The following is a 127,443-nucleotide window of genomic DNA, read 5'->3' as shown; positions in this document are numbered from 1 at the left end:
TACAAGGAAACATTTCTGAAAATAGTGCAAGTTTACTCAGTAGCCCCAATAACACCATTGCCCAATTTCAATAAACCAAAGGCTCGATTTCACATTTCAGATGGCGCTTATGACATACCAGTACAGCAAACGGTGGTTAGTAAAACGCTTGTTGACTACACTGAAGGCTATGAGGAATTAAAATGAACGCAACATAGGCAAGGGTGAACGGGGAACATCCCGACCTGCGACAGAGCAGCCTAGTGCTGGAAACCGGCGATAATCACAATGTTAACATGAAAAAATAGTGTGAAAAACCAACGTTTTGAGACGATGGATTTGATTTTTGACATTCGGAAAATACAAATCTACAACACTCGGTAAAAGTATAATATACAGACGACCTTGGCGACTTACCAGCTAATCAGGAAACTCTATCCAGTTATAAAACAGTTAATACAAAATAATAATAATACCACACAATCAACCTACAACATTCCTCCTAAATGGAAAACGATGGGGAATTTTATTCAGCTTCTCGTCACAACATTAGCAATACAAATGTAGTCAAAAGAAGCAAACTTGGTTGATTCCAAGCAACTACAACTCCACCGAAACTGCAAACTAGACGAAGCGAAATGATGAACAAAATACAGTATTCATCTTGTTTTGTTGTGACCTCGGAAAGGACGCAGATCGCGCCACTAGCTCAAAGATTTGATTGGTTGTCAGGATGAGTGGAGAGAAAATATGCTATGCCCACAATCATAGTGACTAAGCCAATAGGTAGCCGGATGTCACACCAGCAGCGACCATACCTGTCTAATTATTCCGTTTACCAATAGGAATACGATTACGTGGGTGGAATATGTCGCGTCCAATAGAATGCCATTGAAGCCAACTTACTAAATACAAACCAATCACATATCAGTTAGGTCGTTTTGTAGACAAACGACCTGTATATCACTGTTTTTCTGATCTCGTTAGCTGTGGTGTGCGTTGATTATCTTGCTGGAGATGGGTGACGGATCCAGGAAGGCTGTTATCAAAAATGTAGATATGTCCGAGGAAATGCAACAAGATGCGATAGAGGCAGCAACCCAAGCATTTGAAAAGTACAACATCGAGAAAGATATTGCTGCATATATTAAGAAAGAAGTATGTCCCATTCTTTTATATTTTATGAAATAGTTCGACAAGAAACATAATCCAACGTGGCATTGTGTCGTTGGGAGGAACTTTGGGAGCTACGTAACACATGAAACAAAACACTTTATCTACTTCTACGCTGGACAAGTTGCAATCCTTTTGTTCAAATCCGGTTAATATGGAATGCATTTAGTGATTATGCTAACATTATAAAGTTTGTATTTGATTATAATTGTTTTTTTTTTAATAAACGGAATACACTCGTTAAGAAATTAAATGAGAAAGATTGGTGCTGAACTAATCTTTCTTATATAATTGTTTTACTATGCGTTGAAGTAGTGACAATATGTATGTACACACTAAATTCTGCTCGCTAAGTGGATGGCAATCTAATTGCGCATACCGCGTCATTTGATCAGTTTTCTTGATATTTGATTACATGTGGTAATCTAAGTATCGAATATTAAGCACAAACGTTGCATACTGAGAAATAGCATGAAGTGCCAGTCTAATCCATCGCATGTTAGGGTTACCGGTAAATCTGTGTAGTCGATAAGTATAGGTACTCAATGTGGAATTGTGCTCATGACTTCATTACTCATAACAATCGAAATTTATCCTCTTTTCTTGTATCTCACTGGTTTAGTTAATTATCGACAAGCTGATTATGCTCTTGATTTTTTCAAACATTAATTTTATCTCAACACATAAGCATTGGTACAAGGAGGCACCAAATAGATATGCTCTGGGATACTGCCCGGTTGCCTAAACTGAATCGGGTGGTTTCCCTAGGGGGCCACAACACGTGCCTTCGACCTAAAGGTCTAGTCCTTAGGGCGGTGGGGCAATGTTAGGATATAGTCTCATGGTAGCGGCGACCAACAGATGTCTACACGCTATTCGCTTTCTAAGGATCCTGGGGGCCGTGGACGCTGTTTAACTTAGCGGACCCTCCGTGTCCACCACCCTTTAAAGCGCCAGATATTCGTAGAAAAACCCCGCAGCGAGAAGGCAGTGAGTACGACTTCCCTGGCAGTGGTTTTATGCACGTGGCCATGTGGGATCATTTCGAGAAGAAGAGCTGGATCTCCTCGCTCTCGGCCGTACCAGTGCATTTGGAGGCTGTAGTTAACGTGAAAAGCCAATTTGTTACATTTGACTGGGTTACGATTGACTGTTGCTGTCTTATCACTTTGAATGTAGGCTTAAATTTAATTTATTATGACCTACCACAGAAATGTATTCCAAATCTGATACGTACGTCTAATTATCAAAGCATTCATTACGAAGCTCACAAGTCAGTTATGGCGTTTAAAAAACAGGTTTCAGCCCCCACTTTTCCAGTCAAATCTATTATATTATGTAGTCCTGAAATGGTCATGATACTGAGCTCAATTGTGCTAGTTGCAGATTTTAGTGTGAGGAAGCTAGGTAGTGTCACGAGAACACCGGTAATTGGCACTAGAGCGAATACGTGCGCCCTAAACACTGAATGAATAGCTCAGAAAATATTATTTATTTGAACACATGAATATTGGTACAAGAAAGCGCCAATATATATGCGCCACACAAAACAATAAGAATTCGAAGAGAAATAGAAAAAAAAAGCTAAGGAGCACAAAAAAAAGAGAACAATATTAAAGTGGTTGGTGAAAGGTAGTGTAGTAATAATGAGGGGATGGAAAGGTACAATCAGAAGAGATCCTTCAGTTAAGGGAGGCACAAACACTTTATGAAGAAAGTAAAAGGTTACAGCAGGATCGCCACTGGCTTCTATTCTGAGCCATATTTGATAACGTCTCTCTAGCCATTGTGTTGCACCATCTCTCGGACCCCAACCAGGGAGTCGTGAAGGACCGACAGAAGCCAGCCATTTGCAGCTTCCTTTCATACCACGACACCATGTCATGCACTGACCACCTCTCCGCTTCTTCCAACCAGTCCCAGAGTCGGCAAATAATGCACGACGTGGAATTCTCTGGGACGACATTCGTAGAACATGTCCAAGCCACCGAAGTCGGTGTTTCAAGATGGTGACACCAATTGCATTATCGTCTCTGTGCCCGAACACACGATGCCGAACCTCTGCATTACTGACATGGTGTTGCCACTGGATGTCAGCAATCCTTCGGAGACAACGATGATCGAACACAGAGAGTCGTCTAACGTCCTCAACTCGGAGAGACCAGGTTTCACAAGCATAGAGCAAAACTGCCCTCACCGACGCGTTGTAGATCCGACCTTTTACAGCTAGACTGCTCGAATGGAACAATGGAGAGAGGTGGTTGTATGCCCTCACTCTGCCTGAGGTGTTTGTATATAGGGCTTTTAGGATGTTAATAAACCTCTCAGACACACCCTTCTTCAATAGACAATCCCAGAGAACAGTCCTGTCCAACGAATCGAAGGCAGCCCTGATGTCAAGAAACACTAAGATTGTTGGCCTTTGATAAGTATGGCGGTGTTCTAACATTTGGCGGAGGGTGAAGATATGATCAATACATCCTCGACCAGAACGAAACCCAGCCTACTCCTCGCGAGTCAATCTTTCTCGAGTTTGGAACAACCTACGAAGTATGACGGAAGCCAATAGCTTGGACGCAATCGGAGGTAAAATTATCCCCCGATACTTGTTACAGGAATGACGTGAACCCTTTTTAAAGATAGGGACAACTATCGACTCATTCCATGACGTTGGTACACTCTCTAGTTCCCAGACCTTTGAAAACAACACAGCCAGTTCCTTAGCCAGAAAGTCACCACCATCTTTAAAAAGAGCCGGAGGTAAGTCATCTGGGCCAGGTGATTTGTAACGCTTCAAGAGTTGGAGTTCCTTGCAGACTTCCTCCTCGTTTGGTGGATCAGTCGTCACCGGCCATGGAGGGCAGGACAGTCTGACCGATGTTGCCGGAGCAGCAGGCCAGTTGAACTGCCCTTCGAAAAGTTCTGCCCATCGTCCAAGACGTCGATGGATGTTAGTGATTGGCGTTTCGTCATCCTCGCAGATTGTTTCACTCACACCAGACTTCTTGCTGCCAGTGGCTTGGATGAGTTGGAAAAGCTTCCGGTAGTTACCAGATGCAGCTGCTGCTTCCAGCTCATTAGCACGCTTTGACCACCAGGCTTCTCGGTACCTACGCTTAGAAATATAGGGTTGTAGTGATGGTCAGTTGTTTAACACATATATTATTACGAGGAGGCACCAAACACATATGTGCCACACACTGACAACTGGGTTACGAAAAGGTAGAGAAAGTAAAAAAGGTTTCTTTCGGTTCAAGAAGTTACGTCAGTATTCACGAAACAGTTGAAAGGAAGTTGCAGCATGATCGCCAATTGCTTTTTCAATGGTAGTAATACATAAAAGTAAGATTGTGCATAAGGATATAGTATGAACTCCCTATGTAAAAATGAGCTAGAATGCGTCACCGTAGGGGCCACAGAAGAACAATAACAGCCAGCAACTCAGCATCTCTATACTCTTAATACCAGGTGTCTGGCCTTATCATATGATGTGTAAATATTTATAAACATTTTTATCGAGGAAAAAGATATGATTTTGAACACATTTTCTCTATTTAGATGTCATCATCTGCTCTTTGGATTATAACTGTAAGTCTCAGAGTATAGGATAACAAATGTTTAATAACTAAGGATGCCACAAGTATTTGGAGTTTGACAACACCTTAGCCAGTAACACCTATAATCGAAACGTGCCAATCCAGTGAAACCAGAAGTCAGAAGAGAAGAGGTTCGAAGATATATTTGATAGGCTATCTATATATCGAGAAGTGACTGATCTAAGCTGGCTAGAGGTTGTAGGAGAAGTTGGAAACAGCGTACCCATTCGTGATCTGGTGCAGATGCGTGACCGATAGCCTTCATATAGGTGAGTCCATTAAAACTAATGTGGTCAGCATCAAATGTCGAAGATGTACAGAGCTATTGATTTTGGTCGTCATTTCTTTACTATAGGGGGCCATGTAGTACAATATAGTAATGGAAAATAGGTACAATGGAAATTCCGATTCATCGTAAACTTCGTCGTGTTTACACCTTTTCCAGCCGTTCTAGAAAAGAAAAGGAAAGGATGGGTAAGTGCATGTCGAATTACACTCGTACGGGCGTAGACACAAAACGAGAGAAAAAAGGAAAATGAACTTACATACATGCGATAGCGTAAAAGTGATTTTCGCATAATGATATTTTGGTTTTTTTTTTCGAAAAAAATATTTAAGCAAGCATATTGGCAACAAGAAAAGTTGTTTATTTTCTTTTGGCGTATATATATATATATATATATATATATATATATATATATATACGAGCATATTAAAATCAGTTTGTTTCTTGACACAATACGAAAACCATCGAGATGAAACAAAGTATTGTGTAGTATCTTACGTGCAGTAATCGTTTGGTGTTCTGGAAACCTTACTCTTCTTCCAGAACGCGTTGTTTTGAGTCGGTTGTCAGATGCCATCGTGACTGCTCACTATCGGGTTGGGTATCGTAATTGCGAGACTCGTGTCTTCCAACCGCACCGAAGGAAAATCGACACGATTAAGATTTCCTTCTAAATACACTGCTTTGGGAGGGTCGGTGCTGATGCAATCATTAGTTCCGTTGTTATCGATTATACTTAGATTCGCACTGAAGAACTTTGAGGGCTCCTTCGTACGCTGATTCGAGAGGTCGTCCATGCGAGTCACGACATACAAAGACGTGTGTACTATATCGTAAGTCAGGTTGAACGAAAACATCAGTTGATTAACGAGGGGGTAAGTACCACCTGACATTGGTAATCATGCACCTCTAGTGGAAACTGAAGATCTGGATAAAACTGTCACCACTCCAAATAGTTCCAGTGTCCCGAGGGATGAAAAATGAACTACAGTACGGAGAAAACGAAACGAAAAGGAAAAAGCTGTAGGCAGTACGCAGCTGGTTAGCAAGTCATTGGTGGACTCCCATTGTGATTCACAAAATTCACTACCAAAGTATGATAGTAGGAGGGAAACCCACCCTGGCGTGATGACTGAGAAGGAGAATCTAATCTCATAGCATATTATTGTGAGAAGATTTCTGGAGTCAAACGACCCTGATCCCAAAATTAGACACGCGCATGATTTAGAGAAGCTGGGAGGATATATTCGTAGTATATTGGCAGATAACTCTAAAGGAGTTCAGGTCAAAAAACTGGTTAGAATAAGCAAGAGGACCGAGGACAATGCTGAACCCCGACCATGAAGACTCCTTAAGGTAATCCCAGGGTCGGAGAAGCAACGTGATCTCCTGTTAAGTAGCGCTCGTAGTCACGACAATTCCGACATCCGAGTTAGACCTGATATGTCTCTTGAATATAGAATAAAAAGGAAGAAAGCACTAGCTGAACTAGAAACCCGTCGACAAAACGGTGAGGAAAATCTCCGGTTAGTGGGTTTTCGGATAGTCAGGTCTTGGAAGGGAATGCTACCAAGGCCTGTGTGGATAGGCTGTTCTATCTAGGAGTTTTATATGCCAACGCTCATAGTCTAAGAAATAAGTTCTATGAACTAGAAGCATTGGTGGACAAATTAAGGCCACTCATTGTAACAGTGACAGAAACTTGGTTAGTCCATGACTTAGACATTACTCCAGAATTATCCGGATACGATTACCTAAGTAGTGATAGACATAGATGTAGAAAGGGAGGTGGCGTCCTTTTATAAATATAGCCAATAATGTAAATATCCGCTCCTCTGCTAGCGAATCCCATGATAGCGGTACTTGTAAAGTCATCAGCTGTAAATTGGCTATCGTATGTGGTACATTTATGCTCGGTGTCATCTATCGCAGCCCAATCTGCTTAGCTGATGACTTTATTTTAGAGCACATTCAGCTATGGAGTGCAAATAACAGATTCTTGATAATAGGAGACTTTAATGCACCTGATATTAATTGGACTGGGATGACCACGGAAGGATCTATAAACTACTTTGATAGCAGGTTCCTGATAACAATAATGTAGCGTGCACTAGTGCAGAATGTATCCAAACCCACACGTTTTGGTGCTAACCAAGGTTCTCTGTTGGACTTGGTAACCACTCATGAGACTGAGGATATTGTCGACCTAAATATTCTTCCACCGTTAGTGAACAGCGATCACGCTGTTTTGTCATTCGTGTTTAGAACTAGGGACATGTTATACGATCAGGTTACACCGCGCCCAAATGTATGGAAAGCTAACATATCAGCCATTCAGGAATGCGCTGCTAAGACAGATTGATTTGTAGATACTAGCTTATCAGTTGAAGAAGCATGGTCTGTATTTAAAGGTTAGTTTAGTTTAGTTACGTCCTCGTTCATAACATACTTGGTACCGCGAAGACCGAATAATAGTCCACCACGGATAACTATAATAGTCAGGAAGCTCCTTAGAAAAAGGAAGAAGCACTGGAATATGATCATCTCTACTGGCTTAGAACAATACAGATCCAGTTATTGTAAGATTAGGAATGCCTGTAAAGCGTTAATAAGTAAGACTAGACGATCATATGAAAAAACAATTGATTAGGGATCCTAGATATAGTCCAAAACGGTTATTCTCGTACATAAAAAGGCGAACTCAGAGAAGCGATGGAATTCCATCACTTTTGATACAAGAATATCCGTTAATCTCGGCAAGAAATGATACCGAAAAAGCTGAAGCTTTATCGGAATATTTCAGTAAAGTGTTTTCTATCAGTAATGAAGAACGACCAACGATTCATTGTGGTCGTGGCAGCTCGCTGATGGACCCTGTAGTCATTGAGAAAGGTACTGTCTTAAGGCTACTTCAGCATCTCAAATCCAATAAGTCCAGTGGTCCTGATTATATTCATCCTAGGATTATGAAAGCCATATCAGATGTAATTGCTGAACCATTAACGACACTGTTTGCCATGTCTCTGAGGCAGTCCAGACTGCCAAGAGACTGGAAAGACACTATAATAAGTCCGCTGTATAAGGTTGGGAGTAGGGATTTAATCAGTAACTATAGACCCGTTAGCTTAACTAGTGCGGTTGTAAAACTGATGGAAAAAATCATTCGAATATCTGTTATAAACTATGTTGAAGGGCATAATCTTCTCCCCAGGGAACAATATGGTTTTCGGAGAGGCCTATCATGCCTGACAAATCTTCTCATTGCAAGAGAAGTTTGGGCTGCTGCAAGAGATAGGAATATTCATGTGGATATGATCTTCATAGATCAAAGTAAGGCCTTTGATAAGGTCTCCCATTCTGGTCTTAAATTCAAACTGGAACGTTTTGGAATCCATTATACAGTCGTAGATTGGATAAGTAACTTTCTCCATGACAGGAGACAAAGGGGAAGGGTTAATGGAGCTCTCTCCTCGTGGGTACCTGTAAAAAGTTGAGTTCCCCAAGGTACAATCCTCGGTCCTCTTCTCTTTTTACTTTATGCAAATGAATTACCAACTGTAGCAAAACCATCCAATCTACTCTTCGCTGATGAGATAAAAATTTAGAGACCCATACACAGTATGTCGGATAGAATAGAATTACAGGATGATCTTAGCTCATTAGTGACATGGCTGGACAGGTGGTCACTAAAAGTAAATCCTAATAAGAGTGTGATGATGCAATTAAATAACTATGATGAATCGTATCACTATACAATATGTGGATTCGTGCTACACAAAGTAAGGAACTATAAAGATTTAGGAGTCATATTAAGCAGTGATCTCAAAACCCCTATTCACTGTAAGGCTGCTGCTGCGAAAGGCTATGGGGTATTATGGTCTGTTCGTAGGTCTTTCCAGTATTTAGATGATGAAATGTTTGGATTATTATACCCCATTTATGTGTGACCATATTTAGAATATGGGATTCAAGCAGCGAGTCCTTGTTTCAAGTATGAAGCAGATGTGCTGGAAAGAGTCCAACGACGAGGTACCAAGATGGTAAAAGGTCTATCTGGCCTATCTTATAAAGACAAACTGAGACACCTTAACTTATTTCCGTTATCTTACCGTAGAATACGGGGTAATCTAATATCGACTTATCGTATACTGAACGACGACCTTGATATTAGCATGTCTTATCTTTTACTTTTGTCTAGGACTGATCATTTGAGAGGACATTCAGTTTCAGTTTTGGAAGGACAGGAAGCTCGATGGCCTATGTTAGTCTTGGCAATGGTGGTCTCTCAGTTGACCCAACTTTCTTTTGAAAGAGTCGACGGATGGAGCCTCAACCAAATTCAAAAACCGAGATCAAATCGTTTACGTCTGGAGTATCGTTTCTCGCACCGAGTAGTGAATTACTAGAATACTCAGCACCCTCTGTCAATATTTTAAAATCGAGATTGGACCTCCATAGTATTGCAAACTGCAAGGATTAATATAGGTCGATAGACCTCCTATCCTTAGTACTAAAGACTGATTGCAGTCAAGTGGAGACAGGTTTAACTGAACGCAAGGCGTCTGTAATTCTTCTCCTGTAGTTTAAAATCCGTATTCCTTGAAGATGAAGGATCTTTGAATTCTCCTGGAAGTCGGATTATCGTTCTATAAACTAGTTGAGCTAGAGTGTATCCAATGTCAGCTTTCAATGCAATGAGAATATCAAGTATCTAACGCCGAGGTTTCTTCAGTCAGAGAAGCACCTCGAACGACACTAAATGACGTTGAGATACTCTTTGATACTGTGACACGTTACCTTAGTATTCGTCATGGCCGTAGACAATAATATACAAACCCTTGTTTTAGTTTGTATTCAGTATTTATCACCTACCAAACATTTATTGTGCCTAATGGTATTATATTTCTGGCAGTTGACGCAGGAGCGCGCCCACTCCGTCACGTCTTTATTCATACCAGGCCAGCAACAGCGTCCTGATATGAGCTTGATGGTTGCACGAACACGTAGGTGTTTAATCTATCGTGCTACAGGTTCAACTTAAGTAGGGCTTGTTCCTCTTCTTCCAGTACATTTACTCTTTGCTGCTCTGCAATAAGAAAAGCAGACTCATGTCAGTAACGTCACATGCATTGACCTTTGGTACTGTTACACGTCTTCTTTTTGAAGTTGGGGATTATGAGAAGGTCGATACCTTGGAAACTGTTCAAGGAAGTTATACGAGACAAAGCATCTGCAACTACATTGTTTGTTCCGTAAATGTGTTGTATATCATAAGTAAATTGCGGAATGTGATCTAGTTGTCAAGACTCTTTAGGTGAGTACTTGGTTGAAGATGAAGAGAAGGTAAAAGGACTGTGATTGATAAGAATAGTCAATTCCCGGCCTTCAACGGTGTTGAAAGTGCCTTCAGCACAATATATGGCTACAAGTTCCCTACCGAATGTGCTATACCACTATTCAATGTCCAGAAACCGTCTCAAGAATAATGCCAAAGTTTGCCAGGTGTATTTAGCCCATTGTTGTAAGACTCCAACTTGGTGAATGTCCGTCTTATAACCTAGAGCTACAACACCATTATCATTCAGCCAATTCGCTAGTAGGAATACGAACAATATTCCAGTCATAGCATGACACGTTAATATTCAGATCCCAGATACGGATTTGTATAGTAAGGACAGAAGACCTACAGCCTATGTTATTCCTTTTCTAGTATGCTTCTACGAGTGTCCATTCTTCTCTTAAATGAGTCAATTGAAGGTGCGAACACCACTACTTTGGGTAAACGGTTCCAAGGATTGATGACTCGATGCCAAAACCTGTATGCTACGGGTATTTTGCTCGTTCTTGTCTTTTCTACTTGCCTACTATGTCCTCTGAGATGTCCCGATCTAGTAGGAAGAAAAGGAGAGGATATATTATGTCCAAAATCACTTCTTAATATCCTATACATCAAGATGAGATCACCTGTTAACCTACGATAGGACAGAGAAAGGAGGTCCAGCTTCTCACGCTGCTCTTTGTATGGTAAACCACGGAGTTCTGGAATTGCACGGGTTGCTGCCCTCTGTACATTTTACAGGATATCCGAGTCACCTTTTAAATAGGGGCTTGCAGCCTGAATGCAGTTCTCAAGCTTAGTTCTCACTACGATTGTGTATGTTGTAGTGAACTTGGTAGTATCTGACTTAGGGAATGTCCGTCTTATAGCCTAGAGGGTTCTAAACCCCTTGTCTGCAACCTCCCGGCAGTGGGCCATGGTCTTAAGATCATGACCAACTGACACCTCAGGATCCTGTGAGATCGGACCACGGGTACAGGCACTTCTCCTACGCTGTTCATATTTATCTTTGTATCTCCAAAGTGTATGTAGGCACACTTTGTAGCCTTGATAGGTATCAGCCATTCTTTAGATCAACTAATCACACTATTTAACTCTGCCTGGAGTGTGCATGCATCCGCGTCTCCCGTTATTACTTGCCACATTTTACATCATAAGCGTACGGTAATATTACGAATTCAATTATACTTAGGAGATCATTTACATACAGTATAAAAAGTATAGGACCTAGGACAGAACCTTGCGGTCCTCGACTAAGTACTGGAGACCAGTACTTAGTCTACAGGTGGAGCACTTTGAGTTTACTCTTACTTTCTGTCTACGACCTACTAGGGAATCCTTAAGCTACTTTAGGAAAGGTCCAGTAATGCCATGATTTTCTGGCCTCAATAACAGTCTATTCGTTATCACCATGTCAAATGCTTTGACAAAATCTATGTAAACAACGTCCACTAATTTTCCATTGTCTAGAGCCTTTATCCATCTCTCCCTTGTTATGAGGTTTGCTGTGCAAGACAAACCCTTTGTGAAACTATGTTGTTCGCTGTTTAACAATTTGTTGGTTTTCACAAATGTCGTTGTGGTCTTCCTAAATATTTATCCCAGTATTTTGACTACGATGCTGGTGTGGCTGACAGATCTGTAGTCCGATGGGAGTTACTAAGGTCCTGTTTTATGTATTGAAGTGATGACTGAATCATTCCGGTCGGTAGGTAACACACCTTGGTCAGGTGGTATATTGAATATAACAGTTAGTAGGGCTGCAATGTATTGTACAATTTGTCTCAGGATTTTGGGATGTGGTCCATCCGGTCCTCTTGACTTTCCTATGTCTAAGGTGCTGAGAACATTAAGTTCACCATCTCGACCAAAGTCCACGGTGAGAAGGCGACTTGTTGACTTTGCATTTGAGTCTAGTTCTTAGTCTAGAAGAGGTTCTTGAGTGAAAACTGTCCCTAAATAGTTTGCAAAAGTCTCCGCTTTTTCCTGGTCATCGTTTATCATTCAAGATTCACACCCTTGCTTAATTGGCTTTGGAATCAAATGCTGCATCTTTTTTCCGTTATTTATGTACGAGATTAGTCTCTTAGGCTGCTTGATTGCAGATCGTGCCAACTGTATTCTATATTTCTTCTGAGATTCCTGGATTTTAACCATAGGCGAATTTCTTACCGACATGTAGCGTTCCATCGTATTTGCTTTGACAAGGCTGATGGCAACGTTGCAACATGTCTTCTTGTTTTAGTAAACGTCGAATATCCCAGCCTATCCAGGAATGGCTGTGCTTCTTCTTTTGGGACTGTTTAGGATATATATGGTTGAGCTACCCGACTGTATAACTGTCCCTCCTACTGATGCCTCTGAGCCAATTATCCAGCTTTCAGTCGCCTCCATGTCTACATTCCATATGTTAGGACGGACCGGCGCAACTGTTTGCCAGGCCATCTCAGCTATGAACTTGAATTAGATGACAGCATGATCACTTCTTTCTAGAGGTGGGAGGAAAACCAATGACTGACATCATCGCCGTGTGTGAAGACTAATCCCAAGAGAGACGATGGTATTCGTAAGTCCTACCTGGTGGGATCTCCAATGTATTGGAATAAACCTAGTGTAGTTGTTTTTCTAAGGTTAAGTTACATTTTGTGTACAGGATAACCCCACCTCCCCAACGGTTTAGTCTAGCATCCCCACTTGACAAAAACCAGTCAACTGAATTTCATTACCAAACACTTCCGACATTAACTATGTTTCTGAGACAGCAATGATATTCGAGTATTCTATATCCACCATTATTTTGAGCTCTGCCATTTTATTTTATAGGCTATGGGCTATGAGTTTGCGTGAGTTTCCCACTATTGGGTTTCTTTGTGCAGCCGGAGCAAGGGTAGCATTTAAGAGGAGGCTTTTCAGAGTAGTTTCACAATCCACATTTTGCCCATTGTACAAAGCTTACATATGCTTAATCGTAAAACTGTTTCTAGGAGAAGTTTGCTTATTAGGGATTTATTCTGGCTTAACTCGTGCTCAAATCTAGCCTTTAGTTCCTTTCCGGAAGATTCTCTCAACTCATAAAAAATGACTGGCTTTTCAGCGTGGTCCGCTTTAACTCACTGTGGATTTTTATTTCCTGGAATCTTCCCCTCCTTGCAATTCAAGTTGGCGTCACACGCAAAGGTTTCACTGTTTTGTTTTCCTTTTCTGGGTGTAGTTGTATGCCAACCACTCGCCTTATTTTATCTCATGATTACATCCTCTACATCGCTCAGACTTTGCTCCCCATTGTCTGTTTTGCGTCGATATGTGAATTTAGAACCTGTTCGAACACATAGAGCTTTTCAACATTCAATATTAGATTGAAGATGCCACAGGTATTCGGAGTTTGACAAAGCTTTAACCAGTATTAACTAATATGAATCGTATCCACCAAGTGAATTTTTTGTCCCTGGTAAACTTCATCGTTCTTTTTATCGTCTTTTCCAGTCGTCCTGGAAAAAATATGTAAGTGCATGTCAAAATAAACTCGTACGCGCTTTAAGACACAAAATAGGCGAGAAAAGGTCAATAACGTAAAAGCGTATTTTACAAAAATTTTTTTGTTTTTGTTTAAAAAAATTTTTTAATATATCTATTAACCAAATAATAAATATATATAAGCATGTAAAAATTGATTTTTTAAAAAATTATATATAATGCCATGGAAAATCGAGATGAAGCAAAATGTTAACTAGTGTCTCACGTGCAATAGTCATTTAAATGTTCTGGAAATCTTACTCTTCTTCCAGAACGCGTTGTCTTATGTTTGTTTTCAGATACTGTCGAATTATTATCGTGCGTGTTGGTCGTCGGATGAGATATTATAAGTGTCGGAGTCATGTCGTTCGATTGTACTGAAGGGAAATCGACGTAGATATGACTTTCTCCCAAATACTCTGCTTTGAGGCGATCGATGCTGATGCTGTCGTTGGTTCCGTTCTTATCGATTATATAGTACTTGGGTTTGCGTTGAAGAACTTTGACAGTTCCTTCGTATGCTGATTCGAAAGGTCGTTGGTGCGAGTTTTGACGCACGAAGACGTGTGTACTATATCGTAAGTCAGGTTGAACGAAAACATCAGTTGATTGCGGTTGAGTGGAAACAGGTTTAACTGAACGCATTGCGTTTGTAAGCCTGTTCGTGTAGGAGGTTAGATCCATGTTCATTGACGAGGATGAAGGATCCACGAATTCTCCTGCAAGTCGAAGCGTCATTCAATAAACGAGTTGAGCCGCACTGTATCCAATGTCAGCTTTCACTGCATTGCGGATACCTAGTAAGACGAGTGGAAGACCGTCGGTCCACTGTGAAACGTTTGCAGCTGATAGTGAAGCTTTTAGTTGTCGGTGAAAGCGTTCTACTATCCCGTTTGCTTGTGGGTGGTAGGTGGTTGTTCGTAAGCGAGTGATTCCTAAAAGTGTGGTCAGACGATGGAAAAGTTCAGATTCGAACTGATGTGGCCAGCAAAACCGTTCTACTATCAGCTTGATGGTTGCACGAACACCTGGATGAGAAAGTTTGTGCAACGTCTTGAAGACGTTGCGTCGATAACGTTTCGGCACGATTGGGCGATCCCTACCTGTAGACGCGCCACACAGTAAGGTTTCCTTACCTGTTCCCATCTGTTTGATGCGTAGCATGAGGGTTTTAGACAATAACTCGTGCTGAAGATCAGTGTCTTCTTTTGAAGTTGGGCGGGTTTAAGAAGGTCGATTCCTTGGAAACTGTTCAAGGAAGTTATACGAGACAAAGCGTCTGCAACTAGATTGTTTGCTCCAGAAATGTGTTGTATATCATAAGTAAATTGTGGAACGTGGTCCAGTTGTCAAGACTCTTTAGGTGAGTACTTGGTTGAAGATGAACTTTAAGAGAAGGTAAGAAGTTTATGATCAGTAAAAGGGTGAAATCTCGGCCTTCGATAGAGTGTAGAAAGTTCCGTACAGCACAATAAATAGCTAGGAGTTCCATACTGAAAGTGCTATACTTTGGTTCAGAATTTTGTAACCGTCTCGAGAAAAATGCTAAAGGTTACCAGAAGGGGTCAATCCATTGTTGTAAGACTCCATTGATTGCTGAGTCGGATGCGTCGACTGCAATGCTAATCGGCGCTTGGGTGTTCTGATTCGTAAGCCTGGTTGCCTTTAAGATAAGTTCCATAACCATGTAGAATGCTTTTTGAGTGGTATCGTCCGAATCGGTGGATTTCGCATTTCCACGAAGTTGGTCGGTCCGCGGTTTCATAAGGGACGAACCGTTTGGTATGAACAGTCTATAGAAACCTACAAGGCCGTTAAACGTGCGTAATCGCTTGATGGTGATCTGTTCTGGGTAATCCAGAATGGCCGCCACTTTTGTTCTAAGGGGTCGAATGCCTTGCGCATCTATAATGTGTCCTAGGAAGTCTTATGCGTCGGTTCCGATTTGGCATTTCTGAATGTTTACAGCAATGCCATGTTTTTGTAGTAGATCGAAAACAAGATCCAGATGCTTGAGATGCGATTCTCCGTCCAGACTTGCTATTAGACAGTCGTCAACATACTCATGTACGAAGTCCAGACGTCGAAAAACGTCATCCATGTTTGGGCAGCATTTCTTAGGCCGAAAGGCAGGCGCGAAAATTAATAAAGTACGGTGTAACGGAATTAAAATCATAATGTATGATGTTGTTAATAGATTTTGTTTTCCTTCTATTGCAGGGCAAGCAAGAATAAACGCTTTAGAAGAAGAAGAGCAAGCCCTACACGCACTGAACTTACAGGATGACTCATAAGACCGTTTTGTAAACTAGCTCTCTTTCTGTACAGAACCCGCGGATTTTAATTTTTAAATAAACGTCTATTGGCCTCCATTCCTCGTTCTCTTTGTGGTGTAGAGTGTTCAGTTAACATTGTGTGTGTTGTGGCTTTAGGTCTTCCCGTCTTCCAGTGACTGCTGATTATACGTGTTACAACGGACGGAGTTATGACTGCTGTGTCAGCCGGTGGCACTCGAAGTAGATGTTCTCGCAGTGCACCTGGCAGCAGTCCTTCAATAAAACGGGAGCGTGTAATTTCTTCTCGCCCCAAGATGTCCAGGCTAGGGAATGCCTGGGTTGCTAGCTGCTGTAATGAGTGAAAATAGTCGATGGGCCTTTCCTGAGGTTTCTGGTGGCGAGACAAAAACTGAATTGTCATCTGCTGGGTGTCTACGGGCAGGGAAAAGCAGTCGTCTAGAATTCTCCAGTTTTGTGAGAGCGTGTTACTGGCCGCAAAACCGTTCGCTATAGCCCTGCGTACTGCTTCATCGCTCAGATAGGAAACAAGGTAGTTGAAATGCTCGGTCAATGGAACTCTCTGAAGGTACGCTGTGACTTTAAATTTCCAAACGGAGTAATCTGATGATGTTTCGAGCAGTGGTGGCTGGTGTGGGGTTGAACTGGGAGTAGCCCTGATTGGAATCAGAGGGGGTTCGTCTAGGTTCTCATCGCGTTTTTCCATCTCACCTCCGACACCAGTTGTAACACGTATAATCAGCAGTCACTGGAAGACGGGAAGACCTAAAGCCACAACACACACAATGTTAACTGAACACTCTACACCACAGAGAGAACGAGGAATGGAGGCCAATAGACGTTTATTTAAAAATTAAAATCCGCGGGTTCTGTACAGAAAGAGAGCTAGTTTACAAAACGGTCTTATGAGTCATCCTGTAAGTTCAGTGCGTGTAGGGCTTGCTCTTCTTCTTCTAAAGCGTTTATTCTTGCTTGCCCTGCAATAGAAGGAAAACAAAATCTATTAACAACATCATACATTATGATTTTAATTCCGTTACACCGTACTTTATTAATTTTCGCGCCTGCCTTTCGGCCTAAGAAATGCTGCCCAAACATGGATGACGTTTTTCGACGTCTGGACTTCGTACATGAGTATGTTGACGACTGTCTAATAGCAAGTCTGGACGGAGAATCGCATCTCAAGCATCTGGATCTTGTTTTCGATCTACTACAAAAACATGGCATTGCTGTAAACATTCAGAAATGCCAAATCGGAACCGACGCATAAGACTTCCTAGGACACATTATAGATGCGCAAGGCATTCGACCCCTTAGAACAAAAGTGGCGGCCATTCTGGATTACCCAGAACAGATCACCATCAAGCGATTACGCACGTTTAACGGCCTTGTAGGTTTCTATAGACTGTTCATACCAAACGGTTCGTCCCTTATGAAACCGCGGACCGACCAACTTCGTGGAAATGCGAAATCCACCGATTCGGACGATACCACTCAAAAAGCATTCTACATGGTTATGGAACTTATCTTAAAGGCAACCAGGCTTACGAATCAGAACACCCAAGCGCCGATTAGCATTGCAGTCGACGCATCCGACTCAGCAATCAATGGAGTCTTACAACAATGGATTGACCCCTTCTGGTAACCTTTAGCATTTTTCTCGAGACGGTTACAAAATTCTGAACCAAAGTATAGCACTTTCAGTATGGAACTCCTAGCTATTTATTGTGCTGTACGGAACTTTCTACACTCTATCGAAGGCCGAGATTTCACCCCTTTTACTGATCATAAACTTCTTACCTTCTCTTAAAGTTCATCTTCAACCAAGTACTCACCTAAAGAGTCTTGACAACTGGACCACGTTCCACAATTTACTTATGATATACAACACATTTCTGGAGCAAACAATCTAGTTGCAGACGCTTTGTCTCGTATAACTTCCTTGAACAGTTTCCAAGGAATCGACCTTCTTAAACCCGCCCAACTTCCAAAAGAAGACACTGATCTTCAGCACGAGTTATTGTCTAAAACCCTCATGCTACGCATCAAACAGATGGGAACAGGTAAGGAAACCTTACTGTGTGGCGCGTCTACAGGTAGGGATCGCCCAATCGTGCCGAAACGTTATCGACGCAACGTCTTCAAGACGTTGCACAAACTTTCTCATCCAGGTGTTCGTGCAACCATCAAGCTGATAGTAGAACGGTTTTGCTGGCCACATCAGTTCGAATCTGAACTTTTCCATCGTCTGACCACACTTTTAGGAATCACTCGCTTACGAACAACCACCTACCACCCACAAGCAAACGGGATAGTAGAACGCTTTCACCGACAACTAAAAGCTTCACTATCAGCTGCAAACGTTTCACAGTGGACCGACGGTCTTCCACTCGTCTTACTAGGTATCCGCAATGCAGTGAAAGCTGACATTGGATACAGTGCGGCTCAACTCGTTTATTGAATGACGCTTCGACTTGCAGGAGAATTCGTGGATCCTTCATCCTCGTCAATGAACATGGATCTAACCTCCTACACGAACAGGCTTACAAACGCAATGCGTTCAGTTAAACCTGTTTCCACTCAACCGCAATCAACTGATGTTTTCGTTCAACCTGACTTACGATATAGTACACACGTCTTCGTGCGTCAAAACTCGCACCAATGACCTTTCGAATCAGCATACGAAGGAACTGTCAAAGTTCTTCAACGCAAACCCAAGTACTATATAATCGATAAGAACGGAACCAACGACAGCATCAGCATCGATCGCCTCAAAGCAGAGTATTTGGGAGAAAGTCATATCTACGTCGATTTCCAGCCTCATTTAGAATCAATGATAAATGATATGTTAGAAAAAAAGATTATTGTACCATCTTCGTCACCCTGGGCACCGCCAATTGTCTTAGTAAAAAAGAAGGATTCCTCCCTACGACTGTGTGTAGATTACCGACGCCCTAATGCTATAACTAAGCGTGATTCCTTTCCACTTCCACGGATAGACGCTACCTTAGATGCCATGAAAGGTGCTCGCTGGTTCTCAACGCTAGACTTAGCATCAGGGTATTGGCAAGTGGAAGTCCGATCCCAGGATAGAAAAAAACTGCATTTGTAGTGCCTAATGGCTTATATGAATTTGAAGTAATGCCTTTCGGGCTAACTAATACCCCAGCTACCTTCCAACGATTGATGCAGACAGTTCTGCAAGGTCTCGTACCGCACCAGTGCTTAATCTACCTTGACGATATTATTGTATATGGCAGCACGCCAGAACAACATAATGCCAATTTGAAGGCAGTCCTACAACGTATTAGGCAGCATAACCTAAAAGTGAAACCATCTAAATGTCGACTATTGCAAAAAGAAGTGCTTTTCTTAGGGCACCGCATTACAGAAGATGGAGTGGCAACAGATAAAGAAAAGACACGTGTGATTGTTAATTGGCCGCAACCAAAATCACCTGAAGACGTTCGTAGCTTCCTTGGACTAGCTTCTTACTATAGACGCTTCGTACGTGATTTCGCATCATTAGCAGCACCTTTACACCGATTAACCCACAAAGGACGAAAATTTTTATGGACCAGCGAGTGTCAACAGGCGTTCGATGCTTTGAAGGCTCGGTTAACTTCTCCACCTATATTAGCCTTCCCAGATACTTCAGCAGACGGAGGCGAATTTATACTTGATACGGATGCTAGTTCCTCGGCTATTGGAGCAGTTTTATCACAAGTAGCTCGAGATGGACACGAAAGGGTCATTGCGTATGCTAGTCGACGACTAGATAAGAGTGAAGCACGATATTCTACAACACGTCGGGAGATGTTAGCACTAGTAAAATTCTTACAACATTTTCGCCATTATCTGCTGGGCAAACCCTTTCGTGTGCGCACGGATCACCGTGCACTGCAGTGGCTCCGCTCTTTCCGCGAACCAGAAGGGCAAGTGGCACGCTGGCAGGAGAGACTACAAGAGTTCGATTTCACATGCGAGTATCGACCGGGAAATCGACATGCAAACGCGGATGCCCTCTCCCGAATACCCCAGACCACAGATATTATTAACGCAATTCTTAGTACAGCTCCAGAGACAGACTGGCCCTCCCTACAAGCAGCAGATCCAGACTTACAGATTGTTTATCAAAGACAGCTACATGGAAATAGTAAGCCATCCATGAGGGAGCTTAAAGATCAATCCGTAACAACTCGTCGTATCTGCACCAAATGTGGTCATTTCAAGCTATATGGTGACACATTATTCCTAATGAATGAATCAAAACAACCCCTACTGATAGTACCGCGAGTGAAAGTTGAGAGTATTGTGGAACAGGTACACCGCGAACTTGGTCATACGGGAGAACGGAGAACTGAACACGCTGTCCGTCAACGCTTTTGGTGGCCTTCCATACACGAAGATGTAGCTCAGTTTTGCAAGAATTGTAACACGTGCTGCCGTTTTAAATCGCCTCAGCAGACACCCCGTGCACCAATGACGCCGATGGTGACGACAGGACCACACCAGCGAGTTGGTATAGACATCATGGGACCACTAACTACGACAAAAACGGGAACCGCTACATACTGGTTATGGTGGATTATTTCACTAAATGGTGCGAAGCTGTACCCCTTCCACAGCAAGACGCCCTTACTGTTGCCCGAGCTTTCATCGATCACTGGGTCTCCCGTTATGGTGCCCCTGTCTCACTCCACTCCGACCAAGGTCCACCCTTTGAAAGCCACCTCATTACTGAGATATGCCGGCTATTAGGAATCAAGAAGACACACACCACTGCCTATCACCCAGAAGGTAACGGCCTCGTAGAAAGAACAAACAGAACTATTAAAGCCATCTTGCAGTCGTTTGTCAGCAGATCGTCACCTGAGTTATGGGATGAGGTGCTCCCCCAATGCCTTTTAGCATATCGTACGTCGGTACATGGGTCCACGGGATTCTCGCCTGCTATTTTGCTGTTCGGGCACGAACTACGCCTACCAGTAGAGATACAGTCACCCCTGCTGCCCTACGAAGAACAAGAGCATGTTCCGTACATACGTACTCTTCGCAACCGACTAGCTGATGCCTACCGTCTGGTCAACATTAACTTATGCAAGGCTAGTGGACACCAAAAAGATATATATGATCGTCAAGCACAAGGACCTAGGTATACGGTTGGAGATCGCGTCTGGTTACGCCGCCCAATGACGTCGCTAGGGGTTGCAGTAAATTCCATCAACCCTGGCAAGGCCCCTTTGAAATTGTCCTCATCCGATCGCCCACCACGTTTGTATTGCGTAACATACAACGACCTAAGGACGATGTGATAACGGTGCACTACAACCAGATAAAACCCGATCGGACGACATTTCTCTTCGATGCTCAACTCGCTGATCCACCGCCGGCCACTAGATTTTACGAAGTACCATCTGAAGGAGGGACAGCATACCCATGCCCAAGATCAGGCACTGAGGACAGTGCCTCATTAGGAGAGAGGGCGATGTAACGGGATTAAAATCATAATGTATGATGTTGTTAATAGATTTTGTTTTCCTTCTATTGCAGGGCAAGCAAGAATAAACGCTTTAGAAGAAGAAGAGCAAGCCCTACACGCACTGAACTTACAGGATGACTCATAAGACCGTTTTGTAAACTAGCTCTCTTTCTGTACAGAACCCGCGGATTTTAATTTTTAAATAAACGTCTATTGGCCTCCATTCCTCGTTCTCTCTGTGGTGTAGAGTGTTCAGTTAACATTGTGTGTGTTGTGGCTTTAGGTCTTCCCGTCTTCCAGTGACTGCTGATTATACGTGTTACAACGGACGGAGTTATGACTGCGGTTTTAGGAATATCGTCAGTGGTCATGGGAATTTGGTTGTAAGCTTTTACTAAGTCGATTTTCGAAAAGACAGTTGTATCTTTCAAGGTAGCTGTCAAATCGTGAATGTAGGGCAACGGGTAACGATCGGGAATGGTTTTCGCATTCAATCGTCGATAATCACCAGTTGGACGCCAATCGTTGCTGTCCTTTTTAGGGACCATGTGCAACGGAGATGCCCATTGGCTGTTTGACGGTCTTATGATACCTAAGTCTATCATATGGTCGAATTCGTTTTCCGCCAACCTTAGCTTTTCGGAGGCCGGTCGGCATGCTTTCGAGAATACAGGTGGTCCTGTAGTCCTGATGTTATGTGTAACATTGCTGGTTACACACGGCAATTTCGGTTGCGTTTGGTATATCTCGGAGTACTTATCGGGTAGTGGTTGATAAAATGGATCTATCGTATGCTTATTTGTGACTGTAGATAATCTGCGACCACAACAAGAAGTCACGCTAACAGATAAATTAGTGTTTCCGTCTGCCAGCCTCCGTTTGCGCGTATCGATTAGTAGATTGTGGTGTTGCAGCAGGTCTACACCAACAATTGACATAGAAACATCTGCAACAATGAAGATCCAGTGAATGGGTTTGCGTAAACGCACGTTAAGGTAAACGTACCTTTTGCCATACGTAGCGATAGGCTTTCCGTTTGCCGCCTGTAAGTTTAAAACCGGTTTGTGAAACTTGTCGTTATAATTTGCTGCAAGAACGCTAACTTCTGCGCTAGTGTCGACGAGATAGCGAACTCTCGTTATCACATCTGTGAAGTACAACAGACGTCTATGTTCGCCGGCTACGGTTGCCGTTAACGCGTGCCGGCATGGAAGTTTCCCGAAATGTTTTTCGTGTCGGTCGGTTTTGAGTTGGGAAAATTGCAGGGTTTTCTGAAATTTCTGGAAGACTTTCCATACTGGTTATGATACGAGCATCAGTCGGGGTTATCAATCTCCCGTGGTTTAGAGACAGATCGCTTACGTGAAGTGCTTCTTCGCGGGGTGTGTGACCGTTTACGGTCGTTACGAAACTCAAGATAACGTGTAAGTGTATGACATAACGCTGTTATCTGAAAACACCTCGGTATTAGGAGATTTGGTGATTTCTGAAATGCGGTTGGCAGATGCAGCCGGCTCGTCTAACTTACTTACACCTGTTACTCCTCGTGAAGGAGCATAGGCCGCTCACCAGCGTTCTCCATCCAACCCTGTCCTGGGCAATCACTTCCAGCTCCTTCCAGTTCCTATTGATCCTTTTCATATCTGCTTCTATTTCCCGACGTAATGTGTTCTTTGGCGTTCCCCTTTTACACTTCCCTTCATGATTCCAATTGGGGGCTTGCCTCGTGATGCAGTTTGACGATTTGCGTAATGTATGTCTTTTCCTAATTTCTTCTTCAGCTCGAAGCTGGTTTGTTCTCTCCCACAAAAGGCTGTTGCTGATGGTATTCGGCCAATGGATGACGGGTATCTTGCGTAGACAGCTATTTATAAACAATTGGACCTTCTTGATGATGGTTGTTGTAGTTCTTCAAGTTTCAGCTCCGTACAGTAGAACTGCCTTGGTATTCGTATTGAAGATTCTCACTTTGATATTGGTTGAAAGTTGTTTTGGGTTCCATATGTTCTTCAACTGAAGGAATGCGGCCCTTCCTTTGCCAATCCTCGCCTTTACGTCTGCATCGGATCCTCCTTGTTCATCGATGATGCTTCCCAGGTATGTGAAGGACTTTACATCTTCCAGAGTTTCGCCATCAAGTGTGATTGGATTGCTGTTCTGCGTGTTGTATTTGAGGACCTTCGTTTTCCCCTTGTGTATGTTGAAGCCTACTGATGCAGAGACTACTGCTACACTGGTTGTCTTTATCTGCATTTGTTCATGTGTACGCGATAGGAGGGCCAGGTCATCTGCGAAGTACAAATCGTCTATTTGCATCTAAACTGTCCATTGTATTCCGTGTTTTCCTTCAGATGTCGAGGTCTTCATAATCCAGCAGACCACCAGGAGAAAGAGGAAGGGAGAGAGTGGAGAGCCCTGTCTGACTCTGGTCCTTACTTGGAATGCATCTGTCAGCTGTCCTCCATGCACGACCCTGCACTGTAGTCCGTCGAATGAGTTCCGGATAATACTGACAATCTTCTCAGGAACTCCGTAGTGTCGAAGAAGTTTCCATAATGTCCTCCTATCTACACTGTCAAATGCCTTTTCACAATCAATGAAGTTGATGTACAGTGACGAGTTCCACTCAATTGATTGTTCGACGGTGATCCGTAGTGTCGCAATTTGATCTGTGCACGACCGATCCTTACGGAATCCAGCCTGTCGATCTCGAAGTTGGGCGTCTACTGCATCTTTCATCCGGTCCGGCAACACTCTGTTAAAGACTTTACCTGGCATTAACAGTAGTGTAATCCCTCTGTAGTTTTCACATTTGCTCAGATCTCCTTTCTTTGGAATCTTGACGAGATGTCCTTCTTTCCAGTCCATCGGTACTTGTTCCTCCCCCCAAATCTTTGTGGACAGAAGGTGAAGTATGTTTGTAGTTACTCCGATGTTTGATTTCAATGCTTTAGCTGGTATGTTGTCAGGCCCTACTGCTTTCCAGCTCTTGACTTGTCTGATGGCCATTCTGACTTCTTCCGTCGTTGGTGGATTGACATCAATAGGAAGAGCTGCGTGTGCTGCTTCGATGTCCGGTGGATTCATTGGAGCGGGCCTATTCAGGAGTTCCTCAGAGTACTCTACTCATATGTTCCTCTGTTCATGAATCTCAGTGATTGACCTGTCTTCTTTGTCGTTGACCAGTCTCTCTGGTTTACTATATCTCCCTCCTAGTTTCTTCGTTGTATCATACAGCTGTTCCATATTTCTTTCTCTTGCAGCTTTTTCAGCTGTCGTCGCTAGTTATTCCACGTATTTCTTCTTGTGGGCTATAATGCTCTTCACTTGCTTGGTTGCTTCTATATACTCAGCTTGTGCTTGGACTTCCTCTGCTTGTGTTCGGCTGTTGTTAATTGTTGTCTTCTTGTTCTTCCTTTCTTTGATTTTGTCCAATGTTTCTATAGAAATCCATTCCTTATGATGGTGTTTCTTGCAACCCAGCACCCCCTGACATGTTGAAGTTAGTGCCCCTTTAATTCTTTTCTAATTGTCCTCCATAGTAGTTTGTTGTTTTTCTTTCAGCAGATCTTGTAATGCTTGGAACCCGATTTTGAGAGTTACCTTGAATCCGTTGATTTCTTTATTGTCTCGAAGGAAGGCTGTACTGAACCTTTGTAGTGCTGTTCCCCCGATTGTCCAGTACTTTTGTAGCTTCAGTTTCATCTTGGCTGCCACCAGGTGGTGATCTGAAGTTATATCAGCTTCTCTCCTGGTTCTTACATCTTCCATTGTCCTTCAGAATATTTTATTGATGCAATTATGATCTATCTGCTTCTCTGCGGTGTGGTCCGATGAGATCCGTGTAGATTTGTGTATACGTTTGTTTGGAAATATTATGCCGCCTGTGGCCAATTTGTTGAATGCAAATAAATTTGCGAATCTGTCACCATTCTGGTTTCTCACTGCCAGTCCATGTCGTCCCATGATATCTTCATATCCGGTGTTGTCTATTCCAACTTTGGCGTCTAGATCTCCCATCAGAATCGTGAGGTCGTTTCTTGGGCACTTCTCTATGATTGATTGTAGCCGCTCGTAGAATTGATATTTAATGTCGTCGTTGCTATCATTGGTGGGTGCATAACATTGAATAATATTCATTGTGATCCCCTCCTTCTTTGTTTTGAATGATGCTTTGATGATTCTGGATCCGTGAGATTCCCATCCTACAAGTGTATTTCGTGCTATTTTGGACAGCATCAGAGCAACTCCCTGAGTGTGTTGAGCATTTTCCTTTTCGTGAACGGAGTATAACAGCATCTCTCCCGTATCTAACCTTTGTGCTGCCAAGTTGTATCTCCTCGTTTCCGTTGCTATTTGACTGGTCTTCTCGGTCTCCCACATTGTTCGGACGTTCCATGTACCTATAAAAATTGTTGCTTTGAATGATAGAAGGGGCATCGGCCTCGTAGCTTCCGAGGGACCTCGACTTTCACCATGAGGCGCCGTAGTTTATCTAAATGAAGACCTAACTTTCAGGGCAGAGTTTAACTGGTTTAAATTAGTTTTTCTGGTTAGCGTTTTTTTAGCGAGTTAGTTTTCTATGGGGTGGGGTCACCAACACAATGCCCGACCCTCCTCGTTTACCCGGGCTTGGAACCGGCAGTAACTTTAGAAGAGCTACAGGCGGAGTCCAGCTTGTCTAAGGCGTCGTTTTAAAACGAGACCAGCACAATTTGCACCTATTGAGGAAGTTTGGACAAGAAAAGATGTTTAAATAGGCCATCATCGAAGGTTCTTTGGCCGATAACCTCTCTCACTCTTTGCAACGTGTCCGTCGCAGAACCGTGTAGCAGGTCGATGTCATTGAGGAGTTGGTCTAAACTTTGTCTATCGGTTAGGTCTCCGCGTTTAGGAAAAGAACGTTCCAGCGTTTCGTAAGGTTCAGAAACATCACTAGTAAACATGCTAGGTGTTACGTACCTGTTGAATTAGCGCGGTAGTGCCTTGACTACTGCGAGGAATTGTGCACGTGTGTCGATCACGCCGTGCTCGGAGAAGTCGGCTTCTGCGTAGTAAAATCAGGCTTCGATGTTGTCTGGCCAGAAGCGCATCAGTTGAAACGAAGGTGGGGACAAAGTCTTAAGCCTAAGTACTTTGGGTGTCTGTTCGGTCATGATGAAATATGAAGTACGAGAATGAACGAGGGAAAAATATATATATGTCCAAAAACACGGAAAAAGATATCACAATGTATAAAAATTAAGATAAGGCAATAATATATAGAATCCCAAAAAGGAATAGACACACAGTTTACGATTTGGTGTGCCAGATTACGTTAGGCTCGCCAATGAAGATGCCACAGGTATTCAATGTTTGACAACGCTATAACCAGTAACACCTTCTAATATAACTCGTACCCACTAAGAGAAATCAAAGACAGAAGTGAGGAGGTTCGGAGATATATTTGATAGGCTATCAATATATGAAGGATCGTCTGGTCTAATCTGGCTAGCGATTGAAGGGGTTGTTGAGCATGGCGTTCCCACTCGTGATCTGGTGACGATGCATGACGGAGGGCCTTCGGCTAGGTGAGTCCATTAAAACTAATGTGGTCAGTATCCAATGTCGAAAACTTACAGAGCTATTCATTCTGGGGATTTATTTACCGCTACAGTCTTAAGGATTTCCTAGTAGGTCGTAGACAGAAAGTACGAATAAATTCCAAGTCCTCTATCATGAGACCAGTACTTAGTCGAGTTCCTCAAAGTTCCGTCTTAGGTCCTTTACTTATTATACTGTATGTAAATCATTTTCCAAGTATAGTAAAGTCCCCAATGTTATTGTACGCTGACGATGTAAAGATTTGGCGAGTAACAGCTGGAGACGCAGACGTATACGCTCTTCAGGCAGAGTTAAATAGTGTGATTAGTTGATCTAAAGAATGGCTGATACCTATCAAGGCTACAAAGTGTGCCTACATACACTTTGGAGATACAAAGATAAATATGAACAGCGTAGGAGAAGTGCCTGTACCCGTGGTCCGATCTCACAGGATCCTGAGGTGTCAGTTGGTCATGATCTTAAGACCATGGCCCACTGCCGGGAGGTTGCAGACAAGGGGTTTAGAACCCTCTAGGCTATAAGACGGACATTCCCTAAGTCAGATACTACCAAGTTCACTACAACATACACAATCGTAGTGAGAACTAAGCTTGAGAACTGCATTCAGGCTGCAAGCCCCTATTTAAAAGGTGACTCGGATATCCTGTAAAATGTACAGAGGGCAGCAACCCGTGCAATTCCAGAACTCCGTGGTTTACCATACAAAGAGCAGCGTGAGAAGCTGGACCTCCTTTCTCTGTCCTATCGTAGGTTAACAGGTGATCTCATCTTGATGTATAGGATATTAAGAAGTGATTTTGGACATAATATATCCTCTCCTTTTCTTCCTACTAGATCGGGACATCTCAGAGGACATAGTAGGCAAGTAGAAAAGACAAGAACGAGCAAAATACCCGTAGCATACAGGTTTTGGCATCGAGTCATCAATCCTTGGAACCGTTTACCCAAAGTAGTGGTGTTCGCACCTTCAATTGACTCATTTAAGAGAAGAATGGACACTCGTAGAAGCATACTAGAAAAGGAATAACATAGGCTGTAGGTCTTCTGTCTTTACTACACAAATCTGGATCTGAATCTGAATGGCCGCAACGTTTGAATGCTGACGTTTAAAGGCTTCTTAGAAGTGCAGTTGGTGGGAGGTACGTAATACGATGTGAGTTTAACTATAAGGTATGGCAAATCTTTAAAATAGATGAATCGAATGCAGACTAAATGGGAACACTGCATACATAGATATATGATAAATAATACAGTTATTAAAAATTCGACATTTTTCAATACGTTGTAAGTAATTATTGTTTTTATCAGTAGGGATAAAAGTATACTCTAGGGACAAGTTTAAAACAAGTCCGAAGAACCTCCAGCTGGTTTTTATTCAGTCAGAAAGCAGATTTTTTGACAAATAGTTTATATAAAATAAAGTAAAAATATTGCAAGTGTGACCGGTTCCACATAGGTTATAAAGTTAGTAAAGTATTCAGGCTGATCTGCCTGCTAATCGAAAAGACAGCGACATAATAACTTTTCCTTATGAATGTAGATTGTTCATCTCGAACCGTTATGTAATTATGTAGATAGTTAGTGCTGGTTAAAAACAGGTGATGGTCTGCGCAAATCTGTAAAAACAGGCCTCTGTTACGTGACTTGTGACCAGCGAGTCCTCATTTGCCATTTAGATAAACCCCTGTGCCTATATACCGGACTTGCACGTCCAAATCCTCGACTGGCACTACAATACCTCCTGAACGCTGTTTCCAGTGAAGATCGCTTAACTGGTGATGGAACTCATTTTTAATTCCATGCTGGTTGCAATATGTTGGGGCACAGACGAAGATAACGAAAGGATATTGTCTGCTACACCGATTTTTCACTTGAATGGAGCTTTCTAATCTAACAGCACATAATTGACTGTCAATGAGAATCCAATCGATTAGTGTTGTCTCAACTCTGGTGATTAGTGCGACACTAAGGCCATCAAGACCGGACGAAAATATCCCATGGCCCTTGGATAAACTCATGTGAAACAAGCTTTTCGCGTCGACAAATGTGCAACACTTCACTAGAGTCGGAATAAACAATGGATGTTTGTATTAAGACTCTTTAAATACATGACCGAACCTACCTGCTGTCCGATTTGCATTAATGTGTGAACATTGAAGCAGTTTGAAAGGGACATGTGGTTTTAGAAAGGTCAGTTCAGAACTCGTATTCGTTCCATTATAGCTAAGCTGCTGCATGAGTTGAGAACTAAAAGAACACTCAAAAAGGGAATAAAGGGAAATAAATTAGTGAAGTGATGTAAACTGAAAGTGAATGTTATCAGGTAATTGTGAATTAAAGCGAGAAATGTTTTGTCGCTTGTAATCGTCGTTATGTTTGTGTGTAAACTAGGCTACTCTCCGGGTGCTCAAATCGAGGCTAGTGGTTTTCCTACGGAGGAAATTCTCGAGCAGTTAACTCAGAATTCTAATCCAAAAGACACTTAAGCAATGTTAGAATATGCAATCCTATGGTAGCCTGTGACCAGGAATAGGTTCCTGGAGCTCATGTGTACTATTGACTTGGAATCAGGGTTTTTCAACTCCCCTAGGTTGATCTTCCGTACCCACCTCGTCGGGGTAGTCGGTGGATGGATATATGTAGTACATGTCCCAACCTTCTCAGATGCATGCCAGTTGCGAAGGAGAATTTATCATATAGATGTGGAGAAATGCATCCCAAACATACTAGCATTGTTGCTTAAGGGGGCCAGAAGACTCTTCGTTTTGTCTTCACCAAACAGGGCCATGTCAGCTGCATATTTTAAGTCAATAAGTGGATCCCCTAGCACATGAACCCCCAAAGTCAGACGATAAGAGCGTTAGCTCTAAGATGATGTCTCTGAGGAAGTTAAATAGAAATGAGATAAGCGGATAACCATTACGACGAACACCATTCAAAGTTATCGATTCCGTAGGCGTACGGGAATCCTAAATGCATCAGTACGGTTTGTTTGTAAGTTTCTGTCGTTATGTATTTACTTTTTACGATTTCGCACACCGTTTCTATGATTATTTTTTTATTTGTATACACGGTCCTCTAAGTAATTACCAACTGATTCGGTTGTGATTCTGCACTAGGGTGATATGTACTTCAATCTTTCACCTCATTTTTAGTCATTTGTGCAGAAGTTTCAATAAACACCACCAAATATATTCGTTTCAATCTATATTTCAATTCACTGAGAATATGAAATATGTTTAGAGAATACTTCGTGGTCTCAAAATCAAATATCCCAGCATGTAAACACTTGGTTACTATTAAGAATATAATAAAATCCAGGTATACTACAATGATACCAAAAAACATGGATTGCAAGCACACCTTAAGGACTTGTTCAAACAGCCAGTTAGTAATAGACTAATTAGGACTTGCCACCATTGTGTATCGGTTTGATTTGCTACAAAGTGGAATAAATTTTATGCAAGTTCAGACTTTTACATTATTAATTGTATGGGACTGAACTGATAAACCTTAATTGATATGGGAATTTTTTGTACATACATGTTGTTGCATCATATCTAGAATTCGATGGTAGCTTGTAAAGAACTTGTAGACGTACGTCCGATCCCCTCTGGTAATAGTCAACTGAAATCAAGTCATTTTAGAAAAATAGAACTAATTCATTCAAAATGACTATGAATTTATGGGATAATTGTGGCTTTATGTAAGTAATTAGTAAAAACCCCACTTTATACTTAATTACTTCAGTGACATTTTTTACCATGTTATATGAATATGTGGATATACAATATAAGGAGAACTATACCTGAATACAAAAACCGTTTTTTGACTGACACATCAGACGTTCTCATTCATTCGAAAACTTATGCCTAACACTTGCTCAGCCTGCCCGAAGAAATTTACTCTTCCAGAAATTGGTTCTGGCATTTGTCAGTCGTGTAATGAATTTTATTGTTCAGCCTGTTCTTCAACTGGTCCAGGTAGGTTTAAAGGTGATTTGGTTAGACCGAAGTACGAGTTAGTTTTTAATAAGTTGAGCTAGGATACAAATATTTTTAAAATATAATGTTTCACCAACTTTTTTATATCATTCTTATTAAGTTCCTGATGCTTGGAAACTCAGACGCCTAATAATTTTTATTGACAAATTTAAAATTTAATTTTTAGACGTATTATAATGAGACTTCTAGGGATTTCACCAAAAATTTACGATTTCATTTCAGATGTCATGTATATACATACAAAAGACCATCTTAACGTCTGAGCGTATTAAGTATAAGCGTCCTAAATAACATACACTTCAAAACAACATTAGAGACTGTCATTTACCAGGATTTTGTGTAGGTGCACCTAAAGAGATTAGTACTAGACGATTTGTTTATTTATTTGAACACAAATATTGGTACAAGGGGGGCAACAAATATATATGCGCCACACGATTCATCTTATCTAAATTCAAGGAAATGATTTGCTTACAATAACGAAAAATTGGTCAGATAAAAAGCTGTGAGACATGTTTCTCGAATCACTTGTTGATTAAGGTGATCGAAAAGATAATCTTCCCACAGGACTGAGCCCCGACTCTCAACTAGACCGGGTTCAAAAGTCAAACCTTGCTAATTAAGTGCGTAATAGAGAAACAAAACTTATATAAAAACGAGCTAATTAATGAATGGTGCGACCCAGTTAACTAATTAAAGATATAAATGAAGGTTATAGGGCAACAAGCAATATGGATTCACTCCCACTATTCCTGTCATTAAAACAGCTAGATCGAAGATTAACTAGCATGTTACTCTTCAGGATATTAAGTAGGTAAGTTCAAGGAGAATTGTAAATTATTGGTGATCAACAGCATATAAATTTAATAAACTGATTAAAGTAGCAGAATGTGAACCTCAGACTACGGGATTGAAATGGTGGGTGGAATTTTCTGTTCTTCGTTAGCTCACTAGTCGGTCTCATTCGGTTACAGTTTGATTAAAACCTGTATTTCTCCTGGATAGTATTGATCAATTCAGAAGTAATATCCAGACATTATTCTTAATTGTACAATAACTTCGATCACACTCTATTGGTTTGTTATTGTTTGGGGTAGTTGTTTGTATCATTGCTACTTACACGTTAATAACAAAGGTAGCATTGTATTCTGTGGTAGGAATTGACCTTTCATTTTCATCATTGATTTGTTGTTTATCACTATATTATTTTAATCGCTTGCTCTGCAGATTAATCAGCTTAATTTTATTAAATGAGCAATATTTAGTATCATACGTGACTAGCTGTTCAGTATTATAAATTGGTTTTCCAGATTATTTAGAGTTTGTAGAATTGTTCTCATTATTATTTGTATTCTCACTGATTATTATTCCAATAGCCATTTTAAGAATTGAATTGTGCTTGTAACTATCGTGTCGGCGAAATTAACTAAATAGTTGTGTGATAGAAAAGAATTAAAACAATTCATCTAAAAAATATCTTCTTGACAATATTTAATTTAGCTAGAAAGTCTCATTTATTTTTTAATTTTTGAAAATAATGGTCTATAATGAAATAAAAAGGTGTTGTGTTACCTAAAAAAGTTATCAACAGTAATCAAAAGTTTTAAATATCGAATATGATAGTGTATAATAAAACAAGGTGTTGCGTAATTTGACAAATTTATCGTAATCTGTATTGCTTCATGAATTGTTTGGGAATATCAAATATTGGAAGGAAGTTATGTAGTAATCTAGTACTTAATGAGGATACGTTAAGATGAAGACAGTTTAAGGACGATAGATAATTATCTATTTGATGAATATGGAAAAAAATTATGAATAAATGTCGGAATAATTACTTAATTTTCTCTCCATTCTAATTTATGAATGTGAAACATGGCTATTAAGAGTAGAGGATATTCATAGGTTACTGGTATTCGACCATAGGTATCTTTGAAACATTACTTGTGCATTTTCGGACCACGGAGTAAGCAACGCCTGGGTTAGGAAATCCTCATCAACTGAGGTGATTAGGACGTGTTACATATGCCAATCAACCGCCTACCTCAACGGGTGATGTTGTCCGGTGTAGGAGTATGCAGAAAGTTGAGGGAGGCTAAATCAAAACATAGCGTCAGTCTGTGAAGTCACTGAAAACTGGACTTAGCCATGTTAATAGGTGTAGACTACTTGGTTGGAGACTTTCAATAATATGGCCTAAAATCATTTGCAACGGCTCAGGTGCATCCATTCTTCCTCTTCCTCAAAATTCTAAATTCCTTATGACTTTTATGTTTTTATTTCGCTAATTTATAAGTTATTTTCGAGTCGCACCTTCGATGGTAATGTTTCCTATTACCGCTGACAGTGTTACCGCCTGTGCTATTCTGGGATTTGGCCTGACCATTTCATCTCTCTGTTTTAATCGGGGTATGGGAACTGGAAGTGATGTAAACACATACAGGTTCCACGTTGTGACTGACTGGAGTCCAGCCTATTTATCTCGAAGTTGTGCGTTCACTAAGTCTTTTATTCGTTTTAACAACACTGTTGAAAACTTTTCTTGGTGTTGCTATGTTCGTTAACTTGAATGCTACTACTGATTCGTTTTACTCGGAACGGAACGAAGAATCAAGGATTCAGAGACTCGATAGGCTATACTGGTCCGTTGTCCCTGACTCAGCTAGCTCGATCCAGAAGTCTTGGTGAGATGTAAGAAGTGTATTCTACAGACAACCAGAAGATACAGGTTGCTCAAGCACACAATCAAGCGTATTTATACAATATATATATAAAACCGATATTGCCATGGAAGTTTTTAAACATTTAATCGATAAGTTCGTCAATCGACTATGTGCGTGGGTGGTAAGAAATGCCCAAGCATACATCTGCATACAAGCTCCACAAAGATAAAATTACAAAATATGAGTTTTGTGGATCTAACTTCCCCAACAGGTATTGACAGTACTATAGTGCTTCTACAGTTCTCACATTCAATCAGATCTCCTTCCTCTGGTATCTTGATGAGATATCCTTCTTTCCAGTCTGTCGGTGGCACTTGTTCTCCCCCCGAATCCTCCTGAATAAAATTTGAAGTGTGTTTGAAGTTACTGCTATGTCTTACGTCAGTGCTTCGGCTGGTATGTTTTCAGATCCTGCTGCTTTCCTACTCCTGATTTGTCTGATGGTCATCCTGATTTCTTCGATTGTTGGCGGAGTGATATCTATAGGAAGGTCAGTAGGTGTTGTTTCGAGATCTGGTGGGTCCCGTGGGTCTGATCTAATCAAATGTTCTTCAGAGTGTTCTACCCACCTGTTACGCTGTACTTAAACTTCATTAACTAGTTCTCCCTGATTTTCTTGACAGTTCGCTCTGGTTTCTTATATTTCTCTGATAGTTTCTTCGTTGTGTCATATAGTTGTTAATTGCTATATTCGTGCTCTTCCTCTCTTGAATCTTGTCCAGGTTTTCGATACAGTCCAATTCCTTATGATGATGCTTGTTACGGCTCAGCACCTCCTGACATATTGAAGTAAGTGCCTCTTTAATCCATCTTCAGTTGTCCTCCATAGTCGTTTCTTCTTCCTTCAGTAGATCTTCCGATGACAACAGGTGGAGAGCTGTTATTGTTGTCTTTTGGAGTTTATTCAGTTGTACATCAAATCTATCTCGGTACATTTTTTGTCTGACACTTGCGGATAAAGTGAAACAAGTTTTTCTTTCGACTATTTAGTTTTCTACATTCCAAGCTTTGCAGTGATCTATCTGATGTCTTGCCTAGTCAAACATCCAAGAAGTGGAATCGAGAGTTCAGTTGTGACCCTGTCGCGAACTTAATTGATTGGTTGCAGCTATTTAACTCCTTGAGCATGCTATAGAGGTGTCATAATTTTTTTGAAAGATCTTTTAACACCCAGAACAGAGTTTAAATGGTTAAGTTTGTTAATTCTGATCAGTGTTTTTTTTACAAGGTAGTTTTTTCGGGATAGGGTTGCTGACCCTATAGCCAACCCTCCTCTTTAATCCGGATTTGTGGCCGGCAGTATTCTTAGAAGATCTACAGTCGGAGTTGCTTTTAATGAGGTAAAACAAAATTTCTGGTAAGCTGTTGTATTTTATAACACCACTGAAAAAGGTATCAGTGTTATACTGTGGACGTCTTTGGTTCATTTCTAGTTTCTTCTTCCTTCAGTAGATCCTGTAAGGCTTGGAACCTGTTGTTGAGAGCTATCTTGAATTAGTTGATTTTGTTAGTATCTCGAAGGAAGGCTGTATTGAACCTTTGCAATGCTGTTTATCCAGTTCTTCTTTAGCTTCGGTTTTAAATTGGCCACAACTAGATGGTGATCTGAAGCTATGTCGTCTCCTTTCCTCGTTTTCACGTCTTCCATTGTCCTTTTGAATGTTTTAGTGATCCAAATGTGATCGATCTGGTTCTCTGTAGTGTGGTCCGGTGAGATCCATGTAGCTTTGTGTATACGTTTGTGTGCAAAGTGGTGTCACCCATAACCATTTTGTTGAAGGCATATTGATCTGCAAATTTGTCACCATTCTCGTTCATTTCTCCCTGTAAGTCCATGTCGTCACATGATTTATTCATCCCGGTATTGTGGATTCCGACCATGACGTTTAGGTCTCCCATCATGATGGCCAGGTCCTTTCCTGGACACTTCTCTATGATCGACTGCAGCCTCTCATAAAACTAGCCTTTGTCGTCTTCGTTTCTATCGTTAGTGAATACATATCACTGGACAACGTTCATTGTAAGCTCCTCCTTTGTTTCTAAGGGTCCTTTTGTGATTTTGGATCCATGAGATTCCCAACCTATAAGTGTTTTTTATGCTTCTTTGGACAGCATCAGTATAAATCCTTGTGTGTATGAAGCATTTTCTTCTTCATGACTAGAGTATAACAGTATCTCTCCCGAAGTTAACCTTTTCTGTCCAACTAGGGTCCGATGGGTTCCACCTATTCCGAGCGCCACCAAGATGTATTTCCTCATTTCTGTAGCTATTCATTCAGTCTTCACGGTCTCCCACATTATCCGGACATTCCATGTACCTATGTTGACTTGACTGTTGTTCTGGTTGTCAGAAGGAGCATCAGTCTCGTGACTTCCGAAGAATTTCAGCTTTCACCACGAGCGTCATAATTCTTCTGAAAGAATATCTTTTAATTATCGGGACAGAGTTTAAATGGTTTAAATGATATTCTGTGGATTTCTACTCCAGTATATCATTTTATTTGAATGTTCTTGAACAGTTTTTGGCTTCAAATTTCTTCCGATGAGCACAGGTGGAGAGCTGTTATTGTTGTCTTTTGGAGTTTATTCAGTTGTACATCAAATCTATCTCGGTACATTTTTTGTCTGACACTTGCGGATAAAGTGAAACAAGTTTTTCTTTCGACTATTTAGTTTTCTACATTCCAAGCTTTGCAGTGATCTATCTGATGTCTTGCCTAGTCAAACATCCAAGAAGTGGAATCGAGAGTTCAGTTGTGACCCTGTCGCGAACTTAATTGATTGGTTGCAACTATTTATCTGCTCTAGGAATGTGTTGCGTGAAATACTTGGCTAGAAGTGAGGCGAGTGATGACCCCATCGATACACCATCATTTCGTCTATAAAATCTATCAAATTTAAGCCGCTTTTTGTAGGCGGAATGTTCGGTCAAAGTAGTGCGTTAACTTATCAGATAACAAATAATTAACCAAATATTGAGATGGAAGTATCAATGCTATTAGTGCTGCTTCAAATCTCCCGTCGTAACAGTGGCCATATAATTCTTGTATTGGTTGTTCGAATCTTTCTATTGATATTTAGAACTGCAATTGACCAGTCGATTATTGGCATATGCCCGTCCTGTGCGGATTGCCTAAGTTTGAGTCCCAGAGTGTACATCTACTTTGAGATGTAGGTGCATCCACCTCACGAGCCACAAATAGGGCGAAACCTGAGTCCTGGACTCCACTGCTAGCTACCATCCATCTCTGCTTATGGTGGTCACAACAATTAAGTAAAGGAGTGGTTGGTAAAATCCCAGTCCCCATGAATAAATGTAAATAACTACTTATGTTGTTTCTGAATAAAAGCTGGAAGTTATCAGCATAATTACATGCAAGTTTAAAAATCGCATCTACTCTTCTTTTTCCTGCCAGTTTCACAGCAATTTCACTTAATTACTCACTTCTACCCACACATAAACCATCCTAATGAAAAACATTGAAGTCTTTATTTCTTAAGGAGAAGTTTGGTATTCATTATTTTGCAAGTCTGACTGTGATTAAGTTGAATTCGAACGTGAGGAAGAGTACTAAAATAATACTTGGAATCCAAAAAAGATTTAGAAAAGCATCTTGGTTCTGTATTAATTATGGAGCTTTATTCCGTAGAAAAAACGAAAATCAGAAAAACGTGTTGAAGGTAAAGAATCTGGTCTTATATTTGTGACAAACACCCGAATCATACCAATATATATCGCACTCCTAACACGTGGCATAAAAGAATTTAACCGAAGTGTTGATCTTACCATAACATGTTTTAGAAATGTATTTGTTGCATTTTTACAGATCGTACAATTTTATGCAACCGGTGCAGAGTTTTACAGTCAAATCAAGCCAACTGGGATTCAGTAATGGGTCTTAATATCCGTGATTTAAAATGGTTTATGCGACGTCGTAATATACCGTTCGTTGGTCTGATTGAGAAAGAGCAATTTGTGGATGCAGTGCTGAGCAGCCTAGGCATTACCACCCGAAGTACAAATGCTGATGACCATTTGGTTAGTGTACAGATCAAGCGTATTTTTTACTTTCATTTCTACACAAATAGTATTGGCTGTGCAATAGGAACATTGAATCTCTTCCGAATATCATTTAAAGATTTCAAAAAGCTAAAAACCTATTTCATTATATACTTATTAGCGTGGTCTGCTTGATAACTCTCGAATATTCGAAAATGTCAGAATCTAGAGGGACTTTTTGGGCTTGAGTCTGTTTTGTCGAGAAATTTTGTTTGTCTTAATAGATTCTGTCCTTTGGTAAAGTTAGATCCTTACTTCAAATCCTATGTATTATATAAATAAGGGATGACCGTACCTTAACATTATGTACTAAAATAAAGTGCTTCTCAACAGAATAAAGTTTTAGAGGTTGGATTGCTAAAATAAACTTCATTATTGTTGTTTACTCAGAGAAATGTAGATTGCCAGTGCATTCACTAGTTTAAAATTAATAAACCACAGACTCAATTGTCACTTTACTTTTTTATTCAAGTTTTCCTAAATTACTTCACAAAAATACTATTTATCCATTCATCTTGAAGTTCTCAAACTAAATTATTTCGTTTGACACCTTATCACTTTACTTTTTTACTCAAGTTTTCCTAAATTACTTCACAAAAATAATGTCCGATTTTACAATATATCAATTTGTTAATGCTTACTTAACAAGATTTAACCTTTTTATCCCGATGCAAGTTAAATGGTATTGAGGGAAATCAGTAAAACTGTCAACATTCTAAACCAGTGTTTAACGTTGGGATATAAGAGAATAAATGCCTTATGACCTAAGGAAAACCATCTTCTGTAAATTTCATTTAAAGATATGAGTTTTGTCCTCTTACGTTCAAAGCATTAACTATCAAACGTATCAGTACCAAAAGCATGTGATACCTATTACTGCCTATTTATCCATTCATTTTGAAGTTCTCAAACTGTAAATTATTTCGTTTGACACCTTAACTACTGACTGATACCATTCTTTCTTCCGTGATCGCAGCTTACTGTACCAACGTTATTCAAGAAAACTTATCTGCTTCTCATTCGCCAAACGTGTCATCATAAGAACTCGTATTTAATTTTATAGAAAAGTGTAATCAAGGACGAGCACTAGTAGAGTTCGACAATAACCTACTGGCTAGAATTTTGTCGGCTGAATATGCCTGCGGATATGATTATTATTATTTAAATCTGAAATTCTACAGGTCACTATACTCTTATCGGGGCATAACAAGCATGTAACTCATTTACCTAGTATGGCTTTAAGGGCTAACAGTACTACCAAGTTTCTGCGCGTTCAAACCTATGGTCTATTGGTTAATGGTGCTGTAATTTAAACATGGCCACTGCTCCTTTGTCAGGCAGAAAAAACACAAACTGTCACTTACTCTTTCAAGGAAATTGCAGGAATAGAGACTAGTGACAGAATCTGAACAGCGTTGAGGATACTAGCAGAATGATGGATAAGACCACTTGGAAGAACTCGTCTAGGACATTCTGTGAAGTTGACTTGTCTCACGTTATTGCTGTTCTCATATCCTAGAACTATCACTTTCAGGACGTCAGCATATGTGTAGCTTACTAACTCGGTGTTATAGGCTTGTCCTGAAACGTCTGTCTTAATTGGGATTATATTTTATTTTAACACATAGATATTGGTACAAGAAGGCACCAAATACATATGCGCCACACAAATCTCATTCGATATGTGTGAGGGCTGTGATACTGCCCGGGTGCCCAAACCGAAGCAGGTGGTTTTCTTAGGGGGCCATTCCCCGAGCCTTCGACCTGAAGGTCTGATCCACAAGGCAGTGGAGCATCGTAAGGAGATGCAGTCCCATGGAAGCCGGTGACCAACAATTGGTTCATACGCCTTTTGTTCCCGCAGGATGCTGGAGCCCATGTACACCATTGGTTTGGAATCCGGTTAAAGCGCCGGACATTCACTTTTCGTCCTCTCATTTTTGTAAACACCCCCGCCACGAGAAGGCAGTGAGTAGGACTTCCCTGGCAGAGGCTATATACGCGTGGCCATGTGAGAGCATTTCGAGAGGGAGAGCGGACTCTCCCCACTCTCGGCCGTACCAGGGTATATCCATTGAAATTCTAAACGGTGTGCATATACTTTTATAGCCCGGTAATCTATAATTTTCAATTTTACTAGACCTTATCAATCGATGAAAATATAATTTATGCTTAGTTTCCAGACTCAACAAAACGTAACGTTAAACTTGAAGACTTGATGTCAGAAGAATCCATTGAAAATCTTTCTGTTCGTCAGATCAAAGATCTTTTAGTCTACAATTTTGTTGACTTCACTCATTGTGTGGAAAAAGCTGAACTTATTGCCAGAGCGAAACAGTTATGGCGCAATTACAAACAGCAACAACCACGTGAGTCCCAGTGTTGGAAAAATAATTTATGACCTTAGTGATGATTCATGGAAACCGCATAAAGCTAATCAATGTACGTACTAAATTTCAAATTCTACTCGTAAACCTCCTTGAAGGGTAATCATATCAAATCCAAAACCCTTGATCAGATTAACGTACTCGGTTACATGAGCTTCAAACAATGCTTTTGTGGGTGTAGAAAAAAACTTCGTCTCATGAAAAACTTCACAGAGCAACAACCATGAATTAACATCAGAAACACTTTCTGCTCGTTAGACCGGATTTTGCTCTAAGATTGTCTACTAAGCACGAGCGTCTGAAAAACACCAGTATTTTGGAGGCTCTGTATAACACATCAGGCAAAGTAAGGAGAGATAATTCAAGGTCTCTGAGCTGAAGATGTTCAGAGAACCATAGTCGTCTCTGAAGGAATGCTTACAGCAGTGCACTTCGTTAGTGATAGTTCTGATTAGGACAAAAGTGCGTTTTCAGAGATTGCGAGAAAACAGACAATTTGACTAAAATGTCTTCTATCTCAGTTCGACACGTTAACTTGCTGTTATCCACATCCATCTACATATAGAAATAGTGTCAATATCGATTTTTGTTTATTTGTATGAAAAACAGATCACAATTCTATAAGAATCCGTAATAATGTCCATAAAAACACACTAATCAATTCGTTGTTTTATGTTTTCTTTCTACAGTCATATTTGAAGCTCAAGAAGCAGTAGAGTTTGAAGATTGTCAGAATGCTGGAACATCGAGTGAAAAATGTCCAGTTGATTTGAATGATGAATGCGGGGTTTGTATGGAAGCTCCAGTTAATTGTGTCTTTTTAGAATGCGGTCATTTATTTTCTTGTGTTGATTGCGGAAGAAAGCTAACTGAATGCCCACTATGTAGACAAAGCATTGTCCGCGTTGTACGTACATTCCGTGTCTAACATTTTCAAATAAACCATTCTGTAATATACTTAAATATCGATGTATAACCTTTAGCATGAACTTTATTGCACTTGTTTTTAGATTTCAGTTATAAAACACTCATTCCACTTTGTGTACACTAAATTGGAGCTAGAAGAAATAGGGCTACTTGGTTCAATGGTTAATTTTCTTTTTCAAAGGTGAATTACACTTCATCGGGGTGTCCACATTCAGAATATGCTTTTTGCCCATAATCATTGAGAATAGTCATATGATGCATTCAGTTCGCAACGACTAATTTTTCGCCAACTTCGCCTAGACACAGAATTTTGGTAATTTATTAATAATCTTAAGATTTAGTTACCATCAAAACTAGTCAAATTTTCAAACGATACTTTTACAAATGTATTGCTATTGTTGAAGCTATCACGAGTTCACTTAATCTGCGAACGAAAAACAAGAGTTGTTGACCATTAAGCTAGCTATTGATGCGTCCCAGCCCCGCTAACTAGAAGAAGTCCAAGCTTGGAATGGGGAAGTATATTCTGCAAACAGCCAGAAACGAGCGATAACAACAAACATAATTCAAAACGTATATATACAGTACAAAACCGCCCTTGGGGAGAGTTACCAAATAGCATACTAAAAGACGCAACGGACCGATAGCATTCAAGATATTTCCCAGTGGGAAATACGACATAGTGACAAGAGCGTCTTTGGCGCGGAAACAAAGAAATTCAAATTTTCTAAATAAAGTTACAAAATTAGGTCCTTTCACAAGTGAGTTCTGGGGATCTAACGTCCCCAACATGTATACACCTGAGTACTAAGGTAGATTTCAGGTGCTACTATTGTATAAACTACGCTTGTGTACAGTCAAGCTTAAAAACTATAAGATGGTAGTAAAATAATATTTGGTATATGATAATAAAAAAGATCACTTAATCGCTATATACTTATATATTTATATTTTGTGCATAAATGGTTTATGAAACGTTGAATAATTTTGTAATCACGATGGAGCATACGGTGACCACGAATTCTGTTGGTAAGGTTCTTCAGGGAGAGCATCTATTTCGAATCGAACAGAAAGAAAAAAATTAGGAAAAGGCTCTAGTAAAAGAAAAGTATATTTAGAAAAATACTGAAACTGCCTTGACTGACCTTCGTGCAGTACCGAAAAAGTTATAGTTCCATAGGTCGCTAACTGCATTCAAGCGATTTGTTTTGTAGTTCTACAGGGATTTAGTGGAGGCGTAAATTCTACAAGCTTCTTAATATGACAACCTAAACAACGTTTTTGTAGACGACTAATCACAACGGTTGAAAGACAAGCCAACAAGCCTACGCCAAATGCCAACAGAAACAAGCCTGTTGTCCTAAACTGCTAGTATCTGATTTCATTTGAATGCTTTTGACAACGTCTTTTGTAGATATGAATCTAGAAATGGGTTCTGGATACTTTTGTTGCTAAATTACATAGAAACCATAGCTGATGTTGAAAAAGCACTTTCCCAATACTTAATAATTATGCAAACAATTTGATGGCATATGATTTTTAAGCAGATTAACCTTGTAGAGAAAAATATAATATATTATAGAAATTGAATGCTTTACCGACAAACGTACAATGATATGAAAATGGATGTGGCGGCACTGGGTTTCGCGGTACATATGGGTAAGGATTCTGTACTGTCGGATGGTATGAAGGTACGGAAGGCCAGGTGCTGTGACCATAAGTCGGATTTTGCCATTGAGGTTGAACGCTAGGATACATATTCCAGTGATTTGGTGATTGGATGGGCAAGCAAGGTCTTAGGCTACAGGATTGTTGTTGAAGTGAATATCCACAGGCACGATCTACGGGTTGAACGCTCGACGCAAATGCAGTTTGATGTTTCTTTACAGCAAATGATGGTTTACTATGCCGCTTATCATGTTTCTTTGGCCGGCTTAACATTTGGGTTGAGTTTGTTGGTTCTGTTTGGAATCAAAGCAAATGTGGTTTAAACTCTTATGCTTATAATTGTTAAATATATGTTAAAAGTGATATCCACTTACTGATACTGACAGTGCATAAAACTTTCACGAATAAAAGAGCGCATTTCTAAGTGACATTTTTCTAGTCATTCATAGGCTGTTAATATACGGAAACGTAATTTGATCATGCCAATGTTCCTCTACAACATGTTTCGACATTTTTAGTCGGTGACAACCGGATTACGTTTCTAGTTACTCCCTCCATACTATTCAAATTCTGTGATTTTCAGACTCATTATTTTGCAAGTATTTTAAAACAATAAGTTTAGTTGCTTCAACAAGTCTAACAGAACGTCTTAGCTACTTTCTCAACGATAACTATGTGCTGACGTAGAGATTAGATTATCAAAGAGCGGAGATAACTTGTCATCGGAATAGGATTTTTATTGAGTAGATAAATATCGACTTAACCACAAGATATGATTATAATCTTAATTTTCATTTTACTTAACTACTCTATCATACATTAATTTTCCTCTTCCAAATAAAGTATTAACTAGACGGTAAACGAAATTAGGCTTTTGCAATTGTAAGAAACGTATAAATAACTCACCTGGTGTCTGTGATTTTCGTTTCATCTTTAACGCGCGTTTATACAGTTTTTCTCGTTCATCGTCTGAAAATTCCAGTGCCTAAGTCAAAACCAATTTATTGACAGTAATCAGACAAAATTTCTTATCACAGTGAAACGTAGTACTGTCGAATTTCGAATAGTCTCAAAATCTTTAGTAATAGATTTCTATTCGTATACAAGTGTTTTATAATTTTGGTGTATAGAAAGTTTCCAAACATATCTATCATGTAGAATGTTTGCAGTTTATAAAACAGTAGTATATTACCTACACAGTATACTGGAATTTCGCGAGTGAACTAATTTTCAAGTGGCTATGAAAATGACCACATCTGCTCATCTTATTTAACAATATGTTTTTAAAATGTGAAAAGAACCATAATCTATTTCAGCTTCAATCATTGTTTAGACATACCATACCGTACTCTAATTAAATTAGAGCTATTATTTTGTTGCATAACGAAAGGGTGTGGATAACTGCATTTAAATGTTTGAGGTGGTGTCAAAGTTCTTTTTTTTCACTACTGGATTATGGATGAAGAGAAAATTACTTAATATGGTCTATCGAACTATCATATTAACAAGAGATGCTGAGTTTATGAACTTACCTCAGGAGGTGGTTCCGTATCGCCTACCCAAGATGCATCTGATCCTTTGGTGTTACTAGCAATTAATTGGTTGTAAAAGACAGGAATAGTGAGTTCAGGTATATCGGGTGCATAGAACACGGATATTTCTTTCAATGAATGATTAACTTTTATCTTTTCTTCATAATTGATAGCATCACTGTTGTCAGTAATTGGTATTTCAATTTCACAAGGATTCTGACTGCTGCTATCATTAAGTGAATTGTCATTATCAAGTTGAGTATTAGTAACTGATTCAATTGGTGTTTGAGGTTCCAAATTTTCAGAATAGTTCGTTGATTTTGAAATTGTATAATTGCGTGAACCTGAGATCCGATCATTTCTTAACTCGGGTACACAAAATGATTTGGAAAGGATCACCAGATAAAATGGAGTACGTACTGGGCCAAATGTTTCATAAACCTTTGATAGATATCAATACAAAAAGTTTGCTCAAACACCTACTACTATTCTGTATCATCAATTTAGAACCTATTTATTTAGTTTAGATAATTTGATTATACCATTAACTATATGGCTTAATGCTAATTTGCGTGAAAATTTAGTCTACTTTTATTAGATTTAATCTGTAAATGAGTTGTACTGTGTTGAAATTTCTCGAAATGAAGTCACTTATGTTTACCTAGTTGAATAATACAGACATAATAGTCTGCATCCCTACCGATACATCATAAAAATGTGGGATGAATCCTAATTGAAAAGCCAAATAAGGATTATATATATTATTCAATCCATGCGCGTAACAATCAATTTATGAATTTCCATGTAGTCTGTGTCACCAAATCTTGACAAATTAATCTGTTATGATAATACAATTGATAAATAAAATGCTGAGTTGAATCATGCTCATAATAATAAGTCACGAATAATACAATACATATGATATTCGCATAAAAGGCATAAATTCCGGAATTCCAACGAGCGATGATTGAGAAATTTCAGATTCTGAACTTTGTTCTATATAATACTATTGTATACTAGGTCAAGTTTATCCGCATTGATTGGATTGAAAACTATTTAGTTAGACTCATGAATTGTGCACATCTATTTCTGAAGCGGTCTCCATAAAAATATTTGTTGTACATCAATAAGTAGTAGACACAGGACAGATGTAAATTTAGCATCACCAAAGAACAAGTAATCATGTTTCGTCACTCAGTAGCAGTCGTGAATAACCAGTTAATCTCTAAACCATATATAGTCGAAGAATATCCAGGTTTATTTTACTGGTTATAGGTCCTTTAATAGCCTAATATTTCATGACATGGTTAAATGTCGTATGTACTCAAAATGTTTAAATCATTACTTTAGCCATCGAATGTTCATGAAAGATCAATGAGTAGGGCTATACGAAGTCTAATACAGCTGTTACCAAAATCAATACATAATAATTGAAAATAATGTTTGGTGGGAAATTAACGTTGATTCACTAATTCTTTAACACAACTACAGACAATAGCCTGCCTACTGATAACGTCGAATGATTCGGAATAAAAGGACACTCACCTCACCCAGATGCTTGCCGTCTTCCAGAAAAAGCACAGATCGCTCATTCAGTACAACTGCCGAATTAATCGAACGGATGACAACTGAAAAGTAAAGTGAATTAGGTACAATGTAACAGTAAAATAAATCTTTGAGATAAATTGGGGGAAAATTGATTACTCTTAAAATTGTTCATGTATTCCACACACTTTTGTGACACAATTAGCACTATTGTACGCACGGAAACGATCCATAAAACTTTCGACGAGACAGTATCATATGAACTCAGTAGACCATAATCATATATTTACACATCCGAAATCAAATTAGTAGCATGTCATTTGCGCAGTTCATATTGAAAAAATCTGTTTGCAATTACTGAACACAATGTTTGGTATCACATTATCATTTAAACATATGAATTTTAAGACTGATGCAAGCAACAAAAGTTTACCGTATTTATCAAAAACTTGAGATATTTTTCCGAGTAACGAAACTTTTATATCTGCAGCCTAAGAGATTTAAGAAATACAAATTACGCTAGTGTATAAAATTACCAAATCTTCCACTGACTGTAAGGTATAGTCGGGTGGAATTAAAAAGGCTGGATCCTTGGGCTAAAATGTCGCACTACTAGATGGAAATAAAAACATACTTTCTGGATTACAGATCTTTCAATTAATTCGGGCTCACTGTCAGACGAAATCTCTGAAGATGAAGAGGTTTCATAGTTTCTAAATGGTAATTTTAGTTTGTCCATATTTTTGGGAGAACTATTCGCGGTCGAAACAGGTTCCTAAAATTAGAATTATCATATTGTAACAAATGAAAAAATAATTATGTGAATATTTTTATTTTAATGTTTTACTCTAACACAACAGATGAAATAGCTTCAGATAATGCTTATTAGCTACTCTACTTCATGAAACTCTAAAAATAGGTTAGGATTTGCTCCATGTAACTGTGATGCAACTTATCAAGACTGAATGACGAAAGATTTCACACACAATGGGTTAATATGCCTATAGACATCCGGGAGACATAGATACCTATAGTAGCGTAGAAACTCGACAATAATGAGATCATACCACATAACAAATTAACTGAGGTTGAAAATAAATGGATTGAATTTCTACATAGTGATACAATGTTCACTACTGAGTTTAACTTTAAAAGATCCCCACTCGTATGGGGTCGTAGGTTTAGAATTTTGAGGGGTTCACAACTAGAACGATATAGTTGTCTCAAGACTAGAATGACTTTGCAACTGATGTCAGCTTGAGACGAAAATTACTTTTCAGTAAAAAGGCACCTGAAGCATCATCTTGAACAAATCATATGACAAATTTAGTTCTATTTATCAATGCGTTCTGACAATTGGTGTTTCTTAAGCAAGTATAGGTTAAATTGATTAGACGTTTCATAATGAGTTTTAAGAAAAAAATAGTAACAGACCTTATGACTGAACGTACAAAAGCCACGGCTAACATTTGTCGGCTATGATCAAATGTCTGTTCATGAGAAATAATATACATCTGTCGATTAGTATTTCTTTGCTGATTTGTTAGTTAAAATATTCAACTTTGACCTACTTAGTTGGAAACTTGAGCGCTTATCCACCTACTTTAATCAATATAACCAACTCTATATCCTAAAAGTAAAGCTCAAAGAAGAGTTAATGAGTTTGCTCTTAGTACGATACATCGTTGAAGCCATGTTGTTCACTTTGTACTTCATCAATCATTTCCTGAACAACCTAATGAAACCGTTTGTCTGGGAATTCATGTAGGTAGAATACAAAGACTATTTCACAGATGGTAAGACTTGGCCTATAGCCAAGTGGGTCAGTCTACTAAGAAACAATCATCTAGACAGTAGATTTTAGGCTGATTAAATGGAACAGCCACTTCATGTTGTTAAATAAAAACGAGCAAACAGTGTAACAAAATATTGACTTTAGCAACCGGATTATATAGATATGTTATTTACTGCTCCAGGCCTCGTTAATCTCAATCGCTCAACGTATTCTCTGATGTTTTATCCTGTTTGCTTTGCTTTTTATGTAATTGGATCAACTTACTAAAACTAATTAGGAACCAGATGTCTAGAGCATTCTTAAAGCAAAACCTACGTTAGTACTCACACTTCTAACCCTAAAAGGCAGCCTAAGGCTTTTTCTGTAACAAATGTCCAAAAGCGTGCTCTACAACAGTTAAACGACAATAGCCAAAACAACACACTATCAATAAAATACTGATCCATTTAGTCTGATTAAAATGGCCTATTGCTGAGGATGTGAAGAACTCAAATACAATTTATGAGCAATACAATCGATATTGACTTAAGGTGAATTTAAGGTCGACCTTTAACATATATTCGTTACATTACTTAGTGAACTTTTAACACACTTATACTGTGATTTGTGTTTAGCGAGAATTTATAAATTACAGTCATTTTAACAGATGTATAACTGATTAACTCAAGTGAATTTTCATTTTTACGGTCACTATCAAAAAGGCTTCCAAAGCTGTAGTCTCATACACCATTATGAAGTTCCAGTTGCGAGATAGTAGCTTAGTGTATGAATACGCAAGTTGTCTAATTATTTATTTACGTACATTTGTAATGTTGAAAAAGTGCTCCAAATACTGGAGATTTGCCGATCACCGTAATGGATAGTGCAATGTGGAGTTCATGAGAAAATATTTGCGGTCATTACATTTTCGTTTACGTATTCTACTAAAAACTTGGGATTTTGACAACCATATGTAGATTTCGATACGTTACCATAAACTGTGTCTTAGTGACAACTACTGAAGCTAACTGGTTATATAAACCATGGTAGGTGAGATACGGTTTTGACGACTCGAACTTGAGTTACTGAACAAGGACTCCCTATTCATTTGTATAATGTTTATTGTTAGACCATTTTAAGGTATCTGCTTTTTCAAAAGCGATTGTAAAGACCAGCTATTTTAATTGAGATCACGAACCGTTTAATGTTAAACGACCATTGAAAAACTAGGAGCACTGGACAACCACTTCTCCCCTAATGTAAGACTCCTCAGCAGCGCACACCCACGATCCTACGCGCGGACTCAAACCCGGAACCTTCAGTCTCGCGCGAACACTAAACTTTTAGACCATTGAGCCGGCATTCAACTATGTTAATGTCTAACATCAACAGATTCACGATGTTGCACGACAATCCCCCATTGTCTTTGGTGGGTAACTGCTTCACACCCGACACGGTTTAAATTCAATAGTCACGGCTTCTAATTATAATTCCGAAAATCACATCTCGAGGCTTATCACTAGCGATCACATGTAATAATCAGCATAAGGTTGTGAAGATTGCTGTTTTTAACGAAAATGTGGACGGTATTGGAACGGAGATTATCGGCCAGAAAAACCGTTTAGGCTATTCAAATCTATTTTAGAGGAACCTAGACAAACACATGGAAACTGACAGAATATTATTCATTATGAGGTGGCGTTTGAAGATAGCATGAATCCACTGAATTTATGGGCTTAAATTTTAAAAGAACGGTTTAGTTGGTTTTTTAGTGACAAAGATTCAGAAAACCAAACGGACTGGTGCTCTTAATCATTTATAGCACGAACAAAAAGCCTTATGATTAAAATATAGACCTTTGTTCGATGGACTGCCACACAATTGTATGAAGTCAGTCAGTCAGCTACAACGTAGTACCAGCCACATATATGCATCGGTCCCAGTTGCCATACCTCATTAACACAACAAGATGAATACCGGATTCATAAAAGTAGTTAATTCAGTTGTGGTAATATATGAAAGAAAGATTGCAATAAGGATAAAGTACAGGAAGAAAGGATTAGTTCGTAGAAAGAAAGATACGAAGCGATTTAAATCTCTTAGGTTAAGGGAAGACAGAGAGTGTATACACCGACGCAGTCAGTCAGCCACAACGTAGGACCGGGCACATATAGACATCGGTCCAATTTGCCATACCTCATTAACACAAGATGGACACCGGATTCATATAAGTGGTTAATTCAGAGGTGGTAATATATAAAAGAAAGATTGCAATAAGGATATAGTACAGGAAGAAAGAATTAGTTCGTAGAAAGAAAGATATGAAGCGATTTTAATCTCTTAGTTTAAGAGAAGACAGAGAGTGTATACACCGACGCCACTGTGACCGATTCTCAGCCATGTCACCAAGAGTCTCCAACCATTGATTACGATAGTCACGCGGACCCCAACCAAGTAGTCTGCATCTACCAACATGGCTCAAACTAGAGGTTAGTGACTTCAAGCACTGATGCCACGTTTTGGTTTGGCCGCCCCTAACCTTCTTCCAACCATCTCCAACACCGGTTAGCATTGCACGTCGTGGTAATCGGTGTTCGGACATAGGTAAAACGTGACCCAACCATCTCAGTCGATGAAGATTAACAAACTCGTCAACTGATTTACCATCATTCCCTAATACCCTGCGTCTAACCTCACTATTACTTACCCGGTGAGCCCAGCAATATTTCTAAGGCATCTGTGGTCAAATACTAGTAGCTTACAGGTGTCTTCTACTCTTAAAGGCCATGTTTCGCTGCCGTAAATTAAAACAGAACGGACTGCCGCGCAGTATACTCGTCCTTTATTGATAGACGGATATCTCGCCTTCGCCATAGGTGACGTAAGTTGGCAAAAGCCAAACGAGCTTTTCGAATCCGTGCTAAGATTTCGTCCGATACCAACCCATTAGGATGATCAGACTTCCAAGATAAGTGAAGTTGTCGACGCGTTCGACTACTTCACTCCCTATCCTTAGTTCAGGTGTTGACGCAGGCCAGTCCTGAAGCAACAACTTGCATTTAGAGGGGTAGAAACGCATCTCAATCATACTGGTATTGTTCTGCATTTTGTCAGCGTCTTCACCAAACAGGACTATGTCATCTGCGTATTCTAAGTCGATAAGTGGACCTCCTGGATAGAGATCAATACCCGAGAACTCAGTCGACGAGAATGTTATTTCTATCAATAGGTCTATGATGAAGTTAAAAAAAAATGGAGAAAGTGAACAGCCTTGACGGACACCACTTGAGTTTGCAAAAGCACATGACAGTTCGCCATAAGCCCTGACTCGACTGGTAGTGTTCGAGTAAAGAGCATTCACAAGGTTTATGTACTTCTGAGGTACGCCTTTCAATGACAGACACTGCCACAGAATCTCGCGGTCTACCGAGTCAAATGCTGCTTTTAAGTCAAGAAAGACCACCATTGTCGGACGCCGATAAGTATGCCTATGTTCTAGAACCTGATGAATGGTGAATATGTGGTCGATGCAGCCACGACCAGGTCTGAAGCCAGCTTGATTCTCTCGTGTTTGCAGTTCACGAGTCTTAGTTGGGCGTCTGATAATTATTGAGGCCAGTACTTTAGATGCTATATTAGTTAAACTAATCCCTCTGTGGTTGTCACAGGGTGATTTTAACCCTCTCTCATATATTGGGACGATAAGTGATTGTGACCAGTCAGATGGAATAACGTCTAACTGCCATATCTTAGCTCAAATATTAGTCAACCTAATCGCTTAAATTGGACCACCATCCTTAAAGACCTCTGGAACCAATCCATCTGGACCAGCTGCCCTTCCTCGGTTCAGATTAACTATAGCCTTTTGAACTTCTGCTAGAGTTGGGGGACCTACTTCAATGTTCCATTTACACTGTCTGGGGATGGAGGGTAGTTGTAGAGTAGCTGAAGGCCAGCTGAACTGTTCTCTGAAATGTTCCGCCCATCGTTCTAAACGTCTGGACTGGGAGTAGATGAGAGTATCGTCTTTTTCCGAAATAATCTCACTTACGCTTGACTTATTAATTCCAGTCTCTTTTATTAGTCTATAAAGCTGTCTTGTGTTCCCTACAGCCGCCTCCTTTTCCATCTCTTTTGCTTTCGTCGCCCACCACTGCTCATGGTCGTTCTTTAGACTTTTGGTTAACCTAGATCTGATTTGTTTTCGCTCTTCATCGTGTTCAGAGCCTGATGGGATGAGTTTACGATAATCCATCAGTGCAATAGACCTTAAGGAAATCCATTGGTTTTTTGTAACCCTGTGGTTTAAATCACTGATAGATGTCACTGCTGTTTCCACAGCTGTTTGTATAGCTTTCCAAGCAACACCTGGGTCAACCTCGTTTTCAGAACTACCTAATTGTGACGTCAGTTGTTCCTGGAACCTACTTTTGGTTTACTCGCTGCTCAATTCAGTTCTAATGGGTCTTTTAATGTGGCTTTTTGCGTCCAGTGAGGCGCAAGCAAGTGCGTGCTCGTATGAGGACGTGGTCGGAGTCCAAGCAGGTACTCCAGAATGAGCGACAATCTTTCACCGACCCTCTCCAACGACGACTGATGGCAATATGGTCTATTTGAGTCCATCGTTGGCTTGGTGTAGGGGTCGCCATGTTAGACGATGTCTCTCCTTATGCTTAAAATTTGTGTTTGCTAAAAATAAACGATTGTCTGAACACAGTTGCAGCAGACGATCACCATTATCTGTTCGCTGTGTCGGAATACTAAAATATCCACCTAAATGCCTTTCTGTTTGGTTTAAACTACCTATCTGAGCATTAAAGTCACCTGCTACGAGTACTATGTCTGAACGTTTAGCTTTCTGGAGAAGTTCAGATAGCTTTCTCTAAAATTCATCTTTCACTTCATCTGAGCTGCAGTCGATGGGAGCGTAGGCAGAAACGACAAAAAGGCAACGACGTGTGTCCCTATCCTTCCGAGTTCTTACGGAGCCGTTTAGTCGAACACCACATAAACGACTGTTAACGGGGATCCACTCTAGCAGTGCTTGTTCCGCCCTCATGCTTAGTGCTATACCCACACCTGCCAGTCTACGAGAGCTGGCTATCGGATCACCAGATACACGGAGGGTGTATCTCGTTGGCTCTCCGTGTTGCCGAGGTGAGGTCAAGTGAATGACCACATTGGTAAGAGACTCTAGGGTTCTAGCCAAGGAAGCCTGCTGACCGATTTGACATAGAGTGCGTACGTTGAAGGCTCCAATGTGTAGTTTGGAGCGAGGTTTCAGTAGACCCGGGACAGTGTTTTGAGCACTAGAATCGTTGGGTACGGTGACATTTGAGGAGGAAGCCGAAAAAGGAAGTTTAGAGGTGAAAGTCGATGTAGGAGGAATAATAGGAATTGATGATGGAGGTTGATTATGAATACGGTAGTCTTGAGTGCTGTTAGAGGTATGAGGGCGGTTACCACTTCCTGGTTGCCCACACCGTGGAAGGGTTCTTCTGGAGGTGCCTGAAAAAGAAATTGGATTAGAGGTGGTCATAGTGACCTGAGAGCGTGACCGCAGTGCCCAACGGACAACTGCTTGAGGCCGGTCACACCCGACCTCTTTGTGAGTAATCTCCGTGGGATAAGGCGAGGTGTGCATTTTTAGGGTCGACCGTTTCCAACCCCACCCCTCCTTGTGGGAAGGCAGCATCGCTGTCATGCTGGTTGTCTGAAGGAAACACCTTACTGCTGTCACACCTCTGTACAGTCAGCAGTACGACTTCGCCTTCGGACCTTGGGTTTGTTGCTTTTAGTCTTACCGCTCTTCAACCGACCTGTTTGACATGGTAGGACCTTGAGGAACGGTTGTTCCAGCCAGTATAACTCGGTTGCTTCATCACGATAGACAAGCCCGACCACCACGTCAAGATACCAACAACAATTGTATGAACTGAACTTTGCGAATTCCACCTAACATATATAAGCATCTCATGGGAAAGACCTTCTATCACGTTGATTATTTTACACAGGTACGATCGTATAGCTTTGAAGATGGAGTATATAAGTAGATGAACTCAAGTATTGAAAATATTGTTAATCCACAGATAACTTTCATAGTTCGATGGATAAGGATCAAAGATTGTAATACACATCTAAGTATTTCCGCCATTCCGAAACAACATAGGGATACTATAGTTATCGGTTCTAAATGCAGTTACACAGTATTTCAAATCGTAACAAAATATCATGAAAAAATTGAACTGAGAAAAGTTCCAGATTTGCATGAAACACATTTCTGTTACAATCTGTGTAAGATTCAAGGTTTTAATGAGACGAGAAACCCAAATGTATTTTTAGTGGTTGCTTAAAACCTTAAGCTACTTAAACTTTATGTATGGCTTAAATTAACCAGAGTATATGTTTATTAGTTGAATGCACAAAAATCAACTGCGTAAAATTTTTATTCGAGGGCCAGAACACACTGCAGCACTTGTAGAACGGAAGAATAAAGAAAAGTACCCAATGACTATCTTTAAAAAAACGGCTACCCACGCAATTCACCGAAAAATATCGTCCCAACTCATCAGAATTGAAATCAAGTAAAGAAGCAAACAAACGGATCATCCTATCATACATAAAAGACATCAGAAATCACGATATTATTGAAGGCGTTTGTAATGGGTGTAGCACAAAACAGTAAAATCACTCCAATTAGTTTTATGTACACCAAAGGACAAAATGACAAAAGAAGAAAAATCGAACATCATCTACAAAATAAACTGTCTCAACTACAAAAACACAACATCGAACAAAGTGGATGTCCCCTTCATCCTCGCCTGCATGAATGTCAATTAGCGGTCAGAGGCTATGACATATCTTCGTTTATATCAACGCACATGAACAACTATGGGCACAGTCGATTGGAAAAATGTCGAAATCAGTAGAGGGAATACTGCAAACACCAGGGAATTTTAGAAACTTAGCAATCAGACCAATCAGCAATCAACAAGCACAATAAAGTCGATTCAATTTATCAACCAATCAGGAAAACCACGAACAAATATAAGACCGGGAATCAAATCAGAGAGAGATACAATCAAAATAAAGAGGTAGATAACGACAGGTTAAAGCTTAACAACAACTAATCACGATCGAGGTCAACTGGACAAACTGAGACATATGTGGAGAAATTCAGATACTTCATTTCTACCTGAAGTTTGTGTTAATGTTGTTCAGAACAATGAAGGCTCGACGACCAAGCCATCTAGCTTGGAGAATGAAACTCCCAAACTATCCACCTGAACTAAGAATCTCCTATAGCATCTCAGTTGAATGCAAGTTCGTTGATTTCAGAGCACTTTCAGCGACATATGTTCAGTCTATGACTTCCCACTACTACTTTTATTTGCTTGACGGCGATTTGTGGAGATAAAAACACGGCGACTGAGTTTCTTAAACCCTTGATGTCGTTGTGTGACCACAGAAACTAGCAAACTAATCTCACAAGCCGCGTAGAGGTGGCCTAACGGCGAGGGTCCTGATTTTCAACCGGTGCCACTAAATGTAATCTGGCTTCACCAACTAGGTAATACCATCAGTGTCCGCACAAAAATGTAGTTGAAAGGCATACACTTGAAAAACCAGTTACAATCCCAGAAGACATCACAAATCAAAGGTTTTATCAAACTGGGTTAAAAAGAGAAGCTTGCCCTTAGTTTTTAAAACTGAAGTCGCCTTTACTGAAATTTGAGGTGAAGACTACTACAAAATTGAGTAGGAATACAGTTTGGGTAGGGTTATGCATATCCATCTCTTTACTAGTCTACTGATTCCCTAATTTTTGAATAACAGCTTTCCTACACTGCTAAAAAACGTAGCACTAGTTGAAGGATATTTTTCGTAGTACGTGCTTGTACCAAAATGAACACTCAGTAAGTTTCTGACAGAAATTAAGTATGACCTACCTACAAAACGGAGACTGCTTTTAAATTATATTTATCTTACTGAATTCAGGCAGGTAGTCATGAATGGAGAATTGCTGCAAGACAGTTCGAGACGAGACAACCTGATACCATACAGATTTCACTAGCCATTAACCAACTATGAGCTTGATAGAGCACAGAAAGAAGAGCTAACATTAATATCAAGCCTACTTACTGTGACAGTTCCATTTCTCCTAAGTGTATTATTTTTAATGGCCAGTTTTATAGTCGGAGATTTAGGATTAAAATAAGTTTTAATAATTTGTGAGATGGATACTACTTTTACTACTTGACGCACATAACTCGACCAGCTCAATCAGACTTGAGACGTTTGTACATAAACAAAAAACTCATTTGCACATCAAACAGTGACTACTTTATTAGATGAGATCTTAAATAAATGAATATTAAAGTTAGCTGTCTCTAGACTGTTGAATAGCTCCTAGTTTTTATTGATTAATCATACACAAACAACTGAGGAGATACTGATTCAAACCCAGCAACCTTTCTCAAAACTACCCTTTTGATACCTATGAAAATGCATAAGATTAGGACGAAACAGGCTTGTTTATGTCCGAAAAGCCAATCTCGAATGAGGTTGTACAACCAGCATTATTGGGCCACCAATATTTATGCAATATACTCAGAAGCATACTGCTGATTTAATGAACTTGTTACACTTACTACCATAGACTGATATATTTAATGTTATTAAGTAATGTAGTAAATTTTCCTTTAGATGGTTGTAACTACAACGAAAATACTAAGGAGGAAGCATGAGTGGTTGTTGTTAATTTTATCACAAGACATGGCGAAACACTGAGTTGTCGTTCAATGAGGAATGTCGACAGACACTTCAAACCAACAACGATAACGGAGAAGCTCGTTAAAAGTGTGATGAACACTACCATGAGTAGATAAACATTGAATATCTCAAGTTTTAAAAAGATTTCGCACAAACCAATACCAGATCAATATATAAAAAAACTCTAGGCAACAATTCTAGAGGCAGAATATAAGCTTAACTCTAATGTGGTACACTCACATCTGCAGTGTCTAACATTCGGTATGGACGATAGGCAAAAGCTACAGGCAGTTGTCAGTTGAACATTCGCGCCAGGTCGCTATTCGCGCTCCTTGTCATTCGAATCCTTTATATAAATATTTATTGACATTGTTGCTCATTTCACACTATTCATCATTCTTTGTTTACAACTGTCACGATTCCATAATACAATCAACTACCACTTACTTTGAATTCTCTGTCGACGAGTTGATTCATTACCAATCACACTTTGAGAACATATATTATCAGGTACTACTCCACATGATAATTTCCTATATATGCACTGAGACCAGGTGTTTTCTTGCTAATCCGGGGACTAGGAGTAATGTGGTACATATTAGTAAGCAACACTACTAATCTGATTGCTCTGCCAAAGTCGATTGGATTATTCGTGGGTATTAATAGACAATCGATTCACTTTTCTGGGAATGTCCACCATTATATCTGTTTTAAGCGTGTGGTTTGAGATATTTCGAATGTACTCAAAGTACATTTGCCCAACAAAACCTACTGTCCTCGCAAATTCTCTGTTTTGGCGGACAAGAAAAGTGAGGACATGTCAGATGTAAATTCATCAATAATTAATTTAAATATGTGATCGAGTCACCTCTAGTTCTTAGATATGACAATGGGAATAGGTTTAGCTTGGCCAGTCGAGCATTATATGGAAGCCTCGTTATTCCGGGAATCAGTTTAGTTGCTGCTCTCTGAACGTTTTCCAAAAGTTCTCTGTATTTTTTAAGAAGGGGCTAGACGATTGTATGCAATACTGGAGATTAGGACGAACGAATACTGTATATAAAGTCGAAAATGATTTTAACATCAACATGGCTAATACGTCTACTTCCGAAATGTATAATTCGTAAGGTGAATCTCGAGATATTCGCGAGGTTCTCCAACAAGTTTTAATGTCTTTAATCTATTCTACATAGATTCAGTTTCATCAGACTCATATAACAGAAGTCCAATATTAGCTAAACAGTTACTTCAGGCCGTTATCTTGTTAAGTTTGTTGAGACGAAGTATCAGTGCGTACCGCTTCAATGTACCTTCAGGATCTCGCGTCCTATTCAGGGTGCTGGACTTCGTAACAAGAGGCAAGTTGTGTTCTTGAAATCTATATGAAGACTATTTGGTAGGCAAGAAATGTAGAAACAGTGCAGCAATGTTGACAATATTCATGTGACACGATTCATTGCAAACTAATTAAAATGACACAAGATGAAGAGACTTTGTACAAAACAGCTTATGTCGGATCACTAAGCTACTACAACACCATTGAGTATTTGTGAGGCCAAGAAAAAAGTTAAGATGAACAGGGATTGTTAACTTATTTATCAATGTGTCTACGAAAATATTCCCATGGATATATTTTATCCCCGCTATTCTGCAGTAGTGCATCCAGACGTCATATGAGAATTATCCTCCACCTAGAATGCGTACACATGATAACTTTCGTTCATTTTGGTTTTTCGAAAAGGATTTTTATTGTACAATAATCGACTAACCTACCAGGCTTCCTTGAACCCAACGAAGCCCATCAACCTGAATTCAAATTGATAACATGATAATCAGGCACAGCTGTGTCCCATAAAAAATAGCTACCTAAAAGTCAACACGTCTTATTCGATCACTCTGATCAGCATTCTCTGTTTTGTGAAAGACTTATCGGTAATTGATAAGTCTTCCTAATTGAACGCTAGGTTTGATTCTTAAGCTCTTCTAGTAACCCTCAGGTTAGATTTTTACAGCGACTTGAACACGAGAAAAAAGGTGTGAAATATCTAAGAAACACTTTACTCTAAAGGTTTTTTTGTGTACAGAAAATATAGGGTTTTTATAGTTCTTTAGATGTCCTCGAATTTCCCGAAAATTCTGGAATGCTACTAAACATAGTAGCAGCATAAGTAATCATCCAATCAGAAACTCTATATGTGACTTTTCACTTTCTTGATGTTTTCTGGCAAAGCTTCCAGTGAACGTTGGTTGGATAAGATGCTTCTCAGTGAGTTCAGAGCCTTTCTTGGCTTTTTGTCGGGGAGTTTTTTGACACTATTCAACAGTATTAGAACTTTTCTTTCCTGTCACATTCTAGCTAGGGCATTACAATCTCCTTATAGACATAAATGGAACTGCAGTTTGCTTGGTTTAACTACAAATCTACGCATGCATTCAGATAGTAAACCAGTGAATTTCCATGGTTTTTCAGACAGAAACAAGAGATGTTTATGGGCTCAGTAACATATATCCGACCTCGAACCGGGGATAGTCTCTTACGTTGGAAAGTTTGTGAATAAGATGCAAGTTTTCAAGTCATTTAAATGTACCCTAGTCAGTAATTGTGGCCATCATGCAACTGACTTGTGGATATTTCTGAGCAATTTCTGTCATAAAGTTAATTAGAAGCATAACTTCTGCCATGTTGCAATTTTTCTTCCATCGTGACTGAGTGCACTACACTTGACACGTCTGCACCATGGATTAAGATACGACAAATAATAATTCCAACTTCACTTCGGTTGGTTGCCAGCCGCACGGTCAAAATTTAGAAAGAGAGCAGAGGTTATCCTCCCAAGACTGGAAAGTAACTCAACTTCAGTTTTCATTGTCGAGGAAATCCACTTGGCGACCAATCCAATCTGGGAAGCCTGATTCAAGTAAAATCTGCGTTCACGACCTTGAGAGGCTTTGCTTAGGACGAGCATTCCGTATTTGAAGTGCTCGGGGTTAAATGATCGTGTTTTAGCTTCCATGAGTCCGCATAAATAAGTAGTCTGTTGACTCCTGAAACCTTAAAAATGTCATGCAAAACCATTAAGAGTGTCATGCTTCCTTTATAGTGCAAACTTTGCATTCGCTTCTGAGTAACTGTTCATTGGATGCTGCCATTTTAACTGCTCCGTTGAAGGTCGTGTTAGATTCCCAAAATAACGTAATATCAGTAAATACAATGACATGCAGTTCTAGGGACTGCTTACTTATGTAGGTAGGAAAATGTTTAGCGCAATCGGTCAAGTTTCCAGTTCCCGAACTATCATTGTTGGTATAAGTGAATGGTTCAGACGGCTAAGGCCAAACAAAATCTCTTGTTTCTAGGTGATTTCCGGAAGACAATTCACGAATTTCAACACGTAAGATAAGCGTGGTACTATTGCTTTGTAAATCACACTCACTCACTATTTGCAAGAGCAGAGTTAACAGATTATTGAGAATTAGTCCTCAACACGAACAAAAAATTAGTTTCTTTGATGATTTGCAAGTTCAGGCTTCCTCAAGACATCAGTCTGAATTATCAGCAAGACCTGTATTGTCACTTACTCTCAATCAATTACGAAGTCTAATTATTGCAGCTTGTATCCACTGACTACTTTGTAATAGGACATTATCACTTATTGAACAATGCAATATCTGCGAGGTAAAGATTATCCCTTCTTCTATACAGTGTTGCAGTGCTCGAAAGTGCAACGTTTGGAGACAAGGTTCTGGAGATAAGGTAATTGTCGAAGTGATGCCAAAGTCTCCAAATGACCAGTTGTAATAAACTACTTAAGAGTCTAACAACAGCCGCACACAAGCTTGATTAGCGGTATCTTTTAATTGCTTTGTTGTTTGGGTTAATCTGATAAACGCGATAATGGGGGATTAGGCGACCTCGAAGACTGAGAGGTGCAATGTCAAGTATTGTGTCACGCCCACATGAGTCATTCTAGCCTCCAAAGATAACAGTTTATTTATTCTCATTAAGTCACATCTTGACACTGTTAAATTGTTTGCTCGTTAACCTTGGCTGTTTTCATATATTTGCATGTGTGTACAGCCAACCCTATTCACCACATGTCTACAGCTTTCTTTCGTGTGCTCATAAATATCGAGTCATGCCATATCAGGTAGAGTTAGCACACTCGCCTTCTCCGGACTGCCTTTCCGCTTACCATTTTCGATGTTTGTTTGAGTAAACGAATGCATGAAATACATTCAACTAAATCCATATTTGGCTTCTTATTACCATGTCCCGCAAACGAGGTTTGTTTAGGTGTAATATACTGAGTTAAATAGAATATTTATGTCCATGGAATATTCGATAGTTTTTCAAAGTCGTACTCGGGTCAGTGGGTTGCTAAACAGGAGAAATGCGAAACCATTAAAGTAAAAAAACTGTGAATATTAAGCATATAATTTGCAAAACTCTGCGCTGGAAAGTCGAATTTGCTCCATAATGCTGAAATAAGGGTCCTAAAAACACTTCCAAAATTCCTTATACGTACGCAGAAACCTTGGACCCAGCTTTACATCCATACCCTAATAGTCACGCCCAAATGTCACTAAAAAACTTACAAACAGTGCCATAACTTAATAACGTAGGAGTTCAACCGGCTTGTGTAGATCCTTGCAGCAGTTTTTTATTAAAATCACTCGTCGATAGGTTGATTATCTCTTTTCAGGTGGACATTCCAGTTGTTGAACACTCGATGGTAGTAAATAAATTTTAAACAGACTCTCAATCCGAGTTCATTAGATTTCCGTTTTAGAAGAGTCTGCGATGACCACAACGACGACTAACCTTGAAAGAATAGAAAACATACAACATTGTGATACCTAAATCACGTAAGACTTTAAATCCTTATTCAAAATCACCTTGCCTCCTGCAACTAGGTAAAGAAAAATAGGTTAAGCACTAAATTTCAAAAGTGACACGAATGTACACTTTTTGTGGTCTCTGTTTTGTTTTTATAGACCGTCTCAACGTGGTCAGTTGTTAATTAAAACTGTCACTTGGTTACATAAGTGAGGTCGATAACAGACAAACACGTTTTGTAGAGACGAGCATTATAGGTAGAAGACAGGTTGATGGCTAAGGGTATTTAGTGTAATGTTTTCGGGAGTTTTGTAAGTCAACATGATCGCTAATTGTCTCCTGAAAAACTGAATGAATAAACAGCTGGAACATGTGAGTACAAAGAGTAGATTCTCCTAAATGATTTCCATATTTCATATTTGTTCTGTAGTGGCAATGGGCCCCGACCACCTAGTTCTCAAAGCCGGACACGAGACAACTGGGAAAATAGATATTCACCCAACGATATAGAAGGCGGGAAGAATAAATTCAGTTAATTCGAATTGACTATTCGGATGGTATGGCTCAGCCTTGCAGGCGTGGTCACTCTTGAGTGTTGCTTTATATCTTTTATTCATATTAATATATTGTTCTATATCTTGCCTAAGTTTGTTCTCCATCATATATTGGTGATTGTTACGATGCGATGAGTTGGTGCAGATAATGATGTGACTTCCACGTAAGATCTTATAGATTAGGCAGTCTTATCCTAACAAACCTACAATTTTAGGACTAATTCTACTATTAGAGCAGTACTAATACCCAAGTAGACCATAATTCCATAGTTCTAACAGGACCTTGATCATGTGTTCTCGCATCACTTCATAAAAACTCACAGACTATAGCGACATTAGACAGCGGAAAACGTAGACCAAAACACTTCAGATTTGAGTAATTTTACCTCGTCAATTCTTTAAGGTAGCAAAGGATATTATTTCCAAAATAAATCCATCCAATATATGACGGATAATATATGTATTCAAACAATGAGGATATAACTACCACTCGTTTTTACAGTTAACTGCATTGGCTTGCTGCTACCGAGGAAAATGTTGTCCCGGGCATCAGCGGCTTTTCACATGTCTCCTATGTAGTGGTTCCTAAAATCTCAGATGAAATCAAAAACTGAAATCTCCACCGAATACTGTATTCTTACACACATCATTCCTCCAATACACGAAAGATAAATGGTCCAAAATTCTGTATACTGAACAGTTGCTTAAAAATATAGAAGGATTGTAGACCTTAACTATCTAAGGCTAGGATTTCCAGTTCCCGACGTATATGGTTTGCCGGGAGCAAATATCCATAATTTAGAAAAAACTGTTGAATCAACAAGATGTGTAGAACCTTCGCATAATAAATTCATCTAAAAAATTTACCATTCCCGTTTACGATAAAGAGTTCTTAGGATAAGAGCAATGTACTGTATTCAGATGGACGATCTTTCATGTCGAAATTAGCTCTCGTGATGAAGGTCACTTGAATGCAATAGAAATTGATGAGATTTGTATTGGGGTTTCTTCTGCTAAAGCAATCTCAAAATAACTACGACCAGGACGATGATGGAGGTCATCGTGGTGTGTGTAGTTTTCAAGTAGCGGTAGCGTAGTGTGTGACTCGTTAGAGTATGTCTTTTTGGAGTATTAGAAACATTCCAAACCGTTATGAAACAGGATTTGAGGCGATTGCTTGGCTGAGTGGCTTCGTTTAGCTATACATCCAGCAAGGAGTCAAAGTATTGTGCTCACAGAGCTAGTTTGTCAGGAGTAATTTGCCTCTACACCTTTTTTATCACTTTGTCGGGAGTAACATAGGTATCTGGTTAACATAAAGTCTAGAGGACAGTGACGAACATCTTTAACATACGGTTGAATGATACTCTAAGCCCTGATTTCCTACAAGTTAAGTAGGTATGCTAACGTCTCAATTGTCTCCGCACCATTTAGTGATTACATTTTTTTACAGCTGAACCAAAAACATCTTGGCACCTCTCCCCCTAAAATATAAGTATGAAACTCGTTACTACTGTCAAGACGTTGGGAAAGTAGTATAAGTACAGAAACGTATCGCATGAACATGGTCTTTATTGGCTATAGCTGGCCTCGGAGGAATGCAGAAGAACAAGAAGCGACTAATCAAATAATCCAGGTCATTCCAACAAGGTCACCCCAATTCTTGACCGCTACTCATTCTTAGACCAATGTTTTATGCAACTGGGTTTGGTATTATGTCCACTTATTTCTCATCTTTATTGATGGATTTTACATTTTTATCGGTTGCATTCTTCTCGTATATTTTCATAATTTTGACTTTCATTCTGCAATTTTTGACACAACGAAGCAATTCTGTAATAAATTTTCATGCGGTTTAGTACCATGTACCCCAAGCGCTTACCTATGATATAATTACTTGGGAGTCGTTATTGTACCTTTAACAGTCAACTATATATAATAAACAGTGAATATAGTGTTCACCTAGTTAACAAACATTTGACATTTCTCTTTTAAAAATATAAAAATGTAGCGCTTTCTTATCATCTTCAACAAGACAGGAACTTAAATCAAATTTGAATGTCAGCCAGCTGGTCAGATTGTTGTTTGAAGTTTATTTAATCCAGGTTTCATATACTAGATCATTGGGTTTGAGGGCCCTGATATTCTAGAGTGATTACATGATGTCTTTTGACATTATAACCATTGCTTGACTCCTCTTCGTAGATCGTCGACGTCAGTGATCTGTGTCGATGATTGTGGGCCAACTCGAATTGGACGGTAACAGTGTGATGTCCTAGCTTAAGTCTAAATCCCACATCAGGTTTGGTACTTAAGGTGGATTACCCTTTCGCCATACCCAGGTACTATGACCACTTTGATGGCTATACAACAAAGGACGCCATTACAGAAGCACAATAGTAAAAGTAGGTAAAGAGGCAGGCTGAATCACTGCATGGGCTGGGCCATGGCATGTGACTGATTCGTGAGCATTTGCAGTCGTTGACCTTTACGGGGACCAGCGAACCGCTTGAAATTCAGTGACCTGGCTGCCGGATGGTTTGTAATGGCTGGTGACACTTTCCCAGCCCTACAGACTGGTCCAGAAGGCTTGTCATCTGGCGCTAAGTAACATATTAAATATGGTAGTATGAGGAAATATTTAGTTAGGACCCAAGACAAGAGTGTGTGAACGTAATATGCTTTTCCACAGCATGTCGTCTCCGGGCGCATAAATCTAAGTGATTCCCGCCACAAGGTAACGGGGATGAAAGAATAAACGACTACTCTATGTGAAAGTAACTACGAAATGTTATTATGCATCATAAACGCAGTCGAAAATTATCGAATCCAATTTTGAAATTCACCTGCGTTATTTTCACTTTTGTGTAATAAAAATTTAAAGAGGCCAATTATTCTACACGAGATAAACCCAAGATACTTCAATGAAATACCAGGTATTCATTAGTAAATTCATGGATTCACGTTACGTGGTAGATTGATCCGACATAGATTCTAATGTACCCTCTATGAATTTCCTTATAAATACGTGTGAAAATCTCTCCACACACACTTCACGTTTTACCGCTGCATGTAACGTGATTCCTTTGGATAATCCAAGCTGCATATTCCATTTATCTTTTAATTCTGTATAACGCTAATGTTTAATTTTTACTGGATTTATTGCTTTACTCTCGTTTCTACTAAATTGCTATGATTTTCACGAACTACACCAACGTTGTTGTACCTGATATTTTGGTTACGACAGTTGCCATATTGTTTCGTTTCCACCTTTTCCGTAGTGAACTTAAGCATCTCCAGAAATTGAAACACCTATTGATGTAACAAGTAATTAAACTTACGGTTATTAACACTTTTGCTGTTGATAATTTTAAAGTTAGATATTACCGTTTGTAAAAATTGTATGTGATCTATATACTACTGTATTCATAGGAAAGTTTGTTGAAACTGGTAAATATCTCGAGTCCTTTATCAATTTATCCACTTAATGTACTTTCACTTGAGAATTTGAGTCTATTGAACACTGATATTTGTTTGCTGAATAATGTACATTAAAATTCATGGCCTTGCATAGAATCGATCCTCACTCAACCAATTTACTTTAAACTTCAACTGAGCATTACCACATTTGTCTAAAATAACCTTCACAGTTATAACTAATTCCGAACCTCTTCAGTCACGAAGTAACGGAAGAAAAGTAATTCAAACGAAATATGCAGCAGCGACCTAGTGAAATGTCCAAAAACATCTTAAAAAGCAGGAAGTTTGTGGTTCGAAATTACTGTGAACTTCTGGCCTTCGAAGGCTTGAGTTACGTCCCGCTCATGCATTACTTATTTATCCAGACACACTGACGGAATTTGTGTCGTTTCCGAGATTGCAAAAATCCCTGATGGATGCCATTCCGTTCTGCATTTTGTTTAGGTCATTTTATGGTTTTGTTAAAGTCTTTGATGTTTCAGTATCCAGATATTGAACTAATTGCGTAGAATTGCCAATATTGGTTTGTGATTTTTATCACATAGGATATTCGTTGCGTAGTTTTAATTTGAAGAATAGTTTCTCGAGTTTAAAACAATTAAAATGATAATTTTATCGCAAGTTACTTTATAGATTAGTGTGAAGCTGTTACGGTGTTCACCGTAGTTTGTATCCTGGATTCTTTTGTAACTGGTCGGTAGACTGATTTTGAAACCTACCTAAGCGTCCTTTTCGGAATAACAATAATAATAATAATAACAATATTTTATTCCCAAATAACAGTTTGTTACATGAGGCATGCCAGTTTACAGGCAAGATCAAATTGATACAAATGATGCAATATCCGAGTGGGTACATTACGTAACTTCTTGTGCCAAGATCTCACCTTATATTTTTTGAAAAGTCCATTCAGCATATCGTATATTGAGAAATAACTGATAGTATGTATGCGTTATTAAATGCATAACCCACTGCATTTTTATTACGCTAAATTAACTTGCCTGATCATTGACGTCCTATTTGCAGTAGCTACACGACACCTGTTTTAATTGCAGCCTAAAATTATCATACAGAATTATAAGCATTAAAGATAAATAAAAGCAGAAATCTATACACTTAGTCAATTATGATCATTCGGTTATGAAGCTATTCAGAATGGAGTTGTTTTGTCTGGTTTAAGCATAATCCATCTAATAATCCAAGCTTCTTCTAGTTTAACTACACATGGCTTAAGGAATTTCAAATGCCGTCACTGACAAATCATTTCATTTACGATGTTAGTGGTATAAGACTAAATGAATAAAATATAGCATTAAAACTGATAAAAATGCATTGAGATTGCACAAAACCTACTTAAAGACAACTGTGTGCACAATTTATGGCCTGGCAAACCAGAGTAAATTCGTCATATCTTCATACAAGTGAAGCATAGCCTACTTATGACAGTTCAACAAATAATACGAATATTATGAAACTTGAGGGATGAAAACAATACCTCGCTTAAAACACTTCCTTAAAGTGATTGTTCTATCCATTAAAAGTAAGAAATTCTAAATACGCAGAACTCTGATTGCACAACAACTTGATCGACGAAAGTGATAAAACTCCAGCCCACTGGTATTCTCTCTCTGATCATGAAACTCAGGAGTGGTAAATCAGGCAGGTAGGGGTCAAGAAAGAACAAAATCGAAGGAAATAGTTTATGGTGGAAAGTAGAGTATAAAATGTGGCTGAAAAGTAGGGAGATCATATGGCGGAAAATAAATACCCAAAGTTAATAGCTCTGTAAGTTTTCGACATTGGATGCTGACCACATTAGTTTTAATGGACTCACCTAGCTGAAGGCACTCGGTCGTGTATCCGCACCAGATCACGAGTGGGAACGCCGTGCTCAACATCTACTGCAATAGCTAGCCAGATTAGATCAGACGATCCTTCATATATTGATAGCCTATCAAATATATCTTCGAACCTCCTCACTTCTGTCTTTGATTTCTCTTGGTGGTTACGCTTCATATTAGGTGTTAGTGGTTAAAACGTTGTCAAACTCCTAATACCTGTGCCATCTTCAATCAACTTATAACCGACACTCACTTGAGTCTTACTCAAGTCAAGTGAATACTTCACAGATAGTTGTGCGTTCTTTTTTCCTTATGGCTGTAGTTACTATTGGTTGATATTTTAACAGACACTACAAAAGAACATTATTATGTTGCTCACTCCATTTAAGAATAGGGCGTGGAGTTACTTTAAGACATGTTTTACTGAAACCGGACATAATCAACTAATTTTCCACTTCTAAACGATTTCATCCGTCACTTTATTACTATCAGGAGGTTCGTCACTAACTATAATCCTCTAACAAAACCTTGTTTTTACTGTTTGACAGCTTATATGCATTTATGAAGGTTGTGATCAACATTTTGGTGGTTCCTCTCAGTACTTTTTGATAAGGTAAAGAGATCTGCACTCCGAAAAATTGTCATGATCCAATTTTATCAAGTGGTGGGATGGCCGTGTCTTTTCGGTCCACAGGCAACGCAACTTGTCTGATTAAAATCTTGAATATTGCAACAAGAAGAAAATAAATATATTTTGCTGGTTTTCATCGTGATTTGTTGTGTAGCTCGTTCGATCTTATTGATTATTCTGTATTTGAAGGATCTAGTGCCTTTTTACATCTTATCTGGGTTGAAATGCACAGTGAGTAGCTGGTTTGGAGGCATTCGGTCCCAGATCTAAATCTGAGTAGGAAAGGGGTTCATTAATTAGGACCGTTCGGAAGTAAAAATCCATGGCTCTTGCTACGTACTGGTCTCCGTCTATCATAAGTGACACACTCCCCTCCCTAAATTAACTGGAAATCCCTGGGTGTGTCCATGATCTGCAATTGATAAATGGATTGTGTTTTGCATACTCGAATTTCATTATCATTTATATCGGGTGCTGTCAGTATTTTTGACATGGTGATTATATTTGGATGTTTTGTGTTGCTGTTTTACGTTGTCCTGTATAGTTGAATGCGAGCATTTCTAAAGAACGTTATTTCTGGAAAACACATTTGGTACCACATAAGGTGGCTCGGAGATCATTTCGCTTAGAATTTTGACCACAAGAAAATAATTTAATGTAAGGTTCTACTCACCAGCTTGACAGCGCGCGTTTGTTTCCATTTTCTCAGATCATCATTAAGTGATCTCGACCAGGCTTAGGTCAGATGATAAATAGATCCCTGATTCATGCTGTTCGAGCCGATGTTCTGGTTTCTGACGGAGAATCCAGAGAATCTAGAAGATGGCACATGTATTCAATGTTTGATAACGTTATAACCAGTAACACCTTCTAATATAACTCGTACTCACCAAGAAAAATCAAAAGACAGAAGTGAGGAGGTTCGAAGATATATTTGATAGGCTATCAATATATGAAGGATCGTCTGATCTAATCTGGCTAGCTATTGCAGTAGATGTTGAGCACGGCGTTCCCACTCGTGATCTGGTGCGGATACACGACCGAGTGCCTTCAGCTAGATGAGTCCATTAAAACTAATGTGGTCAGCATCCAATGTCGAAAACTTACAGAGCTATTAATTTTTGGGATTTATTCACCGCTACACTTCACTCCTCCCCTGGTAGGGTAGTGATGACCCTAAGACGTGGCCAGTCAGAAGTTTAAACCCAACGAGTTTTTTCGTTGGAAAACACTCTTCTGATAGCTTGCTAGTTTTAGCAGCGTCTGGTCGTCTTTCCTTACTATAATGGACCATGAAATACAATATAGGAAGAAAATAATGTACAATGAAAATTTTGGTCCCTCGTAAACCTCATCGTTCTTTTTATCGTCTTTTCCAGTCGTCCTGGAAAAAAATATGTAAGTGCATGTCAAAATAAACTCGTACGCGCTTTAAGACACAAAATGGGCGAGAAAAGGTTAATAACGTAAAAGCGTATTTTACAAAATGTTCTTTTTTAACTCTTTTTAATATACATATTAGCCAAATGATAAATATATATAAACATAAGCATATTAAAAAATATTTTTATATTATATATAATGCCATGGAAAATCGAGATGAAGCAAAATGTTAACTAGTGTCTCACGTGCAATAGTCATTTAAATGTTCTGGAAATCTTACTCTTCTTCCAGAACGCGTTGTCTTATGTTTGTTTTCAGATACTGTCGAATTATTATCGTGCGTGTTGGTCGTCGGATGAGATATTATAAGTGTCGGAGTCATGTCGTTCGATTGTACTGAAGGGAAATCGACGTAGATATGACTTTCTCCCAAATACTCTGCTTTGAGGCGATCGATGCTGATGCTGTCGTTGGTTCCGTTCTTATCGATTATATAGTACTTGGGTTTGCGTTGAAGAACTTTGACAGTTCCTTCGTATGCTGATTCGAAAGGTCGTTGGTGCGAGTTTTGACGCACGAAGACGTGTGTACTATATCGTAAGTCAGGTTGAACGAAAACATCAGTTGATTGCGGTTGAGTGGAAACAGGTTTAACTGAACGCATTGCGTTTGTAAGCCTGTTCGTGTAGGAGGTTAGATCCATGTTCATTGACGAGGATGAAGGATCTACGAATTCTCCTGCAAGTCGAAGTGTCGTTCAATAAACGAGTTCAGCCGCAGCGTATCCAATGTCAGCTTTCACTGCATTGCGAATACACAGTAAGACGAGTGGAAGAGCGTCGGTCCACTGTGAAACGTTTGCAGCTGATAGTGAAGCTTTCAGTTGTTGGTGAAAGCGTTCTACCATCCCGTTTGCTTGTGGGTGGTAGGTGGTTGTTCGTAAGCGAGTGATTCCTAAAAGTGTGGTCAGACGATGGAAAAGTTCAGATTCGAACTGACGTTCACGGTCTGTAGTGATAGTTGAAGGGCAGCCGAAGTTTGCTGCCCATCGTTCGACGTAGGCGCGGGTCACTGTTTCATCAGTGATGTCCTTGATAGGTACTGCTTCTGGCCATCGAGTGAAACGGTCAACGCAGGTTGAAGTGTGTTGGATGTCTGAAGTAAACTGCGAAATCTCAGAGGAAGAGCTTAAAGAGAGGGTAAGCAGTTTATGGTCCGTGAAAAGGGTAAATTCACGGCCTTCGATATTGTGTTGGTAATGCCGTACAACACAATAAATAGCCAGGAGTTCCCTACCGAATGTGCTGTACCTCGATTCGGTGTCTAGCAACCGTCTAGAGAAAAATGCCAAGGGTTGCCAGGAGTTGTTAACCTATTGTTGTAAGACTCCTTCGATTGCTGAGTCGGATGGGTCTACTGCGATACTAATGAGTGCTTCGGTGTCCTGATGTGCGAGCATTGTGGCTTTAGCGGTAAGTTCCTTAACTGTGGAGAATGCTTTTCGCGCTCTGTCGTCCAGATTGGTGGATTTCGCATTTCCACGAAGTTGGTCGGTCAGAGGTTTCATAAGTAATGCGCATTTCGGTATGAATCGTCTATAGAAACTTACGAGGCCGTTAAACGTGCATAAGTGCTTGATGGTGGTCGGTTCTGGGTAATGCAGAATGGCCACCACTTTGGTTCTAAGGGGTCGAATTCCTTGAGCATCGATAGTGTGTCTTAGAAAGTCTAATGAGTCGGTTCCGATTTGGCATTTCTGAATGTTTACAGTAATGCCATGTTTTTGTAGTCGGTCGAAAACAAGATCCATATGCTTGAGATGCAATTCTCTGTCTGGACTTGCTATTTCACATACGCATGTACGAAGTTGAGACCTTGAAAAACGTTGTCTATAAAACTTTGGAATGGTTGTGCAGCGTTTCTTAGACCGAAGGGCATTCGCGAAAATTCGTAGAGTCCGAAGGGAGTTATAATAGCTGTTTTCGGTATATCGTCAGTGGCCATAGGGGTTTGGTTATACGCTTTAACCAAGTCGATTTTCGAAAAGACAGTTGTACCTTTCAAGGTAGCTTTCCAGTCGTGAATGTGAGGCAACGAGTAACGATCGGGAATGGTTTTCTCATTCAATCGCCGATAGTCACCAGTTGGACGCCAATCGTTGCTGTCCTTTTTAGGGACCATGTGCAACGTAGGCGCCCATGGGCTATTTGACGGTCTTATGATACCTAAGTCTATCATGTGGTCGAACTCGTTTTCCGCCATTCTTAGCCTTTCGGGGGCTAGTCGTGGAGCTTTAGGGAATACAGGTGGTCCTGTAGTCGTGATGTGATGTGTAACGTTGCTGGTTACACACGGTAATTTCGGTTGCGTTTGGTGTATCCCAGGATACTTATTGAGTATTGGTTGATAAAATGGGTCTATAGTATGCTTAATTGTGACTGGAGATAATCTGCGACCAGAAAAAGAAGTTACGCTAACAGATAAATTACTGTTTCTGTCTGCCAGCCTTCGTTTGCGCGTGTCGATGAGTAGATTATGGTGTTGTAGAAGGCATATACCAACGATTGACATGGAATCGTCTGCAGAAACGAAGATTCAGTGAATGGGTTTTTGCGTAAACGCACGTTAAGGTAGACGTACCTTTTGCCATACGTGGCGATAGGTTTTCCGTTTGTCACCTGTAAGTTTAGAGCCGATTCGTGAAACCGGTCGTTGGGATTCGCTGGGAGAACGCTAACTTCTGCGCCACTGTCGATGAGGTAGCGAACTCTCGTTTTTACATCTGTGACGTATAACGGACGTCTATGTTCACCGGCTACGGTTTCCGTTAACGCGTGCTGGCTTGGAACTTTCCCGAGTTGGTTTTCGAGTCGGTCGGTTTTGAGTTGGAAAAATTGCAGGGCTTTCTGCAATTTCTGGAAGACTTTCCATATTGGTTATGATACGAGCACCAGTCGAGGTTATCAATCTCTCGTGGTCTAGAGACAGATCGCTTACGTGAAGTGCTTCTTAGCGGGGTGTGTGATCGCTTACGGTCGTTACGAAAATTAAGATAACGCGTAAGTTTATGACATAACTCTGTCATGTCATTCTTAGTCGTTTGAGGCTTTTCTTTGGCTGAAATAACCTCGGTATTAGAAGATTTTGTGATTTCTAAAATGCGGTTGGCAGATGCCGCCAGCTCGTCTAAGGCGTCGTTTTAAAACGAGACCAGAACGGCTTACACCTATTGAGGAAGTTTGGACAAGAAAAGATGTTTAAATAGGCCATCATCGAAGGTTCTTTGGCCGATAACCTCTCTCACTCTTTGCAACGTGTCCGTCGCAGAACCGTGTAGCAGGTCGATGTCATTGAGGAGTTGGTCTAAACTTTGTCTATCGGTTAGGTCTCCGCGTTTAGGAAAAGAACGTTCCAGCGTTTCGTAAGGTTCAGAAACATCACTAGTAAACATGCTAGGTGTTACGTACCTGTTGAATTAGCGCGGTAGTGCCTTGACTACTGCGGGGAATTGTGCACGTGTGTCGATCACGCCGTGCTCGGAGAAGTCGGCTTCTGCGTAGTAAAATCAGGCTTCGATGTTGTCTGGCCAGAAGCGCATCAGTTGAAACGAAGGTGGGGACAAAGTCTTAAGCCTAAGTACTTTGGGTGTCTGTTCGGTCATGATGAAATATGAAGTACGAGAATGAACGAGGGAAAAATATATATATGTCCAAAAACACGGAAAAAGATATCACAATGTATAAAAATTAAGATAAGGCAATAATATATAGAATCCCAAAAAGGAATAGACACACAGTTTACGATTTGGTGTGCCAGATTACGTTAGGCTCGCCAATGAAGATGCCACAGGTATTCAATGTTTGACAACGCTATAACCAGTAACACCTTCTAATATAACTCGTACCCACTAAGAGAAATCAAAGACAGAAGTGAGGAGGTTCGGAGATATATTTGATAGGCTATCAATATATGAAGGATCGTCTGGTCTAATCTGGCTAGCGATTGAAGGGGTTGTTGAGCATGGCGTTCCCACTCGTGATCTGGTGACGATGCATGACCGAGGGCCTTCAGCTAGATGAGTCCATTAAAACTAATGTGGTCAGTATCCAATGTCGAAAACTTACAGAGCTATTCATTCTGGGGACTTATTTACCGCTACAGTCTTAAGGATTTCCTAGTAGGTCTTAGACAGAAAGTACGAATAAATTCCAAGTCCTCTATCATGAGACCAGTACTTAGGCGAGTTCCTCAAAGTTCCGTCTTAGGTCCTTTACTTATTATACTGTATGTAAATCATTTTCCAAGTATAGTAAAGTCCCCAATGTTATTGTACGCTGACGATGTAAAGATTTGGCGAGTAACAGCTGGAGACGCAGACGTATACGCTCTTCAGGCAGAGTTAAATAGTGTGATTAGTTGATCTAAAGAATGGCTGATACCTATCAAGGCTACAAAGTGTGCCTACATACACTTTGGAGATACAAAGATAAATATGAACAGCGTAGGAGAAGTGCCTGTACCCGTGGTCCGATCTCACAGGATCCTGAGGTGTCAGTTGGTCATGATCTTAAGACCATGGCCCACTGCCGGGAGGTTGCAGACAAGGGGTTTAGAACCCTCTAGGCTATAAGACGGACATTCCCTAAGTCAGATACTACCAAGTTCACTACAACATACACAATCGTAGTGAGAACTAAGCTTGAGAACTGCATTCAGGCTGCAAGCCCCTATTTAAAAGGTGACTCGGATATCCTGTAAAATGTACAGAGGGCAGCAACCCGTGCAATTCCAGAACTCCGTGGTTTACCATACAAAGAGCAGCGTGAGAAGCTGGACCTCCTTTCTCTGTCCTATCGTAGGTTAACAGGTGATCTCATCTTGATGTATAGGATATTAAGAAGTGATTTTGGACATAATATATCCTCTCCTTTTCTTCCTACTAGATCGGGACATCTCAGAGGACATAGTAGGCAAGTAGAAAAGACAAGAACGAGCAAAATACCCGTAGCATACAGGTTTTGGCATCGAGTCATCAATCCTTGGAACCGTTTACCCAAAGTAGTGGTGTTCGCACCTTCAATTGACTCATTTAAGAGAAGAATGGACACTCGTAGAAGCATACTAGAAAAGGAATAACATAGGCTGTAGGTCTTCTGTCTTTACTACACAAATCCGTATCTGGGATCTGAATATTAACGTGTCATGCTATGACTGGAATATTGTTCGTATTCCTACTAGCGGATTGGCTTGATGATAACGGTGTTGTAGCTTACACTAAAAACCATAAATATCTATGTTTTTTGTAATTTTTCGACTCAGTAAATGATTTTCCCCTTTTTTCCTTCAAGTTTTTATTTGCTACTGTAGGTTCTACACGTTTGAGTGCCGCAGCCGTATGCCGTTTTAGCCGTCACCAAAGAGGTGGTTTAACATCTTGAGATCGTGTTTGCTCGTTAGCAGAACCAAACGACATTGGCTTCCGATCTGTATAACGTTCGTGAGTTGACCCTTGTCAATTTCTCTGAAGGTATCTAATGCAGTACTAACTTAATATGATTTATGTTGGGTTCGAACCTGACCTACAGATCTTTATTGAAAGTATGTCTCAGTTAACAGAAGATGAATGACCTCGCTCAATAACCTGACCTTGTGAATCATGATACTTTTTCGTTATTATTATTATTCACAAACATCTTATGGGTACATAAGTGTTGTGAAGAAACCATTTGGGGTTTCTTCACAAATGCAATAATACACAAGTTTCAATAATGTTAGCACTATATTTGCCATGCTTGAAAAAGAGAGTAATAATAATAAATCAGGTTCTGTGTAATTGAGAAGAATATTCAATTGAGTTTAAAGAAGGAAAGGAAGAAAATAAGGGAATAGAAATAAAGGAGACATGGAACACGCAGATAGTTTAATAGGCGTGTTTATGAACACAGAACAAGAATAAACGACTATGTATGTTTCGTCATATTAGTAACAAAAATAAAATAGAGAATGATTAAGAAAAAAAAACTTATTATTGCAGTAAGATATGACGCTGGAGTAAGTGTTTGTGCAGTCATAGTTTGGAGTGATGTTATGAAAGTCACAATCAAGTGAAAAGGATAACGAAATATCAGTATGTATGGGTCACATATTCATAGTGAAGATAAGACGAGTCTGAGAAGTTAATTTAAGTGTAACACAAGTTATTGTCTTAATTACAAACTTCTTAATGTTAAGAATAATATTTATTTAGATGGGGAAAAAGAGAGAAAAGAATTAGACACCTAGTGAAAAGGTTCAACCATGATAATAATGATTGTGTAATAAATATCGACCTCTGCAGTAAACCAACAATTTTGAAAAATAAAATAAATCCTTTAGTGCACTCGGATAAATGTAGATCTATGTAATAATATACAGAGTGAAACCGGATATTAGTATAAACATTTGTGCAATAATAATTAAGAATGATGCTATGAAAGTCACAATTAATTTCAAAGGACAATCAGAAGGATAAGAAGAGATAAAAAGAATATCTAATGTGTTGGGGAACCAATAATGATATTAAAATCGGTAATACTTATAAATACGAACATAAGCAGACTTTATATATTAAGATGAATAGAAATAAAATAAAATAAACGTGAAAAGTTTCAAAGGTTACATTTTTGCTTTTCAGTCAATTAGATGTATGACGGACCTTGTTTGTATAAATCATCATTAAATACAGTGATATTCAATAAGTGACACAACCCACCTTCGGGAAGAAAATCATCAAGGAGACTTCTGAACCGGGTTGTAGGTTCACTGCAACGGAGGTCCACTGGCAGTCTGTTCCACATGGTTGAGTAGCGAATAACGAAAAAATTCTAGCATAAGTTTGTGTGGGTTCTTTGAATCGCTAGAATATTCTCCTTATTGCGTAGATTGTGGGATGATATCAGAGTATGAAGGAGTGGATACCGAAGAGTAGGAAATACCGTTGTAGAACTATGGTCTACTATAATATTAGTTCTGCTCTAATAATAGACCTAATCCTAAAATTGTAGATTTGTCATGATATAACTGCCTAATCTATAAGATCTTACGTGGAAGTCACACCATCGACTACACCGACTCACTGTATCGTATCAACTACCATTACATGATGTAGAACAAGGTTAGGCTAGAGAAAGAACAATACATTTAATATGAATAGAAGATATAAAGTAACATTCAGCAGAGACCACGCCTGCATGGCCGAGCCATGCCAGTCGATCAACTCCAGTCCATTCCATTCATTGTTCGCGCCTTCTCCATTGTTAGGTATTTCTCCGTGTTAAATATTGAATATTTATTTTCCGAGTAGTCTTGTGTTCAGCTTTGAAGATTGTGTGGTTATGGTCCAATGCCACTACACCGTTAATAAGCCAGTAGATAAAGAAAAGATTTAATTTGATACGTCTGATCCAGAGAGGTTCTAATTTGAGTTTTTGACATCTTTGGTGATAGTCTTTTTTGTCGGAATACCCCAGAACAGTTATGGTGAACCTTCTTTGAACACCTTCAATTTTAATCAGGTCATCATGCCTGCAATTACTGTAAACCAAAATACCATATTCAAGAATGAGTAAGATACATTTTCTTTATAATAATAATCTCGACTCGATATTATTGAAGTTTATCATTATGAATCCTATGAACTTTCTAGCTTTGGATACTTGTAGTACAATGTGCCCAGAAAAGTTCAGACTGTTGCTATATCTTAAACCCAGGTCACGAACTGTGTTGAGAGGTTTCACTGTATGTTTGCGTATAGTCAGATTTAAGTTAAGGCAGCGGCCAATGTGAATAAATCCACTTTTGTGAACATTAAGTGGCAAATTCCACGAAACAGTCCATTCGTATAACTTGTTTATTTCTTCTTGGATTACCGCTGAAATATGGCTTTCTTTATTGGGAGAAGAAAATGTATAAACTACTTTTAGGTCATCAGCAAAAAGGAAAGGTTTACCATTCTGAAAGAGGGAACACACGTCATTGATAAAAAGGAGAAAAAGTAATGGACCAATCACACTTGCTTGTATAACCCCACTGGCTACATTCACAGGTTGAGAGTAGCAAGATCCAAAGCGAACGATTTGACTACGTTCTTCTAAAAAAGATTTGGGCCAAGATAAAAGGGGATTCTGTATGCCAAACGAAGAGAGTTTTAGAATAAATTTGTGTGAGACACTGTCGAAAGACTTACTAAAATCGAAGTAAAGAATTATCACTGACTGGCCAACATCTCTCCTCTGGGTAATTTGTTCAAAAAATTGCATGTGCGATGTGAAATATGAGCATTTAGTCATAAACTCGTGTTGGGATGGGCTAATCAGACTAGCCGAAAGTAAAAATGATAATAGCTGTTTGCGGATGATTCTTTCCATGATCCTTGAGAGCACGGATGTTAAATTAATTGGCCTATAGGTAACAAGATCACTAAGTGATCCTGCTTTGAATCTAGGGCTGATTAGAGATCTTTTCCATACAGATGGATAGGTCCCATATTCCACAGATAGGTTGAAAAGTTTTAAACAAAATAATGGGAATTCTCTACTACCATATTTCACAAATGATGAAAGAATCCCGCCAGATCCACCGCCGTAAGACTTTTTCATTGCAGCTATGGCCTGCTTGATGTTGGAGGGTATAAAATCAATTTTTGATACGTGTCCGGATTTGAGCATTGGAAATGTAATGATAGAGCTTTCAGTGTCAGTTTTATAGCATTGAGAGAAGTACTTGCAGAGTTGTTCGCAAGTAATATTAGGGTCGTCAATAATGCTTCCGTTAACTATGGAAAATTTAGTCGTCCCAAGGGAATTTGACTTCTCATGGAATTTAAAAAGCCGAAGTATTGATACTTCTGGGCTTTTACTACGTGGAGCTTTATTTTCTATATTCATAAATTACTTGCGTTTAGATGAAGCATTTCTGTCGATTAATTTAAGTATACTCTGAAGTGCATACACGTCATTGTGCTCGTGGTAGCGGTATTTTAATTTCCTCAGCTTTCTTTTAAAAGTTTTAAGGGTATTCTGGTCCCTATTCGCATTATAAGCCACATGGCCAATAACTGGAGCAGTGCAGTCAAGGCAAAATATCAGGTCATGGTATAGATTGAGAAGCGCAATGTCAAAATAATTTGTGATAAAATAAGTTTACATGGTAAACACTGAATGAGAGATTCAGCCCGTATCCAGGTTTGTTGATTAAAATGTCTGATCTGGTACATCATTGAAGCTTTTGAGTTCACTTGTATGGCGTTTAAAGAATGAATAATACTCAATACAACTCCATGATCACTCATAAAAAACTCATGACTGGTATGCACTGAGATAGAGTCAATGTCGATTGTAAACAATAAATCAAGTATATCACTCCCCTTAGTTGGATTCAGGACCTGTTGAACACATCCATAAATTTCAGGTATTTCAACTAGCATGTTATATCGACCTTGTATGGCAGTGAGATCCCATTTGCTTTTTGGCAGATTAAAATCATCGGAGATGATTTTAAAAACTTGTAGGTGGTGCCAAGCAATGGGAAAGATGTTCGTTAGTAAACTGCCTAAAATATTATCCGTATAACGTGGTCTTAAAACCACTATTCACTGTAAGGCTGTTGCTGCGAAAGGCTATGGGGTATTATGGTCTGTTCGTAGATCTTTTCAGTATTTAGATGATGAAATGTTTGGATTATTATACCCCATTTATGTGTGACCATATTTAGAATATGGGATTCAAGCAGCGAGTCCTTGTTTCAAGTATGAAGCAGATATGCTGGAAAGAGTCCAACGACGAGGTACTAAGATGGTAAAAGGTTTATCTGGCCTATCTTATAAAGACAGACTGAGACACCTTTACTTAATTCTGTTATCTTACCGTAGAATACGGGGTGACCTAATATCGACTTATCGTACACTGAACGATGACCTTGGTATTAATATGTCTTATCTTTTACTTTTGTCTAGGACTGATCATTTGAGAGGACATTCGAAGAAAGTTCAAAAACCGAGATCAAATCGTTTATGTCTGGAGCTTCGTTTCTCGAACCGAGCAGCAAATTACTGGAACTCTTTACCAGAACACGTAATATCAGCACCATCTGTTAATATATTCAAAACGAGATTAATGTTACGGGAGGACTGTAGACATTTGTCTACGGGCAGTTGGTTGTCGTCCTCCATGATCTTACATTCTAATTCAGCCATATCAACCTGTTCTTGGAGATCTAACATCTTAAGCTGCCGTTCTAACTCAAGTCTCCTTTATAAATTCTTCTTCCTTAGTAATGCCTTACCTAACCTTAATCTAGAAGTACTAAGCTGACCAGAGGACATACTATTAATACTAACATCATCACATCTATCATCATTAACATCAGACATACCAGAAACAGCTTTAGAAATTTTACCATCCATTTCGTCATTTTCCTTCGGCCTTTTGCTTCGCGTTTCCATCGTATTCCTTGTTTCAAAAAATCGGTTACCGAAACAATTCTGAATTATTCCAAACAAAATCGACCAATAGGACCAGGAAATTGGACCCAAAATGCTCAGACGAATCCAAGGTATCAACACAGAACCAATAATTGAAGAAGTTTATGTTACATCCAAGATTTTGCTCGTTCCCGTTACTGAATTACGGTATATCGGTCTATTTGCAATGTACAAACCCAAATTAACAATAGAACCAAACTCCAATCTAGATACCAAAGTTTATTCGCAAGTTACAATTAGTCGACCCAAATGTAGTTCTAACAACAGTAATTATAACAATTACAAAACAAACCTTCAATTTTGTAGGTTCCCGGAGCAAAAGCTCCCAAATACCAAACCAATGACAAAGAGAAACCAAACTGTCCAAAAATAATGATATAAACAAACAAGTTCAAAAGTTAAGTAAAACAAATACACCCAAAAACACAATAAAATTATTAATATACAATGAAGAGATTTTAATCAGCCAAATGTCTACAGTCCTCCCTTAACACCAATCTCGTTTTGAATATATTAACAGATGGTGATGATATTACGTGTTCTGGTAGAAGGTTCCAGCCGCCAATGAGCTAAGATTATCCTGTAATACTATTCTATCCGACATACTGTGTATGGGTCTCTAAATTTTTATCTCATCAGCGAAGAGTAGATTGGATGGTTTTGCTACAGTTGGTAATTCATTTGCATAAGGTAAAAAGAGAAGAGAACCGAGGATTGTACCTTGGGGAACTCAACTTTTTACAGGTACCCACGAGGAGAGAGCTCCATTAACCCTTCCCCTTTGTCTCCTGTCATGGAGAAAGTTACTTATCCAATCTACGACTGTATAATGGATTCCAAAACGTTCCAGTTTGAATTTAAGACCAGAATGGGAGACCTTATCAAAGGCCTTACTTTGGTCTATGAAGATCACATCCACATGAATATTCCTATCTTTTGCAGCAGCCCAAACTTCTCTTGCAATGAGAAGATTTGTCAAGGATGATAGGCCTCTCCGAAAACCATATTGTTCCCTGGGGAGAAGATTATGCCCTTCAACATAGTTTATAACAGATATTCGAATGATTTTTTCCATCAGTTTTACAACCGCACTAGTTAAGCTAACGGGTCTATAGTTACTGATTAAATCCCTACTCCCAACCTTATACAGCGGACTTATTATAGTGTCTTTCCAGTCTCTTGGCAGTCTGGACTGCCTCAGAGACATGGCAAACAGTGTCGTTAATGGTTCAGCAATTACATCTGATATGGCTTTCATAATCCTAGGATGAATATAATCAGGACCACTGGACTTATTGGATTTGAGATGCTGAAGTAGCCTTAAGACAGTACCTTTCTCAATGACTACAGGGTCCATCAGCGAGCTGCCACGACCACAATGAATCGTTGGTCGTTCTTCATTACTGATAGAAAACACTTTACTGAAATATTCCGATAAAGCTTCAGCTTTTTCGGTATCATTTCTTGCCGAGATTAACGGATATTCTTGTATCAAAAGTGATGGAATTCCATCGCTTCTCTGAGTTCGCCTTTTTATGTACGAGAATAACCGTTTTGGACTATATCTAGGATCCCTAATCAATTGTTTTTTCATATGATCGTCTAGTCTTACTTATTAACGCTTTACAGGCATTCCTAATCTTACAATAACTGGATCTGTATTGTTCTAAGCCAGTAGAGATGATCATATTCCAGTGCTTCTTCCTTTTTCTAAGGAGCTTCCTGACTATTATAGTTATCCGTGGTGGACTATTATTCGGTCTTCGCGGTACCAAGTATGTTATGAACGAGGACGTAACTAAACTAAACTAACCTTTAAATACAGACCATGCTTCTTCAACTGATAAGCTAGTATCTACAAATCAATCTGTCTTAGCAGCGCATTCCTGAATGGCTGATATGTTAGCTTTCCATACATTTGGGCGCGGTGTAACCTGATCGTATAACATGTCCCTAGTTCTAAACACGAATGACAAAACAGCGTGATCGCTGTTCACTAACGGTGGAAGAATATTTAGGTCGACAATATCCTCAGTCTCATGAGTGGTTACCAAGTCCAACAGAGAACCTTGGTTAGCACCAAAACGTGTGGGTTTGGATACATTCTGCACTAGTGCATGCTACATTATTGTTATCAGGAACCTGCTATCAAAGTAGTTTATAGATCCTTCCGTGGTCATCCCAGTCCAATTAATATCAGGTGCATTAAAGTCTCCTATTATCAAGAATCTGTTATTTGCACTCCATAGCTGAATGTGCTCTAAAATAAAGTCATCAGCTAAGCAGATTGGGCTGCGATAGATGACACCGAGCATAAATGTACCACATACGATAGCCAATTTACAGCTGATGACTTTACAAGTACCGCTATCATGGGATTCGCTAGCAGAGGAGCGGATATTTACATTATTGGCTATATTTATAAAAGGACGCCACCTCCTTTCTACATCTATGTCTATCACTACTTAGGTAATCGTATCCGGATAATTCTGGAGTAATGTCTAAGTCATGGACTAACCAAGTTTCTGTCACTGTTACAATGAGTGGCCTTAATTTGTCCACCAATGCTTCTAGTTCATAGAACTTATTTCTTAGACTATGAGCGTTGGCATATAAAACTCCTAGATAGAACAGCCTATCCACACAGGCCTTGGTAGCATTCCCTTCCAAGACCTGACTATCCGAAAACCCACTAACCGGAGATTTTCCTCACCGTTTTGTCGACGGGTTTCTAGTTCAGCTAGTGCTTTCTTCCTTTTTATTCTATATTCAAGAGACATATCAGGTCTAACTCGGATGTCGGAATTGTCGTGACTACGAGCGCTACTTAACAGGAGATCACGTTGCTTCTCCGACCCTGGGATTACCTTAAGGAGTCTTCATGGTCGGGGTTCAGCATTGTCCTCGGTCCTCTTGCTTATTCTAACCAGTTTTTTGACCTGAACTCCTTTAGAGTTATCTGCCAATATACTACGAATATATTCTCCCAGCTTCTCTAAATCATGCGCGTGTCTAATTTTGGGATCAGGGTCGTTTGACTCCAGAAATCTTCTCACAATAATATGCTATGAGATTAGATTCTCCTTCTCAGTCATCACGCCAGGGTGGGTTTCCCTCCTACTATCATACTTTGGTAGTGAATTTTGTGAATCACAATGGGAGTCCACCAATGACTTGCTAACCAGCTGCGTACTGCCTACAGCTTTTTCCTTTTCGTTTCGTTTTCTCCGTACTGTAGTTCATTTTTCATCCCTCGGGACACTGGAACTATTTGGAGTGGTGACAGTTTTATCCAGATCTTCAGTTTTCACTAGAGGTGCATGATTATCAATGTCAGGTGGTACTACATCCCTCCTTAATGTTAACGGAGATTTCGCTTCTCCGTCAGTCAAATTCGGGAGTTCGAGGCATCTCTTAACAGCAGGTACTACACTGACACATTCGTCACTGTCAGTGCTCGTGTTATCAGCGCATGCGCCATCGTTCTTCTTACAGGCCAAAGCCAATAGGCTCATAGCCTCCTGTATTAGTAACGTTTTATTTGCACAGCAAAACATGCAAAGCCAATGTGAGTTAGACTTCGAACATCTTTTGTATGCGGTGGGACTTGAACGGGTGCACATTTTATGGAACCACTTTTTGCGTTCACCGCACTGCATTCATTCCTCCACAGGGAACAAACAGTTTGTCTGTCCATATTTGTGAGTACTACCAACCATTTTAGTCAAATTAAGGTGTAAAACACAATATGATCACAGTATGAACACGTGTCAGTCAGTGAGTAAAAGGGTACCACAAGACAAACTTAAGCAAGATTTTAAACCTTAACTAAAGTACTTTGATATAGACCAAGAATGCTTTTGATGCGACAACTACACAAAAGCAAGGATAATCACAACAAGTACAAATTCACTGCCCTTTTGAAACGCGCGCGAAGCCAATTACTTTTTTTCCTTTATTATAGGTAACATACCTAGGTTTCTGCCTGGAGATATTGATGTTCCACAGCTACTATATACGGAGGCTCGTTAAGTGGAAGGTTCTTCTATTCCGTCCACAATCATTTGAACTATTTGAAGATTTTAGGTACTAATGTTGCCAAATTCGAATTTGGCGTTGCTCAGTAACTTCCGGAAATAGCTAAGTATGGATTTCTTCAAACGTTCCAAGTTTGACAAGCTGATTGGTAAGTGATACTGTTAATAAAATGAAGATTCTTGAATTTATAGAGAAGGCGACCAGTGAAATGCTGATTGAATCAGACATTGAGAGTACCATTGCAGTTTGCGATAACGTGCGTAGTCAAGAGATTTCGTAGGTTAATACTTCACGTAATTACAAACTAATGAAGGCCTAAATATGCGGTCCAGTGTTTAAAGAAACGTCTTCAGTGTGACAACCCAAACGTCGTTCTACACTCATTTGATGTAATCTCTTTCTCATAAACTTACACTGTAGGTGCTGGAGTCATTAATGAAGAACTGTGGTACACCTGTTCATGAAGAAGTTTGCAGCACTGACTTTATGCAGCAGCTTGTTGGGATGGTTGATGTATGTTATTTGATAGACTTTGACGCTTTTTAGACATCCCCAGACGTTCGTGCAAAGCTTCTAGAGTGTATTCAAAATTGGGCGTATGTTTTTCGTGATAAGCCTGGCTACGTTGCTGTGATAGATGCTTATGAGAACCTTAAAAACGCTGGCTACGTTTTTCCGGAGTTCTCAGAGAGTGCTGCTATGTTCAGTGTAGTTTGTGCTCCAAGTTGGAAGGAAGGAAATGCATGCCATCGATGCAAGTCCGCATTTACTACGTTCAGGCGTAAAGTAAGGGTTTATTCTATTTTAACTAAAAGCTTAAAGTTTTATATCAGTGTGTTGTCACAGTAATACTCCAGTCTCCATTAACTTGATCTGATTGGTTGGTATAAAAGTTTTTTATCATGCGTAACTGGAAGTGCATATAAATATAGCTTGTTTACCAGTAAACTACATCTTATGTAGTATTCTTATATCTTATCGGTAAAATGGCTGTTTTTATTGAGTTATACGTCATTATTGGTCGGTGTAGGGGAACTTATTGAAGTCCGATAACTGACTCAAACAGGTACTTTCCGCGGCGCTAACTGCAAGGTAAAAAAAAGATATCTACATATCTTTATCGACTATTTCGATTATCAAGTCACTTGATTGAAACATGCTTTTCAATTAAATGGCATATTTTTCGGTTTTTAAGTCAACTTTGTGCACTTGTGAGGAGCGTTTGTATGCTGACTCAGTTTCCTATATAAACCTTTGGGTTCGAAATATCCGTAACTATGCATATGCTTGACGTAAAATCCAATATTGTCCAAGACATATTTTCATAACCAAGTGAGAGGTTTCATACATTGTGCTTGTGGATGCCAATAAACTAAAATGTTACATAACAGTGCGCGACCACCTATTATTTTCAGTAGATAACTGCCCCACACCAAATACGGCTAAACTCCACAGGTGAGGAGTAGTAAGGGACGACAAAAACCAACGAACAGTCCAAAGCTTACTGTTCATTAGTGCTAGCTATCGTCTGTTTTAGTATGGTAACTAGAATAACTTGGACTAATTATTTCTAATAGCACCATAGGTCGGTGATATATTATCAAATAAAATTTGATTTGACAGCCTTCAAGGACCATCATTATTTATCAAACATTTCCAATCAAATCGATTGTATCATGCAGTCTGTCGTACAAACCAGTAGCAGTTTCTTCGAAATTTTTTTAATGCTAGAAAGTAGAAAATCCTACTGTAATCGTTACAGTGAACTTAACGTGGAAAGCTTATTTCATTATGCCAGAATCAAGTTAGAGATGAGCGAATTTGGGGGACGCAGTCGTAACACGAATATTGTAGATGTACTATACATCCTTACTTACTTACGCCTGTTACAACCATTGAGCATAGGTCGCCGACCAACATTCTCCAACCCATTCTGTCCTGGGCCTTTCTATTTCTGCCCAATTTTTGTTCATTCTTCTTATGTCTGTCTCCGTTTCTCGGTCTTCCTCTTATCCTTTGGCCTTGAGGATCCCAGGCGAGAGCTTGCCTTATGACGCGGTTGGCTGCTTTCCTCAATGTGTGTCCTATTCACTTCCAGCGCTTCTTCCTGATTACTTCTCCCGCTGGAATCTGGTTTGTTCCCTTCCTCAGTAAGTTGTTGCTGATAGTGTCTGGCCAACGGATCCGAAGTATTTTTCGTAGACAACTGTTAATAAACACTTGTATCTTCTGGTTGATGGCTTCTGTAGTTCTCCAGGTTCTCCAGTAGAACAGTCTTGAAATTTGTATTAAAAATTCTGACCTTGGTGTTGGCTGACAATTGTTTTGAGTTCTAGATGTTCTTCAGTTGTAAGTATGCTACTCTTGCTTTGCCGATCCGCTCCTTCACATCTGCATCCTTCAAAGTTTCTCCGTCAATTGTGATTCGATTGGTGCATGTTGTGTTTTATCGAAGAATCTTGCTTTCCCCTTTGTATATGTGGGGACCTACTGCTGCTGAGGCTGCTGCTACACTGGTCATCTCCTGCACTTGTTGCGTGTGCGATAGAAGAGCCAGATCATCTGCGAAGTCTAGATCGTCTAGCCGCATCTCAGCTGTACACTGTATCCCGTGCTTCCTCCCAGATGTTGACGTCTTTATAATCCAGGGTGAGAGTAATCAACTTTGCCTGACACAGTTTAACCCATCATAGGAATTCCGTATGATATTGACAATCTTCTGAGGCACGCCGTAGTGTCGAAGAAGCTTCCATAGTGTTGTCATGCCTACGCTATTAAATGCTTTCTTCTAGTCAATGGAATTGATGTAGAGTGATGAATTCCATTCAATTGATTGTTCCATAATGATCCGTGGTGTTGCGATTTGGTCGGTACACGATCGATCCTTACGGAATCCAGCCTGTCGGTCTCGAAGCTGGGCGTCTACGGAGTGCTTCATTCTGTTTAACAATGCCCTGTTGAAGACTATTCCTGGTATTGAGAGAAGAGTGATGCCTCTGTAGTTCTCACACTTAGTAAGATCGCCTTTCTTTGGTATCTTGATCAGGTGTCCTTCTTTCCAGACTGCTGGTACTTGTTCTTCATCCCAAATCTTGCTGAAGAGAATGTGGAGCATGTTTGCAGTTACTGCTACATTTGCTTCCAGTGCCTCTACTGGAATGTTGTCTGGTCTTGCTGCTTTGCCGCTGTGGTCGAGTCACCGCCTATAGTCAACTCTTTTCTAAACTGGTTATATCAAGCGGTGTTAGTCAAGGAAAACCACTCATCATTTTTGTGTGCCTTTATCATAAGGATCAGTCAGTCAGTAACAACGTAGAACTTCGTATGTACGTACATCAGTTCGAGTTGCCACACCTTTTAGGGATAACTCTTTCTTCGTTTGACTTCCCAAATATAAGTCTCCTACTAGGTGATTCATTCATCAACTTGAAACACGTAAACGACATAGTCCTATATCCTTGAGTTCCTCATCCTATAAGCGCTTTCCGCGCTTCCTCGTAGAGCATCAGTGCAACATCTTGTTTGCATGAGGCTATTTCTTCTGCATAACTAGAACACAACACAAGCTCTCTCGAAGCTGACTTTTTTTATTTACTTTGAGTCCAATGGGTATCACTAATTCTAAGCACTGCCAGTTTGTATTCTCTTATTTCCACAGCTTTTTGAGTGGTCCTCACACTGTCCGAATATTGCATGTATCTATATTAATTGTTACTCTGGTTCTCCGATTTCCGGAGAATCTGGACTTTCAACATGAGATGTTATAACCTTTCTAAATAAATACCCTTCAAAACCTGGGGAGGAAGTTTAAATGTTTTAAATCTTTTTTATGATAGTTGTTTTTTCAGCAAGGTTGTTTTCTACGGGATGAGGTTGCTTACTTCATGCTTAACCCTCGTTCTTTATTCGGCTTTGGTATGAGCAGTAATCCTGAAGGGCTGCAGACAGAGCTATCATGGGATAAGTTCCTCTCCCACGAAATGTTAGTTGTAGCCCCACAACTTGTCTGTATCATTGCCCAGTTTAAACATAGATAGTGAATTAGATCACATCCACTACCTCGCTTATCTTGGAAGTGTCATTAGCCATATTAGGTTGATGGCTAACGATATCTCGACACGAAAACATAAAGCTCCCATCCAGGCTCTGGGGATACTGTTCAGCATTCACCTTTGTATTATGGCCTATGTAAGTGATGAAAGTCTACTAGCCTCTATTGTTTAACCATAATTCTCCGGGAAGCATACCTTGTGTAATCCTGAGGTTTGGCGTAATGTACTAGATTACGATAAAAAATTGGCTGATAAGACTAAAAACTTTCATCGCTTCACTTTATGTTTGTTTTACTAATTTAGTCAAGTTTTTTTGTAATATCTAAATATCAATAACAATACAAACACATACATTAAAGCGTAAGAATCTGAATTACACATTATGTTGATCACTTGAGCTTGATTCTAAAATGTCTAGATAACTGGGTGTCAATAAAAGCATAATTCATTGTGATATTCGTGCCGAAAAAATTACAGACTTACTACAGATTGGTTCATAAGTTTCAGATCTACGATTTTAAATGGTAGTTATGGCCTTATATATTGAATCCTTCACTTATATTTGCTTTTGGCTCAGAAAATTGTCAGTTTAGAGTCATTTTTACAGTAGTTGATTTAATAAACTCGATACCTTACCGGTAGCTTAATTGTTAAGTTGTTATACATCCATCTACTAGGTCTCGAGTTTGAACGCCGATCAATCTACTTCCATTCGGGAAGCTGGATATTCTCAAATCTGACAAATCCATTTTCCTTGTAGATCCCTCCTGGTAATTTTAGTTAATATGTCCCCTTGTGTACTTTTTCATGTTATGTTTTCATCTTAGTAATCTTTTTCAAACATATCGTTACCTTAATTTTCTCCAGCATCACTGTCGTAAGTGTGGTCAAGTGTTTTGTGGTGAGTGTACCTCATCGCGCGCCATTCTGCCTGAATTCGGCATTGAGAAGGAAGTGCGTGTTTGTGATTTGTGCTTTGAATCAGTTAACAGGTAATTGCCCATAAACATGTCATTCTGTAGACATTATGATTTTATTTATTATATCGATTAATGATCGTTGACAGTAACGCGTTCCTGTATATTTATATATTCACTTGAGTTGCAGTAATATTTGCCAAAACTGCTGAAGCGAATGGTGAATTTACTTTCATTTTCCTTACTACGATATACTTTGTAATAATCTTCCTTGCTTTTTCTGCTTATATCGACCTGTAGGAATAATAAACGTTGTATATACTGTTTTCCAAAGGGTCATCCGTCTTTAAAACACATCTCTGCAACATTGACGAAAGTTGCGTTTATAAGTAACAAAACCATTCAGCGGTAGAAGTCAGTCAGCTACAACGTAGGACCGAATTTACAACCACAATTGGTGTCCGGCAAGGTTGTCCACTATCTCCATTTCTGTTTAGTTTCATCATAAACCTACTGCTGGAAATAACGTTCTCTTCCAATGAATTATCAGAAGTTGATCTCCTACCAGAAGGTACACTTATTGCCTAAGAATACGCCGATGACATGATCCTGTTTTGTGAAGACGCTGATAAAATGCAGTCTTCTGGTAGAAATAAGCAAAATACCAGGATGTTTGGGATGCGTTTCTCTCCCTCTAAGTAGGAATTGTTGCTTCAGGACTGGCCTGAGTCACCACCTGAACTAAGGAGAGAGAGTGAAGTAGTCGAACGCGTCGACAGTTTCACATATATTATCTTAGAGTCCGATCAGACCTAATGGATTGATGTTTGACGAAATCTCTGCACGAATCCAAAATGCTGGTGTACCTTTTGCCAACTTACGTCACCTATGGCGAAAGGAAGATATCCATCTATCAATCAAGGTACGAGTATACTGCGCGGCAGTTCGTTCTGTTCTACTTTATGGCTGCGAAACGTGGCCATTAAGAGTAAAAGATACTCGTAAGTTACTAGTATTTGATCACAGATGTCTTAGAAATATTGTTCGCGTCTGCTGGGATCATCGAGTAAGTGATAGTGAGGTTAGACGCAAGGTGTTAGGGAATGATGGTAAGTCAGTTGATGAGGTTGTGAATCTTCATCAACTGAGATGGTTGGATCAAGTATTGCGCATACCCAACAACCGATTACCACGACGCATAATGCTGACTAGTGTTGGCGACGGATGGAAGTTAGGGGCAGCCAAACCAAAATGTGGTTGTTGTAACGGGTGGACTGCAGGTTTTGATAAGCAGCGTTTTATTGATCGCTTCAGTGACACATAAACACGTAAGGACGACCTAGGGTTCTGATTGGCCCCGCTTCCCTGTCTAACCCAGCCAGTTGAGTCTAGAACGCAAGTCACAGCCTCTGAGTTATGAATCATTGTATTTCAGATATACTCTATTTATATACCAAACAAACAAACCACATCGTACCATAAAATAGAAAACAACATTTACACAATATTAAACAAGTGAAATAAACATCGACCAATAGGAAATGTACATTTAAGGTCCAAGGCCACCATAGACTTAACACGATACTTATTGGTATATTTTTCCGACTATCCTAACAGTGGTATCAGTCCATAAAGTCACTAAATTCTTGTCTAAGTCATGTTGGTAGATGCAAACTACTTGGTTGAGATCCGCATGACTATCGTAACCAATGGTTAGAGACTGTGGGTGACATGGCTCAGAATCGATCACAATGGCATAGGTGTATGCACTCTTTGTCTTTCCTTAAACCGTGCGTTCGAAATTGCTTTATACCTTTCTTTCTACCAACTAATTCTTTCTTCCTGTATTATATCCTTATACGCAATCTTTCTTTTATACATTACTACCATTAAAGTGACTACTTCTATGAATTCAGTGTTCATCTTGTTGTGCTAATTAGGTGTGGTAAGTTGGAGTGATGCATATATGTGCCTGGTCCTACGTTCTAGATGACTGACTAACAAGTTATTATTATTACTATTACTGTCGGTAGTATCGCTAGTAGCATATGCTGGCATTTATATTTTTGCAATGTATTTTAACAATATTTTCGTTGTTGTTTCTGTTTTGTAAGAGGATTGTCTTCTGCTTCAAATAACTCTGAAGATAAAAGGTCTGTGGAGAGGGAGAATCAGGTAATCTTTTTTCATTTAAGATTAGCGATTGCGTGTTTTTGAATATTTTTTTGCACTTGAATCTCAAGTGTTGGTATTCCAAGTTCAGTCCTAGCTAATCCGGTTTTTGCACCTACACAGTCATTAGCACTACATTTTCTACGACTTGTTTTTTGTCAAGTAGGATAGACTGTAAATTGAAGTCGGGTCCTGAGCGTCACTTAATAATGAAGAGATCCTTCTACAAACTTTATTTAAGTAACAGCTGATCCCTACTTTTGTGGTTTGGATTCCCATATTTATGTCTACAAATGTTTGTTTGTTGGCAGATCAGTTGATTATCAAACAGCATTTCAAAGTCTTTACATATGTTGGCGTAATGGTATTTTTTTTCTTTTTGTCACTCAGAAATAGTACATGATACTGTTTAAATAAACATGAAGCGTCCCATTCAACTAACCCTGTCTTAAAAGTCTCACATAATAATATAGGCAACGATTGAAGTGTAAGAAAAAGATACAGCGAAACATACTTTCTTTACCTTTACAATCACTCTATCTTTTCTATTACCTTTAGGTAGATACTTTCATCAATTAAAATCTATTTTCGTCATTGATTATTTCCAGAGATTTCCTGTGGCTTGATTTTTTAATTGAAATGCTTACTATATTTGTGTTATGATTTAAACCTCATAATAACAATCTATCTTGGAAATATGTCGGTCTTTTGTACCTTCCTATATACGGAAAGTATTGGGGTCATAATAATCATCAATAATTTTAATAGTCAGTTGTAATAAGATGTGATGATAGCAACGTATTTCTTTCAGCTAACCAGTTTTCTTGAAAATGCTACTTTCACCTAATGAGATAAGCTTATAAATATCAGGATTTATAGTTCATTTTCACTCCTGATTCATAGTTTTTAGTTTCTGGCAATTAGGTTCAGACAAATCCTTTCGACTTGTAACACTTACAGAAGTTGTAGGTGACTGCTTTGTTCTTATATACTACTTAAAATTGTGTTAAATTAATTCGGTTATTTATTTACTTTGAAGAAGTGACTTGCATTAAGTCATGAAACGCAACTCGAACTGACGTACGTACGTACGAAGTTCTACGTTGTTACTGACTGACTGACATGAAACGCCAGAAATTCAAATTTATCTTTATTAGAATATCACGAAAATATAATTATTTCATCATTTTTAACTTTGTGCCCAATGCTCAATCTATTTGAAACTATCAACAAAATCTTTAGTATTGGTACCTAGTAACACATTTCTTGAGATATTTTCGAATTTCATGTTGTGCAAAGTTTTCTATTGAAAAGGATTGGTTACCTTTTTGTCATCAGTGCCATGATTCCTTCTAATTATAATCGACTTTTTTTCCCCATTACTTCTCCTTTGAAGATATTTTCGCCTGTATACTTTCATAATTTCAACTCACGAATAATATCCTTGGTTTCAGTAAATTAAGCTCTCAACTAAATGTTATTCACTTCAACAGGTAATACAACATACACTTATAGTCAAGGGTTCCACACTGTTTTCAGGACATTAATACAAGATATTGGTGTATGTAATAATTTAACCTCATGTAACCGTTGTTTTGATGACTTGTCTTTTATAAGGATTGACCTTATTCCAGAGCTACCAAATACGAATTCCTCTACTGAATCACGCTAATAGTTGTTTTGGTTCTGTACGAACTTGAGTTAACTGTATTTTTTTGTCTTCTCCGACACATCCACTTGTTGATGGAGTTCAGATCAGATTGAGCATAAGTCCTGTGGAGATGCCATCATGCTCGTTGTAATAAATAATATTCTGCATGATAATAATCAGTAACTTTACTAAACGTAGTAGCAAAAAGACACCAGTGATATCTTTTCTAAGATTCCACACAAATAGTTATATGTATACAGTTAGAATCAGCTGGATAAATGACATTTTTTAAAACTTAGTTATTATCTCAGACTAAACCATTACGGGTGGTAAATTACACCACAATCATACCAATTAGGAAGATCATTGACTTAGATGTCAACCACACGTTGGCTCGAGATTCCTGTTAAATGTTCTCACATAGTTAATCCGAGGGCGGAGGTGTACAGATTCCTTATTTTAACCTCATTAGTAGTAAAATAAAAACGGTAACCAGGTGATTGTCAGAAATAGTATTGTGATATCATATACAATATATCAAAAGAAAGTCACTGGAATAGTGAATCTTGGTAGATTTGAATATCTCTGTCCGATTTAGTTAAGGTGGATTGTTTGCATTCTATCTATCCGTTTACCTTCTGGCCGATATGTCCCAGATTAAAAATTCCCACTTACAAAAGTTTGGAATTTTAAAGTTTCAGTAGTTTTTACGCAAGAATTGTAATCCATACCTTAGTACTCTAACATGTATGTTGTTCAAACGGTCCATAAGAACTCGTCTTGATTGGTTAGTAAAAAAATACAACTAGCGGATTAAATCGAATCTCAAATTTACTCCTTTCAAGTTACTGTAAAACTAAATGCAAGTGCGATGGAATTATCAACCATAAAAAAATCGATATTTGTCCCGACTTATTAAGAAGACCGAGACATAAGGGACTACTTAACAGTACTGTTGCCAAGTAGTGCAGTATGAAGACAGACTAAGTGTATGTTATTAAAGAAGTTGATTATATACTATGAAACAGATCAAGTAGTTCTTGTTATCTTCTATGTTTTACTGTTTAGCCATATGCTAAAATAAAAACTAATTGGAGTTAATTGTGTCTGGAAAAAATCGGAATTTGTGAGAATAGTGACCTATACTTATCTGGTAAATTAAGTATTGGTAAAACCAATGAAATAATTATAATTGATATCAAAGCTCAAAAAACACTCCGCTTCTCTTTCGGAACTAATAATCGCATATCTTGAGTTTCAGACCTTAAGAATATTAGTTAAAATAGAAACCGATTACTGCAAAAAGTTCACATTCATTTTCTTTTAAATATTATAACTCGTTTATCCGTGTACTCTTATATCCCATTTCAATCATTTTAATTGTCTATACAACATTGGATTGAATAGAAGCTGTTACTCTTATACGAGCACCTAATTTTTGTTTGTCCTCAAGTTTGTACCAGTTACTATTTGTTGCCATTTTTTCTAAACTACTTTACTTCGAAACAAGCTGTATTCATTACTCAGTGATTTATAGAATGTAACTTTGTCCCAACTCCCAGCTTCGACGTGAGAAAGAGCGACAACTGGAACAGCAAGAAAACGAGGATCTCGAATTGGCTTTAGCCTTAAGTGCTAGCGAAGCAGAGTCGAATCAGAGGAATGTAAGTCCGTATATTATATTTTGCTTTATTTCCTTCCTCACTATATTTGGTATTTAATGAGTAATCCGGATGAAATAAAAACTGTTATAGACATTTCATTTCTCTCCGCGATTATGTGTGGTAGTTAAAACGGTTCACTTCATTAAATTGGTTTTACAATCCTAACCTTGGTTCAATGAGTCCTACAGTATTTATTCTCTGACTACGACGTAATCATTTGTTTTATGTCAAATTAACTTATTTTTAACAAGCAAATTTTTATTTGTTTGTTCCGTTTGATTATTTCGCCTGATAATTATTAGAATTTTGAAGTGTTTGAAAGCTCAGTAGTGATGTAATCTATAGACCTGGTTTCAAGTCGTAAGTAATGTTGATGACCACATTAATAATAATCTCTGTTATGACTCTGGGCTTTCATCGAGCGAATATGAAATGAAAGTTATATAATTCGTGTCATTAGCCTGAAATATTTCCATTCTGATAATATAATTTGTATATTTTAAAACCATTGGCCTGGTGTAACGATGCGATTAAAATATTTGGTGAAAATTAACTTATTGTACGGATTTCATTTGTTAAACACATATAGTATCAGGTTTATGATTTAATGTGCAACTCTCAACAACTTAACCAGCTAGAACAGTTGCTCTTGGAGATTAGTTCTTGCAAAAATACTGTTCATGAGCATGTAATATGAGTGTTAGAAACAAGTTCGTCAATGTGTGAATCCTCTGATTTGAAACGATAGAGCTTCTATCACTTCAAATATATCATTAATTGCATCTCATGTGAAGGTATCCAATCAACTTCGACAAATTTTTCTTCCAATCTCATTCAATGAAACATGTGGTATGTTGGGATCTGTTTAAATCGCCACACTGAATTATGTATATTAAGGACGAAAATTCTATTTTGTCAATATTAAATTTTTCTATATCATTTGTAATAAAGAATCAAATAAAGTCTACTATCAATGACAATAAACCTTCACCATCATCAGCAACGCCAACAGTCGCTCACCTTCTCCCAGTTCTCGATACAAGTGAAATGGATCCTGAGTTAGCGCAATATTTATCTAAACATTATCAGAGAGCTAATCCATCATCTACTCAGGATGGCATATATCAAGAAAATTCTCAAGAACATCTCATGCTTCAACAGTCTACCACTCAGCCTAGCGCACCTATATATGCTTCCAGTACACCATCAGATAATGGTACGATTTCTATTAACACTCTCAAGTCCGGAGTGAATAGTGATTTTAATGTACCAGGGAAAAGTCGATCCAGTGAGATAGTAAGTTTATTTTTAGAAAATGTACTCAGTTCATTAACTTAATAAACATACAAAAGAAAATACAAGTCCTAATAACATTTATTCTTTTTTCTACAACTTCGTAAGTCACTACAATTTCTCGTTCACCGTTTAAGCAACACTAAAGTTAGTTTGTAGCTTTACGTACTACTAGATATACTACCTTTCACGTTGTGAAAAACCAAGAAGTGGCAACTACCCCCAAACCTCTAACAGCACCCAGGATCATCTTGTTCATGATCAAATCTCTCTCTTACCTCTTAATATTTCTCTCCCCCCACAACTAAACCTCATTACGTATCTTTATCATCATGAACCACCAATGCTAACTATTCAAGTCCACTCAATGCCATTCTTAGTCTCTTGAAACCGCGCTCTATACTACATGTTGGAGCTTTAAATATTCGAATCCAGTGTCAGATAGAACAACTGGTTTCCTTAGCTTAGACTCCAGAATTCCACGTTATCAATGTATGTTTTCTCCAAGACGTGCATACAGAGTCCAAGTATGGTCGTTCACTTTACATCATCTAGTCAATGTCAAGAACCAACTCGATTTACTTTCCGTGTACCTGAAGACCCCTCTGCTACTGCCCATCGCCTCGCTTTTGTAGGTATAGCATTAAATTCAAAAGCAGAACGGATTCTGTTAGTTTGAATTCAAATAGACAGTCGCTTGTGCCCTGTCCCACTAAAAGGGACAATAGAAAATGGAGAAGATAGGGACACAAGCCGTTCCCTCTTCATCGTCTCTGCCCACATACCTACTGGTTGCAGTTTAGATCAAATAAAAGATGAATTTTATAAAAAGCTTTCCACCCTCTTTTAAAAAGCTAATGACTAATGTTTAGTGTTAGCGACAAGTGATTTTAGTACCTAAGTAGGTAGACTAAACAAAACTGAGAGGCCATTATGTAAATCTTACTGTGTCGCGCTTCAGCAAACAGATAATGACAACAGTCTTCTGCAACTACGCTCAGATAACTGTTTATTTCTAACAAGCACCATAAGAACAAACGTCGTCCGACGAGATGACATCCACAGTCGAATCAACCATGGGCTCAAATAGATCACATTGTCACTAACCATTGTTGAAGAGGTTCGATAGAAGACTGGCACTCATTCTAGAACACATGTTTGGACTCAGTATGAGCATGTATTGGTCTGCGTTTTACTAGATGTAGGAACGTTCAACTTATTGATTAAAAAGTCAAATATATTTCAGGAACAACTAGAGAAGTAGTTAGTCAATCAGGCAAGTTATAGCCACCCCGAGGTAACTTGATATGATATCTAAACAACAGTGCTATCTGCTGGTAATGTAAATCTAAAGCTTAAAAAATAAGTAGGTTTCTGTAGCGTCTATTAAACAGATAGATACTCGGAAACACCCCATCTGGCTCCGAATACGATGAAGAGGAAGTTCAAAAGCAGACTGGTAGAAATCTTACTCAATGAACGTGAGTAGTGTTGGACGGCGAAAGCAAAAGGGACAGCAATGGGAGAGGTAATAGGTAACAGTATACAACTATTCAGACTTATCAAGGAGACAGGTATTAAAAATCCGGCTGTTAGTGAGACTATTTCGGAAAAAGGCAGGGCTATTATTCGCCCTCAGTCCAGGAAACGTCCGATAGCGAGAATGCTTTAGGGAACATTTAACTGACCCTCAACCAACCTTGATATAATTTTCGACGTCCGACAATAGTTGTATTTCTTGACCTAAAGGTGGCGTTCGACTCCATTGATCTTAAGGGTCTATGACAGTCTGTCATTGAAGGACGTATCAAAGAAGTACATCAGTCTTTTACAAACTCTATGTTCAAACACCAGTGGTTGAGTCAGAGCTTAAGGTGAATTGTCATTGGAATTGTACTATCTCCCCATTTTTATTAGACTTTGTCATATACATGCTTTCAGGGATAACAGTTTCATCGACGGAATTTTCAGGGATCGGTCTTTTGTTAGGATATGCACTTGTTGATTGTTATATTTTACTGTAGTTAGTTGAAGGTTAATTAACTGATTCAAACTATCTGTTTCAGAATCCAGCTAATCCTAACGGTAAGACAGACCTCAACTCATCGGAAATCCCAGATCTAACTAATCCAAAACAAGAAGAGTTCCTTGATGCTCTACGTGGTAGTATCGAATTTTTCGTAAATCGTTTGCAGAGCAATAGTCAAAGAGGACGTAATATTTCAAGTGACACAACAGTCCAAACATTATTTTTGACACTAAATAAAATGCATCCACAATTAATGGACTACAAACACTACATGGAGGAACGCCGAGGTGAATGTTTTAATATGTTCAGGTTTTTCATTTGTGTTTGGTAACCTATCGTAATAGATATTATATTTGTAACCGGAATTAGTTTACAAATAACTACATAATTAGTATTATTTATTATTTTAACACAAAGATTGGTACAAAAGGTAACCAAAATATATATACCCCACACAAATAATTGAATTTATTGTATAGACTGGGATACTGTCCTGGTGGACAAAATGAAGGAGGTGGTCTTCTCATAGCGCCACTCCCCGAATTTTTAACCCAGGGGTTTAATCGACCAGATAGTGAAGCAACGTTAGGAGATGCGATTCCATGGCAGCCAGTGACCAAGGATAGGTTCATACTCCGTTTGTTCCCTTAGTATCCTGGAGCCCATATGCGCTATTGGTTTGGAATCAGGGTTTTCCAACTCCCCTAGGTTAATCATCTGAACCCAGCAACTCGGTTTTAGCGACGGACATTTGCTTCTCGTCCTCTCGATGTCGTAAACAACACTGCCGCGAGGAGGCAATGAATAGGATTTCCCTGGAAATGACTATATGAGAACAGTTCGAAAGATAAAGCGGGTTCTCCTCAACATCGGCTGTACTAGGGTATTTGAGGGCATATAATAATTGGCGAAGATATTAACACAATCACTTAAAAACATTTTAGGATCAGATGGATGTAATTATAGACCGAAGTCACTACATTTCTGACCACCACAGATTATTAACGACAGTCGGGATAAATATAATATTAATGACAGCAAAAAGTGAATATAGTAGTTTTAGTTGAAACGCATTAATAAAACTAAAGATGTAGGGAAGCTTAACATTACTCAGAGATCTACCATAAGTAAACAATACTTCAAAAGAAAGTCTGTTACCAAGTACTTGCAGTTTGCGCATATTTTCTACGTTCGAGACCATGTTACCTATCTGTGAAATGATGTAGTTTAAACTGATACGTAGTATACTCAACACTTCGAAATGGATGGGACTTACACCGGTGACACAAGTCACCAAAATCTAAACAAAATCATTGAAACCCTATTTCACTTGTGTTAGCTAGGAATTCATTTGGATTAGTGAGAGTTCGAAGATAAATGAAACAATCAACTTACTAGCCTAATTCACTTCCTGTAGTGGCACATGTCATTTACACAAATCAGTTCCGACAAAAAGAACATACTAGTTTCCATTAGATTTCTTTGATAACATACTGAAGTTAATAAAATGTCATTATGGATCATCCAGTCAATCCTCTATCATACAACATTTACTTTATACAAAAATGATTTTTTTTATAAACACACAACAGCTTTTATTTTTAGCCTATTTTGAGAAGATGCAAGACAAACTTAACCAGATTCGTGAAGCTCGTGAGGCTTTGGATGCATTAAGACATGATCACGCTGTTCGCAAACAAATAGAAGAGCAAGAAGCTGCTCGTATGCGTCAGTTGCAGATAATGCAGAAATTGGAAGCTATGCGACAACAGAAAAGAGTAGGTTTTACATGTTTACATATCGTGTCATTGTACAACTACCAAAATGTTTTTCCCAGGAATTAATCTGACTATGAAAGGTTAACATTTTCTAAATAATTAACATATATCATATAAAATAGTAAGACAGTAATATCATGTCTCTTTAAGATTATAGTTCTGTGGAGTGAGCTCTCCTTTTTGTTGGTCATGTCTAACAACATTCAGTCAACCTCGGGAATATCAATTCATAGGTAATAGCTAAAGTCGTTGTTACAACTCGGTATATGACAATTAACAATAAATTTAACGAAATCCTGTCGCACTAATGGCTCCATTCTTAATCAGTTCTGCTTAGTAACAAATACCAGAAAAAAGCTTTTAAACACACAGATATATACCAGTCAAGATTTCGATCTTCAGAAATTTACACACATAAGTACTTACCTATTAAATGAACTAGCTGCATTGTTATAATTTGTGTAGCTTGGTTGGGGTCCAATACAAAGAAACGAGGAATTATTGTTATACGACGGTGTATCTGGTGCGACTAAATAGATCGAATGGCTAACACATGGTACTCCAACGATAATAGCTTCACACGAGTAAAAAACGAGCTTTTTGCCTTGAGCAAAGACAGTAAAACGAGTAACACCATAGTATGTATAGTATTATACATGTTTTTGCAATCAGTAGTAATCTATGTGAACCATGTACCATTTTCACGTCGCAAGATTCACAATATTAGTTGTTGCGCCATCATTAACTGCTTATAATAATACTGACTTGCATCAACCATATCCATACCTTCATCGGCTTAGAATTTCAGCGACAGCCTCTAAAAAATATGCACTTTGTTGATCTGTCAACTCTTAAACTTGTTCAGCTTACTGGAAACTGTAACATCTAGTAACAAGCAGGAAGTGGTGTTTACTGTATCTACTTATTCTCTGATTTACATTGGATATGCTTCTAATCTAGCGTTGTACTTTTAATATCGATTAGAATAGACTGCTACCAGAATGTGTTTTTTTTAGAAATCTTTAAGAAAATCAATCTCCTTAAAATTTTGTAAAAATCCTGAAATGATGTACTTGAAGCAGATCGCTGTGATTTTGCACTTCTACAGTGTCACTATATTCCGTAATATACGAACCTTCTAACCATTACTTATATAACGAGATCTTTTCTGGTAGTCAACAAACGATCTCAATTACCAGAAAGTTTAGTTGGTATTCATAGTCTTTCTTCACACTCGCTTTTAACTGCATCTTATTCTTTTCATGATTTTTTAATTAAAGCCTCTTAAATATTAAAATTTTCACATAGGACACTTTGGAGTACAAATTACGTATGACACTAAAACAAAATATGCAGTACCAACAAGAATACGGAATACCACAACAACCCTTACCGTACGGCGTCGATTCATTTTCTAGTGTACAAACTGTTGCACCTGGAGAAGGTTACCCAACCAATTATACTTTGCCTTATATATCTGGAATTAATTACGCATCATTTCCACCTGTTCCGAACGGTTACCTACCAAGAGACAATAGGGTTTATGCCACACAATTTCCAGATCCGAATTCACTTGTCCCCACTCAAAGTGGTGCTAGTAGACCTAGTTATAACATGTCATACACACCACAATTTCATTCATATGTTCCCGACCCAGTTGGCCATAATATCCAAACACATCCTTCGTTTTCTCAAGGAAACCAAAATCCAGTTCCACCTGGCTCATTTTCGATGCAAAGTACGTACCTTCTACATATCCGTTCATAAATGTATTGTAACAATTGATATATACATATGTATATTTCCTCACATAAGATTGATATACTAAATAGTACAGACTATATCTCGTTGATAATCGGTTCGGATGTTTAGTTAATTTATTTTAGCTCCATTGCTCCCGTATCACTTCATAATTTATGCATGCAATCGCATGTTATGCGTATATGGACAACAGGTATCGTGATGATTCTATAGTCACTTCAGAATATAAGTTCAGCGGAGTCCACTTTGCGACTAATATATTTCCACCGTATGAGGTTTTGCTTTGACGCGTGCTTCTGATTTCTAGGGTATTGGATAATGATATTTATTAGAAATGGTAATTAAACTTTATTCAACCCACAATAAATAATTATGATCACATTTATTCTTCGAGATACTAATAGGGATCAGCAAATCCTCATCTGGGATACAAGGACAATTTTTGATTGCTCCACTTGCAATCAAGTTGTCCATCAAGGAGTTTCAGTCAATTAAGTTTATTTATTTGAACACAAATATTGATACAAGGGGGCACCAGATACATATGCGCCACACAATAATAATGAGAATGGGAAGAGATAAAGAATGTAAGATGCGTGTGAAAAAAAAAGAATAATAACGACCACAAATTAGTGTATGGTAGTGGAATAATAATAAGGGAAACAGAAAGGTACAACCAGAAAGAATCCTTTCAGTTAAAGAAGTTACGGTCCCTTTCTCTGAAGAAAATAAAAGGTTACAGCAGGGTTGCCACTAGCTTCTATTCTGAGCCATGTCTGGTAACGTCTCTAGCCACTGCGTTGCACCATCTCTAGGACCCCAACCAGGGAGTCGTGAAGGACCAATAGAAGTCAGTCCTGTGCAGCTTTCTTTCATATCACGACACCATGTCATACACTGACCACCTCCACTCTTTCCAACCAGTCCCAGCGTCGGCGAATAATGCATGACGAGGAATTCTCTGGGATGACATTTGTAGAATATGTCCCCCGAAGTCGATGTTTCAAGATAGTGACACCAATTGAATTATCGTCTCTACGCTCGAACACACGATCTCGAGTCACTGCCTGTTCGAAAGTTGAATACTTTCACGAAGTACGAGTACTGAAACAGTTTCTGAAATTCGGTTTATACTGTATCAAAGACACTAACATCGAAATCTCCGTAAAGGCTGCCTTATTGAGTTGTCGATGTTTTATTAGAATGCCTTATCTTCCTCCTTTCTAACAACATTTATAATTTCACACACAAGAACTATTCTCCTGATTAATCTTCTTTAATGAAGCTAACCACTCCTCTAGTTAAGATTTGACTACTACATGTAGGTTGGTTATACTTAACCCAACTCAGCTTCACCTAATTGGAATCTCTTCATTTTCTGCCTAGGTATACAGGCATCTTTGCCGACTTATACAGGACAGGATGATTCAAAAGGTTACCCTGGGAATCAAACTTATCCATCTAGCCAACTTGTCATGGACGAAAACAATGTACCCAGGTACACACAGGTTGTGACCCATCCAAGTGATGCACCTAACAATTATACTGAGTCGGGTGCTGCAGAGGCACAGTTGATATCTTTCGATTAAACGAATTTGACTTTTTTTTATTTATTTTATGAAGCGAATCATTCATGATATTTTCCCTGTAATTAAATATTGTTGATGTCAGCTAGTCATTATTAGTTTGGTCATTTTCGTTTTTTTCCATTTCCGACGCTTATGTTGCAAGCAAAAAATTCCTGGTTTATTTTTGACTGATAACATTTTTAATAGCTTGATTGAATATGCTCTGTTAACTCACTATTATGTTAATATCTTAATATATGTCAGCCGGGAGTGAATGGTGTGGCCCTAATAAGCAAAAAAACGATTGTACCTAAAATATTCATGTTTCGAATGGTTTCATTTCTACAACATAAGATGTTATTGATAACAGTGAGGTTGATTACTCTATCATATTCAATTCGCTTTTCTTTTTAACTGAATAAATCCCATCCAAAAGCTAGTCGTTTAAAATGATCTGGTAATAAACCGTCAATAAAATCTTGTTGAAAAGTATATTCATCCAGGGAAGTAAAATGTGCTTAAAGCCACTGCTAGTTGCCCATATTTTGCAAATAACATTGAGTGACTAATACATTAGAATCAAGCACGAACTCGAGTCTTGTCTACCAACAAATAGGGGATCTGTATTAATCATAAGGTAAATTACAGTTGTATAATTATTACACAAACGGATGTTCATTTACTATCTGCATTTTAAGAATTCTAATGTTACTCATCAAGTTGTTCAGTTGTTACGGGAATAAATGAGCTCACTTCGCATATCAATGCTTGAACGGTGTAATATGCAGAAAACTTTGCATTTGCACATTCTCACTAAAACAAATGCACAAAGTAAGCCTAAGAATCCATCGAAATATACTGCATGGAAAAAGTTCTCGATTTCCGCATATACAGGACAAAGTTTTCGCATTATGAATCGTAACGGTCACTTAGCAATAACATCTTTCAAACTGCGGTCATGAAAGGGTTTTTGCTTGGAAAAGCTTGACCTTATACGTTTGTTGACCGGAAAGGTTCTAATTTATTATTTTATAGCCACGACCAGGTCTGAAGCCCGCCTGATTCTCTTGTGTTTGCAGTTCACGAGTCTTAGTTGGGCGTCTGATAATTATTGAGGCCAGTACTTTAGATGCTATATTAGTTAAACTAATCCCTCTATGGTTGTCACAGGATGATTTTGACCCTCTCTCATATATTGGGACGATAAGTGATTGTGGCCAGTCAGATGGAATAACGTCTAACTGCCATATCTTAGCTCAAATATTAGTCAACCTAATCGCTTAAATTGGACCACCATCCTTAAAGACCTCTGGAACCAATCCATCTGGACCAGCTGCCCTTCCTCGTTTCAGATTAACTATAGCCTTTTGAACTTCTGCTAGAGTCGGGGGACCTACTTCAATGTTCCATTTACACTGTCTGGGGATGGAGGGTAGTTGTAGAGTAGCTGAAGGCCAGCTGAACTGTTCTCTGAAATGTTTCGCCAATCGTTCTAAACGTCTGAACTGAGAGATGAGGGTGTCGTCTTGACTTATTAATTCCAGTTTCTTTTATTAGTCTGTCTTGTGTTAGGAATAAACTTAGTAGAAATCCATTATTTTTTCGTAACCCTTTGGTTTAAATCATTAATATAGATATCACTGTTGTTTCCACAACTGTTCGTATATCATTCCAAGCAACATCTGGATCAGCCTCGTTTTCAGAAATGACTAATTGTGACCTCAGTTGTTCCTGGGATCTACTTTCGGCTTCCTCGTCACTGAGTTCGACTCTAGTGGGCCTTCCTAATGTGGTTTTCCTGCGTCCAAAGAGGCGCAAGAAAACGCGTGCTCGTATTACATCATGATCGGAGTCCAGGCAGGTATTCCTGAACGAGTGGCAGTCTCCTATCGACCCTCTCCAACGATGACTGGTGGCAATATGGTCCGTCGTTGGTTTGGTGCGGGCGGTCGCCATGTTAAACTATGTCTCTCTATATGCTTAAAATTAGTACTTGCTAAAAATAAACGATTGCCTGGGCATAGTTGCAACAGGCGATCACCATTATCTGTTCACTGAGCCGGAATACCAAAATACCCACTTAAATGTCTTTCTGATTGGTTTAAACTGACTATCTGGGAATTAAAGTCACCTGCTACGAGTACTATGTCTGAGTGTTTAGCTTTATGAAGAAGTTCAGAAAGCTTTCTGTAAAAATGATCTTTCACTTCATCCGGTTTGCAGTCAATGGGAGCGTAGGCAGAAACGACGAACATGCGACGACGTGTGTCCCTATCCTTCCGAATTCTTACGGAGCCGAACAGCACTTGGCGACTGTTAACGGGAATCCATTCTAATAGTGCTTGTTCTGCCCTCGTATTCAGTGCTATATAGCGACTCACGTGCAATTGAGTTTAGTTCAGTCAAGGCCTTTTGTTGACCTATTTAATGGACAAAGTCATCCATGATATAACAACTTGTTGTACTATCTTTATTATTATGCTTGTACGAAATACATATGCTTGAACATTGTTTAGCGCCTACGCATGTATTCATTCTGCTAGCTTCATTATTAACTGCTTAATCTATTCGCTGACTCATCCATTTTCCTATACATATATATATGTGTACATTTGCACCCATTCACTACTACTACTACTACAACTATTACTTGCTACTGCTTCAATCGTAGTTCGCTTGCTCATTCATTTTGCCTCTCTGCTGTCTGGTCCGAATTATCTACTAAATAAACTGTAGTAGCTGCTTCTTTTTGCCTTCTGATTTCAAACATCGTTGAAGATTATACGATAACGGTTCGAGGGTGATTAATTAACGAAGCACAACCACTACAGAATTGGTAATCCCGACGTGAGAACGGGAAGCGAATTTTGGCGAAATAATCAAATTCCAAAAATCCGACTACCTTTATCTCAATTTGGATTATCAAATGAACTATAATTACAACTGTGGATTTATATTATTATTTTAATTACACTTACATTATTTCGCAAACATTAAACGTGACAATTATAATCATAATAAATAACAATTATTCATAAACAATTGATATATTGGTGCAATTTAGTAAGTCTGTTCCATTTTATAAATTGTGCCGTTTTTTTACTATCATTGTTTTCGCCCGTCTATTTTTCCTTGTGATTGTTAAAGTATTTTCGTGTGCTACTTAATTTTTATAAGCATGTCTTATGAAAACACAGTTTCAAGCGTACAGCAAGCCTCGTCCGTGAGGTCTCTTAACCTCCCTGCCCCTTCTTTTAAAATCGCAGACCCAAAACTTTGGTTTATAAGACTTGAAAATTATTTTCTCGCTAACCGCATTCTTTTGCAAAAGGATAAGTTCGGCCTGACAAGCACACTACTCCCAGACGAAGTAGCTGACAGCGTCCGAGAGGCACTAGCAAAACCAGACACAGAAAAACCATACGACGTGCTAAAAGAGGCTGTAATTAAAACTCTCTCTCTCAGTGACCAACAAGCCGTCGAACAACTTCTTAACCAAGTACAAATTGGAGATAGAACCCCATCACAACTAAAAAATTATATGAAAAGTCTACTTGGCGATAGACACATTGACAATAATCTCTTTTATCAACTGTGGCTCCGCCGACTCCCTGCAAATATACAGCAGATCCTAGCTGTGGGAGATACGGATGCTGATTTAGACAATATAGCAAAGATAGCCGATAGAATATACGAAAGAAGCAAGCAAGCAAGCCCTCCACTACACAGTGTGACGGTAGACGATAGACTTGATACTCTACAGAAGGAAATAAATGTTTTGTGCCGAAAACTCTCAGAGTTAACGCAGAGAGAAAAGCCACGAAGGTCATCGCGAGATCGTTCGCGTGAAAGGACCCGGTCAACTTCTAGACGACGCACAACTCCCGCGATATGTTGGTATCATCAAATGTTCGACTACAGGGCTAGAAAGTGCCTACAACCTTGTAGATTTAACAGGGATAGTAACCGATACCCACGAGTATCAATGGCAACAGCATCAACACACATAATGCCTGAAAATAGTCGCCTCTTTTATATACAAGACCGGACCACTGGCGCACAATTCTTAGTTGACACTGGAGCGGAAATTAGCGTAGTACCTCCATTTAACGAGGAAAGAAAAAACATTAACCCGTCGTTAGTGCTAAGAGCAGCAAATAAATCAGATATTAAGACATATGGTAAACGGAAATTGTCCCTAGATTTTGGACGTGGCGCTTCATACCGTTGGAACTTTGTCATAGCAGACGTATCGATGCCCATAATAGGCATAGATTTCTTATGTAACTTTGACCTGCTAGTAGACTCTAGACGACACAGACTTATAAACGGCAGTCAAACCACTTCGATAAGAGGAATACTTACGGAAGCCGTTTCAATGAACCTTGTGATAGATAAAAGTTGTGGTGATCCATATAAAGTTGTTAAGGGAGTTCCCTGAACTCGTAAAAGTAACATACAATAAAGCGGATCTCAAACATTCTATTCAGCATCACATCGTAACGAATGGTCCACCAATCAATGCAAGACCAAGAAGGTTAGATCCCAAAAGACTAGCTATCGCAAAACAGGAATTCGACAAGCTAATGAGGCTAGGCATTATAAGGCCATCGAACAGCCCGTGGGCATCCCCGCTACATATGGCCCCGAAAAAGAATGGAGAGATTAGGCCATGTGGGGATTACAGAGCACTAAACAAACAAACGGTAGCTGACATATCCTATACCGCACATTCATGATTTCACCTACAGTATAGAGGGCACTACTATCTTCTCGAAGATCGACTTAACCAGAGCATACTACCACATCCCTGTTGCCCCACAAGACATACCGAAGACAACAGTAACAACCCCATTTGGGCTATATGAATTCCTGCGTATGCCTTTTGGACTGACTAACGCGGCACAAACCTTTCAGCGGTTTATCGACCAGGTCATTAGAGGTTTACCTGGGGTATACGCGTATATCGACGATTTATTAGTAGCTAGCACCACTAAGGATGAGCATATGCAACAACTACGGCAATTATTTATACGACTCAGAGAACACGGCATTTCTATAAATATTGAGAAGTGTGAATTCGGAAAAGAATCTTTACAGTTCCTAGGTCACAATATAACTTCTCAAGGCATCACACCAATAGCAACAGAAGTCGACGCCATTAGGAATTATCCCCTACCCGACTCATGGAAAAAGTTACGCCGATTTCTCGGGTTAATAAATTATTACAGACGATTTATCCCGAATTGCGCGTCAATATTGCAACCACTAACAGATGCATTACGCGGAAACGCACGGATATTCCAATTATCACCAGACGCGATCCAAGCATTCGAGAACGCTAAAAAAGCACTAAATAAAGAAGTGACACTAACTAGACGAAAGAGCGAAACACCGTTAGCTATCATGACGGATGCATCAGATGTAGCGGTAGGAGCCGTTTTACAACAATTAGTAAATGGCATATGGGAACCGCTCTCATTTTTTTCGAAAAGACTGAATCCGACACAAACAAGATATAGTACTTTCGGAAGAGAACTCCTAGCGATTTACTTGGCAATAAAACATTTCCGACATATGATTGAGGGTACCATTTTCACAGTATATACAGACCATAAACCCCTCACAAAAGCATTGAATGCCAAACAGGACAACTACTCGCCGAGGGAAATCCGACAATTAGAATTTATTTCCCAATTCACGTCTAACATACAGTATATCAAAGGCAATAGTAACGAAGTGGCAGACGCGCTATCCAGAACGATGGTCAACGCTCTCGTCCAGTCCGAAATCGATTATCACAAGTTAGCAGCATTACAAAATATCGACGTCGAGTTAAACAGACTAAAGTCTGCCAATACAACCTCGTTAGTTCTCAAAGAAACTCCATTGGAAGAAGTAAGCATCATCTGCGATATTTCTACAGGTCAACCAAGACCATTTATTCCAAAGCCGCTAAGGCGAAACATTTTCGAAGCCATGCACAATATTTCGCATCCCGGAATAAAGGCCACCATCAAACTAATCAGCGAACGTTTTGTATGGCCAAGTATGAATCGGGATATTCGTAATTGGACGCAAGCGTGTATAAAATGCCAGAGAGTTAAGATACATCGCCACACCAGTTCCGCAGTAGGTCATTTCCGTCATCCCGATAACAGATTCGAGCACGTACATATCGACATTATAGGACCACTGCCGGTTTCGAATGGCTTCAGTTACATTTTCACTTGCATTGATAGATTCACGCGATGGCCTGTAGCTGTGCCCATAAAAGATATTACAGCCGAAACTATCGCAAAAACCCTAGTAGAGCATTGGATTTCCCATTATGGCGTACCTACTAATATCACAACCGATAGAGGAGCTCAATTCGAGAGCCGCCTCTTCCAACAACTCACAGAACTCGGAACCAAACGAATTCGCACAACATCCTACCATCCGATGTCGAATGGTATGGTAGAGAGATTGCATCGGCAACTTAAAGCTTCTCTTACAGCTGTCATCAGCAATAATGATTGGGCCAGCAAGCTACCGTTAGTCATGTTGAGCTTAAGATCAACAATCAAACAAGATATAGAATGCTGCCCAGCAGAATTGGTTTATGGAACCACACTACGTCTGCCAGGAGAGTTTTTCACTGCAGGTAAAAGCGTTCCAACTGATATAGCGGACTATGTACAGCGTCTTAAGCAGCATATGAGTAGTCTAAGGATAACGCTTCCGAGACAACATCAACGCCGTGTGTACATACCCAAACACCTAAGTGACAGTACCCATGTGTTTATCAGAAGGGATAATGTGCAACGTCCCTTACAACCGGCCTACGATGGTCCATTTAAGGTGATTAAAAGAGACGACAAAACTATTACGGTAGAAAAAGCTGGAAAAACGGATGTAATTAGCATCGACCGAGTCAAACCAGCTTTCATCGAAGCCTACGATCAGCCAGTACATACAGATACTGCGAAAACCGTTGAATCATCGAAGCGTCAGTTCCAATCATCAACGACATCGACGAACACAAGCGAAGAGAATCCAGTAACGACAAGGTCTGGCCGAAGAGTAAGATGGCCCCAACATTATGTCGCTGCAATCTTCTATTAATAATTTTCTACTATTTTAAATATTAATTATAACTTCCACTTCATTGTATACACATGCATTACTAATTTCATGTTATACGCTATAAAACTCAACATATCTTATGTACCCCTACACTTACACGTATAATTTTTATTTAAAATGTAAAGCAATACCGCATTCCTTCTATTTATTGCTATTATTTTTTAAAACCTCACGGACGGGCGCAAACCAAATGTACAGCACACACTAACTCCATCTTAATTTTGTACAAACCATTTTTTTTTCAAACGATTGTAACTACCCTACTCAGTTTACTATTTTTTTGTGCAAACACAGACATTTTTCCATATATCTTTGTTTGCAGGGGGGGAGCTATTATAGCGACTCACGTGCAATTGAGTTTAGTTCAGTCAAGGCCTTTTGTTGACCTATTTAATGGACAAAGTCATCCATGATATAACAACTTGTTGTACTATCTTTATTATTATGCTTGTACGAAATACATATGCTTGAACATTGTTTAGCGCCTACGCATGTATTCATTCTGCTAGCTTCATTATTAACTGCTTAATCTATTCGCTGACTCATCCATTTTCCTATACATATATATATGTGTACATTTGCACCCATTCACTACTACTACTACTACAACTATTACTTGCTACTGCTTCAATCGTAGTTCGCTTGCTCATTCATTTTGCCTCTCTGCTGTCTGGTCCGAATTATCTACTAAATAAACTGTAGTAGCTGCTTCTTTTTGCCTTCTGATTTCAAACATCGTTGAAGATTATACGATAACGGTTCGAGGGTGATTAATTAACGAAGCACAACCACTACAGCTATATCTACACCTGCCAGTACACGAGAACTAGCCATTGGGTTGCCAGATACACGGAGGATCTATCTCGTCGGCTCCTCGTTTCGGAGAGGTGGGTCAAGTGAATGAGCATACTAGGATCATGTATGCGTGTTTCGGAGACACAGCATACCTCAATGGTACGAGATTCTAGGGTTTTAGCCGAGGTCTGCTAGCGGACTTGACATAGGGTGCGTACGTTAGTCTCCATCACGTAGTTTGGAAAGAGGTTTCATTAGACCTGCGACAGTGCTTCGCGCAATAGGATCGTTGGTCATGATGACACTTGAGAAGAAAGCCAAAATAGGAAGTTAGGGGTTGAAAGTCGATGTAGGAGGAATAATAGGAATTGAAGATGGAGGTTGATTATGAATACAGTGGTCTTGAGTGCTGTTAGAGGTATGAGGGCGGTTATCACTTCCCGGTTGCCCACACCGAGGAAGGGTTCTTCTGGAGGTGCCTGAAAAGGAAATTGGATTAGAGGTGGTCATAGTGACCTGAGAGCGAGACCGCAGTGCCCAAGGGACAACTGCTTGAGGCCGGTCACACCCGACCTCTTCGTGAGTAATCTCCGTGTTAATTCCGTACTTATTCGAACCTTACCATTGGAGACGGAAATCCGTGGGATAAGGCGAGGTGTTCATTTTTAGGGTCGACCTTTTCCAACCCCGCCCTTTCTTTGTGGGAAGGCAGCATCGCTGTCATGCTGGTTGTCTGGAGGAAACACCTTACTGCTGTCACACCTGTACAGTCAGCAGTACGAATTCGCCCTCGGTCAGTCAGTCAGTAACAACGTAGAACTTCGTACGTACGTACATCAGTTCGAGTTGCCACACCACCTTAGCACAGAGATGCAGTTGTCGATTCAAATCCCGTAGTGGTAGAAGTAGCAAGAGTATAAGCAGTAATAGGGAAGATTAGGGTTTGGAGATGTTATTTAAAGAGTATAATCCAGTGAAATAAATTTGGAAAGAGGAAAAAAGGGACATGAAGAATTCAGAAGATTAGAATTTGGGAGAACACAGAGAGTGGATGCACCTGCGCCATTGCAAACCATTTTGAGCCATGTCATTCAGGGTCTCTAACCATCGGTTGCTTTCATCTCGCGGTCTCCAACCACGTAGTCTACACCTACCAACATGGCTCAGCCCACTTGTTAATGACTTCATGGATTTGTGCCATGTTTTGGTTTGGCCGCCTCTAGCTTTCTTCCAACCTACTCCTATACCACTGAACATAGCACGTCGAGGCAGTCGGTCGTTGGGCATACGTAACACGTGTCCCAGCCATCTCAACTGATGAAGTTTCACTACTTCATCAATTGATTTGCCATCCTTACCTAGTACCCGTTTCCTAACAACTGTGTTACTTACTCGATGGTCCCATGATATACGAGCAATGTTTCGAAGACACCTATGATCGAATACTAGTAACCTACGAATATCCTCTACTCTTACCGGCCATGTTTCGCTGCCATAAAGTAGGACGGGACGAACTGCTGCGCAGTAAACGCGTCCTTTGGTTGATAGACGGATATCTCGCCTACGCCATAAATGACGCAGGTTGGCAGAAGCTAGTCGAGCCTTCTGTATCCGTGCTGAGATTTCGTCACACACCAGACCACAAGGGCTGATGAGACTTCCAAGATAAGTGAGACGGTCAACACGCTCAACTACTTCACTCCCTATCATTAGTTCGGGTGTCAACGCAATCCAATCCTGAAGCAACATTTTGCATTTCGAGGGGGAGAATCTCATCCCGAACATGCTTGCATTGTTGCTTAGAGTGGTCAGAAGACTCTGCATTTTGTCAGCGTCTTCACCAAATAAAACTATGTCATCAGCATATTCTAAGTCAACAAGTAACCTCCCGGTAGAAGTTCAACCCCTGGAAATTTAGATGAGGAGAGTGTTATCTCTAAAAGTATGTCAATGAAAAAGTTGAACAAGAATGGGGAGAGTGGACAGCCCTGACGAACACCACTTGAGGTAATCAATTCTGATGACAGTTCGCCATAAGCTCTCACTCTACCAGTTGTGTTCGAGTAGAGAGCCTTTATAAGGTTAATGTACTTCTTTGGTACTCCTTTCAGTGACAAACACTGCCATAGAACCTCACGATCTACAGAGTCGAATGCCGCCTTAAGGTCGAGAAATACTACCATTGTGGGGCGCCCTCGGACCTTGGGTTTGCTGCTTTTATTCTAATCGACCTCTCTAGCATGGTAGGTCCTTGAGGAACGATTGTTCTGGTCAGTATAGCTCGACAGATTCATCACGATGGGCAAGTGCGACTACCCTGTCAAGGTAGTAACAACGGTCGGGATAGCTGTTTCGTTGACTGAAATGTACTTAATCGCAACACAATAGTCTAACTAGACATAAATATTGAAGTCGACGCACTAAATGCACTTACAATACTGATTACCACCAAACTACACAAATACATTGAGGAAACTGACTGTAAGCAGACCATGCACAATAGACTATCACTAATCCCATTACACAATTATAGACAGGACTTAGTGACCTGAGGATTCACTGCTTTTAACTAATTTATAGATGGCCAACTCCACCTGTTTCCCTTCTAGGGCTACTGCTAGTCCCAAGCCCGGTTAGAGGAACAGAGTTGGGCACGAGATTTGCAGCTCCATTTCGTAGAAAACAACTTTGCTAAAAGACGTTAACCAGTAAAAAAAACCGTTTAAACTCTGCCCTGGGAGTTGAGGGATTTTCGTCTAAAAAAATCATAACGCCTCGTGATGAAAACTAAGATTCTTCGAAAATCACAATACTGATGCCTTTAATGACAACCCAGAACAACAATCAATATAGGTACATGGAATGTCCATACAATGCGGGAGACTGTGAAGACCAGTCAAATGGCTGCAAAAATAAGCCAAAGGCACAGTAGGTTGTAGAATCCTGGTCGGCGGCCTATGCTCCACTAAGGGTAACAGGCATAACTATGTAAGTATCTGCTCGTCACTTATCGACATCCGGGTAACATTCCAGGAAAATTAAGGTTTTCAAATGGGTGAGTACCACAGTCTCATGATAAATAATAATAGTTGACTATAGGGACTACAAATTCTGCTTTCGTCAAGCGGGTTATCAATTCTCGAATGTGCGGGACGGACTATTAACGAAATTCGGTAAATGGTTTACTATCTGCTACATAACCGTGTGATTAATCTTAAGTCAGTGCGAAGAAACTTTATTCATACATTTGAATAAATACTCATATCACTTTTGTCCATTTTGGTCTCCATCATTCGATGCTTCATCATCATCTTCCTCATCCTCGTCATCTTCGTCTTCATCGTCCTCATCACCAGAAACTTCACGATTCGCTTTTTCTAATTCATCCATTTGGCGTTGTAAGTCCGCGTCATCTGTATCTGAAACAACTCGAGGCTGAAAAATAAAACAATTTCGTCAACAGTAACTGCATGCATAGTATGACATTATTAAAATCTGAAACGACCGCCTCCTGCTTTGAGCTTTATCAAGATTTACAAAATAACAATTACAAGGTAAACTGTTTGCAAACGCTCATACGCTCCCAATCAGTAGTAGTAACTAGTAAGAGTATTGACTTATTTAATCCTATTACTATACAGCCAGTAGGGATATTCAACAAATAAATTAATTCTACTCTAAAAGACCTAACGAAACTTACAGCCTGTTGAATTTTGAATGAACCACCTTGATTTTCAATCGATTTCTTGATGACATCTAACACTTCATGTAGCTGTTCTAAGCCAGCAGCTCGATCCATCGTTTGTGTGGTCAGTACATAAAGTGGTGGTGCTATCAGATTGATCTAAAATTAATTGTGAAAAGAATGAACATTGATGTTGCTGAGTACACCAAAAGATACTGGGTTGAAAAACGTCTGAACTGCTCAGTCAACTCTATAATCTGTAACATGCCAAAGGTCACAACTTTGTAGTAGCTTCAGAATGATATCAAGGTACTCTAGGGCTCACAGTACCAAGGATTCAGAACAAACGTCAACAATTATTACTTCAGCTACTAAAGAACACATCTTTATGAGACAATACTATCCCAATCTCTCTGTATGAATAAAAGAATAGAAGATAAAATATTATCCAACAAACAAACAAAATCACATCTTAAAGACTCATGGATAAATCAAATGTGATCGTTATGCTTTGAATTGGGGTTTCAATAATTTATTAAATGACATGTATTCCAACACACTTAAACAAGAATTTCACACGATATACCCAGAATTCCACAAACATGATTTATACATAACACTGGAAATATAAATATTAAGGCTCAGCAGCTTATTGTGACTTAAAGGGAAGTTTAAACACTAGGTTTGTTGGCACTTCAATGACACATTACATGTCCAGCTATTTATTTTCTTCCACTTAGGCTAAAGACTGCAATTTATGTATGAACAGATAGTTGCTTATTGATATCTGGCTTTGAATATATTGAGTTACTTGGTCAAACAGATTGGGTTTTAGGAACCATATTTATATTTTTACATTGATTTCGAAAGTTAAACAACGGATTTCTCAGACGGTTAATTTTTCGTATTTTTTAAATGGTGGAACAGTCTAGTTACAATATTTTTTGATGTTCCATAATTTCGTACACCTTTCGCACAGTTAGGAGTGTTGAATAAAAAAGTTTAAGTTAGTTGAGTTCTTGTTCGAAACACAACGCAATATCCATATCCACATTTATGTACCAAGTTGTCGATGAAAAACAACTCATCAAACGCAGGGAGGTAAATTGGACTTTTAAGCACAGTCCTATAATAGAAAGCACACTTCAACTCGAAAATACCAAGAGATTATTTAAATGAACCGTATATTTGTTAGGAATATCTGCTTTATTTCTTAGATGAGTACTTACTGTGGAAAAAACTTTAATTAGTACGTTTATTCTTATGTTGAAAAACGTTGTATGTAGTGAGTGTTCAAAATCAGTCGAACCGACCCTACTTATGTAACTGACAATTTGTTTCCTAGACACTTAGTATTTTTATTTTTGTAATTTCAATGATGAAACTAGCTTCTTTCTGTCATATCTGAAGATACAATTCTCAGAGCATTTTGTATGGTATCTTGGTTTGCAGCTCCGAAACTTTATAGCAGATTTGAATATCCATGCACATTGACCACTTTAGGAGATATGCTTGCAATTAATTAAAATGCACATCACTTACTGATATACAATGTATACCATTCAAATTCAAACAATAAACAGAAATTTGAAACCAATCAAAGCGTTAGGCGGAGTTTCTTGACCTTTCTAGTTACACATCAGTAGTTGATGCCTTTATTATTCCAATTTATATTTAATCACGAAGGAATGAGTTCTTAGAGCTATCAGATGAACCACAAATAATATTGCCTTATCTCTGTATACAGTGATCCGACATTTATTGTAACCCTACTAACATCTGAACGACTTAAAGAGCTAAATAAAAATTAGATTAACAGAACTAGCTCACCCGGATTGGAAGGGAATCTGAATTGAGTTCCAGTCCAGAGCGAAGTGCACTTTTAACAGCATCGATACCATCATAAGTGAAACACGAAACCTCAAAGTCAGCACGAATCTTTACTGCTTTTGGTGTTAATCGATGTCTGATATCAGTGAGAAGCATTTCTTTTGTTGGCTGATCTATGTCACATTCATCAAGAATTTCCGGTGAACTATAAATTCATAAGTTGTTTACGATACGTGAATTTAATCGAATAATAAATAAAACTGACTTTTAGAATTGAAATTAATTGATTAGCTTAAACTGAAAACCGAATCTTTTGAAATTAGTTTTAATGTAAGAAAAATGAGTTTCAATAAATAGTTACCTTGTTTGGTCATCGTTGAATATGTCAAGTATAATAGGACATCATTAATCCCTGGAACTTTTAGTATTTTTGGCTGATAGGTTCTTATTGTCAACTTATCCTTATTGGCTTTGTAGTGCTAATCGACTTAAACATCTTTGCGATTACATTTGCCTACGGTGTGGTATTAAGTCACGACACGAGGGGTTATTAGATAAGGTTGATTTTCTAAACAAGCTTGTTCTTTAGTCAAACAATCAGACAAACGGAACGGTTGATGTATGAATGAATAAGAGGGTATGCATTGAATAATTCGTATATATATATATATATATATATATATATATATATATATATATATATATTCCTAAACCAAAAATGCAGTGCATGGTTTAAATGCAACAAGGACGTCAAATATACGTACACAGACAATTAGAAACATATATGTGTACACAGATAAGAGTTCATAATCACTTATGAGAGTGAATACAAAATAACCAGTGAAATTTTAACTATACACTAAACTTCTAAGTACATGTCTAATATCTTCAGAACACTACTTGAAAAGAGGTGTACAGAATAAAAATAATAAGGAAAATGATTAATATATCGTTTCTGCAACCTATTCCCTTTGACGGAATAGCTTCAGAAACAACAACTACCAATGTATTAACCGTTGTATTAGCGGTTTTCATTGAAAAAGATCATGTGAACAATTTCACCACTCAACTGGCTGTTAACTGTTGTTAGGTATCTGTTGGATTTAGGATTCCGATTAAATTTACTTCACTTAACAGATCTTCAATCAACATTCCTGGTACTGAAAACAAACTTCCTGAATTGGTTCGGCGGTTCAATAGTAATCTGATAGTCGACAGGTTTTACGGTAACGTTTGTCATTGAAAGACACCATAGAAGTTCACAGAACATGTGAAGGATCTTTACTGAAATATCTGTGGTCAAGTCACTGCCTATAGTCAACTGTTCTCTAAACTGGTTACATCAAGTAGTGTTAGTCAATGAAAACCAAACCCATCATTTTTGTGTACCTTTATCATAAAGATACTTTTGGGGATAACTCTTCCTTCGTTTGACATTCCAAAGATTAGTCTCCTACTTGATGATTCATTCATCAACTTGAAACACGCAAACGACAAAGTCCTTTTGGGCGATGACGCTGACGAAATAGAGTTCTGCAAACATCATGAGTTACTTGCACCCCTTACCTATAGTGGAACATAGGCCGCCGACCAGGATTCCAAAATTTACTCTGTCTTGGACTCTTATTCCCAGTTTTTCCCAAGTACTATTCATTCTTTTGATTTTTGCTTCAGATTCTCGGAACAATGTGTTCTTTGGTCTGCCTTTTCCTCTTTTCATCATGAGGATTCTGAGTTGGGGCTTGCCTCATGACGCAGTTTGATTTCTCCAATGTGTGTCCTATCCACATCCAGTCTTTTCTTAATCCTCTCTTCAGTTGGAAGCTGGTTCGTTCTCTGCAACAGTAGGTTATTGCTGATGGTCTCCGTTCAATGGATCTGGAGTATAGTGCATAGACAGCTGTTTATGAATATCTGTACCTTTTCAATTGTGGTTGTAGTAGTTCTCCAAGTTTCAGCTCAGTGCAATAGAAATCTTGAGGTTCGTATTGAAGATTATGACTTTGGTCTCGGGTGACGATTGTTTTCAGTTCCAAGTGATCTTTAGTTGTAAGGATGTTGACTCTTGCTTTGCCAATACGTGTCTTCACAACTTCATTAGATCCCTCTTGTTTTTAAATGATACTCCCTAGGTGCGAAAAGGCACCCACCCCTTCCGAAGCTTCTCCACCAAGTGTGATTCGGTTGATGCTCACTGTGATATATTTAAGGAACTTGCTTTTTCCGTCGTACATGTTGGGACATACTGTTGTAGAGGCGGCTGCTGCTATATTGGCTATATTTATCTGGATTTTTTGTTGCGTACGAGATAGGAGCACTAGGTCATCTACGAAGTCTAAATCGTCTAGCTGCATCCAAGCTGTCCATTGCATTCCATGCTTATCCTGATATTTAGACGTCTTCATAATCCGGTCGAGCACCATAGGAGAATCTTAAGTAATCTTCTTTCACACTGTGCCTGAGAAAATCATCACCACCATACGAAATTTTCTCGATGGACTACAATACAAAGTCCTGTATGGACGACAGCTTACAGATGCACTTCTAGTGAAAACGGGTGTTAGGAAAATTTGCTTACTCTCACATTTTCTGAAGGTTTTACTGTTGACGTTGTCTAAATCGTGATATAAACTAAGAACAACAATAGTATTTCTAAAATCTAGTTTTCTCTCGTTTAAGATCATCCGGAATCAGCATATTGTTCACAAAATAAAAGTGGTTGTGTTATCATATCAATAACTGTTTAGCTTAACCTCCTAAGTATTAACGATCATATCGATTGACCTGCTGACCCTAGAGATAAACTTGTGTGACAATTACATATAAGAACTGATTACGCAAAAGTAGTGACACTGACGACTAGCGTCTAAAATTTAGACATTTTAAGGGAGCGAAACTAAGATACCCATCTAACCTGTATATGTTTCAAGGCCATCAAAATAAAATACCATGTATACTCAATTTATGCACGATGGTAAGTTACCGAGATTTGCGCTAATGCTATCATTTATGGTTATACACTTTAAACTTTATTAAGACCTGACGCTGAGAATTTCATTTAAAATATATCAGGTTATAAGTGACTAGTGTAGCAACCTTATTTGGATGTTTAAATAAGCATTTCAAGGAGAAGTATTTGGTAGGCTTAGTGCAATAAAAGGTGCAGCATACCAAATAACATGACAACCTTAAGACGACATGAGTATTGGTATAATAAGTGTTGATAGAAATCAATGCCATGGCTGGACTTGGTAGTTTTAAATAAGGTGTGAATCTGGTAAAACAGGTAATAACAAATGTTTTTGTGATATCCCAATGAGTGGAAAGCCATGAGACGTCAGAATTATCATTTTCTACTTAATGGGATATCACGAAAATATATTTATTATTAGGATATATTGGTGTTAGTCAGTGAAAAAATGACCACACATTGGCTACATGATTTTCGGGGCTCTTGTTTTTGTCTTAATGACTAAGCAGAAGAATAACACAATACTAAACAGCAGGATAGAAATGTTTCACGTGCATTACGTCGACAGCAATGCTTCAATCACTTTAACAAGACTTGTCTAGGAACCTTGTTGGAAGAGCAAGTCTTTGTACCATACTCTGTGTAAATTTGGAAATGAAGTAGTAAATAGAGGTTAGTTAGAACTATGTTGACTTAATGACTTTCATCAGGTCTACTTAACTACGAGTTCAACCCAGGGGTAGTGGTTCACAATAATACTAGTGCGATGAACGACCTACCAACTGATTATTATTAGATATTTGCTCAACAATCAAAACGTGTTATTTTTGGGGTACCCAAAAAGCACATTCAGAAAACTAGGTAAAAAAAGACTGACTTCACAACTTTCTTGAAAATGTCATACGAACCAGCTCTTCGACCAGTTTTTCTGTCAAAATACCAGGCGGTTTTTCTACATAGCTCTTCAAGTTGTTCATCAGTCTTATAATCTAACTTCTCAGCTACATTCCTCAAGATTTGGTTGACCTACATAGAGATTACTATAGACAATGGTGAACAAACCGCCTTTGCTTTGGCGAACCTTTCCTTGCACTTCGCTATTTCTTCTGCAGATGCTCTTCTTTTTGACAAATCAATATAACCTAAGAGTTCACCAAAATACACAATCCGTTACCTTTGGCACTGTCGACTCGTACCACAGTTACCTCAGTATTAGACCCAATTCGGACAAGCTTGCTGATAGATCTTATGCGTCGACGGGATAGCTCACTATGTAATATCATTCCTCCAATGTTTTTGTACTCCAGAAGTTCCACATAGCTACCCATTGACTGGATGACTTTAACTGTCACGAGCACGACATCTCCGACCTCAGGGAATAAATCCTCGTAGAACCTGCACTGTATGGGCATAACCTAGGCTTCTTAGAAATAAAAAGTTGTCTCCTGAATAATGACGAAATCTAATATGCGAACCCGCCTTTGATTTTCCCACGTGCTTATTAAATCGATGTTAGCCGAACCGAGCCCAAGGTCAGACGTTGAAACCCACACTTTCAAACTCCAAATCGTACACCGACTCATATGGTCACAAGTTTCAAGAACTGTCTTACAGTGTAAGAAAAACTTTACATGATGCTAGGATTCAATTCATTATTGTTCCTCATATTATGTCGGTCGTTCTGGTGTATGTGAGAGGAAATTAGATGTCACATGTATAAAATCATTTCTTATTATCCTGTATGTAGTGGTTGTGTCAGTCACATGTCTACAGGGCCAATGAAATGTTATTGCATCCTTTCCGACTCATCCGACAGTCTGGTCGCCGAATTTTGAACAGTTTACTGATCCTCCTTAAGGTCAACTAAAATCAAAGAGCGTAAATAAGTTGAACGCCGTGGACTTGCACATTCAGCACTGGCCGCACTCCGTTTCTTGTACCTACAATTATCAAATTATTTCTGTGATAACGTTGTTTGTGTTGTACAATCATCAAGGTAGCCATAGCACCTGGATACGACGTTAGGTGCTAAATATACGACCGGTATTCGGAGTTTGACAACGCATTTACACGTAAAACGTCTGTGATCAAAAAACACCGACCCGGTAAAATCATAAATGAAGGATTTCGAAGATATATTTGGAAAGCTACTGATGTGTCTAGAAGCGTTGTGACCTAAGCTGGCTAGTAGTTCAGCACAGCGTATCCACTCACGATCTGGTGCGGATGCATGAACCAGAGCCGTCAGCTAGGATGTGTCCGGTGAAACTATTGAGGTCAGCATCAAATGCCGAAGACCTATAGAACTATTTAGTTCGAGGATTAATTTGCCACTACAGCTCACTCCCCTTCCAATGGGGTGCTGGTGACCCCAAGACGTAACCGATCAGGATTTGAACTCAACGAGCCTCCCGTTGGTACACAATCTACTAGTGGCTTGCGATGCGCATCAGTATATATACGAAAAATTCTATTCACAGTATTCTTCATCGGATTTTCCACGACGTCTGAGAAAGAAAAATTGAAGTTGTAAGTGTACGTCAAAATACATTTGTGCGTATGGACACAAAACGTTCGAAACAAAAAGAACTAATATACATGCGTATCGATAACGTGCGATAGCCTAAAAATACCTTTGTGCAATAATTCTTTTGCAATTTTAAGTAAATTTAAACACATATACGTGCATATTAGCAAACAGTTTATTTCTGTCTTACGACACAAAAGTGAGAAGAAAACAAGATAAAACAAAATATCATGCAGTTTCCTAGATGCAGTAATCGTTTCAGTGTTTTGGAAACCTTACCCTGGGCTGGTTGTCAGATGCCAGCAAACCTTATTTGTGATTGTTGATCATCAGGTGAGGTTTCCTAACCATGAGGCTCGTTTCCTGTGACCGTATCGGAGGAAAATCAACATCGTCCGGGTTTCATTCTAGATAGGCAGCTTTAAGACTGCCAACGTTGATATTATCATTAGTTCCTTTTTTCTATGATATCGTATCTATGTTTGCGATGAAGGACTTTGAAGAGTTTCCTGAGGTTGGCGTAATGAATCGAGATATACAAAATAGTGTATACTAAGTCGTAGCGTAGGTAAGGAGATTGCACCAGATGAATGTGGTCGAGTAGAAACATGTTTAACTGAAGGTAAAGCGTTTGTAAGCCATCAGATAAACTATCTAATAATACGTCTGACATCGCCAAAGCCACAGGCGACAGAAAAGTCACCGCACTAATATGATAACTTAACCGTAACCTAGCTATTATTCATAATAATGCTAAAAATAGAAACTTCAGTCTAACACTAAGTTGGGAATATTTCTGAACTAACATCTGTGATAAGTCCTAAAGACCCGAATTCGTTCATGTTGATCAAATCATTTTATGTTCGTTACGCTTGCGAATCATTAAACATGGAGATATTTCGAACCATCAAAAATACTAGGCATCGAAAGCAAAACTAGTAATTTCCAGCTGGATACTGCCTATTTGAGACTTTAACTGTATAGAGAAATTGGCTTCTGGATATCGTCACAAAGCACTGTCGCAATCAGTCACGTAAAGTGATTGGCAGAATTGAAGAAACTAATGGCGAAAACTCAGTCGATAAATTGACTGACAGTTACGCATTTGAAATATAATTTCCAGTGCCCTGATATGCTGCTTATCGTTACCTAAGCCAAAGTGAAACAAGTTGCAAACCTATGGATTGAACACAAGTGCTGTTAATGTACATAAAACTATCTATAGGATTACAGTTCCCTCGTCTTATCACTCGACTTCTGATCACTTGTCAGAGGGTTCACTAGCCTGTCTTGGTCATCTGGGGAATGTTATTCACTCACGAAATGTGGTTCAAAACTCACATCATTGTACACATGCTCTAGTCTGAGCCATGTTAGTAGATGTAGACTACTTGGTTGGGGTTCGCGCAACTATCGTAACCAATAACTGCAATCATTTTTACATATTACTACGGTTGAAGTGACTACTTCTATGAACTTGGTGTTCATTTTGTTGTATTAATGAGTGACTCATAGTAAATTAGACCGATGCATATATGTGCCTGATCTCGCATTGTAGCTGACTAACGCGTGTTTCTGAGTCAGTGGCCTCATCACCGAGATATATAAAATTCAATCAGCTGTGTACTCTCGAACAACCTCACCAAACAGAATATCATTCATCCTTAAGACGTTTGATTTCCTTCTGAGGCTGCCTAATAACCTTACGTGCATCTATAAAACTGCCGTTGTTCCATATTCCTATGATCCTAGCAACAAACTACCAGTGACTATGATAACATAAAGTATCCCAGCAAACAACCTGTTTTTACGGGTATGAGACCATCATGATTTACAATTTTTATGCAAATTTTGTTAATGACTCACTTCCTGATAAACCTGTTGTTATTTTTGTAATTATGCCTTTATCCTCAGATTTAGTTGGCTATTAGATACCTAGAGCACGAACCAAGCTAACTTGAACTGAAAACAAATTTGATAAGTGAATTCATTCATCTAGAAAAACTTTATTCATAAATAACTAAGCAAACAGATAACTTTTTTAGTCACTAGTTTCACAGAAAATTTACAGACTATAAGTTGAAAATAAGAACACAGAAAAGTGTAACCGAACTGATTGGTAAACTGCAGATTTGCCAGCTGTAAAAATGTGAAACAAACTATTTATCTTATTTTACTTGAAGGTCGAATGATAACAAACAGAAAATCAAAGAGATACTTGGGGAAAATAGGCAGAAGCCAGTGATTGTTGATGATAGTTTTGATCATTAGTATAATCGATGATTTTTAGGCACTTGGTTGATGATATCTTTTGATCAAAAATATTTCGTGATTTGCCATTGCGATTGGCAAATTCTGTGGTCAATGTGTCAGGAATTTCGGGTTGGATACGTGAACCCGAATAGGGATCTATAAATGAAAACAAAACGAAAACCCTTACAAAATACTTCCCAATTGTAGTTTGAATCCAAACCAATTAAGCTAAAGTGTAGGGGTATGTAGAGAAAACGAATAATCTTTATAAACTCACTCTACATCTTACTTATTCATCGGATAAGGAATTGTAAATGATTCTCTCTCCCTACACTTCGTAGTAGTAACTGATGTGGTGGTCGAGACCACTTACAATTGTTTCTTTATTTCCCAGAACATTTGAGCGAAGAAACCAAAGTTCGATGGTGGTCATACGCTTTATTTTGTCTAACTATATCGATAGGGGTTCAGAAAAACCTAACACCTTCCCTTAAAGAATTTTGAAGAGGTGGTGGCACGCTTTGAAATAGAACAAATTCGAGACTGAATGTAAACATCACCATAAAAAGGATGCATTTGGTAACTTTTAAACAGCTGTTGTCTGAGCACTGCAGTCCTTCGTTCAGGTCGATGAAAATATCAATATTAAACTGATTTTTTTCCTGTAATTTTAGGGAGACGACTAACTTTCCGTAATGTTGCTGTAAAGTGATATTCCCCTGGACACATTCAGTTGCACCCAATTTATTTGGAAGAAACACACTCGATGATACATATTTTGACCTTGATTGTTTTTACAGTTAACTGGCATTAAACCCATTGTATCCATAACTTAGGAACCTGTGTTGAAGACGCCTATAGCAAAGGCGAGATATCCATCTGTCAATTAATGGACGAGAATACTGTGCGGCAGTTCGATCTGTTCTACTTTAAGGTTGCGAAACGTGGCCATTAAGAGTAAAAGATACTCGTAAGCTACTAGTATTTGATCACAAATGTGTTATAAATATTGCTCGCATCTGCTGGAATCATCGGGCAAGTGATAGTGAGGTTAGACTCAGGGTATTAAGTAATGATGGTTGGGCCACGTGTTACGTATGCGTGAACACCGCTTACCACGACGCGCAACGCTGACTAGTGTTGGAGATGCCTGGAATAAAGTTAGGGGCGGCCAAACCAAAATGTTACATCAGTCGTTGAAGTCACTAACTTATCTCAGACATGTTGGTAGATGCAGACTACTTGGTTGAGATCCGCATGACTATCGTAACCAATGGTTGGAGACTGGGTGACATGGCTCAGAATCGATCACAATGGCATAGGTGTATGCACTCTTTGTCTTTCCTTAAACCGTGCGTTCGAAATTGCTTTATACCTTTCTTTCTACCAACTAATTCTTTCTTCCTGTATTATATCCTTATACGCAATCTTTCTTTTATACATTACTACCATTGAGGTGACTATTTCTATGGATTTGGTGTTCATCTTGTTGTGCTAATTAGGTGTGGTAAGTTGGAGTGATGCATATATGTGCCTGGTCCCACGTTGTCGCTGACTGACCAACTGGTGGGAATTTCTATGTGTTCAGATGGTACAATCATCATTAAATTTTACAAAGTCCTCCGTCAATAGACCGGAAGGAGAGCACTACTCACAAATTACTAACTCAAATTCAGAAAAAGTGCATCACAATGGAAATCCTATATCATGTGACAGCGTAGTAACTCCAAACAATGACATAGCAAATTTAATGGGATTTTGAAGTCAAAGAAAATTCAAAACCAACCAAATCACTATGATTATAATTTCCAGAAAACACTTTGAGTTCAAAATTCGTCCAAAGTTGCTCTACATTCACCGAGTATACAGTGTGTCTATCTGATTAGCTTCCATAATCCATAAGCAAACTAAGGAGAACCATTGAAAATCTCACAGTAAATTACATACAATTACTCTGTCTGAAGATGCCTCTGTCTACTGTCTGTTGACCAGTAACCTTCTTCATACGTAGTAACATTTATTTTCAGAGCTGTGTTACAATTCTATATTGTGGAAGAACTGGTCTAATCTATGTCGGTTGGTAAGGTCTACGCATCTATGGACAGCCTTTTTATGTTATCTTGTAGTTCAGAAACACCACTAATGAAAATACGAGTTAAAATCGCGCAGCAGTTTCTTAACTACTTTGAGGAATTGTGCATGCAAGTAGCAGAACAAGACTTAGTTATTATCAGTACAGTGTCATGAGTTGAGAGATGGGGGGTGGGAGAGACTTAAGCCCCAACATTTCATGTATCGTTTCCATTATACTGAAGGTAAAATCTATAAATGGTGTAAAAAGTTCATGAATACAAAAATATCAAATGTAAACTTTGAAAGTTAAATATAATGTCCCAACAAGGAACAGATTCGAAGCTCATCATTTGGTGTGCCTGGGTTCAGTTGTTTTGGGGTTTGGTTCTAGGGGTAGGAAGTTTTGGGACCAAGAACAAACGAACTGACAGTACAGTTTTGTCTTCAAAACTGTGGGTTCAGGAAATGCTTCACCACTACTGTAGTCGGGGAGAAAAAGTAAAAAAATAAAATATGCACATCAAGAAATTGGAATCCACTCCTTTTTTACAAAAATGAACCTATGACACGACCTGAAGTTTCTTTGTTTCAGCCCACGCTCTAATCGCGGTGTGTCGCCCTAAACTTTCCGTAAATGCTTGTCTGCTTATTCTATATTTCCATACAGTGACCAGATGGTCCGTGTTCAATCTATTCTATGAATCTGTACAACTTTCAAACATTAGCGTTCATACCCGTAGCGATGTTTGGAGCTTGTTTTGGGTAACTGGTGGAGAGCACGCGGTTGTCTGTCGATAATATTATGTCTCATCGAACGTTCACTATTGCATAAAGTGCCTGAAAATTAAAAAGTTGCAAAGTATTTTACCTGGATGAAGTAATGAGAGCAAAAATAAACACGCGATGTAGATGCACAGAGGGGTGTAGTTAAATGAGACAGACGATCGCTGGAAAGCGAGATTGGCCTGAAGGACAAGTGCATATCATCGGCTAAGAAATGAGTTGATTTCCTAGGTGGTATATATATATATACATAAATGAGTATTCGTTCGACAACACAGTGCACTTCCTCGACAACTCTCGAGTTATCTCCCAAGTAATCAGGTGAGGGGTCGGCATATAACAGTTGTGTACCAGCATTGGATTTCCAATACCATCTGTCATACCAGATCCGATGACGATCAAGAGGATACGCATAAAAAATTTAACTTCCTGGTCTATGTTTTCTTAGTAGTTACATATACACAGTACTTACATTGGTGGTATTGTTGTTATACTTATGATACTATTTTGCAGCACAACGTCTTCAATTTCTTCGTATGTTGAATCCGTAACTTCTTAGATATCGATATAACG

At 39.0% G+C, this 127,443-nt stretch overlaps 5 protein-coding genes across 8 annotated transcripts; 2 read left to right on the top strand and 3 right to left on the bottom strand.

Moving 5' to 3' along the window:
- Positions 1–28,244: 28,244 nt before the first annotated feature.
- Positions 28,245–41,367, top strand: MS3_00003506 (uncharacterized protein; the record flags this gene model as incomplete). The annotated part of the gene is made up of 6 exons (XM_051211324.1): positions 28,245–28,404; positions 28,436–30,971; positions 31,016–31,248; positions 37,820–38,031; positions 40,229–40,421; positions 41,129–41,367. The coding sequence occupies exons 3-6, from the start codon at positions 31,134–31,136 to the stop codon at positions 41,365–41,367; spliced, it is 759 nt and encodes a 252-aa protein (XP_051071370.1). The 5' UTR covers positions 28,245–28,404; positions 28,436–30,971; positions 31,016–31,133.
- A 610-nt stretch (positions 41,368–41,977) lies between these two features.
- Positions 41,978–57,090, bottom strand: SASS6_3 (Spindle assembly abnormal protein 6). 2 transcript variants are annotated; one of them, XM_035732596.2, is made up of 9 exons: positions 56,898–57,090; positions 46,746–46,886; positions 46,648–46,707; positions 46,545–46,602; positions 46,112–46,194; positions 44,567–45,007; positions 43,941–44,019; positions 42,977–43,327; positions 41,978–42,418 (listed from the first exon to the last, which is right to left on the bottom strand). In XM_035732596.2, exons 1-9 carry the CDS (start codon positions 56,913–56,915, stop codon positions 42,360–42,362), a joined length of 1,290 nt encoding a protein of 429 aa, XP_035586953.2. In that variant the 5' UTR covers positions 56,916–57,090; the 3' UTR covers positions 41,978–42,359. The 2 variants fall into 2 exon arrangements, with proteins under 2 accessions (XP_035586953.2, XP_051071369.1); XM_051211323.1 differs by having other exon boundaries at positions 46,112–46,602; positions 56,898–56,998.
- A 23,518-nt stretch (positions 57,091–80,608) lies between these two features.
- MS3_00001154 (uncharacterized protein) lies at positions 80,609–83,198 on the bottom strand. Its single transcript, XM_051208650.1, has one exon. The coding sequence runs from the start codon at positions 81,494–81,496 to the stop codon at positions 80,633–80,635; it is 864 nt and encodes a 287-aa protein (XP_051071368.1). The 5' UTR covers positions 81,497–83,198; the 3' UTR covers positions 80,609–80,632.
- Positions 83,199–83,818: 620 nt separating this feature from the next.
- Positions 83,819–110,997, top strand: MS3_00003504 (uncharacterized protein; the record flags this gene model as incomplete). 2 transcript variants are annotated; one of them, XM_035732595.2, is made up of 17 exons in its annotated part: positions 83,982–84,088; positions 84,132–84,216; positions 84,254–84,329; positions 84,361–84,453; positions 84,487–84,726; positions 85,976–86,205; positions 87,180–87,375; positions 88,860–88,984; positions 89,407–89,461; positions 89,832–90,178; positions 91,024–91,084; positions 94,295–94,396; positions 95,348–95,692; positions 97,756–98,005; positions 99,324–99,496; positions 100,805–101,234; positions 102,644–102,846. In XM_035732595.2, the coding sequence occupies exons 1-17, from the start codon at positions 84,049–84,051 to the stop codon at positions 102,844–102,846; spliced, it is 3,051 nt and encodes a 1,016-aa protein (XP_035586952.1). In that variant the 5' UTR covers positions 83,982–84,048. The 2 variants fall into 2 exon arrangements, with proteins under 2 accessions (XP_051071367.1, XP_035586952.1); XM_051211322.1 differs by adding an exon at positions 83,819–83,941 and having other exon boundaries at positions 84,763–94,396; positions 97,756–99,496; positions 102,644–110,997.
- A 1,831-nt stretch (positions 110,998–112,828) lies between these two features.
- Positions 112,829–120,795, bottom strand: EIF2S1_1 (Eukaryotic translation initiation factor 2 subunit 1; the record flags this gene model as incomplete). Of its 2 annotated transcripts, XM_012945409.3 has the most annotated exons (6): positions 112,829–114,183; positions 114,449–114,592; positions 116,264–116,468; positions 120,112–120,260; positions 120,297–120,376; positions 120,409–120,646. In XM_012945409.3, 6 exons carry the CDS (start codon positions 120,644–120,646, stop codon positions 114,013–114,015), a joined length of 987 nt encoding a protein of 328 aa, XP_012800863.2. In that variant the 3' UTR covers positions 112,829–114,012. The 2 variants fall into 2 exon arrangements, with proteins under 2 accessions (XP_012800863.2, XP_051071366.1); XM_051211321.1 differs by having other exon boundaries at positions 116,264–120,260; positions 120,409–120,795.
- Positions 120,796–127,443: the final 6,648 nt, after the last annotated feature.

Source organism: Schistosoma haematobium, chromosome ZW (genome assembly GCF_000699445.3).
Source record: "Schistosoma haematobium chromosome ZW, whole genome shotgun sequence".
Classification (NCBI taxonomy): Eukaryota; Metazoa; Platyhelminthes; class Trematoda; order Strigeidida; family Schistosomatidae; genus Schistosoma; species Schistosoma haematobium.
Note: the sequence above shows the minus strand (reverse complement) of the source record. Positions and strands in the feature narration are given on the sequence as shown.

Excerpts from the sequence above, each read along its gene's own strand:
- SASS6_3 (XM_035732596.2), bottom strand. Across the intron at positions 46,603-46,647 it reads TACAGTCAGTGGAAGATTTG|GCTGCAGATATAAAAGTTTC; the intron begins GTAATTTTATAC and ends TAAATCTCTTAG. Across the intron at positions 45,008-46,111 it reads ACGGCAAGCATCTGGGTGAG|GTTTATGAAACATTTGGCCC; the intron begins GTGAGTGTCCTT and ends TATCTATCAAAG.
- MS3_00001154 (XM_051208650.1), bottom strand. The coding sequence starts at position 81,496 with ATGAAAAAACAATTGATTAGGGATCCTAGATATAGTCCAAAACGGTTA.